General features: G+C 37.9%; 1 protein-coding gene and 1 pseudogene across 1 annotated transcript; both read left to right on the top strand.

Annotated features, from left to right (window-relative positions):
* Positions 1 to 36,380: 36,380 nt before the first annotated feature.
* LOC101427725 (forkhead box protein I3-like) lies at positions 36,381 to 77,880 on the top strand (annotated as a pseudogene).
* Positions 77,881 to 96,325: 18,445 nt separating this feature from the next.
* LOC139436959 (vomeronasal type-2 receptor 116-like) lies at positions 96,326 to 129,470 on the top strand. Its single transcript, XM_071209684.1, has 7 exons — positions 96,326 to 96,361; positions 97,252 to 97,415; positions 110,582 to 110,873; positions 111,271 to 112,077; positions 113,206 to 113,433; positions 113,754 to 113,877; positions 128,548 to 129,470. Exons 1-7 carry the CDS (start codon positions 96,326 to 96,328, stop codon positions 129,468 to 129,470), a joined length of 2,574 nt encoding a protein of 857 aa, XP_071065785.1.
* Positions 129,471 to 144,179: the final 14,709 nt, after the last annotated feature.

Raw genomic sequence — 144,179 nt, 5'->3', positions numbered from 1 at the left:
TTCAAAATATTCACAGACAAACAGAAATTGAAAGAGTATACCAACAAGAGACCTCCCCTTCAAGAAATTCTAAAGGGAGATCTGCAGGAAGAAAGGAAAAAACAGGACAGGCAAAGTTGGAGGAGAGTATAAAGGCAACAACAACTACAAAAAAAAGACAAAAAGAGAAGGGAAAAAAATACAAACAAAATATGGCAAACAGAAATCCAATCAAAATATGGTTAACACAAATAATTCCTTGAAAGTAATAACATTGAATGTCAACGGATTAAACTCACCTATCAAAAGATTCAGACTGGGATATTGGATAAGGAAATATGACCCATCTGTATGCTGTCTACAAGAGACACATCTTAGACCCAGGGACACATGGAGATTGAAAGTGAATGGCTGGAAAACAATCATACAAGCAAACAGTAACCAAAAAAAGGCAGGAGTAGGTATATTAATATCAGACAAAATAGACTTTAAATGTGAAACAATTGTGAGAGACAAAGAAAGATACTACATTTTAGTGAAACGGAAAATCTGTCAAGAAGATCGAACAATCATAAATATTTATGCTCCTAACAAGGGCGCCTCTAAATATGTGAGGCATTTGCTGGAAAAACTAAGTGAAACAATAGATGCATCTACAATTATAGTGGGGGATTTTAATACACCACTATCAACTCTGGACAGAACATCTCAAAAGAGAATCACTAAAGAAACAAAACATTTGAAAAGTATATTAGAGGAGTTGACATATATGTAGACATATATAGATCATTACACCCAAACACAGCAGGATATACATTCTTCTCAAGCACACATGGATCATTCTCCAAGATAGACCATATGCTAGGCCACAAAGAAAGGCTGAATGAATTCAGAAAGATTGAAATCATAAAAAACAATATCTCTGACCACAGTGGAGTCAAGCTGGACATTTGCAAGGGACAGAAGCCCAGGTTTCACACCACGATTTGGAAATTAAACAGCACACTCTTAGAAAAACAGTGGGTCAAAGAGGAAATCTCAAAAGAAATCAATGACTACCTTGAAACAAATGATAATGATAACACAACATAACAAAATTTATGGGATGCAGCAAAAGCAGTACTGAGAGGGAAATTTATAGCCATAAATTCATATATCAAAAAAGAAGAAAGAGGGAAAATTGAAGAACCAACTGCACTTTTGAGGGAATTAGAAAAATAACAACAAAGTAAGCCAACAGGAAGAAGAAGGAAGGAAATAACAAAGATAAGAGCAGAACTAAATGAAATAGAAAATAAGAAAGCACTTGAAAAGATAAACAAGACAAAGAGCTGGTTTTTTGAGAAGATCAACAAAATTGACAAACCTTTAGCGAGACTAACAAAGAAAAAAAGAGAGAAGATGCAAATACACAAAATAAGAAATGAGAGAGGGAAAATCACCACTGACCCCACAGAAATAAAGACTATCATAAGAGGATACTTTGAAAACCTATATTCAAACAAAATGACAATTTAGAGGAAATGGACAAATTCCTAGAAGCACATAAGCAGCCCATATTAACAAAAGAAGAAATTGATGATCTTAACAAATGAATCACAAGCAGAGAGATAGAATCAGTTATTAAAAATCTCCCAACTAAAGAAGAGCCCAGGGCCAGATGGCTTCACAGGTGAATTTTACAAAACATTCCGGAAAGAACTAACACCATCCTGATGAAACTATTCCAAAAAATCGAAACAGAAAAAACATTGCCGAACTCCTTCTATGATGCCAACATTACCCTAGTACCAAAGCCAAACAAAGACACCACAAGAAAGGAAAATTACAGACCAATTTCTCTAATGAACCTAGACGCAAAAATACTTCACAAAATACTTGCTAATCGTATTCAACAACACATTAAATGAATTATACACCACGACCAAGTGGGATTCATCCCAGGTATGCAAGGATGGTTCAACATAAGAAAATCAATCAAAGTAATATACCATATAAACAGATTTAAGGGAAAAATCACATGATTATATCTATAGATGCAGAAAAAGCATTTGAAAAAATACAGCATCTTTCTTGATAAAAACACTCCAAAAGATTGGAATACAAGGAATTTTTTTGAACATGATAAAGAGTATATATGAAAAACCTACAGCCAACATTGTTTACAATGGAGAAATCCTGAAATCCTTCCCTCTAAACTCAGGAACAAGACAAGGATGCCCATTGTCTCCGCTCCTATTTAACATTGTCTTAGAAGTACTTGCTCGAGCACTGAGGCAAGAACCAGATATAAAAGGCATTCAAATTGGAAAGGAAGAAGTCAAAATTTCATTATTTGCAGATGACATAATCCTATACACAGAAAACCCTGAGAGATCTACAGCAAAGCTTCTAGAACTCATAAATGAGTTTAGTGAAGTCGCAGGTTATAAGATCAATGGGCAAAAATCAGTAGCATGTCTGTACACCAATAATGAGCAAGATCAGGAAGAAATCAAGAAACAAATACCATTCACAGTAGTAAATAAAAAAATCAAATACTTAGGAATAAATTTAACTAAAGAGATAAAAAACTTATACACTGAGAACTATACAAGACTGTTCAAGGAAATCAATGACCTAAATAAATGGAAGAATATTCCTTGTTCATGGATAGGAAGACTGAATATTATTAAGATGTCTATCCTACCAAAACTGATCTACACATTCAATGCAATCCCAATAAAAATCAACACAGCCTTCTTTAAGGAACTAGAAAAACTAGTTCCTTAAATTTATTTGGAAAATTATTTGGAAAGGAAAGAGACCTGAATAGCCAAAGACATACTGAAAAAAAAACGAAATTGGAGGAATCACACTTCCTGACTTCAAAACATACTACAAAGCTACGGTGGTGAAAACAGCATGGTATTGGCATAAGGAGAGACACACAGACCAATGTAATTGAATTGAAAGTTCAGATATAGAACCTCATGTATATAGCCATATACTATTGGATAAAGCCACCAAACCCTCTCAACTGGGAGAGAGTGGCGTATTCAACAAATGGTGCCTGGAGAACTGGATAGCCATATGTAGAAGAATGAAAGAGGATTGCCATCACACACCTTATAGAAAGATCAACTCAAGATGGATCAAAGGCCTAAATATAAGAGCCAAGACCATAAAAACCTTAGAAAGCAGTGTAGGGAAACATCTACAGGACCTTGTAATAGGAAATGGATTCATGAATATCACACCAAAAGCACGAGCAGCAAAAGAACTAATAGATAAATGGGACTTCCTCAAAATTCAAGCCATCTGCACCTCAAAGGAGTTTGTCAAGAAAGTAAAAAGGGAGCCCACACAGTGGGAGAAAATATTTGGCAACCATATATCTGATAAGAAACTTATAACTTGCATATATAAAGAACCCCTATATCTTGAAAATAAAAAGATAAACAACCCTTTTTAAAAATGGGAAAAAGATTTAAACAGACACTTCTCCAAAGAAGAAAAACAAATGGCTAAAAAGCACATGAAAAAAATGCTTCAAATCTCTAGCTATCAGCGAAAGCAAATCAAAACTACAATGAGATACCATCTTACACCCATAAGATTGGCAGCTATGAAAAACACAGAAGAATACAAATGCTGGAGAGGATGTGAAGATAGGGAAACACTCATCCACTGCTGGTGGGAATGCAGAAGGATCCAACCATTCTGGAGGACAGTTTGGCAGTTTCTTAAAAAACTAGCCATAGATTTGGCATATGACCCAGCAATTCCACTGCTGGGTATATACCCAGCAGAACTGAAAACAAGGACACAAACCGATATATATACACCAATGTTCATAGCAGCATTGTTCACTATTGCCAAAAGTTGGAATCAACCCAAATGCCCATCAACAGATGAGTGGATCAATAAAATGTGGTATATACACACAATGGAATACTACTCAGCTGTAAGAACAAATACACTACAAACACACGTGATAACATGGATGAATCTTGAGAACCTTATATTGAGTGAAGCAACCCAGGCATTGAAAGACAAATACTACATGACCTCAATGATATGAAATAATCAAGCTGCCTCAGAGAGCAAGAGACTGAAAGATAGGCTTATAGGAAATCGGGGGGTGGAGGAAGGATGTGAGCCGATGTCTGCAGGGGATGAATTTACGACGAGCTGGTGGTAAGTATGAACACAAAGAAGAGATAAAATGGGGCAAGGGGTTGCCTTTGGGAGGGGCTTTGCAGGTTTGAGGGTGGCTGGGGATGGGCGGATGGGTAATATTGCCCAAAAAGTGGAGGGAGGGAGGGGTAGCATACGAACATAGGAGAGTGTCAAGTGTTGGTGGAGAGTAAAATGCTGAGAAAATCGTATCTAAATATAATTAAGAGGGTTACCTGTTTAGAATGCTAGGAGGGCATGGTCCGATGCCATTGGGGCTCCTGGGGAATGTCTGAACGCTCATTTTGCCAGAGTGGGTGGCACCATTGGGTAGAAACCCAAGTAGTGAGAGTGGCGGTGGACCCACACCCTGGGGAGGACTAATGCCATCAAATAGGGGGAACTGTATCTCTCGAGAGAAAGGGTGGCTCCCAGGGCATTGGGGCAGTTGAGCAAGTTAGGCCCTGAACACTATTCCAACTATCTCTGGACGTGGCTCCTCGGGAAACAGAGGTTGGCTGTCACTGTGGGCACCAAGGTGGATGGGAAAATGGATGTTAAATGTGTGGAACCAAGGTAAATGGAGGGTAAGAGAGGAGTTTCATGAGAGTACACAAGGATGGATATAAAACATGTAATATTACACCATAACATATAGGAGATGACAGACTGATAATGTAAACCATAATGTAAAACATAGGATAACTAAAAAATTAGAAAACTGTGTATCCTAAAGTATGCACCACAATGTAAGCACAGATGTCACCTTGTTTGAAAGCTATTGTCTCTGACTCTGTACATCACTTTAAGTAAATATGATGTGAATAGGGTGTAAGAGTATCGCTGTGGAAGGGAAAAGGTTTTGTGGTGGATGTGTGGGAGTGCTGTATATTATATATATGAATTGCTGTGGTCTAGGACTCTTGTTAAGAGAAGTTCAATAATTAGGGGGAAAAAAAAGAAAAAGATAGGATGTAGAATTTTTTCCAAGTCAACACGTTTTCTATATCTAGCATTTAAACCCATCGCTATATGACATTTTGCTAGTAAGGGATCCTGACGTTATATTGGGCTTCAATTTTCAGGAAGTTCTGGATGACAGAGTGGTTTAACAATGGCAATGGAGGAATACTGGTATAGGATACTATTGACAGGTGATATATGGCTGACAGGGAGCTATACAGGACATATGTCCAGGGTGCATGGTAATGTTTGGATATACTCAAGGTGGCAACAATTAAAAACTACAGCTGGGGGGGGTACTGGGTTCCTGGCCAGTGGTGCTCTGTCATGGTCCCTAGGGGAGCAGCGACAGTCTCCCAGGTGCAGTGGCAAGGACCGGGAAGGAATGAGGGTCCAACAGTGAGCCCCTGATGCTAAAGACTATGCTTGTGAGCTGATATGCCTGAAATAAGAACAAGGCCTAGAGCAGCATTGTGCCTGGGAATTTCCTCCTGACAGCCTTCATGTTACTCTCATATGGCCAGTCTCGAAGCCAAACTCAGCATGTAAATGCAATGCCTTCCCCCCAGCATGGGACATGACACCCGGGGATGAGCCTCCCTGGCACCGAGGGATCACTATCAACTACCAACTGATGATGCAAATGGAAAATGACCTTGAATAGAAGATTCAGTGTGGATCAGCAGAATATCCCTGTCTACATAAAATAACATGACTTTAAAATGCTGTTTGACCTAATGTAAGGGGGAAATGGAAAGGGGAAATGAGTTTATATGGCTACGAGTCCCTAAAAAAGAGTCTGGAGGCTGTCAGAAGGATTGCCCTTATGCACAACTGAGCAGAGTCTAGGAGACAGATAAAGTAGATACAACCACCAGGTATTGGTTCCTTTGAGGGCTAAAGAGACCCATGGGTGCTATGGTCATGGCAGATGGGGTTTACTGCCATGTCAGATGGCCCTTCTTTGGAGCTGGTGTTTATGTGTGATGAATCTGGACTCAGATGGGATCTCTCTTCATAAGACTTTCATGCTACTGTGCTGGAGTTGTAGTTGGTGTTGGGGTTATGATATATTTAGGGGATCTGAATCTCTGGACTGACAATGTGATAGCCAGGCCCTGAGCCTCAGCAGACTCCAGCACCTACAATCTGATTTATTGGACTCACTTCACTCAGCTAAGATGGAGTTGAAGAAGGACAACCACCACACCATGGAGCCCAGAGTGCCTACAACTGAAAGTGGGAGGATTGCATCCAGTATCCATGTGGAATCTGAGCCTCCTCTTGACATATAGGTGCAATGGACACAACCAATCCAATGTCCACAGAGAAAAGGTGGCATTGGAGTGGGAAAAGTGGACATGGTGGCTAATGGGTATGGAGAATGGCAGGAAGAGATGAGATGTGGAGGCGTCTTTGGGACTTGGAGCTGCCCTGGATGGTGCTTCAGGGGCAATCACCGGATATTGTAAATCCTCACAGGACCCACTGGATGAAATGGGGGAGAGTATGGGCCATGATGTGGATCATTGACCATGAGGTGCAGAGGTGCCCAGAGATGTACTTACCAAATGCAATGGATGTGTCATGATGATGGGAATGAGTGTTGCTGGGGGGGGGAGTGGTGGGGTGGGGGTTGTGGGGTTGAATGGGTCCTCATATATATATTTTTTAATGTAATATTTTTACAAAATCAATTAAAAAAAAGAGAATATCCAAAATTACACAATTAGAACAGATAGACAAACTAATTTGAGAGTTAAAAAAATTTAAAAACAATAAAGAGCTCAAATTCAATATTTAGATTAATCATTTAGAACCTTATCTCTGACACTGAGAAAAGAAGTGAAAATCCTTACATTTTTAGGAGAAATAAAATTATTAATAGAGTCATACTAGGTAAATGAAATGCAGAAAACAATGGAAAGAATTGATGAAAATGAAAGTTGGTTCTTTGAAAAGATCAATCAAATTGACGACCATTTAGTTTGTCTGACAAAGCAAAAAATGGAAGAATAATGCACCTAACTCAAATCCAAAATGAAAATCAACACCTTATCCTAAAGAAATTAACCACACTATAAGCAATAATTATAACCATTTTTCACCAATAATTTAGATCGTATAGAGGAAATGAACAAATTCCTGGTACCACAAAACTTACCTATAGTTCCTTAAGAAGAATTTAAGTCCTCAACAAACTTATATCAAGTAAGATATTGAGAACACTTAGAAATTAGTGTTCACAGATATGGCATTTAGTTGGGTCGAATAATGAAAAATGGTAAAGTAAAATGAAGGTTTAAAATATGAACATCAAATTTGGTATAATAAAACTTGTTGATGTCCATGACAAGAGACTTTTTAGAGGAATAAATGTAAAAAGGTTGTTTGGAGTGCATTGATAAATGAGTGGGTATTGGGCAAGAATATCATTTGAGTACTTAATCTTTGCAAGTGTTTGCCTTGCAAATGAAGAGACAAATTAGAAAGTAGCGATTAAGTGAAAATTAGATTCAGGAAGGAGATTTTTGTTTGTTATAAGTGCAAGATAGAATATGTAGTAAATTGGTGATGAATGAGCTGAGTAATGTAATGGTTGGGCTTGGTATATACAGTGGGTTTAGTAATAGGTTAAGTGTAAATTTGTGTGAACATAGATTTTTTTTTTATTTGACATGCTACTGTCTATTGATTGCTTACTGGCAGGCACTCATCTAAGTGCTTTCTACATATTAACTCATTTCTTTTTTTTTTTTCCAAATTCTACTCAATTTATTCATTTTTTAAAAAGATATTACATTAAAAAAATATGAGGTCCCCATTCGCCCCCACCACCCCCACTCCACCACTACCCCCACAGTAATACTCTCCCCCATCATCATGTCACATCCATTGTGTCTGGTGAGTACATCTCCGGGCATCACTGCACCCCATGTCCCGTGTTCCACACCATAGCCCACACTTTCCCACGTTCCATCCAATGGACCATGGGAGGACATACAACATCTGGCAATCGTCCCTGGGGCACAACACAGGACAACTCCAAGTCCCAAGAATGCCTCCACATCTCTTCTCTTCCTCCCCTTCCCTGCACCCAGCAGCCACCATGGCCACTTTTTCCACATCAATGTCACATTTTCTCGATTATTAACCACAATAGTTCATGAATAGAACATCATTAAGTCCACTCTGATCCTTACTGTATTCCTCCTTCCTGTGGACCTTGGCTTGGTTGAGTCCATTCCACATCTATGTCAAGAGGGGGTTTAGATTCCACATGGATATTGGATGCAATCCTCCTGCTTTCAGTTGTAGGCACTCTAGGATCCATGGTGTGGTGGTTGACATTCTTCAACTCCTTGTTAGCTGAGTGGAGTAAGTCCAATAAATCAGAGTGTAGGAGCTGCAGTCTGTTGAGGCTCAGGGCCTGGCTATCATATTGTCAGTCCAGAGATTCAAATATCCTAGATATATCTTAAGCCCCAGCACCAACTATAATTCCAGTAAAGTAGCATGAAAGTCTTGTGAAAAGAGATCCCATCTGAGTCCAGCTCCATCACGCAGAAACACCAGCACCAAAGAAGGGCCAACTGGCACGGCAGTGAACCCCATCTGCCATGACCATAGAATCTGTGGGTCTCTTTAGCCCTCAAAAGGACCAATACCTGGAGTTGTATCTACTTTATCTGTCTCTGAGACTGCTCAGGTTTGCATAAGGGCAATCATTCTGACAACCTCCAGACTCCTTTTTTAGAAACTCATAGCCATATGAACTCATTTGTCTTTTCCATTTCCCCCTTACTTTAGGTCAAACAACATTTTTAACTCCTGTTATTATATGTAGACAGGGATATTCTGCTGGTCCACGTTGAACCTTTAATTTAAGGTCATTTTCTAGTTATGTCATCAGCTGGTACTTGGTAGTAATCCCTCGGTGCCAGGGAGGCTCTTCCCTGGGTGTCATGTCCCACGCTGGGGGGAAGGCATTGCATTTACATGCTGAGTTTGGCTTAGAGACTGCCCACATTTGAGTAACATGGAGGCTGTCAGGAGGGAACTCTTAGGCACAGTGCTGCTCTAGGCCTTGTTCTTATTTCAGGTGTATAGGCTCACAAGCATAGTCATTAGTATCAGGGGCTAATGTTGGACCCTCATTCCTTCCTGGTCCTTACGTTGCACCTGGGGGACTGCCGCTGGCTGCTCCAGTAGGGACCACGACAGAACCCCCGCCCAGCCAGGAATCCAGTACCCCCCAAGCTGTTGTTTTTAATTGTTTCCACTATGAGTATATCCAAACATTTCCATGCACCCTGGACACATGCCCTGTATAACTCCCTGTCAACCATATATCACCTGTCAATAACATCCCATACCAGTATTTCTCTGCTGCCATTGTTGAACCACTCTGTGATCCAAAACTTCCTGAAAAGCGAAGCCCAATATAATGTCAGATTCCCTTACTAGTAAAATGGAATATAGCGATGAGTTTAAGGTTAGATATAGAATACATATTGATTTGGAAAAATTCTACTTCCTATCTTTTTCTTTTATTTTTTCCTAATTATTGAGCTTCTCTTCGCAAGAGCCCTAGATCACAGTAATTCATCTATACAATATAAAATACTCCCACACATCCACCATAAAACCTTTTCCCTTCCACAGCGATAATCTCTTAACTTATTCATATCATATTTACTGAAACTGATGTACAGACTCCAGAACAATAGCTTTCAAACAAGGTGACATCTGTGCTTACTTTGTGGTCCATACTTTAGGCTATAGAGTTTTCTAAATTTTTTAGTTATCCTATGTTTTACATTATTTTTTACATTATTATTCTGTCATCCCCTATATGTTTTTGGTGTAATATTACATGTTTTATATCCATCCTTGTGTACTCTCATGAAACTCCTCTCTTGCCCCCACATTTACCTTGGTTCCATCCATTCAACATCCATTTTCTCCTCCCCTTGGGGCCCACAGGGACAGCCAATCTCCATTTCCCGAGGAGCCACTTCCAGAGATACTTGCAACAATGTTCAGGGCCTGACTTGCTCAACTGCCCTAATGCCCTGGGAGCCACCCTTTCTCTCGAGAGATACAGTTCCCTCTATTTGATGGCATTAGTCCTCCCCAGGATGTGGGTCCAACCCCACTCTCACTACTTGGGTCTCTACCCGATGGTACAACCCACTCTGGCAAAATGAGCATGCAGACATTCCCCAGGAGTACATCACATGTCAGACCATCCCCTCCGAGCATCCTAGTAGGTAACCCTCCTAATTATATTTTGATACAGTTTTCTCAGCGTTTTACTCTCAATGAACACCTGACACTCTCCTATGTTGGTATGTTGCCCCTTCCTCCCCCCAATTTTGTGGGCAATATTTCCCATCCGCCCATCCCCAGCCATCCTCAAACCCACAAAGCCCACACAAAGGCAACCCCTTGCCCCCATTTTATCTCTTTTTTGCGCTCATACTTACCGCCAGATCATCATAGATTCCACCCCTGCAGACGTCAGCTCACATCCTTCCTCCACCCCCCGATTTCCTGTAAACCTATCTTTCAGTCTCTAGCTCTCTGAGGCAGCTTGCTTATTTCATATCATTAAGGTCATGTAGTATTTGTCCTTCAATGCCTGGGTTGCTTCACTCAACATAAGGTTCTCAAGATTCATCCATGTTATCACGTGTGTTTGTAGTGTATTTGTTCTTACAGCCGAGTAGTATTCCATTGTATGTATATACCACATTTTATTGATCCACTCATCTGTTGATGGGCATTTGGGTTGATTCCAACTTTTGGCGGTAGTGAACAATGCTGCTATGAACATTGGTGTGCATATATCGGTTTGTGTCCTTGTTTTCAGTTCTGCTGGGCATATACCCAGCAGTGGTATTGCTGGGTCACATGGCAAATCTATGGCTAGTTTTTTGAGAAACCGCCAAACTGTCCTCCAGAATAGTTGGATCCTTCTGCATTCCCACCAGCAGTGGATGAGTGTTTTCCTTTCTTCACATCCTCTCCAGCATTTGTATTTTTCTGTTTTTTTCCTAGCTGCCAATCTTATGGGAGTAAGATGGTATCTCACTGTAGTTTTGATTTGCATTTCCCTGATAACTAGAGATTTGAAGCATTTTTTCATGTGCTTTTTAGCCATTTTTATTTCTTCTTTGGAGAAGTGTCTGTTTAAATCTTTTTCCCATTTTTTAAATGGGTTGTTTATCTTTTTATTTCCAAGATATAGGAGTTCTTTATATATGCAAGTTATAAGTCTCTTATCATATATATGGTTGCCAAATATTTTCTCCCATTGTGTAGGTTCCCTTTTTACTTTCTTGACAAACTCCTTTGAGGTGCAGAAGGCTTTAATTTTTTTTTTATTTAATTCCCCCCTCCCCCAGTTGTCTGTTCTCTGTGTCTATTTGCTGCGTCTTGTTTCTTTGTCTGCTTCTGTTGTCCTCTTGTTTCTTTGTCCGCTTCTGTTGTCAGCGGCACGGGAAGTGTGGGCGACACCATTCCTGGGCAGGCTGCACTTTCTTTTGCACTGGGTGGCTATCCTTACGGGGTACACTCCTTGCGTGTGGGGCTCCCCTACGTGGGGGACACCCCTGCGTGGCGTGGCACTCCTTGCGTGCATCAGCACTGCACATGGGCCAGCTCCACACAGGTCAAGGAGGCCTGGGGTTTGAACCGCGGACCTCCCATGTGGTAGACGGACGCCCTAACCACTGGGCCAAGAAGGCTTTAATTTTGAGGAAGTCCCATTTACCTATTTGTTCTTTTGCTGCTCACGCTTTTGGTGTGATATTCATGAAGCCATTTCCTATTACAAGGTCTTGTAGATGTTTCCCTACACTGCTTTCCAAGGTTTTTATGGTCTTGACTCTTATATTTAGGTCTTTGATCCATCTTGAGTTGATCTTTGTATAAGGTGTGATGGCAATCCTCTTTCATTCTTCTACATATGGCTATCCAGTTCTCCAGGCACCATCTGTTGAATAGGCCATTCTCTCCCAATTGAGAGGGTTTGGTGGCTTTATCCAATAGTATATGGCTATATATATGAGGTTCTATATCAGAACTTTCAATTCGATTCCATTGGCCTGTGTGTCTCTTCTTATGCCAATACCATGCTGTTTTCACTACTGTAGCTTTGTAGTATGTTTTGAAATCAGGTAGTGTGATTCCTCCAATTTCGTTTTTCTTTTTCAATATGTCTTTGGCTATTTGGGGCCTCTTTCCTTTCCAAGTTAATTTCATAGTTAGTTTTTCTAGTTCCTTAAAGAAGGCTGTGTTGATTTTTATTGGGATTGTATTGAATGTGTAGATCAGTTTAGGTAGGATAGACATCTTAATAATATTTAGTCTTCGTATCCATGAACAGGGAACATTCTTCCATTTATTTAGGTCTTCTTTGATTTCCTTGAACAGTCTTGTATAGTTCTCAGTGTATAAGTTTTTTTATATCTTTAGTTAAATTTATTCATAAATACTTGATTTGTTTATTTACTTTTGTGAATGGTATTTGTTTCTTGACTTCCTCCTGATTTTGTTCATTATTGGTGTACAGAAATGCTACTGAGTTTTGCGCATTGATCTTATAACCTGCGACTTTACTAAACTCATTTATGAGTTCTAGAAGCTTTGTTGTAGACCTCTCAGGGTTTTCTATGTATAGGATCATATCATCTGCAAATAAAGAAATTTTGACTTCTTCCTTTCCAATTTGAATGCCTTTTATATCTGGTTCTTGCCTCAGTGCTCGAGTAAGTACTTCTAAGACAATGTTAAATAGGAGTGGAGACAATGGGCATCCTTGTCTTGTTCCTGAGTTTAGAGGGAAGGATTTTAGGATTTCTCCATTGTAAACAATGTTGGCTGTAGGTTTTTCATATATACTCTTTATCATGTTCAAAAAATGTCCTTGTATTCTGATCTTTTGGAGTGTTTTTATCAAGAAAGGTGTTGTATTTTTTCAAATGCTTTTTCTGCATCTATAGATATAATCATGTGATTTTTTCCCTTAAATCTGTTTATATGGTGTATTACATTGATTGATTTTATTATGTTGAACCATCCTTGCATACCTGGAATGAATCACACTTGGTCATGCTTTATAAGTCGTTTAATGTGTTGTTGAATACGATTAGCAAGTATTTTGTTAAGTATTTTTGTGTCTAGGTTCATTAGAGAAATTGGTCTGTAATTTCCCTTTCTTGTGGTGTCTTTGTTTGGCTTTGGTACTAGGGTAATGTTGGCATCTTAGAAGGAGTTAGGCAATGTTCCTTCTGTTTCGATTTTTTGGAATAGTTTCATCAGGATGGTGTTAGTTCTTTCCGGAATGTTTTGTAGAATTCACCTGTGAAGCCATCTGGCCCTGGGCTCTTCTTAGTTGGGAGATTTTTAATGACTGATTCTGTCTCTTTACTTGTGACTGGTTTGTTGAGATCATCAATTTCTTCTTTCATCAATATGGGCTGCTTATGTGTTTCTAGGAATTTGTCCATTTCCTCTGAATTGTCATTTTTGTTGGAATATAGTTTTTCAAAGTATCCTCTTATGATAGTCTTTATTTCTGTGGGGTCAGTGGTGATATCTCCTTTCTCCTTTCTTATTTTGTGTATTTGCATCTTCTCTCTTTTTTTCTTTGTTAGTTTCATTAAAGGTTTATCAATTTTAGTGATCTTCTCAAAAAACCAGCTCTTGGTCTTGTTTATCTTTTCAAGTGCTTTCTTACTTTCTATTTCATTTAGTTCCACTCTTATCTTTAGATTTTATTTTAACCCATGACAAACTTCCATAAAATGGATTAATTAATATTCATTTCATGGGCTTAGCATGAGACTAAGTCATTGACCATGACCACATATACCTGAGAATGAGGGCAGAGGTGTATGGCATACAGTATTCTGGTGGGTTACCCAAGACATAGTAAACAACTTCCTTCAGATGTATGGCACCCTATCCCTTGGGCACCAGAGGAAACCATGTTAAAGTGTTTTGTTTCCCTAACTACAACCCTAGCTCTTTCTGATCCTGTGATCTTACACATCAACTCTCATCTCATTGCAAAAAAAAAAAAAAAAAAAAAATGAATGTTTGCCTCGATTTGGAAAAAGTCATGCCCAGGACGGGGTAGTTCCCAGAGACTTGTTTTCTCCAGTCCTGATGGAATCCCTGGCAATTATATTGGAAGAATTTGTCCAAACATGTATTTTACTCATGTTTTCACTAGAGTACGTTTGCCAGGTGCAGAATCCCAGGACAGATAGGTATGCAAAGCTCTATTATTGACAGAAGTGAACAGTTGGTGCTGGCCTGAATGAAATGATGGAAATACGAGCTGTGAAGAACCTTTCATCCACAATGACAGTGAGCATGGATCTGAGCATTGTATTATATACTCCATTATTGTTTTCCAGTGAGGCTTTAGTCCTGATAAACTACTAGGCTTCTTTCTATGGGCAAGAGTGACAGGGGAAATTAAGACACAATGTACACACTGAAAAGGAGAAATATTTTCCCTACTAAAGCTGATAAAGCAGATCTCCTTCCAACTCTGCTTCCAAAGCTCACCACAGAAAAAGGGCTTTGCCTTAATAATGAGTCATAGCTGGGGTGTTCTTTCTGCTAGTTTTGCCCCTCCTCTGGAAACTTCCACTTTGCTTATGCTCCATGAGCTATTCTGACCGTTAGTATTACATCAATTCTGGTGTGTACAAGGAAGGGGACCTGATATTTGGTTTCATCAGGTTAGTTTCCACCCTTTGCATATTAACAGAAAATTCTGAAGTCCTATGGGGATTTTTTGTGGTCCATTCAAGAAAAGTGTTATTTTAAATGAAAGTTCATGTGTGTGTTTCCATACTTTAATCTCTCTGACAATTGTGAAAGGTGAATATACAACTGCATAAAATTTTCCCATGAACTGTGAATCATAAATTCCTTTCTTTTCCTTCAGCCACCATCACTGTAAATTCTTTATTTTTGCTTTCTGGCAAATTGTGTTAACCAACTGAAGAAATACACATCTTTTATTTTTTCCTGCCCTGGAATAAATTTGCTTTGCTTAAAAAAAATAATTGTTTGACACAATGTCCTGAAGATGCATTCCTATGTTTGTTTCTAGGAGTTTGACAGTTCCAGTTTTCATATTTAATCCATTTTGAGTTGATTTTTGTGTATGGTCTGAGGTGGGGTTCTTCCTTTTTATATCAATGAAGATCCAGTTTTCCCAGCACCATTTGTTGAAGAGAGTATTCTTTCCCAGTTGAGGGTTCTTTGCCACCTTGCCAAAAATCAGTTTGTCATAAATGTGAGGTTTACTTCTTGAGGTTTCATTTCTATTCCATGGTTTTATATGTCTGCCCTTGTAGTTGGACATATTATTACTGTGGCTTTGTAATAAGTTTAAAATCAGAAAGTTGTAAGTTCTCCAAATTAATACTTCTTTTCCAAGATGGCTTTACCTGTTTGGAACATCTTAGCCTTTCATATAAATTTGATGATTAGCTTTCCATTTTTGCAAAATTTGCCAGAATTTTGATTGGAATTGCATTGCATGCACAAATTACCTTGGGTAATATTGATATCTTAACAATACTGAGTTTTCCAACCCATGAACATGGTAAGTATTTCCACTTATTTAGAATGATGATAATTTCTTATATCAATATTTTGTAGTTTTCTGTTTTCAAGTCTTTAAATTCTCTGATAGATTTATTTCTAGATATTTGATTCTTTTAGTTGATGTTTTGAATGGATTGTTTTTCTTAATTTCTTTTTCTAATTGTGCATAGTTTGTGTATAGAAAATGTACTGATTTTTGGTGTTTACCTTGTACTGTGCCACTTTTCTGAATTCATTTATTAACTCTTGGAGCTTTTCTGGGCAATTTTATGGATTTTCTGTATATAAGTACATGTCACCTGAAAATACCCCAAATTTTATTACTTTCTTTCCAGTTTGAATCTGTTTTATTCCCATTCTCTCCTAAGTGCTCTGGCTAGAATCTCCAGCACTTTGGGGTTTTTTGTTTTTTTTTTTTACCTCTTTGACCTGATCATTTATGAGAGGATTGCATTAAATTTCAAAATCTATTTATTATGCCATGTCCTTATATCTGAATCTTTAAATAATTGTTATATACACGTCTGGTTAAAATGGGCATGTGTATGTAAACACACACACTTTCACATATTAACAGACACACATATAATAACATACATATAGTTACATATGTATATATCTCATTATAAGTATTTCATTTTCTCTACATTTTGCCAAATACAGCCCCATTGTTCCTTCATATTTGTTGTGGGTTGAAGTGGTAAGTACCATAGAAAAACATATTCTTCAATATAATTGAATCAGGTGGATGTGAAGTCATTCCAAGTCATAATTTTCCTTGAAGCTATTTTGTTAAGGTGTGACACTCCTCAATCAGGATGGGTCTTAATCCTATTAGTGGATTCCTTTTAAGGGAATGAAATTCAGATATAGAGCGATCACCGTGGCAGCAATAAGCTGAAATCAACAAAACCCAGCAGAAAAGGGAGAGACCAGCAGATGACACTATGTTCCTTGCCAAGTGATAAGCTAAGAATCAAGAGTACCAGCAACCAGTCCCAGAATGCCAGTCTTGCAATGAAAGGATCATCTTCATTTTGATATTTTCAGAGCCTCAAAACTGAAGTAAATATATTCAGAGTGTTTAAGCCAATCAATTGCATGACATATGCTTTGAGAAGCCTAGGAAACAAAAACAATATTCTTTGTGCTATGAATTTTACTGTGTTTGTTGTCAACTTGGCCACCCATGCTTTCATTTGGTTAATATTTACATAAGATGTCATTTCTATTCATTTCTATTCAGCCCTTCATTGGTTTTGTTTGAAGCACTAGAAACGTCTATAGCTTGTTTCAGAGATCCTATGAATACATTGTCTTACATAGAAGAGCCACTTTGAAAATGTATCTAAGTTAAGGCTCTTGAGATTGATGATATGAACAAATCAAAGTAAGAGGAAATGATGGAGATCAAAGTGAGGTAAGGGCAGCGGACTTGGTCCAGTGGTTAGGGCATCTGTCTACCACATGGGAGATCCAAGGTTCAAACCCTGGGCCTCCTTGACCCATGTGGAGCTGGCCCATGTGCAGTGCTGATGCGCGCAAGGAGTGCCCTGCCATGCAGGGGTGTCCCCTACATAGGGGATCCTCATGCGCAAGGAGTGCACCCTGTAAGGAGAGCTGCCCAGCATGAAATAAAGTGCAGCCTGCCCAGGAATGGTGCCACACACACGGAGAGCTGACACAACAAGATGATGCAACAGATAAACACAGATTCCCATGCCGCTGACAACAACAGAAGCAGACAAAGAAGACGCAGCAAATGACACAGAGAAGAGACAACGGGGTGCGGGTGGGGGGAGAGAAATAAATAAATAAATCTTTAAAAAAAACACAAAAAAATAAAGTGAGGTAGGGCTATGAGCCAAAGAATGCAACAGACTCTAGAAGTTGGGAAAGGCAAGGAATGTGTTCCCCCCAAGAGAATACAGAAGGAACAGAGCTACAGAGCTATGCTGACACCTTGATTTTAGCCCAATGTCACCCATCTTGGAAATCTGTCCTCCAGAATTGTAAGATAATAAATGTGTACTTTTAAGCAAACTAGATTTGTAGTAGTTTGTTATATCAGTAATAGGAATAAGGGTACCTTTTGTAATCCAACCTGAGTATCTCACTGTGACTCAGAATTATAGTATCTCTCTCTTTATTTTTCAAAACTGTATTTACTACTGACAGTAAGAAATAACTATTAGTCAAAAGAAAGCTTTGTTCTACTGTCAATGATCTGAAAGCTTGTGCATGTTTCACCCTTTCATAATGAAGTCATAGTTTTAAATTAAAGTTGGGTTGGACATTTATGCAAGGGGACCTAAAACACACGTAAACTGAAAAGCTATAGTTTCTTTGATGGATAGTTAATCTAAAAAGTAATGATGAAAACCTAAAAGCTTCACTGCTTCTATTTTATAGGGCAGCTTTTAACTTTTATTTTTAGAGCAGTTTTAGATTAAGGAAAAGTTACATAAAAATATGGGGGATTCCATTATACCTTTCCCCTTCCCCTCTTCCCCTATTAATAACATCTTACAGTGGTGTGGTACCTTTGTTACAATTCATAAACAAATATTGAAGAATTGCTAATAACCATAGTCTATAATTAACATTACAGTTAACACTTTGCAAAGTACAATTTTACTGTTTGGACAAAATGTATAATGGCACTTATCTGTCATTGTAATTTTGGCAGAACAATTGCAAATTCCCAAAAATGCCCCATGTTACACCTATTGTTTTCTCCCCTTTCTCTCAGAACCTCTGAGAGAGGTGACCACTATCATTATAAGAAATACTACAAGTTTTCACATTACTAGAAAAATAAGTCTACTTTGGTCCACAGTGGCATTGCCCCTTATGCTTGTTCATGAGTCAATCTTTAGGATTTTGGGATGGTGTTGGTCACTCTGTTTCTGGTTGATTGAGGTATTATTTCCAAAGGGGAGTTGAATAGTACTGGCTTGTTTGTAGTTGTAGATACTCTGTATTTTTTGGAAATGGGCATTGTCGATCATCATTTTGTTACTTGCCTTGAGTGAGTCCAGTGAACTGGAGAATAGGTACTGGTTCCAATTCTGCTGAGATTCAGGTCTCAACCAGCATATGAACAGACTGAAGATTTAACTCTCTTGAACATATATTTAATAGGAATTGTGCTAATTACAGGTTCAAATAAAAGGGGCAGGAGAATTAGTTACTGGGAAATTATAAATGAGTATAACTCTGTTATGTGGGGAAAATGGGTTAACATAATCATAGGTAAGGCCCACTGATGCGGTATCAATTTCCTGGATTTGTGTGCCATGACTATATTGCCCAGATGTCTCTAGCTCCCTGAATAGCTTGAATCATGGTTTACTGTGACATTCAGTGGGATCCCCTTGAGGTGTGCATAGGTGTAATCTCTGGAATTCTTCCCAACTCACTTTGAAATCTCTTAGCCATAAAAACACTTGGATATTTAAAATTTCTCCCTTATGGTCAAGTTCTTTTTCAAAATGCATCACAGTTTGGCACTTGGTAAAATAATCCCTTGGTGCCAGGAAAGCCCATCTCCAAGAAAAATGTCCTACACTGAGGGTTAGGCAGTGACATTATATGCTAACTTTGGTTTAGAGAGAGGCCTAATTTTAGTAACAAGGAGGTGTTCATGAGGTAACTCTTAAAAAATAGATATTACTAGTCTAAGTTTCAGTTTTACAAGAATAAGGGTCAACAACAATGGGTAGAGAATTTATACTTTCAATACAATAAAATGGTAAATATAAAGAAAATTCAAAATGTGCATCACATAAATATATATTGGGAGTTACATCATTTTAAGATATATTGTTACAATATTAAAAGAGACAGAATATAAAACCACACAGTGGAATATATTACATAAATTACATATGTCAGTAAAGAATATCAAACCAGAACATATGTAATTTTGACAAAAGGAAAGTACTGAAAACCAAATAGAAAAACAGCTTAAAAACTTGAATATAACAAACCTGTTAGTATACTCATATCTTCTTTTTTAAATTAATTATTTTAATAGTATTTTTGAAGATACATAGATCTCAAAAATTGTTACATTAAAAAACATACCCCATGCCCCCCCACTCCTCTCACATTAACAACCTCTTTCATCATTGTGGCACATTCATTGCATTCGGTGAATAGATTTTGGAGCACTGCTGCACCACATGGATTATAGTTTACATTGTAGTTTACACTCTCCCCCAGTACATTCAGTGGATTGTGGCAGGATATATAATGCCCAGCATCTGTCCCTGCAATATCATTTAGGACAACTCCAAGTCCCCCAAAATGCCCCCACATCAAATCTTTTTCCCTCTTCCTGCCCTCAGCAACTACCATGGCCACTTTCTCCATAACAATGTTTCAATTTCTTCCATTACTGGTTGCAATAGATCTATAGTAGAATATCAGTAAGTTCACTCTAATCCATTTTATTCCTCTACCCTGTGGAAACTGGTATGGTGATGTCCATATCTTCTTGTAAGGAAGTTTTATTGAGATATATTCTGATAATATACAGTCTATCCAGAGTGTTCAATAAATGGCTTTTAGTATAATCACATTATAAATTGATTCATATTTATATTTTATATAAATGGAATCATACAATATGTAGAATATTGTGAATGGTTTCTTTCATTTAGCATAGTCTGCTTTTCCCCTCTGAAGTTAACATCTTGTACCATTCACAAACATCTGTTCAGTTTCAAAGAGAAACAGTCTTACATATGCAATTGTTCTTATATTCATATTTCATATGAGGTTTCACTCTTCTTTAAAGTCCCATGTTGTATTTTTAGTTTTCTTTCTAGTAATATACATGACCTTAGACCTCAATTTCAACCACTCTCATCCCATGTAATAGCTCTGCTAGTTACAAACACTATTTTGTGCTTCCAACTTTTCTGTTCATTTCTAAATTCATACAATATTTTTACCTATTCTACATGGTTTAAACCTCAACTTTCCATTCTCTAACTTCATTGTATTTTCTGGTTATCACCTATATTCTAGTTAAGTCCATGATTCTATACATGGACTTGTATATTTAGTTTAGAGTAGTGCAATCATACAGTATTTTTCCTTTTGTGTCTGGTCTGCTTCACTCAACATAATATCCTACAGGTTCATCCATATTGTCTTGCTTCGTGACTCCATTTCATCTTACAGTTGCATAATATTCCATCATGTATACATACATCCGTGGATAGGAAGCTGGGTTTTTTCCATCTTTTGGCAACCCTGAATAATACAACTGTGAACATCAGTGCACAGACATCTGCTCCTGTCATTGCTCTTTGTTCTTCTGGGTAGATAACTGGTGGTGGTAATTCTTGGTCACATAGTAAATCAATTTTAAATTTCTTTAGTGAACAAAACAGTCCTCCATATGGTTATACTATTTTACATTCCTAACTGTGAATAAGTATCCCTATCTCTCCACATCATCTCCAACACTTGTAGTTTTCTTTTTATTAGCTGCCATTCTAATAGGTTTGAAATGTTGTCTCGTTGTAGCTTTGATTTGCATTTCCCTAATTGCTAGAGGTGTTGAACAATTTTCCATGTGGTTTTTCACCATTTGTATTTCTTCTTTTGACAAATGTTCCTTTAATTATTTTACCCATTTTTAAATCATGTTGTTTATCTTTTTATTACTGAGTTGTAGCTTCTCTTTATATATCATGGATATTAAACCCTTATTGGTTATATGATTTCCAAATATTTTCCCCCATTCTGTTAGATATCTAGTCACATTTTTGACAATCTTTCAAGGTGCAAAAGTGTTTAATTTTGAGGAGGTCCCATTTATCTATTTTTTTTTCTTTTGTTGCTTGTGTTTTGTGCATAAGATCCAAGAAACCACCACCTATGACAAGATGTTGAAGATATTCCCTATATTTTCCTCTAGTAGAATTATGGTCCCTGGCTATTATATTTAGGCCTTTTATTCATTTTCAGTCAATTCTTGAAAAGGGAGTAAGATAAAGGTCCTCTTTCTTTTTTTTGTTGTTGATATCCAGTACTTGCAGCACCAATTTTTAAATATTTTATTGATTCGTATTAATAAAACATACAATTTGTCCAAATAAGAACCATTTTTTAAAATATATGTTTTATTTTTAAAATATACTTAGATTACATAAATGTTACATGCAAAATATAGGGATTCCCATATGCCCTATTCCCCACACCTTCCACACCTTCCCAAATAAACATCCTTCATTCGTGTGGCACATTCATTGTAATTGATAAACACATCCTAGGGCATTGTCATTATACATTGTAGTCTGCATTGTCTACCACACCATTCTGCATGTTATGGGAAGATATAAAATAGTCTATATTTGTTGTTGCAGTCATTCAGGATGATTCCCAGAAGAATCCCGATAATACACCTGTTTTCCCGCTCTCTGCCCCCAAAGCCTCCAGTGACCACTGTCTCCACATCAATGCTGTAATTTTTTCCACTGCTGAGATCACAAAAATCTGTAACAGATTACCAGTAAGTCCATTCTACTTCATAGTTCATTCCCTAATCCAGATGATTCTGGTGATGTCCACCCCATCTCTAATTGAGAGGAGGCTTTTTTTGTCTTTATTTTTTTAAACATTACATTAAAAAAATGTGAGGTCCCCATATACCCCCCCACCCCTCTCACCCCACTCCTCCCATAACAACAACCTCCTCCATCATCATGGGACATTCATTGCACTTTGAGAGGAGGCTTTGTTTTCATACAGCCAATGTATGGGATTTTCTTATTTGCAGTTATAGACTCTCTCATTTCCATGGCATGGTGGTTGTCAATCCCCACCTCCTTGTTAGTTGTCCTGGGTGAGTCCAATGAACTGGAGAGTGGATGTCTCCAGATATCTGCTGAGGTTTATGGTCCAACTGGAACATAGAAAGCCCAAAGATTCCAGTCTCTTAAACACACACCTACAAACTCCAGCACAAAGTATAGGTTACAGATGAGCCATGTGTAGGGCAGCCATAACTGTGTCCAACTCTGTCAATCTCAGGAGCACAAACTCCAAAGTAGTGTCCACTGACAAGACACCAAACTCCAGAGCTATCTGCAATGACCATAGGATCAGTGTGTCTCCAGAGCCTTCAGGACCTCCACTATTAGGGATAGTATCCACTTTGACTGTCTATGAGATCCTTCTGAGATGTGCGTAATCATTACCTCTGTAATGACCCCCAACTCACTTTGAAGTCTCTGAGCCATATAAACTCATTCGTTTTTTACCTTTTCCCTCTTTTATTCAAGGTATTTTTCTAGTTGCATTACTAGTTGGTGCTTGATAGTTATCCCTCAGTGCCAGTGAGGCTCATCCCTGAGAGTCATGTTCCATGCTTGGGGGAAGGTAATGCATTTATATGCTGAGTTTGGCTTAGAGATAGGCCATATTTAGCAACAAGGAGGCTATCAGAAGGCAACTCTTTGTCAACCCCTCACTAGTCTCAGTTTCAACAAGTTTTTGAAGAGAATGCTTTGTTTTGGTCATGTCAACTTGGTAAATTTATAAAAAACCAGTTGGCCTTAGAGGTGAAAGTTTACTTCTGAATACTGAATTCTATTCTACTGATCATTGTGTCTATTTTTATGCAAATACTATGTTGTTCTAACACTGTCATTTTGTAGTATGTTTCAAGGTCAGGAATTGCAAGGCCTTTTACATCAATCTTTTCTTCAAGAATGATATTGGTTAATCAGGTGTACTTTCTCTTCCAAATAAAGTTTGCAAATGCCTTTACTATGTCTGTAAAATATGTTGCTGGAATTTTGATTGGTTTTGCATTGAACCTATAAATCAGTTTAAGTAGTATTGTCATCTTCATGATATTAAGCCATCACAGCTGTGACTGTTCATATAGGGCAGTGGCATTGGTCAAATGCTCCATGGCCTTCACCTATTCATCTTGGGCTAGGAACTCATTCAGTGAGTTTTATTTCTTCAAAGAAGTATTTCTGAACCATTTTATCACCTTTCAGATTGGATAATTTGAAAAGTCCAGCTCTCTGCTTGGCAAGTTTTCATTTCTTTACTGGCTCTCACAGACTTTTTTGGAAACAGTTCACTTCAGTCTTTTTCAGTCCAACTCAATGCAATATATCAATGCAGAGGGTTGCATGGTCATTGGAGGTGAAGTTGCTTTTGCAGCCCACCATTTTCTTTTGGGCATTGACTGCAGAGGGTGGTGTTGGCCCTTGAAAGACCCATTGGCTATCAACCCTCTGATTATGAAGATTTTAAAAATTCGTATTATCTTTTGTTTCTTATGTACATTAGTTCGTTAGGCAGCCACCAAAATATATGCCATTAAGATAAATGGAAATAGATTAAAAATAAGGATGCATACTTAAATTTATGTGAGGTCCTTGTCTTCTCCCAGAATGCACAAGAGGTGTGGAAATGGACAATTGAGGAAGCTCTTTTTTCTGTTTGTATCTATTTGCTTAGCAGGTCAGATTGGTGAGGAAGCAGAAGATGAGCTCAACAAAATTAAAAGAAGGTAGTCATGAAAGCTGTCTGATATGGCTTTCGATTCCTTTTGAATATCTTCAAATAAAATGTGAAATGAAGAAAATTATTCTTTCTTTTGTCTTCTTCAAGAGAAAATGCAAAATTAAGTGTCTTCCTAACATGGACACTGGCCAATGAAAATGTTTATTTCACCTGAGGTTTTCAGTTTTATTGGGAACCACAGGATGTAGCAATATTCCTGGCTTCTAAAACATGACAGGATCTCTGTTGAGGATAGTACAAATTTCAGAAAGGAAACAAGGTGACCCGGGGTGTTGGAAGCATCAGGGGGGCTATGGGTTAGGGAGAATGAGAGCAGCAAAGGCTGGAAGCAGGTTCCAGGTCAGATAAGATCACTTGGACCTAACATGGTCCCACTCCCTCTTTAGGAACCATCACTCTTTACATCTGGTGGTGTTTGTAACGTATGCCTCTTTGACCATGAGTGCACCTCTATACTTAGACTCCTGAAGAAGCACTAAAATATCCTCCACATTGGCAGAGGAAGCCTTCACCATTTTACATGCTCTCTGGCAGTGAATGAGCATTCCACTTTCTTTCTCCACATCTCCAACATTTGCCAGTTGTGTTTTTTAATTAATTTTTAAAATTAGTTTTGTGCATTTACAGGCAATATACATTAGAAACAAACAAAGATGGGAAGCCAATGTGTCTTAAGCAATTGGACTTCCATCTATCATACGGGAGGTCCAGGGTTTGATTCCTGGGGCCTTCAGTTGAAAGGAAGCTGACTTGTGCGGAAAGCTGGCCACCACAGAGTGCTGGTCCCTGTAGTGAGCTGGCCCAAGCAGAATGATGGCCCACACAGGGGTGCTGACCCACGCAGGAGTGCTGGCCCATGCAGCAAGCTGGTCTGAGCAGAAAGCTGGTGAAGCAAGATGATGCAACAAAAAAAAGACATAAAAAGACAATTACAGGTGCAGCAGCCCTGGGCTGAGGTGGCACAAGAGATTAAGCACCTGTCTCTCACTCCATAAGGTCCAAGGTGCCACCTACAGAGAAGACAAGCAGAAACAGAAGAACTCATGGCAAATGCACACAGAGAGCCGACAATATGTGTGGGGGCATCAAATAAAAAAATCAAAAACAAAGAAAATACACATAGATCAGACTTTTTACCGGATTCACATGAAGTCACTCCAAGAATAGTTCAGTCTATTTACTTTGTTGTTTTGGGAGATCTCTAGCCTGTGGTTTTGAAAAAATTCCAGGTTTATTGATGTCATCAGCTTAAAAAAGATGAATGGGGTCAAGACCTGCAATGTGACATGAGACATCAGTGAACAGAAAGACACACAATTCTATGATAATTTTTAAAGAAATTTTCTGGTCATTTTGATCTCAAGTTCCCACCAAATGATGTGGTATCATGATAAATGAAAAGAGAGTTAAAATGAAGTTGATATTTATGTAGAAACACATAAGATTTTGTCTTCTTACAGAATGCATCTGAATTGCCAACTGGGTGATCTAGGGAGCTTTTTTTAGTTTGGAGATATTTTGCTTACCAATGTTTACTGGTGAAGAAGCTGCAAGATGACTTCAACAAATGAGCAAGCAGGTAGTGATCACTGTGTCAAATGGTTTTCTATTTCTTATGAAAAGCTCCAAATAAAATGTGAAATTAAGAAATAATTTTTCTTTTCTTCTATTCAAGAGCAAATGCAAAGCTACATTGCTTCCTAACACTGACAAGGCCACTGCAAATATAGAATTTAGCCAAGAGATACCAATCAGGAAGGAAAAGAGAATACAGCAGTCCTTGGGTCTGAATAAGTGCAGGATCCATTTCAATAATAGAAGATGTTATCCATACATAAGTGTTTCAATTCATATGTTGTGGTTGCATAATAGAATATATCTGACCGGATTTCAGAGCTCTTTACAGAAGTGTGAGGAAAGAACCGATCTTCATATCTCTCAGGAAAATATTCCATTTTGTTTCTAAGCCTGAGCACAGCCCATCAAAAATAATGAGAATGATTTTTCCCAATGACCAACACATTTTCAAGTAAACAAGTATCCCACATGCACAAATTGAATGTCTCTTGTGAACACTGAATGTTCACTTTCATGGCCTCTCTGCAACTCAATCCTTATGCCTTCTTCTAGAAATGTGCTGCTTGCATTATATTTATGAGTTCAAGGAGACATCCTAGATTTCACCATGAAATGCCAGGTTCTATAGTCTTGACCCCTTCTGGCCATTCTGAATATTTCATCTTGACCCAGGTCTATGATAGGACTTCATTGGATGAACCTCGTGACTGAGCTTCAACCATGGTCTTGGGTTTGGATCCTGTGATAGGTGACTTTAGCAATGATGGTAAATTCACAGTTTATTTGCACAGTAAATGATAAGGTGATTTTGGGGTGTGTGTAAGGGGGTTGGGTGCTTTTTCCTTTGATTCAAAAAAAATCACAAGGAGCTCGATTTGTGCTCTGGAGCAGGAAGTGTCTGTTCCGAGTCATGGCTCAGCTCTTGTGCCAGATTTGAGAGAAAATTGCTACTTCCTCAGCTTGATGGCTGAATAACGGGCTTTTCACATATGCCCTATGTGATTGAGAACATTCTTTTTTGTTTCTATTGCTTTCAGTGTTTTATTAGTAATCACTGCTTGATTTTGTTGAGTACATTTTCTTTATCAAGTGAGATGATCAAATGGTGTTTCATTTATTCTTTCAGTGTGGTATATTATATTGTTATTTTATATTGTATCACACTTCCATACCAGGGATAGATCCAACTTGATCATAGTCTGTAATTACTTTTATATGCAGGTGGATTTGGTTTGTTAGTGTTATTTGAGGATTTTTGCATCTATTTTCATATGATATATTGATCTGTAATTTTTCTCTTGGGTTATCTTTATCTAGCTCTGGTATGAGGGTGATTTTGATCTCTGTCTTAGTTTTCAAAAGTGCTGCTGATGAAAAGCACCAAAAATGGGTTGAATTTTATAATGAAAATTTTGTTTAAGTTAGAAGCTTACAGTTTCAAGGCCATGCAATGTCCAGATTATGGCACCATCACAGATACATTCTCACCAAAATCACCTCTTGTAAACTTAATGTTCAACTTCCTTTCTCTGTGTCTCTGTTTATATTAGACCTCAGCAAGAGGATTGAAATCCACACTGAGTCACACTCTACTGACATAGATGAAACAATAGTACTCCATGCCTAGGGAAGCAGATGTGGCTCAAGCAACTGAGCTCACACCTACAATATGGAGTGTCCATGGTTTAATTACCAGTGCCTCCTAAAGAAGACAGTGAGCTGGCATGATGGGCAGGAATGGGAAGCTGATACAAGATGATGCAACAAGAAACACAAGAAGAAAAAAGGAATGAGAGGCACAGCAAAGCAGGGAGCAGAGGTTCCAAGTGCCTCCCAAAGTAAACAAGCAAGACATTGACCTGACAAAATGGGCAGCACAGCAAGCTGATGCAATAAGATGACACACTAAGAGACACAAGTAAAAAACATAACACAACGTGCAACAAAGAAGGGAAGGGAGGTGGCTCAAGTAATTAGGCATCTCTCTCCCACATCAGATGTCCCAGATTAGTTCCCAGTGCCTCCTGAACAAATAAGGAAGGAAACAGACACAACAAATGCAAGCATTGAGGGGATGAGGAGAAATAATTTTTTAAAAACTTTAAAAAATAAGTATTCCATATCAATAGTACAGTAATGGATTAGATTTCTTTAAAAAAAGAATGTTTTTTTTCCTTTATGTGATTTACAACACAACTTCAAACTGGCACAGGGTCATAGAATGAATGAAGAAGTGAACCCTTCTATAGAATATTTTATTAGTTTGAGCAGAATTGAAGTTAAATCTTCTTGAAGTGTTTGGTAGAATTCCCCTAGAAGCTGACCAGTGCCGGGATTTTCAGGGTTGAGAAATTTTCTATTACTGTTTCATTTTCTTTACTAGCAATTGTACTATTTTTTCTTGGGTCACTTCAGGTAGTTTGTGTGTTTTGAAGAACTTCAATTTATCTAAGGAATCTAATATATTGTCATACAGTTGTTCATAGTAACCTCTGAAAATTTTTTTCATTGAGGTCAGTAGTACTGCCTCACTTTCATATATAATTTTATTTATTTGGATCCTTTCTCACTTTCTTCTGCCAGTTTAGCTAAAGATTAGTAAATTTTATTGATCTTTTGAAGGAACCAAGATATGGTGTTTATCTTATACTTTTTATGTTTTTTTTTAAGATACATAGATCACACAAAATGGTACATTAAAAATGTAAGAGTTTTCCATGTTCTCTAATTCCCACAATCCCCACTCCTCCCACATCAGCAGCTTCTTTCATTAGTGTGGTGCATTCATTGCATTTGCTGAATACATTTTGGAGCAATGCTACACAGCATGGATTATAGTTTACATATACATTCCATTCAGTGGGTTATTGCAGGATAAACAATGTCCTGCATCTATCCCTGCAATATCATTCAGGACAACTCCAACTCCTGAATATTCCCCACATCACAACTCTCCTTCCCTCTCCCTGCCTTCACCAGCCCCCATGGCCATTGTCTCCACATTAATGATATAATGTTTCCATTGCTAGAGTCACAATAATTATATAGTAGAATACCAGTAAGTCCACTCTAATCCATATTTTATTCCTCCATCCTGCAGATTCTGGGATGGTGATGCCCACTCGACCCCTAAATTGAGAGGAGGCTGATCCCACATGGCAGGTGGATGGGATTCCCCTGCTTGTAGTTGTAGACTCTCGGTAACTTGATGTGGAGGTTGACCATTTTCACCTCCTTGTTAGCTGACCTCGGTAAGTACAACAAACTGGAGAGTAGGTTTTGGAACTCTTCTGAGGCTCAGGGTCCAGGTGGGTCATGGACAGTCCAGAAATTTAAGTCTCCTGGGCATACACCAACCCCAGCAACAACCACAGGTTCAGTAAAAGACAGAAGAGGCATGTGTAGGGAAGTCATATCTGAGTTCAACCAATTCTACTCAGGAGTACAAATTCCGAAGTGGGACCCACTAACAAGGCACTGAACTCCAGAGCCTTTTGCCATGACTATAGGATGTGGGTGTCTCTGTAGCCCTCAGGAGCACCACAACCTCAGGTTGTATTCACTTCGGCTGTTTCTGAGATCCAGCTGAGATGTGCATAAAAGCGACCCCTCTGTTGACCTCCTGACACATTTTAAAGTCTCTTAGCCATATAAGTTCTTTTATCTTTACCATTTCCCCCTTTTATTCCAGGCCTTTTTCTAGTTGCATCACCAGCGAGTGCTTGGTAGTAATCCCTCAGTGCCAGGAAGACTCATTCTCAGGAGTCATGTCCTGTGCTAGGGGTGATGTAATGCATTTACATGCAGAGTTTGGCTGAGAGAGTGGCCACATTTGAGCAACAGGAAGGCGCTGCAACTCTAGGCCAAGTTGCAATTTCAAGTGTACAGGCTCATAAGCATATTCATCAGTATCAGGGGCCCATCACTGGATAATCCTTCTTTACTAATCTTTGCCCTGGCACTTGGGGAATTGTTGTTGTTCCACTGGAGAATGTGACAGAGCACCCTAGGATGGGACCTCAGCACTCCCTCAATTGTTGTGGGAAACTCTACCCATTATATCAATACCAAAGAACATCAAAACATATCTACATACCCATATGCATGACTGGTGAAGTCTTTCCCACCCAAGCATTCCCCATAAATGACACCCCACACCAATATTCCTTCCCTGCCATAATTGAACCCTTTTGTGATTTCTCTAAATTATGTAATTTATTTCTAATCTTTAAACCTATCATTACTGTTTCCTTTTTCTATACTTTTTAAAATATTATTTTCATTTTTATCTACATGTTTCCTTTTTATATTTCTATCTCTTTACTAAAAAGTTATCATATTGCTTATTCATAGTCTTCTTGATATCCTTCTTTCTCTGTATTTTATTCCCTTCCCTGGGCCATTTATTAACAATGTTTTAAAAGAAGTTTTAGGTTACAAAAATGTTACATCAAAAATATAGGGGATTTCCATATGCTCCACCCACCCTATCTCACATTTTTCCCCTATTAATAATATCCTTCATTAGTGTGATATATTTGCTACTTTTGATGAACAAATACTGAAACATTTCTACTAATCATGGTCCATAGTTCTATTAATGGTTTACACTTTGCAAAGTACAGTTTTATAGATTTTGAAAAAATTGTACAGTGTCCTTTATATGCCATTGGAATATCATACAGAACAATTCTAATGTCCCTAAAATTCCCCATGTTGCAGCTATTCTTCCCCCTCTTTCCCCCGAGAGTATCTAGTGACCCATATCTCTATACCAGTGTTGCAAATTCTTCCATTACTATAATAATAGTGTGTCCTTTGGTCCAAAGATGTAGTCCCCCTTATATTTGTTCATTCCTAAGCCTGAGGATTTTGGGACAGTGATGCATACTCTGCTCCTGACTGAGAGTGGGATTAAATTCTACAGGGGCTGAAAGATTGAACTCTCTGGCTTGCAGTTTTAGACACTGTCTTTTAAGGGCATGGGTATGTCCATCACCATCATTTTATTAGATATCTTAGGTGAGTCTGAAGAACTAGAGAGTAGGTGTTGGCTACAAATCTGCTGAGACTCAGGGCAAAACAGACATATAAGCAGACAATTTTTTATGCTCTTAGAGATATAGTTAATGGGCATAGTGCTAATTGTAGGTTTGAATCAAAGGGGCAGAAGAATTATGTGTAGGAATATTATAAATGGATCTAACTTTGATACATTGGGAAAATAGGCAAGCATATATTCCAAGGGAAGGCCCACTGATGGGGTGCTAATTTCCTGGGATTCTGTGCCCTGCCTATAGTGTCATGATATCTTGAGCTTGAAGGAATACCCCTGCTTGAGTCATTGTTTTTTGTGACAGTCGTTAAGATCTTCCTGACACATGAATAAGCATAATTTCAGGGAAGAATAAAAACCTATTTTGTATATAATATTTCTCATTTTAGTCTAAGTATTTTTCCAAATGCATTATTAGTTGATGCTGTATAATAATCCCTGTGTGCCAGGAAGGTCCTTCCCTGGGGTCATGTCCCACACCAAGGGGAAGGTAGTCAACCTAGAAGTTTAATTTGGCCTAGAGATTGGCCAGATTTTAGTAACATTTTAGTAACAGGTACGTTTTTAAGAGGTAACTCAGACAATATGTATTGTTTGTTTAATTTTCAAATTCATAAGATTCATAAGTACATATATTAATATCTAGGACTTGGCATATAGTTCTGTGTTCTTTTATTAGGAGTTGCCCATATCTCTAGTTGATTTTATCATTTCTATTAGTCGCCGGTAGGAAAATTGTAAATGAGTTTAACTCCATTACATTGGAGACCATATATTCCAAAATAAGGCCTAATGACCAGAGTATCAAATTATTGAGATTGTATCACCATCTGCAGTGTCTAGATGCCTCTAGAGGCATTGGGAAGCCCACTGTTTGAGTCATCATAAACAGAACGAGCACCCTAATAAATGGTATAGTAAAAACACAAACTACTGCCCATCTCATGACTATATACATACCAGTCAGTCCAGAGAGACTCTGACAATAGTGGAACACAGAATGGGCTTTACTTGTGAGTGGGTATTCCTGATACCCAACCCAGATGTAGGCTTCTGGATCTATTCCTCTACCATCAATGTGGAGGCCCATTTGGACTTCCTAAGTCTGCTAGGATTCAGGTTTAAGGGTGGTGAGATTTAAGGGGTTACAATGACCATGTGGACAGTTAACTGGGGCCATACTTTCATATGGATGGCAGTTTGTTTAGTTGTTTCTGTGTTCCAGGTGGCCCAGGTGACACAGAACCAGTAGGGGCAGTAGTATGCACCTATGTATTTACACCAAAAGACTCCCCCCCCCCCCCTTGGGCTGCACTTTTCATTTCTGGAGCACACATACACTTATTGTTATGAGTATATTTCTGCTCCCAGCTGAGCCGTCCATAATCAATGTTCCATGGTATCCCAGAATATATAACTTGACATGCATCTAATAGGAGAGATGCTTGTGGGTTCTGGCTAGTGACTGGGGTTGAGGAAAGTAGCTCCCTATTTTGATCAAGTACTCTTATTTCCCATTTACTGTTGGGGGTCTGACGTCATAGCAGGTTATTAGGCCAGATGTGTTACAGACACTATAGGAGATTCCCTGAAAGTGGCAGGTGGTTATCTGGCCCTTGCAGGTGTAATGGCTATGCTATATTAATGTGATACTGACATGGGCCCTCGTTCACACCTTTTGGATACATGGCTCACACTCTGTGGTGTCGACCTGGGACCAGGAGAGGGTCAGGGCTAGGAGTAGGGAAAATAACCGAAGGGGTATTGTAACTGGGATTAAACCGGATTCCTATTCTTCAGCTGTGTGTAGACCAATCAGCTTCCAGTGTGTGACTGGAGAAGAGCTTGGTGTTTTCTTCTTTTTTTATATATATTTTATTTTATTTTATTTTTTTATGTATAAATTTTTTTTATTGACTTTGTAATAATATTACATTAAAAATATATATGTGAGGTCCCATTCAACCCCAACGCCCCCACCCCCCACTCCCCCCACAGCAACACTCTCTCCCACTATCACGACACATCCACTGTACATGGCAAGCACATCTCTGAGCATCACTGCACCCCATAGTCAACGGTCCACATCATAGCCCACACTCTCCCACGCTCCATCCAGTGGGCCCTGGGGGGACCCACAATGTCCCATAATTGTCCGTGAAGCACCACCCAGGACAACTCCACATGCCGAAAACGCCTCCCCATCTCATCTCTTCCTCCCATTCCCCGCACCCAGCAGCCACCATGGCCACCCTTCCCACACCAATGCCACATTTTCTCTGTGGACATTGGATTGGTTGTGTCCATTGCACATCTATGTCAAGTGGGGGCTTAGATTCCACATGGATACTGGATGCACTCCTCCTGCTTTCAGTTGTAGACACTCTAGGCTCCATGGTGTGGTGGTTGACCTTTTTCAACTCCATGTTAGCTGAGTGGGGTAAGTCCAATAAACCAGAGTGTAGGAGCTGAAGTCTGTTGAGGCTCTGGGCCTGGGTATCATATTGTCAGTCCAGAGATTCAAATCCCTTAAATATATCTTAAACCCCAGCACCAACTACAATTCCAGTAAAGTAGCATGAAAGTCTTGTGAAAAGAGATCCCTTCTGAGTCCAGTTCCATCACGCAGAAACACCAGCTCCAAAGAAGGGCCATCTGACATGGCAGTGAACCCCATCTGCCATGACCATAGAACCCGTGGGTCTCTTTAGCCCTCAAAGGAACCAATACCTGGAGTTGTATCTACTTTATCTGTCTCTTAGACTCTGCTCAGTTGTCCATAAGGGCATTCCTTCTGACAACCTCCAGACTCTTTTTCAGAGACTCATAGCCATATAAACTCATTTCTCCTTTCCATTTCCCCCTTCCATTAGGTCAAACAGCATTTTGAAGTCATGTTATTATATGTAGACAGAGATATTGTGCTGATCCGCATTGAACCTTTAATTCAAGATCATTTTCTAGTTGTATCTTCAGCTGGTATGTGGTAGTGAGCCCTCGGTGCCAGGGAGGCTCATCCCCGGGTGTCATGTCCCACGCTGGGAGGAATGCACTGCATCTACATGCTGAGTTTGGCTTCGAGACTGGCCACATGTGAGTAACATGAAGGCTGTCAGGAGGAAACTCCCAGGCACAATGCTACTCTAGGCCTTGTTCTTATTGCAGGTGTATAGGCTCACAAGCATAGCCATTAGTATCAGGAGCCCACTGTTGGGCCCTCCTTCCTTCCTGGTTCTTACCGTTGCACCTGGGGGACTGCCGCTGCTCCCCCAGGGACCACAACAGAGACCCCCCGGCCAGGAACCCAGTACCCCCACAGCTGTTGATTTTCATTGTTTCCACTATGAGTATATCTAAACATTACCATGTATCCTGGACATATGCCCTGTATAACTCCCTGCCAACCATATATAGCCTGTCAATAACATCCCATATCAGTATTCCTCCTCCGCCATTGTTGAACCACTCTGTGATCCAGGTGCTTTGTTCTTTTGCAAGATGAGTTTGGTTGAGTTGTGGGTATCTGGAATACAGGTCCAGGACTCTGGAGCAGCTTGCTTAACCCAAGAATGGTGTATATACAGTGTGATTTCAGCTAATTTAACTGCACTGGGGGGTGGATAAAATGACAAGATAGGGTCCTTGCCATTGAGGGGTTAGTGGAGCTGATTTCCAGTCTTTGACCCAGACTGCATCCCCTAGCTTGTAGAGGTGTATGGAGCTGCTTACACTAATGGGGGGCCTTTCTTGGACCCAGTGATGCAGGTTTTGTAGGGTTTTTCAATTCTAGTCATTTGCTGAGCTATTGATAAGTTTCCTCTTTCTCTGAGATCCTCTTGTATATTTCAGATTGGGGGGAGGGTCTCCCAAAGGATTTCATAAGGAGTTAGTCTTAGCTTTCAGCTTGGGCTGGCTCAAACTTGGAGAAGAGCATTTGGAAGTACTTGCACCCATGTTAACCCAGTCCCTTGGCAAATCTTGGCAATATAAGTTTTTATTGTATTGCTCATTTGCTTTACTTTTCCTCAGCTTTGAATGATTTCCCTGAGGAGAACTTTGACTACTTCTTCAACTTTTTCTGTTTGAGTGGGAAAGGCTTCCACTCAGTCAGAAAAGGTGCAGACTAGGACTAGGAGATAGTTACAGCTTCCAGATCATTGCATTTCAGTGAAATCAACTAGTAGATCTTCGAGAGGTATACTGCCAATTCTTTGGACTCTGGGGCTCCTTTGGGTCCCTGGTGAGGGTTATTTTTTGCACATATGCACCACTGGAATACAACATGGATGATAGCAGCTAGACTTGCAATGTAGAAGAATCTTTCTAACACTTCTTTAAGATGGGTTTTTCCCAAGTGTATGTTCTCCTGGTAGTCTTGAACTACAGTTGCAGCTAATATTTGTGGCACAACTGTTCTGTGATTGGGTAATGTCCACCACCCATTTGTTCCTTGTGTCCTGCTCTCAGAGAGTATCCACTCTCTCTCAGCTTGAGGATATTGCAGTTCCCAGTGATTCACAGGCTGCAGAACTAGAGCAGGCAGTGTATATTGGGGTTTCTGATAATTAAGAGGTTGAGGAATGAGAGCAGTGACCAGGTTTTCAGTTAGGGATCCTTCCCATGCTACCCTTTATGCTTCAGTATCTGCCCTCCAATTTCCTCTGGTGATGACACTGTGGCTTGTCTTGTGTCCCTTGCAGTGCATTACGATCGCTTTGATAGGCTCCCAAATTGCTTCTAATACTTCCAGAATCTGTGTGCCATATTTAATGCTTTTTCCTCCTGAGTTAAGGAGTCCTTTTTGTTTGTATAAGGCTCCATGCACGTGCAGGGTAAGGAAGGCTCATTTGGAATCTGTGTAGATGTTAACTTTGGCTCCAACCACAAGCTGTAGAACTCGGGTGAGGGCAATGAGTTTGGCTTTCTGTGCTTGTGTTACCCAGGAGGCACTGGGCCTCTACTGTAATCTTGGGTGGCCTTGATCATTGACATAAGATTGCAGAATTCTCTATGTCAGAATGATGTGGTCCCTGAAGTTTACTGATTGAAATTTCAACTATGCCTAAACCTGCAAGGTGCCTAAAAGTTACCTCCTGAGAGCCTCCATGTTGCTCAAATGTGGGCACTCTCTAAGCCAAACTCAATAGGTACGTGCATTACCTTCCTCCCAGCATGAGACAAGACTCCTGGGGATGAGCCTTACTGGCACTGAGGGATTACTACCATCACCAGTTGGTGATGGAACTAGAAAAAGACCTTGAATAAAAGGGGGAAATGGTAAAGACAAACGAGTTCATATGGCCAAGAGATTTCAAAATAAGTTAGGAGTTCGTCGGAGGGGTCACACTTATGCATGTCTCAGCAGGATCCCAGAGACAGCCAAAGGAGTTACAGGCACATGAGCAGGTTCTCCTGAGGACTACAGAAACATGCAGGTTCTATGGTCATGACAGATGGCTCTGGAGTTCAGTACCTTGTCAGTGGGTCCTACTTTGGAATTTGTGATTATGATTGTGATGGAATTGGACTCAGATGTGACCTCTTCACAAGTGCCTCTTCTGTCACTTTTACTGAACCTGTGATTGGTGCTGGGGTTTGTGTATGCTCAGGAGACTTGAATCTCTGGACTGTCCATGTACCACCTGGGCCTTGAGCTTCAGCAGAGTTGCAACACCTACTCTCTGGTTCATTGGACATTCCCAGGTCTGCTGATGGGGAGGTGAGACTAGTTAACCACCATGCCAGGGAACTGAGAGTATCTACAACTACAAGCAGGATAATCAGATCCATCAGCCATATGGAATATAAGCCCCCTCTCAATTTAGAGGTTGGGTGGACATCACCTTCTCAGGGTCCACAAGATGGAGGAATATAATATGGATTAGAGTGGCCTTGCTGGTATTCTACTATAGAACTGTTGTGACTCTAGCAATGGAATAAATTATATCATTGATACGGAGATGGTGGCCATGGAAGTTGCTGAGGCAAAAGGAGTAAGAGGTGTGATACGGGGAATTTTCAGAACTTGGAGTTGTCCTGAATAGTTGGAGTTGCAGGGACAGATGGAGGATATTGTTTATCCTGCCATGACACACTGGATGGACTAGGGGAGAGTGTGAACTACAATGTAAACTATGGTCCATATGGTATGGCAGTGCTCCAGAGTGTATTTACCAAATGCAATCAATGTGCCTCACTGATGTTTGGGGAGCAGGCTATATGGGAGCCTCTTATGTTTTTTATTATAACATTTTGTGTAATCTATTAAAAAGAGTGGGATTTGATGAAGTCTAATATATACAAAAAATTTATCAATTGTGTTTTAAAGAAAGCTTCTCATAATCTAGAGTTATAACAATATTCTGAGAGTTTTTCTTCTAAGTATTTTCATATTTTTAGGTTTCACCTTTAAGTCTATGATAAACTTTGTCTTAATATCTGCATATGATTTGAGGAATGTTTCAAAGTTCAATTTCTTTTGCATACAGACAATTGTTCCACCACCATTACTGTGAAAGACTATTCTCTCTCTTTTGGTTTGTCTTTGTACTTTTCTCAGCATTCAGTTCTGTGGGTCTATTTCAGAATTTACTATTCTAGTCCATTGATTTTTTTCTCTATGTTCAAGAAAATATAACACTATGTTGATTTACTATCTATAAAAACAGACTCAAAATTCAAAATTGTTCTTTTTCCATGTATTGTCTAGTCCTGGTCTTCTGTGCTATTATATGAATTATAGAAATAGATTGCCAATTCCTCCTTACAAAAGACTGTTGGTATTTTAGTTAAGATTTTATTGAATTTATTATAAATTTGGGGAGAATTTGCATCTTACCTTTATTGTATCTTTAAAGAAATGAATATTTTGTTTAGAATTCCTTACATTTCTCTCAGCAGTACATCATAGCTTTCAACATAAAAGTCTTACACATTATTTATCAAACTCATCCCTTGGCTTAGCATATATTCATGTTATTGCAAGTTGTAGGTTTTTATCATTTTTTATGATTGCCAATGGTTAGCTTATAGAAATATATTTGAATATTTTCTCAAAATTTGCACTTTTATCCTGAAAACTTGCTAAATTTACTTAAGATTTTATTTTGTACACGCACCAGATTTTCCAGACAGAGACTTACATCACCTGAGACTAAAGAGAAATTTACATATTTCTCGTATTTAATCTCTCATTAATATTTTCCCTTTATATAGCACATGCTAGAACATAGAGATGTGAAGTATAAAAAGTTAAAATGAACGTTTTGTATTGTATTTGATGTTAATGGGAAAGAATTCAACATTCCCTGTGACATATAATAAACACTATTATCTTTTAAGGATTCTCTTTATGAAGCTGAGGAAGTAACATCTATTCTTAGTATAGTTTGAACATTGATAAAAATTTATGTTGTCTCCCTTGTTCATCTGCATTTATTGAGGCTACTGTACTTTTTTTGCTAATATGTTGAATTATTTATTGATTTTTGAATGTTCAAACAATGTGAATACTTGGGATAAACTCTGTTGTATCATAATATGCTATTCTTTTTTATATATTGTTGGATAGATTTGCTAAAATATTGTTAAGAACTTTTGCATCTAAGTTACTGATATATATTGATCTATGATATTCTAATCATGTAACATGTATAACCAATGTTGGTATCAAGTGAATGCTGGCTGTAAAAAAGAGTTGGCAATCATTTTTCTTCTTTCATTTTCAGGAAGGAATTTTTGTAGAATTGATATCATCTCCAACAAATATTTAGGAGGATTCACCTCTTCAATTTTAGATTTTTATTCTCCCAGACTTTAGTTTCTGGAAGACATCTTACTTGATCATATAGCTTATTCTTTTAATAACTGTTAAACTTCATGAGAATACATGTTTTGTAGCATGGTCATGCCTGTTTTTGTTACTGGAGTGGGGCAAAAATTATTGTCTCCTTATCCAGATATATGTCAATTATTCTAGATTCAAGAAGATTGATTGGAGAGAAGTCCTCCATTTTATTGCATGGTAGAGGTTTTGTAAGTTATACTCTATGTGTACTATAAAGTATATTGAAGTACCCTTATAAGCAATGTATGTATGGGGCTTTAGGCTGTGTTTTTTTTTGGTTTGTTTTTTTGGTTTGTTTTTTTTTTAAGATTTTATTTTTATTTATTTCTCTCCCCTTCCCCACCCCCTTCAGTTGTCTGTTCTCTGTGTTCATTTGCTATGTGTTTTTTGTCCGCTTCTGTTGTTGTCAGCCACACTGGGAATCTGTGTTTCTTTTTGTTGCGTCATCTTCTTGTATCAGCTCTCCGTGTGTGTGGTGCCATTCCTGGGCAGGCTGCACTTTCTTTCTCACTGGGCCGCTCTCCTTACGGGGCGCACTCCTTGCACGTGGGGTCCCCTATGCGGGGGCACCCCTGCGTGGCAAGGCACTCCTTGCACGCATCAGCACTGCCCATGGGCCAGCTGCACATGGGTCAAGGAGGCCTGGGGTTTGAACCGCGGACCTCCCATGTGGTAGATGGACGCCCTAACCACTGGGCGAAGTCCGCTTCCCTAGGCTGTGTGTTGAAAAGGAACTTAAAAATTACTTTCATTGATCTTCACTATTTTTTCAGGTTTTCTACCAAATTTGTTCATCATCATGATCCTAAGATATGAAAAGTTTAAAATTTTGGAAAAACATAATTAAAATTCAGCTTAAAATTTGATATGATGCCATAAGCTAGCAGCAAATTAAGAGATCTTCTGAACAAACAAGAAACCAGTAATAAATAAGGCAAACATTTAAATGAAAGACAATTTTAATTTACCTCCCCAAATTGATGACAGTTGAAATAGATATAATTAAGAATAAGGAGCTGTAAATAGGATACTTTTTGTGGTGGACGTCTTTTACATTGATCACATCTGCCCTGTGTATAAAATGTTATATATTTTTCTTTTAAGGTTTAAGAGAAAACAATAATTTGACAATTTATTTAGGCACCAAAAGTAAAACTAAAATTTCAAGAGTAGCAAAAATGCAGAAAATACTATTTGAGAACAATGGGGTAAATAGTGTTTAATTAAAATCAATCACTACCCCTTTACAAGTGTTTAAATATACCACATAAATATATGGTTAAAGATTTAATATGAAACAAAATTCTCATCACCTGGGAAAACCACAATATTTAAAACACACAAGGATGACTGAATAACAGCCAAATAAGAATTCATCTTGGAAATGTTTAAATTAAGTTCGAAGTGTAAAAACTTAGAAAAATACCAAAACAATTCCAACCAAAATAGAGAGTATGATTGGTAAAGAGAAAAGGAAATACTACTTCATTTGGAAATATAAAAATTTTAGAGCACCTTTAATTATAATGTAAATTAATTTTATCTGCTGTATTTAAGGATAAAGTGGGGAAGGTCCTATATAAAATGAGAAACTAAAGAATGATCTGCAAGTAAGGAAACAAATAAATCATGAGTAAGAATTTCCTGAAGTCAGTGAACATAAGGTAGAAAATCTGACTTAAGAGGCTGTTATTCAAGGATAATATAACTTAATAAAACTGTCATTATAAGAACTGGAATATTTATTAGTATAGAAAATAATAAGAAAAAAAAACTTTAGAAATACCTTAGGGAAATATGGTGTCAGAAAGTAATCTATTCAAATGTTTTAAGAACTGGTAGTCTTGGTGCTATTTTAAATATTCCAGGTTATAAATGCAAAAAGGAAGGATTGTATCTGGATTCCACTAGTAGATCAAACAAAGATCAAGTTTGAAATTATTCCGTCTTTTAAAATGAGTTTCTAACATAGTGTTTTGCACTCCTTACTCAGAGCGAACAAAGAATATCTTGCCATCTTCTATATTCATTGATGCAACTCCGTTTACAGAACCTAAAACAATAAAACTGTCCAGTTGACTGCTTTAACTTTCTGCTAAAGGACTCCTTACACCTCTTGCAATGCCCTGCAGATCTCTCAGTGCTTTGGGCAGAATTTTCTCCTAAGATGAAGAGAGGCATGCCAGTAGTTTGCAAATACCTGAGAATCATATTCACTCTGGCCCCGTATGTTCAAGTAAGAGAATTTCTCAGAGGGCATTCTCAGTCTAAGATATTTTCTTTCACTTAGCTTAGGTATGGAGTTGCTCCTGAACTATATAACTTTACCATTTTCCATAATGCTGTCTTATAATAGTTAAGTGGTTCTTGAAGAGCTACCAATATATTCTGATTTTTCTCTTTGCCATTGAGAAGGTCAACAAGGACTCCCTTTTTCTCTCTAACCTATCTCTGGGTTCTGATCTCTACAGTGCTTTTCCCAGTAACTACAGGACCTTGGAGAAAGTCCTGTTTTGGCTTTAGGGGGAGTAAGACTCTCCATAATTACGATTGCCATTAACAAAGCAAATATATTTGGGTTGATTCCAACTTATCAACAAATGAATGGATAAATAAAATGTGGTATATACATAAAATGGAATACTACTAAGTTATAAGAAGGAACACAGTACAAACACTTGGGATAACATGAATGAATCTTGAGGACTTTAAGTTGAGTGAAGCAACCCAGGCCTTGAAGGATAAATACTACATGACCTCTCTGATATGAAATAAGTAAACCAAGCTGTCTCAGAGAGCTAGAGACTGGATGATAGGCTTAAAGGAAGCTGAGGGAAGAGGGAGGTTGTGAGCTGACACCTACGGTGAAATCTATAAGTTGGAGGTAAGTATTTGTACAGGGAAGGGACAAAATGGGGACATAAAGATACCTTTCAGTGGGGCTTTGCAGGCTTGAGGGGGGCTAGGGATGGGAGGAGGGGTCAGATGGCCCAAGAAATTGGGGGGAGGGTGGGGGAACATTTGAACATTGGAGATTGTAAGGTATGTGGTTGAAACTGTAATGTGGAGAAAACTCTTTAGAAAATATAATAAGGAAGGTTACTTTTTAAGATGCTTAAAGGGATGGCTTCTGGCACAAGGCAGGCTTCTAGGGAGTGTGTGAGTGCCTGTCTTGACATAGTGTGTTATATCATTGGGTGGAGAACCATACAATCAGTGTTATGTTATACCCACATCCTGGGGAGCACTGATGTTCTCAAACAGAGGGATTTGTGTCTCTCGAGAGAATTGGTGGCTCCCAATGGATAAAGGCAGTTGAGTATGTCAAGCCCTCAACATTGTTGCAAGTATTCCAAATATGGACCTTCAAGTAATGTTGATTGTCACTGTTGGCCCTGAGGAGAGGGGGAGAGAGGTATTGAATAGATGGAATTGGTGTAACTGTGGGGCAATGGAAGTGTTCCACAAGATCATGCAATTATGGATATAGGACATGTAAAATTTACCAAAACTGTATAAAAGTCTATAGGTTTAAATGTAAACCATAATGTGAAACATAAGACAACTAACAATTTAGAAAATTGTATAGGCTAAAATATAAACCGTAATGTAAACCCTAAAGGAACTGTGTTTGAAAGCTATGTTTCAATATCTGTAAGATAGCTGCAGCAAATATAATATGAACATATAAAGAGATCATTGCTGGGGAAGGGACAAAATGTTTGATGTTGGATATGTGGGAGTACCCTATATTGTATATGTGAGTTACTATGATTTAAAGTTTTTGTGAAGACAAACTTAATAATTAGAAAAAAAAAAAAAAAAGAAATGATGTAGACACGTAGACACTGAAGAAGAAATGAAAGAAATTGCCTTGCCACTGCACATACAGGGCAACACCTTTGCACTGATGAAAGGCAAAATGCCAAAAACAAAGCTTTTTCATTTTTTTCATTTTTTGATACCCCAATTTGTTTTGACTTTATTTAATTTTTCTAAATTAGTATGTATTCCATATCTAATCTTTAAACCCATCATTATATTCCATTTTACTATTAATGGAACTTGGCAATATATTAGGCTTCATTTTTTTTAGAAGTTTTGGATCACAGAGAGGTTCAACTATGGCAGGGGAGGAACACGGGTGTGGGGCGTTATTGATGGGGGCACAAGTTTGTGAGGGAGTTCTCCAGGGCATATATACAGGGTATGTAAAAATGTTCGGATATTTTCATAGTGGTTACAGTTAAAACCGACAACTGAGGGAATGCTGAGTTTCTGGTCAGGGAAGCTCTATCACATTCCCCAATGGAACAGCAACAATCCCCCAAGGGCAATGGCAAAGACCAATAAAGATGGATGGTCTAACAATGAGGCCTTGATATTATGACTAAACTTGTGAACCTGTGTACCTGAAATATGAACTAGACCTAGAGCTGCAGGGTGCCTAAGAATTATCTCCTGAGAGCCTCCATGTTGCTCAAATGTGGCCACTCTCTAAACCAAACTCAGCATGTAAATGCATTACCTTCCCCTCAGCATGGGACATGAGTCCCAGGGATAATTCTCCCTGGTGTAGAGGGATTACTACGAAGCACTAGCTGATGTAACTAGAAAAAGACCTTGACTAAAAGGTCAACTCAGACCAGCAGAATATCTCAACATTCTTATAATATCAGGTGTTAAAAACTACTTTTTAACCTTGAATAAAAGGGGGAAATGGAAAGTACAAATGAATTTATATGTCTATGAGTCTCCAAAAAATAGTCGGGAGGTCATCAGAGAGGTTGTGTTTTTGCACACCTCAGCAGAGTCCCAGAGAGAGCCAAAGTAGACACAACACCAGGTATTTGTTCTTCTGAGGGCTACAGAGACCCACAGCGTCTATGGTCATGGCAGATGGAGTTCAGTGCCATGTCAGTTGGTCCTACTTTGGAGTTTGTTTCTGTGTGATGGAGTGGGACTCAGATGTGATCTTTGTTCACAAGCCTCTCCGGTTACTTTTACTGGAACTGTAGCTGGTGCTAGAGTTTAAGGTATACTAAGGGGACCTGAATCTCTGGACTGACCATGTGATAGCCAGGCCCTGAGCCTCAACAGACTTCAGCTCCTACTCTCTGATTTATGGGACTTACCCCACTCAGCTAACATGGAGGTGAGGAAGGTCAACCACCACACCAGGGAGCCAAGAGTGCCTACAACTGAAAGCAGGAGAATTGCATCCAGCGTCCATGTGGAATCTAAGCCCCCTCTTGATATAGATGTGGAGTGGACACAACCATTCCAAGGTCCACAGGATGGAGGAATAGAGTATGGATTAGAGTGGACTTACTGATATTCTATTCATGAACTATTGTGATTAGTAATCAAAGAAAATGTGGCATTGGTATGGAGAAAGTGGTCATGGTGGCTGCTGGGGGGAGGGAGTGGGAGGAAGGCATGTGATGTGGGGGCATTTTTGGGCGTTGGAGTTGTCCTGGGTGGTGCTGCAGGGACAGTTACCGGACATTGTATGTCCTCCCATGGCCCACTGGGTAGACTCTGGGAGAGTGTGGGCTATGGTGTGGACCATTGACGATGAGGTGCAGCGGTGCTCAGAGATGTATTCACCAAGTGCAATGAATGTCTCATGATGATGGAGGAGGTTATTGTTTTGGGGGGAGGAGTGGGGTGAGAGTGTGGGGGAGGAGTGGGGTGAGGGTGTGTGTGTGGGTTAAATGGGGACCTCATATTTTTTGAATGTAACATTAAAAAAACAAATAAAGACAAAAAATTTTTAAAAAACAAAGAATTATTGGTATATTACCTTGCTTCAGTTAATCTCCTTTTCTTCTTTATAACACCCTGGAAAAAACAGAAGCTCAAGAAAATTGGGATGGTTAGTAAATTCATTTACCATTCCAATCTCACAGTACCGATACTGGAAAATAAGAAGTAAAATTTTCTATTGACACAACTTATATGATCTTATATGGGATAAAACCTTGAAGAATCCACAAAAATATTAATAGTATTAATAAAATAATTCAGAAAATGTGCACTAAAACACAAACTATATTTCTCCACAAAAGCAAAAAAAGATCTGGAAATGAATAAAGAAAACAATTCCATTTCATATAGCATGAAACTAGATGGCAATACTTGGGAATTAATTTATACAGGGATAGGAAGATTTGTGCACTGAAATCTAAAAACATGGTTGAAATAAATGATTGAAGATCTAAATAAATGAGCAGACCTTCCATATCATGGACTGGAAGAATTTATATTGGTAAGATTACAATATCCCACAATGTGATCTACTGAATAATGCAATCCCTATACAATTTCCAGAGGCAAATTTTGCAAAAAAAAATCTAAAATTATGGTATCTCAAGGGTCCCTGAACATTCAATCTTAAAAAAGAGGCACAAACGTTAAGGCCTCACATTTCCAAATGTCACAACTTACTATAAATAAAAGATTATGAAAATATAAGCTATGGGTAGCCACATAGACAAATGCAATTTTTTAAAAATCGCTCAGTAAAGTTCCTTGTTCAATCGGCTTGACAAGGGTGCCAAGAGCACTCATTGGGAAAATGACAATCTTCAAACTATGAAGATGTCAATGTTGTGTATCCACCCACAAAAGAATTCATTTGGAATCTTATGTTTTACCTGGTAAAATGGTTTGCAGAAAATAGATTCAAGGCCAATATCAAAGAGGCAAAAGTAAACAGAATTTTGAAGGAAACAGGAGGAAACCTTCAAGACTTTGTATGCCTCAATTTTAAAAACACAAAGCTAAAAGAAGGAAAAAAATAGTGAATTGGAACGCAACAAAATTTTTGTTTTGTGCATCAAAGAACGTTATCGACAAAGTGAAAACACAACCCACAGAATAGGACAAAATATTTGCAAATCAACTTTGGGTAAGAATTTAAAAACTAATCATATATAAAGAACTTCAAAAATAAACAACTAAAAGACAAACAACCCAAATAAAAAAATTGGCAAAGACTTGAATAAATATTTCTCCAAAAATGCACAAAACTTGTCCACAAGCACATGAAAAGTAGCTCACATCATTAGTCATTAGGAAAATGCAAATGAATACAACAAGGAGATACTACCTCAAATCTAAGACGATAGTTATTATATAAAATGGAATATAGCATGTAAACCATGTAGAAAATTTGGGGCACTTGTACATGGTTGATGGGAATGCAAAACAGTGAACCACTTTGTAATACAGATTAAACATTTCTCTAAAATATAATATCAATATACCAAATGATTCAGATGTCCTACTCCTATGAATAAACTAAAACAATGTAAAACATTGTTCATAGCAGTATTAGTCATAATATTAAAAATTGACATCAACCCAAGGATCCAACAGTAAGGGACTAGATTAGCAAAATATGATGCATACATACAAATACACAATGGAACATTATTCACCCATAAAAATTAATAAAGTTCTGGTAAATGCAAAACATTAATAATCACTTCAGTAACATGTTAGGGGAAATAAACTAGAATGATTGCAACTACAAGCTACTTTTTTTGAGGGTCACACTAAAGCCCATGCTAACCACATTCTGAGATACATCATTATTTTATACATTTATACTCTATTGTTCTCTCATGGAGTAGAAGGGGGCTTCACCTAACTCCATGAAAAGGTCAAGACACAAACACAGCTTAGTCTCTATCAAAAAGATTGTTTAAAGGGGGTAGACCAGTAAAAAAGGATTGCTTGATGGGTATGAGCCTGCAATCTCTAATTTGAATTCAGTCTTATTTCATAATTATGCCTTTCTTCTAGCTTCACCCACTTCTGAAGAAAATCCAATATTGAAACAGTGCTGGTGACCATGTGTCCTTAGGTGAGGAAAGAAAATTTCTGGTGAAGTATGATATCCTGAACACCATAAATTTTCCTGCTGTTCTTGGCCTCCTTGTTAAAGTTGGGGAATTTGTCTCCAACATTTCACATGATCAAGATTTGCTCTCCAGTGAAGAGAGGATCAAGTGGCCTATTAAATTCAATGTGGTATGATATCAATTCAATGTTGAGTTTGTATATTATGCAAGCATCGCAACACACTCCTCATATTATATTGTTTGCACAACTTGATCTCAGGCATAAATTCATATTTTGACTTCAATACCTTGATGTCATGCTATTCAATCTCACTTGCAAATATTTTGATTTAGAAATCTAGATATTTAGGAATATCAGGTATATCATCTATTATATGTCATTTGGATATAAATAATAATGCAGCATTTGATTAAATACACTAATCTGTACATTAATTGCTTAATTCATTTCCATTTTCCCTCTATATATTCTGAGAAAACTTAGTCATGTATGGATGAATACTTCTTAATTTTTAGAGGCATTATAAACACTAGTAGAGTACACATAAAAAAAACAATAAATTCATATGGCTATTCATAACTTTCTTGTTGTCATTTCAATACCATTCAGCATCAAAGTTCATTTGGCTTAATATCGCAAAGCATGGACCATGACCTTCATTTAGCCTTTACAAAGGTGAAAAAGCACAAGGAATTTTGCAAGTGATTTGTAAAACAATAATGATTTGCAACTTTAAAGTGCTGTTAAGTTTCTGACAAATTGGTAATATCATGGGACTTAAGATTTAGAATTGGATTATTCACATTCTCATTATTTATCTCTACCTGGTCCACATTTTTTATGAAACTCATTTTATTAATGAGCCAAAGTATGTTATTGGTTTCTCCTATCTAAAGTCAAAATTGATCTGTTCAGCCACTTATTCTTTTTAAAAATCTATCCCCCCTTGCTTTCTGTTGCTCTCTGTGTCCATTTGCTGCATATTCTTCTGTGTTTGCTTGTCTACCTTTTGTTGGGTCATCTTGCTGTGCCAGCTCTCCACAGATGCAGGCTGTCAGCACTCCAAGGGCGTGGGCCATCAGCTTTCCGTGGGCGCCGGCAGTCAGCTTGCCTTCTCAAGGAGGCCCTGAGAAGCAAATCTAGGTCTTCCCATATGGTAGACAGAGTCCAATAGATTGAGCCACATCCGCTTCCCCTATTCAACCACTTATGACAGCATGGTAAGAATATTCTCAGATGTACAAAGACTTAGATTCATTGTTACAAAGAACTTTGTATTTGAAGTCTTTTTCATTATGTGGATAAGTTAGAGGAGAGCAAAATCAAGGCGATATTACCAATGATATATGACATAAAAGTGTACAGTTACTATATTAATATGTTCGTATATATGTAAACAATTAGATGTGTCAGTGATACCAACAAGGTAGAGATTGATGTGAAATTTGGTTAGAGAGAGAAGAGAAATTGTTCTCCCTTAATAAGAGATAAATATATATACTCTCTCGTGGTTTGTAATAATGTGCAATAGTATGACCAATAATTCTCTCTTTCCTCCTTGGACTCCTCAATCTGTATGTACCCAGAGCTGCCCTTCAGAGCTCAGGAAACTTTCACAGAAAGGAAGGCCCATGTATTGCTTTACTTGTGTTTTATACCCAGAGGGAGGCATTTCCAATGAGACAGGTATGAAAATATGTAACCATCCTATATTAACAACTAAGAATTACTCAACATAAAGGAAACAAAATTAATTCTCAATAGGGTCTTAAGACACCAATGTTCTCAATTTATGCATTCACTGACACTTTTTTTTTCTTTTTTTTTTCTTTTTTTTTTTATTGACTTTGTAATAATATTACATCAAAAATATATATGTGAGGTCCCATTCAACCCTGCTCCCCCACCCCCCCTCTCCCCCCCCAACAACACTCGTTCCCATCATCATGACACATACATTGGATTTGGTAAGTACGTCTTTGGGCACCTCTGCACCTCATAGTCAATGGTCCACATCATGGCCCATACTCTCCTCCATTCCATCCAGTGGGCCCTGTGAGGATTTACAATGTCCGGTGATTGCCTCTGAAGCACCATCCTCACTGACACTTTTGACATATCCATGTTATAGTCACCAAGGCTACCCATGTTGGTTAAGTTTCCTTACAGCTCCGCTCATTCGGTTAGGCTTAACTGTGACATGCATTTGAGTGAATATTTACTTTGCTTTCCAGTGTTGTTTGATACAGACTTTCTCCATGATCTCATAGTGGATCATGCTAAAATCTATAAAATTATGTATCATTAAGGCACCTGTGAATAAGTACCTTGAAGATTTTAGTCATGGAATTTTTCAAGTAACATTAAACACAGAGCTGGTTCATATACCTTGTTTTGGAAATATTTATTACCTTATATAGCCTGTCTTGAAAAGAATGGAATGTACTTCTATTAATAAATGAATATATCAATTTTAAATAAATATTTAATTAACTAAACCTAAACTAGTCTTCATGAAGTATATAATACAGAGGAAGTATATATTTATATGTATATATATATATACATACACATACATATTTGAAGTGAAGACATAAGTTCTTAATAAAAGGTATAATTTATCACATTGAAATGTGACTTCCATGAATACATAGATATCAAATATAGCTATATGGTAGATATAAAAATAAAAAAATGGATTTTGAAAGATTTGAGAATATGGAAGGGTTAATGACTCTATTTTCAAAATATAAAGTTAAATATTATAATCAACTTAATTTGTCCATAAATATGCCAGATCCTCACTGTGTTGTTTGCTTTGAAGGCTTTTCATCTTTTTACAGGATGAGAAGATACAGTTCCTCTCCCTGTTCAGATGAAACCATTATTTTCAAAGTGTTAACAATTTGTTTTTATTTTCCCCATTTCACTTTTATGGATGATTGGGCTCTGAACCTATTGACTTTAACATTGAGAAAAGATTTTGCTGTTGATTAGGATTTGTGGTTTAAGTAGTTAGGAAGCATTCAGTTTTTTCTTCCTTAAGCATTGATTAAATAAAAAATACATGGAAAAGTTACTTACCTTACATTAAAGTGTATTTTGCCTCCAAAAACACCGGTATCAAACTTTAATCTTCTTTTTTGAATGCATTTATATTACCTAAATTGTTCTTTGTTATTTTCATGTTATTACAACTCTAAATATTCTGCTTTTAGCAAATAGTGACAGCACACTTTACTTAATAGGCAGTCACAGGTTGACCTACAGAGTAGATTCTACTTAACATAAAATTTTGCTTAAGTCATTTGCATGACTATTAGTGCTCCATAGTCATATATAAAGTGCACAAGTTAAAAATACAGAAGAGCAATCAATCATACCTAATAAGAACCCCTGAAAATTTTCATACTTAGGCAGTGTTCAGATAGGTTATGTATTTCCTTTAAATTGATCAAAGTGTCTGGAAAAAAATGACTGGAGCTATTTGCATCTTTGCATGTGTATATTACTTGATGCAATAATAAAACTTATTTTCATTAATAAAAAATATTCATTTCATGGACTTACCATGTGACAAAGTCACTGACAATGATCAACTATACCTGAGGATGAGTCCACAGGTGTAGGACAGACATAATTCTGGTGGGTTATCCAAGGCATAGTCAATGGCTTCTTTAGGACCTATGGCTCCATCCTCCTTAGGTACTGGAGGAAATCATGTTGGAATGTTTTGTTTCCCTAACTACACCACTAGCTTTTCAATGCTCTGTTGTGACACATCAACACTCATCTCATTATAAAAAAAAAAAAGAATATTTGTCTTGGATTGGAAAAATCTGGGAACAAGTAGTTCCCAGAGTCTTAGTAGCCTGATGAATTCCTGATGAAATCCCTGGTGATTATACTGGAAGTATTTTTCCAAACATGTGTTTCAGTTGTGTTTTTACTAGGGCACATTTGTCAGGTGCAGAACCCCAGAGCAGGGAGGACTCGAGTGCTCCTTTTTTGGCAGAAGTGACCAGGTGGTGTTAGACTTTGCAAAATGGCTGAGAAGCATCACTCATCCACAGAGACATTGAATAGGGATATGAGAACTGTGATATATATTCCCTTATTGCTTTCAGTGATGCCCTAGTCCTGATAAGTGATAGTCTTCTTTCCATTGGTGTGAGGGGCAGGGAAATTTTAGACATATGTATACCTTGAAGAGGAGCAAAACTTGCTAATGAATGCTGACACAGCAAATCTCCTTCCAGCGCTGCTTCCACAGCTCACCTGATGAAGGCTTTACATTAAACTCATGAGTCATGGCTGGGATATTCTTTCTGCTCTTTTTGCCCCTCCTTTGGCAAATTCCACTTTCTTTGTGCTTCATGAACTATTCTGACTTCTAGGACTACATCAGTCCTGGTGACTAGAGGGAAGGGGACCTGGTGCTTGGCCTGTTTTCCCCTTCTGTTATATTGACACAAGATCCAGAAGTTCAATGGAATTTTTTGAGGTACATTCAAAGATGTGACATTTTAAATGTAGGTTCATGTGTGTGTGTGCATGTGTGAGTGCATCCATTTTTAAATCTCTCTGACAATTGTGAAAGGTGAATCTACAACTGCATAAAATTATCCGATGAACTATGAATCATAAATTCCTATCTTTTCCTTTAGTCACCAAAAGTTATAACTTCCTTTCTTTTTCCTTTGTGGCAAATTGCCTTATCTAACTGAAGAAAAACAAATCTTTTATTTTCTCCTACCTAGTAATAAACTCTATTAGTGATTACTTTCTGGTTAGTATAAGGTTGCATGTTGCAGGGTAAAATATCCCACTACAGGGAAACAAACTCTGTCCTAGACCTGATTTGTGAAATGGGGGACAAAAGATTCTTTGGGCAAAAATATCTTAATTGAGTTTAATGATAAGAGAAAGTCTTGTTAAAATCACATCATCCAAAATGGGGACTAGTTAGAATTTCCATTTGTGTATGTCAAATTTTTAAAATGTTCATCCTGGGTTGAATGTTCCCAGTTATCTGCCAATAAAACAGGACTGCAAAATGTTTTTGTATTTAAGCCTAATGCATTTATGTACTTTGGCCTGCTAGTTTGAGTAGTAAGATATCAAAAATTTTAAAACAAGAGTTAATTCAGGGAGATTGGATTACTGAGACCTGTGTTGGTGAACAGAGAACATGAGGGGTGGTGACAGGAGCTGAAGAAAGACACACAGAGACAAAGACAAGTTTAGAGAGGACCAGGTGGGCCAGGCCTAGCTGATGGCAAAGCCAAGGCCCTGAGCTGGCATCACAAGCTTTATTTAAAGCAGTTAACTAGGCCACTGTTCTCAGAGCAGGGGCCTTCAAGCATGAAGTTCTTTGAGGAAGGTTTTCTTAGAGTTTCTTATCAGGAATCAGATCCTTTCTGCTTACTTGCTGGTACAGACACAGTTGACCACACCCTCACCTCTGCACACATTGATCCTCCCTAGCAATGTGGCTATAGTTGAGCCCTGCACATTACTTCAGGGACCCCTAACTGGATACTCTCATTTTAATTCTCCTTAACTAATTTTTCAATGAAAATTGAAGAAATAGTTTGTGTTCAACTTCTCCCAAGATGAACTTTGCCAAGTCATATGGTAGTTTTATACTTCGTTTCTGAAAAACTGCCAAATGCTCTTCCACAGTGGCTGCATTATTTTATATTGCCAATAACAATAAATGAGTGTTCCTATTTCTCCACATCATCTACATAACTTGTTTTTTTCTATTTAATAGCAGCCATTCTAATGGGTATGATATGATATCTCATGGTGGTATTGATTTGTATACTCCTGATGGCCTATTACATGCTTTAAGTTTTTTTGTGTATCTTCTTTGGAGAGATGTATGGTCTAGGATTTTGTGCATTTTATTTTATTTTATTTTTTTAAGATTTATTTATTTATTTATTTCTCTCCCCTTCCCCCCCCCACCCCGGTTGTCTGTTTTGTGTCTATTTGCTGCGTCTTCTTTGTCTGCTTCTGTTGTCAGCGGCATGGGAATCTGTGTTTCTTTTTGCTGCATCATCTTGTATCATTTCTCCGTGTGGGTGGCACCATTCTTAGGCAAGCTGCACTTTCTTTGGTGCCGGGTGGCTCTCCTTATGGGGTGCACTCCTTGCGCGTGGGGCTCCCCTACGCGGGGGACACCCTGGCGTGGCATGGCACTCCTTGCGCGCATCAGCACTGTGCATGGGCCAGCTCCACACAGGTCAAGGAGGCCCAGGGTTTGAACCACAGACCTCCCATGTGATAGACGGACGCCCTAACCACTGGGCCAAGTCCGCTTCCCTTGTGCATTTTAATTGATTTTTTTTGTCTTTTTGTTTTTCTTAAGCTGTAAATTTTCTTTATTTGTATTTGTTATTAATCCTTTATTAGATATGTTGTTTCCAAACATTTTCTTCCATTGCAGATGGAAGTTTGATTATATAGTCATCTGAGGATCATGTCACCTATAAATAAATAAAATTTTACTTCTTCTTTTCCAATCTGAATCCAATGTATTTCTCTTTTTTGCCTAAATGTTCTTACTAGAACCTAGAACACTTTGTTTCTGTTTTTTTGCTTGTGCGATATGATAATATATGAGAGGGTTACATTAAATCTCCAAATCTGCTTATGGATCTATCATATAGATCTTTAATTGTTATATACTTCTGGGTTAAAATGGGTGTGTGTATGTAAACACACTGTCACATATTAAGAGTCACACATATATTAACATACACATACTTACACGTGTGTGTGTGTATATATATATGTTTATTTTTAGGACTTCATTTTTTCTGCATTTGCCAAATATGGGCATCACTGTTACTTCACAATTGTGTGTTGAAGCTGAAAATTACACAGAAAATCATGTTCTTAATTTTCACTGAGATTATTCAGTTAAGTGTGACCCTCCTCAATCAGGATGGGACTTAATCCCATTTCTTGATTCCTTTTAATGGATAAAATTCAGAATAAGAGAAAGCCACAGAGGTAAGACACTGTAAAAAATGGAACCCAGCATAGAAAGGAGAGACCAGGAGTGGCACCATGGGCCTTGACAACTGGCAAGCAAAGAATCAAGTTAAGAGCAGCCAGTCCCAAAATGCCACAGTCTTATGAAAAATAGGTATCATCTTCATTTGGATATTTTCTAAGACTCAAAACCGAAGTTAATGTTAGTGAAAAAAACAGTGCTCACGGGACATGGAGACTGACTTAATTGCAGGCAGAAAGTTAATTGGGAAGCTCTCCCAAAGAAGGGGGTCTGAAGCATAGACTTCAACCCCCATGACAGTATGGCTGGGGTCTGAAGAGAAACTCCTTCCCACTTCTGACAGAGGCAGTCATGAACTTATACAGTATATCTATAATCAGTAACAGGTTTAGTCAGTGGGAGTGGATTGGGGCTTGGGTAAGACCTGAAGGGCAATAGGGATGGCTAAGAGGTGGTAGACTAAGGGTAGTGAATTCTAGGGATGCAGGAGGGATTGATGATGTCATGTGCTTATTTGCCTATTCTGATGAGTAAATGAACTGTATCTGAACACATAGGCTCTGGATGGGGGCTGTTCTATGTTACTGGAATGAAAGTTACTCTTTGTTAACCATTGTAAACCTGTGATCAGTTAATCATTTATAAACCTTGTAAGGGAGAAATCTCTAACAGTTAATATATTTACATTGTTTAAGTCAACCAATTTCATATTATTTGCTTGATCAGCCTAAGAAACAAAAACAATACTTTTTGTGTTATGAATTCTATTATGTTGCTTGTGAACTTGGCAGCCCCTGTTTTTATTTGGTTATTATTTACATGTGGTATAACTTCTATTCATTTATATTCAGCCCTTCTTTCTTTTTTACTTGAAACATGGAAAAGATAACATTGTTTATTGTAGCAGGCTGGAAAATGTCACCCAAAATGCCCAGACCTTTATTCTGAGATCTGTGAATATATCTTACATGGAACAGACACTTTGAAAATGTGTTACGTTAAGGATTTGAAGATGAGATGTTCATTCTGGATAATGGAGATGGTCCCAATATAATACCAGCAAAATGGATATGGATAAATCTGTCAGAGAAGGTAAGGGAAGCAGAAGTCAGAATGAGGTAGGGCCATGAACCAAAGAATGCAGGTGGCCTCTAGATGCTGGAAAAAGCAAGGAACATGTTTTCCTCCACAGGTTCCAGAAGGAACAGAGCTATATTAACAACTTGATTTTTGCTTAGAGAGACACATCTTGGAAGTCTGTCCTACAGAACTATAGAATAATAAGTGTGTGTTTCTAAGCCACTACATTTGTAACAGTTTGTTATAGAAGCAAAAGGAATGAGGGCACCTTTTTTAATCCAATCTGAGTGTCTCACTGTGGCATAGAATTATGACACCTCTATACCTTTATTTGTTAAAACTCTAGGTAATACTGAAAATAAGATCTTAATATATGTAAAAAGAAATTTGTTCCACTACACAATGATCTGGAAGATTGTGTACATTGAACCTTGTCATAATTAAGTTGTGCCTTGTAAATTAAAGTTGGACTAGACTTACCTATGCAAGAGGATGCAAAACAAATGTAAACAGAAAAGTTACACTGTCATAGATGATATTTAATCTAAAAGTAATTGATGAAATATTACAAGATTCACTGCTTCTATTTTTAAAGCAGTTTTTAACTTTATTTTTAAAGCAGTAGTAAAGAAAAGTTACATAAAAATTATGGTGGATTTCTGTAATCCCCATCTCCTCCCCTCTCATATTTTTCCCCATTAATAACATCTTAGAGTAGTGTGGTACATCTGTTACAACTGATGAAGAAATGTTGAAGATTTGCTAATAACCATGGCCTATAGTTTATATTACAGTTTACTTTTTGTAACATACAATTTTATAGGTTTTGACAAAATGTATAATGACTTTTTATCTACCCTTGCAATTTCATACAGAACAACTCTAATGTCCCAAAAATGCCCCATGTTATATCTATTTCTCTTTTCCCTTTCTCTAACAATATCTGGTGACCACTACATTTATATAAATATTAGAAGTTCTTACATTACTAGAATAATAATAAGTCTACTTTGGTACATAGCTGCATTCCCTACATATTCTTGTTAGTTCCTCAATCTTAGGATTTTGGAATGGTGATGCCAACTCTGCTTCTGACTGATTAGGGCATTAGATCCCATGGATCAGATGAATAGTACTGTCCTGCTTGCAGTTGTAGATACTCTCTGTATTTGGGGGATGGGCAATGTCTATCATCATCATTTTGTACTGGGTGAACTGGAGAGGAGGTATTGACTCCAGCTCTGCTGAGGTTCAGGTCTCATCCAACATATGAACAGCCTCAAGATTTAATTCTCTGGGATGTATATTTAGCAGGGAAAGTACTAAATATAAGTCCAAATAAGAGGGGCAGGAAAACCAGGAACTGGAAAAGTAAATGAGTTTAGCTCTATTACATTGGGGACCTAGGTTAACATATCATCGATGGTAAGGCCCGCCGATGAACTGATGAAGTGCCAATTTCCTGGACCTGTGTGCCCTGATGGCTCTAGAGCCATCAATAGCTCCCTACTTGAAGCATTGTTTACTGTGTTACTCAGGGATATCCTCCTGAGCTATGCATAAGTGTAACCTCTGGAATGAAATCCTGATTCACCATGAAATCTCTTAGTCATAAAAACCCTTTTGTATTTAATATTTCCCCATTTTGGTCAAGGTGTTTTTCTTTTTTTTTCTTTTTTTAATTTTTTAAATTCATTTTTAAAAAAATATTACATTAAAAAAATATGAAGTACCATTCAACCCCATCGCCCCCACCCCCCACTCTCCCCACAGCAACACTCTCTCCCAACATCATGACACATCCATTGCATTCGGTAAGTACATCTCTGGGCATTGCTGCACCTCATAGTTAATGGTCCACATCATAGCCCACACTCTCCCACATTCCATCCAGTGAGCCCTGGGGGGATCTACAATGTCCTGTAATTGACCATGAAGCACCACCCAGGACAACTCCAAGTCCTGAAAACGCCTCCACATCTCATCTCTTCCTCCCATTCCAAGTACCCAGCAGCCACCAAGGCCACCCTTCCCACACCAATGCCACATTTTCTCTGTGGACATTGGATTGGTTGTGTCCATTGCACATCTATGTCAAGAGGGGGCTTAGATTCCACATGGATACTGGATGCAATCCTCCTGCTTTCAGTTGTAGGCACCCTAGGCTCCATGGTGTGGTGGTTGACATTCTTCAAATCTATGTTAGCTGAGTGGGGTAAGTCCAATAAATCAGAGTGTAGGAGTTGAAGTCTGTTGAGGTTCAGGGCGTGGCTATCATATTGTCAGTCCAGAGATTCAAATCCCTTAGATATATCTTAAACCCCAACACCAACTACAACTCCAGTAAAGTAGCATGAAAGTCTTGTGAAAAGAGATCCCATCTGAGTCCAGTTCCATCATGCAGAAACACTGGCTCCAAAGAAGGGCCAACTGACATGGCAGTGAACCCCATCTGCCATGACCAAAGAACCCGTGGGTCTCTTTAGCTCTCAAAAGAACCCATACCTGGGGTTGTATCTACTTTATCTGTTGCTGAGACTCTGCTCAGGTGTGCATAAGGGCAATCCTTCTGACAACCTCCAGACTCTTTTAGAGACTCATTTCTCCTTTCCATTTCCCCCTTATATTAGGTCAAACAGCATTTTAAACTCCTGTTATTATATGTAGACAGGGATATACTGCTGATCTGCGTTGAACCTTTAATTCAAGGTCATTTTCTAATTGCATCTTCAGCTGGTATTTGGTAGTGATCCCTCAGTGACAGGGAGGCTCATCCCCAGGTGTCATGTCCCATGCTGGGAGGAATGCACTGCATCTACATGCTGAGTTTGGCTTCAAGACTGGCCACATTTGAGTAACATGAAGGCTGTCAGGAGGAAACTCCCAGGCACAGTGCTGCTCTAGGCCTTGTTCTTATTTCAGGTGTATAGGCTCACAAGCATAGCCATTAGTATCAGGAGCCCACTGTTGGACCCTTATTCCTTCCTGGTTCTTACCATTCCACCTGGGGGACTGCCGCTGCTCCCCTAGGGACCACAACAGAGCACCCTGGGCCAGGAACCCACTACTCCCAAGCTGTTGTTTTTAATTGTTTCCACTATGAGTATATCCAAACATATCAATGCACCCTGGACATATGCCCTGTATAACTCCCTGTCAACCATATATAGCCTGTCAATAACATCCCATACCAGTATTCCTCCGCTGCCATTGTTGAACCACTCTGTGATCCAAAACTTCCTGAAAAGCGAAGCCCAATATAATGTCAGGTTCCCTTATTAGTAAAATGGAATATAGCAATGAGTTTAAAGGTTAGATCTAGAGTACATATTGACTTGGAAAAATTGTACATCCTATCTTTTTCTTTTCTTTTTTCCTAATTATTGAGCTTCTCTTCACAAGAGCCTTAGATCACAGTAATTCATATATACAATATATGGTACTCCCACACATCCACCATAAAACCTTTTCCCTTCACAGCGATAATCTTTTAACTTATTCATATCATATTTACTTAAAGTGATGTACAGAATCTAAGACAGTAGCTTTCAAACAAGGTGACATCTTTGCTTACATTGTGGTCTATACTTTAGGCAGTTTTACTTTTACAGTTTTCTAAATTTTTTAGTATCCTATGTTTTACATTATGGTTTACATTATTAGTCTGTCATCTCCTATATGTTTTTGGTGTAATATTACATGTTTTATATTCATCCTCGTGTACTCTCGTGAAACTCCTCTCTTGCCCCCACATTTACCTTGGTTCCATCTATTCAACATCCATTTTCCCCTCCCCTTGGGGCCCACAGCGACAGCCAATCTCCATTTCCCGAGGAGCCACATCCAGAGATACTTGCAACAGTGTTCAGGGCCTGACTTGCTCAACTGCCCTAATGCCCTGGGAGCCAACCTTTCTCTCGAGAGATACAGTTCCCTCTATTTGATGGCATTAGTCCTCTCCAGGATGTGGGTCCACCCCAACTCTCACTACTTGGGTCTCTACCCAATGGTACAACCCACCCTGGCAAAATGAGCATGCAGACATTCCCCAGGTGTCCGTCCCGCATCAGACCATCCCCTCCAAGCATCCTAAACAGGTATCTTGATACGATTTTCTCAGCATTTTACTCTCAACCAACACCAGACACTCTCCTATGTTCATATGTTGCCCCTCCCTCCCCCTAATTTTTTGGGCAATATTTCCCATACATCCATCCCCAGCTCCCCTCAAACCCGCAAAGACCCACTCAAAGGCAACCCCTTGCCCCCATTTTATCTCTTCTTTGTGCTCATATTTACTGACTGCTCATCATAGACTCCACCCCTGCAGACGTCGCCTCACATCCTTCCTCCACCCCGCAATTTCCTGTAAGCCTATTTTCCAGTCTCTAGCTCTCTGAGGAAGCTTGCTTATTTCATATCATTGAGGTCATGCAGTATTTTTCCTTCAATGCCTGAGTTGCTTCACTCAAAATAAGGTTGTCAAGAGTCATGCATGTTGTCACGTGTGTTTGTAGTGTATTTGTTCTAATAGCCGAGTAGTATTCCATTGTGTGTATATACCACATTTTATTGATCCACTCATCTGTTGATGGGCATTTGGGTTGATTCCAACTTTTGGCGATAGTGAACAATGCTGCTATGAACATTGGTGTACATATATCAGTTTGTGTCCTTGTTTTCAGTTCTGCTGGGTATATACCTAGCAGTGGTATTGCTGGGTCATATGGCAAATCTATGGTTAGTTTTTTGAGAAACCGCCAAACTGTCCTCCAGAATGGTTGGATCCTTCTGCATTCCCACCAGCAGTGGATGAGTGTTCCCCTTTCTTCACATCCTCTCCAGCATTTGTATTCTTCTGTTTTTTTCATAGCTACCAATCATAATGGAGTAAGATGGTATCACATTGTAGTTTTGATTTGCATTTCCCTGAAAGCTATAGATTTGGAGCATTTTTTCATGTGCTTTTTAGCCATTTGTACTTCTTCTTTGGAGGAGTGTCTGTTTAAATCTTTTTCCCATTTTTTAAATGGGTTGTTTATCTTTTAATTTTCAAGATATATGAGTTATTTATATATGCAAGTTATAAGTCTCTTATCAGATACATGGTTGCCAAATATTTCCTCCCATTGTGTGGGTTCCCTTTTTACTTTCTTGACAAACTCCTTTGAGGTGCAGAAGGCTTTAATTTTGAGGAAGTCTCATTTATCTTTTTGTTCTTTTGCTGCTTGTGCTTTTGGTGTGATATTCATGAAGCCATTTCCTATTACAAGGTCCTGTAGATGTTTCCCTACACTGCTTTCCAAGGTCTTTATCGTCTTGGCTCTTATATTTAGGTCTTTGATCCATCTTGAGTTGATCTTTGTATAAGGTGTGAGATGGTAATCATCTTTGAATCTTCTACATATGGCTATCCATTTCTCCAGGCACCATTTGTTGAATAGGCCATTCTCTCCCAGTTGAGAGGGTTTGGTGGCTTTATCAAATATTATATGGCTATATATATGAGGTTCTATATCAGAAATTTCAATTCAATTCCATTGGTCTGTGTGTCTCTCCTTCTGCCAATACCATGCTGTTTTCACTACTGTAGCTTTGTAGTATGTTTTGAAGGTAGTGAGATTCCTCCAATTTCGTTTTTCTTTTTCAATATGTGTTTGGCTATTCGGGGCCTCTTTCCTTTCCAAATAAATTTCATAGCTAGTTTTTCTAGTTCCTTAAAGAAGGCTGTTTTGATTTTTATTGGGATTGCATTGAAAGTGTAGATCAGTTTTGGTAGGATAGACATCTTAATAATATTCAGTCTTCCTATCCATGAGCAAGGAATATTCTTCCATTTATTTAGGTCTTTGATTTCCTTGAACAGTCTTGTATAGTTCTCAGTGTATAAGTTTTTTACATCTTTAGTTCAATTTATTCCTAAGTATTTGATTTTTTTATTTACTATTGTGAATGGTATTTGTTTCTTGATTTCATCCTGATCTTGCTCATTATTAGTGTACAGAAATGCTACTGATTTTTGCACATTGATCTTATAACCTGCGACTTTACTAAACTCATTTATGAGTTCTAGAAGCTTTGTTGTAGATCTCTTAGGGTTTTCTATGTATAGGATCATGTCATCTGCAAATAATGAAATTTTGACTTCTTCCTTTCCAATTTGAATGCCTTTTCTATCTGGTTCTTGCCTCAGTGCTCGAGCAAGTACCTCTAAGACAATGTTAAATAGGAGCAGAGACAATGGGCATCCTTGTCTTGTTCCTGAGTTTAGAGGGAAGGATTTTAGGATTTCTCCATTGTAAACAATGTTGGCTGTAGGTTTTCATATATACTCTTTATCATGTTTGAAAAATTTCCTTGTATTCTTATCTTTTGGAGTGTTTTTATCAAGAAAGGGTGCTGTATTTTGTCAAATGCTTTTTCTGCATCTATAGATATAATCATGTGATTTTTTTCCTTCAATCTGTTTATATGGTGAATCACATTGATTGATTTTCTTATGTTGAACCATCCTTCCATACCTGGAATAAATCCCACTTGGTCGTGGTGTATAATTCGTTTAATGTGTTGTTGAATACGATTAGCAAGTATTTTGTTAAGTATTTTTGTGTCTAGGTTCATTAGAGAAATTGGTCTGTAATTTCCCTTTCTTGTGGTGTCTTTGGCTTTGGCACTAGGATAATGTTGGCATCATAGAAGGAGTTAGGCAATGTCCTTCTGTTTCGATTTTTTGGAAGAGATTCAGCAGGATTGGTGTTAGTTCTTTCCGGAATGTTTTGTAGAATTCACCTGTGAAGCCATCTGGCCCTGGGCTGTTCTTAGTTGGGAGGTTTTTAATGACTGATTCTATCTCTTTGCTTGTGTTTGGTTTGTTAAGATCATCAATTTCTTCTTTCGTCAATATGGGCTGCTTATGTGTTTCTAGGAATTTTTCCATTTCCTCTGAATTTGTCATTTTTGTTGGAATATAGTTTTTCAAAGTAAATCTTATGATAGTCATTACTTCTGTGGGGTCAGTGGTGATATCTCCTTTCTCATTTCTTATTTTGTGTATTTGCATCTTCTCTTTTTTTTTCTTTGTTTGTCTTGCTAAAGGTTTGTCAATTTTGTTGATCTCTCAAAAAACCAGCTCTTGGTCTTGTTTATCTTTTCAAGTGCTTTCCTATTTTCTATTTCATTTAGTTCTGCTCTTATCTTTGTTATTTTCTTCCTTCTTCTTCCTGTTGGATTACTTTGTTGTTGTTTCTCTAATTCCTTCAAATGTGCAGTTAGTTCAATTTTTGCTTTCTTCTTTTTTGATATATGAATTTATGACTATAAATTTCCTTCTCAGTACTATTTTTGCTGCATCCCATAAATTTTGGTATGTTGTGTTATCATTATCATTTGTTTCAAGGTAGTCATTGATTTCTTTTGAGATTTCCTCTTTGACCCACTGCTTTTCTAAGATTGTGCTGTTTAATTTCCAAATCGTCGTGTGAAATCAGGCTCTCTGTCCCTTGCAAATTTCTAGCTTCACTCCACTGTGGTCAGTGATATTGCTTTGTATGATTTCGATCTTTCTGAATTCATTAAGCCTTTCTTTGTGGCCTAGCATATGGTCTATCTTGGACAATGATCCATGTGCACTTGAGAAAAATGTATATTCTGCTGTGTTTGGGTGTAATGATCTACACATGTCTATTAGATCCAGCTCCTCTAATATACTGTTCAAATGTTTGTTTCTGTAGTGATTCTCTTTTGAGATGTTCTGTCAAGAATTGTTAGTGGTGTATTAAAATCCCCCACAATAATTGTAGATGCATCTAATTTTTCACTTAGTTTTTCCAGCATTTGCCTCACATATTTAGAGGCGCCCTTGTTAGGAGCATAAATATTTATGATTGTTCGATCTTCTTGACAGATTGTCCCTTTCACTAAAATGTAGTATCCTTCTTTTTCTCTCACAATTGTTTCGCATTTAATGTCTATTTTGTCTGATATTAATATAGCTACTCCTGCCTTTTTTTTTTTTGGTTATTGTTTGCTTATATGATTGTTTTCCAACCATTCACTTTCAACCTCCATGAGTCTCTGGGTCTAAGATGTGTCTCTTGTGGACAGCATATGGAGGGTCATATTTCCTTATCCAATATCCCAGTCTGAATCTTTTGATAAGTGAGTTTAACCCACTGACATTCAGTGTTATTACTTTCAAGGAATTATTTGTGTTAGCCATATTTTGATTGGATTTGTGTTTGTCATATTTTGTTTGCATTTTTTTTCTTCTCTTTTTGTCTTTTTTGTTTCTCTTACACTCTCCTCCAGCTCTGCCTGTCCTGTCTTTTTCTTTCTTCCTGCAGAACTCCCTTTAGAATTTCTTGAAGGGGAGGTTTCTTATTGATATACTCTTTCAGTTTCTGTTTATCTGTGAATATTTTGAACTCTCCATCATTTTTGAAGGCTAGTTTAGCTGGATAGAGTATTCTTGGTTGGAAATTTTTTTCCTTTAATATCATGGCATGGCCTTCTTGCCTCCATCGTTTCAGATGAGAAATCAGCACTTAATCTTATGGAGCTTCCCTTGTATGAGATGGTTTTCTTTTCTCTTGCTGCTTTTAGAATTTTCTCTTTGTCTTGAGTGTTGGATAATTTGACAAGTATATGTCTTGGGATGGGCCTGTTGGGGTTTATAACCAGTGGGGTGTGCTGTGCTTCTTGGATATGTACATCTGTCTCTTTCAGTAGATTTGGGAAATTTTCAGCCATTATTTCCTGCAACACTCCTTCTGACCCCTTTCCCTTCTCCTCTCCTTCTGGAATGCCTATAATACGTATGTTTGTGCGTTTTGCATTATCATTCAGGTCCCTAAGTCCTAGCTGGATTTTTTCTATCTTTTTATCGACCAATTCTACTATCTGTTTGATTTCCAATGTACTGTCTTCCTCATCACTAATTCTCTGCTCTGCCTCTTCTAGTCTGCTGATATTTGCTGCAAGTGTATTTTTGATTTCTTGAACTGTGGTGTTCATTCCCATCATATCTGTTATCTTTTTGCATATGTCTGCAATTTCCCCTCCGAGTGTTGTCTTCATGTTTTTAACCTCTTCCTTTACTTCATTAAATTTGTCAGTGACAAATGTTCTGAGATCTGTCATTACTTGTGTGAAGTTCTGCTCCCCTTCCTGATTTTTAGTTTGTTGATTGGATTCAGCCATGTTTTCCTGATTACTGGTTTGGTTTGTAGATTTTTGTTGCTGTCTGGTCATCATTTTATCTTGACGTGTTTTATCAGTTCCTTAGCTTCTTTGTCTAGTCTTGGAGATTAATTAGCTGTTGTTTTTGCATAAGTGTTATATCTTCTTTTTGTCACTTTGTTCTTCTTATTCTAATTTTTTATTGCTGGTTGAGTTCACTTTAAAGGAAAGTATTAGGGCCGGGGAAAGGCAATTGTGTAAGCAAGGAAAAAGTGTAAAGTAGTATTGGTGATATATGTTAACAAAGCACCAATATGTGATCTGGGAGGATGGATGTTAGATTCATGTAAATTGTGTAGAGTTATAGCAGTAGGTAGAGTACCTATAATGAGGTAGTCGACTGAATATGGGAGGAATATGGTCTGAATTAAGAAGCTATTGTTTTCATGAGAAAGGGAAAGAGAAAAGAAAGGCAATAGTTTCAAGACAGAAAACAAAACAAAGGTATTAGAAATTAAGAGTTAGACACTTTGTGGATCAAAGAAAGGGAGGTGGAATATAGGAGAGACAGTAGATGATGGAGGCTCTCAAGATGTAGGGGAAAGGGGATAGTGTAGATAGCCAAAATCTATTCATACAGAAATGAGGCAGTGGAGGATGAGGAAACCCAGCAAATGTGAGGTGTTCCCTACAGCACCATTGTATAGTTAAGATAAAATAAAATAAGAAGAAAATGAGGGACGAGAGAGAGGGAAAAAAAAAGAGAGAAGAAAGAAGAAAGAAAAAGGGGGTGGGTAAAGGGCTGGGAACAGATAGGGAAAAGAGAAAAAAGATATACACCAACCACAACAGCCACAATACCAATAAAAAAAAACAAACCCTAAATAACTGAAAAAAAAAAAGACTTTGGGGGATACGCTGGGAGAAAAGTCTAAGGGATAATGCAATGTTAGCAATCAGAACATTAAAAATATAAAAAATAAAATAGAATAAAAATAAAAACAAAACATAAATGAAAAAACGCAAATTTTGAGGGCTATTACATTCAAGGACCTCAGATGGACCTCAGGGCATGGTGGATTCAGGGATGGAAATTCTGAGATATTGAAGACTCAAGAGATGTGAGTCTCTGGGGTGTGGGCCACCAGGGTTTAGGGGACTCAGACGTGGCAACCTCAAGTCTGGTTAACAGGGAGCCTTAGAGCACCGCAGTGCATCACAGCCTTCAGGGATCCCCGCAGCTGAGTACCAGACCTATGGGTGAGGTCACATCCGCAAGCTCTATCCTGTATGTCTGACCCCACAATTCACTCACTCACTGGGGTCTATTCTGTGGATGTATCACCAATTGACTTCAGGACCCCTCCCACCCTGTGACCCTGTGATTCCCCAGAATGGCCACCTGGGGTGCCTCTACACTGTAGCCAATTTAATGACGCAGATCAATAGCCAGGCCCGGGGGTGGGGCTCCAGCCGGAAATGCTAATAACAGAGTCCAAACCCGAAATTCCCTCGCTTCGCAAAATATTCCCCTAATCAGCTTCCAAACGTCTCCCACCCTGCCAGACCCTGGTGGTGTCTCTTTATTGCTATCAATTTAAGTCCACTGCAGCTCGGCAGCTGGGTTAGGGGGGCACCGAGGCTCTAGGTGGAAGAGCTATTGTTTGTGTGCGCAATCAAAAATTCCCCTGCTTCGCAATAAAACTCCCGTTTGTCTCCCCAAATCGGTCTGCAAGCGCCTCCTGTCCTATTAACCCCTGAATAGGCTGCTCAGGGCTTATGAATTCCCCAGTACTGCAGAGCCTCCAAAAAAAAAAAAAAACCGCCATGGCAGCACCTGGTGCCATGGCTCCACCCACCCAAGGAGGGAGCTTTCCGCCGGCACAGCCGGGACCTCCGTGTATATTTATAGACGTATTTTCTCTGTTACCTTCCCACCAAATCGATGTCCAGGCACCTCCTGTCCTGCAAAAATCCTGAATCAGCCTGGTCCCAAAGAACCTCCAATGCTGCCCAGCCACTTCTTTGCAGGAGATATTATCAGGTAAGCTCACTCAGCCACCATCTTGCCCCGCCTCTATTTTCTTTCTTTGAGCATAGCCAGTTGAGACTCATGGATTTCTTATCTCAATTTCATCATGGAGGTACTCCGGTAAGCCTTCATAAAAGTTGAGTTTCAGCAGAAAAATATGGTTGTTCCTGAAGATAATTTATCATTTTTGATAGTTCCACTCCGAGAAATCCATCCAAGACAAACTGCTGTACAATGAATCCTACAGCAAGTTCATGGCAGTCAAAACTGGAGGCCCGTGCAGCGTCTCGGCCTGGCCGGAGCACCAGCTCACCGCGACCGCATCCCAAACACCCCAAGCTGCGAGACGTCAAGGTGTTTTTCAAAATGTATTGCTCATCGGCACTTGGTAAAATAAGCCCTCAGTGCCAGGAATGCCTCACTCCAAGTGTAGTGTCCACACCAAGGGTTAGGTAGTGAGTTTATATGCTAATTTTGATTTAGGGAGAGGCCATATTTGAGTAAGAAGGTTTTCAGGAGGTAACTCAGGCAGTAGATATTAATATTCTAATTTTCAATTTTGCAAGAATAATGTTCAAGAACAATGTGTAGAGAATTTGTACTTTCAATACAATGAAATGGTAAATATAAAGAAAATTTATTTTTTTAAAAAAATATTTATTTTTTTTAAATTATATTAAAAAAAAAATATGAGGTCCCATTCAACCCCACAGCCCCTGCCCCCCACTCCCCCCACAGCAACACTCTCTCCCATCATCATGATACATCCATTGCACCTGGTAAGTTCATCTCTGAGCATCACTGCACCCCATAGTCAATGGTCCACATCATAGCCCAGACTCTCTCACGTTCCATCCAGTGGGCCCTGGGGGGATCTACAGTGTCCCATAATTGTCCGTGAAGCACTATCCAGGACAACTCCACGTCCCGAAAACGCCTCCACATCTCATCTCTTCCTCCCGTTCCCCACACCCAGCAGCCCCCATGGCTACCGTTCCCACACCCATTCCACATTTTCTCTGTGGACATTGGATTGGTTGTGTCCATTGCACACCTATGTCAAGTGAGGGCTTAGATTGCACATGGGTACTGGATGCACTCTTCCCGCTTCTAGTTGTAGACACTCTAGGCTCCATGTTGTGGTGGTTGACCTTCTTCAACTCCATGTTAGCTGAGTGGAGTAAGTCCAATAAGTCAAAGTGTAGGAGCTGAAGTCTGTTGAGGCTTTGGGCCTGGGTGTCATATTATCAGTCCAGAGATTCAAATCCCCTACATATATCTTAAACCCAGCACCAACTACAATTCCAATAAAGTAGCATGCAAGTCTTGTGAAAAGAGATCCCCTCTGAGTCCATTTCCATCACGCAGAAACACCAGCTCCAAAGAAGGGCCATCTGTCATGGCAGTGAACCCCTTCTGCCATGACCATAGAAATCATGGGTCTCTTTATCCCTCAAAAGAACCAATACCTGGGGTTGTATCTACCTTATCTGTCTCTTAGACTCTGTTGAGTTGTACATAGGGATATTCCTTCTGACAACCTCCAGACTCTTTTTTAGAGACTCACAGCCTTATAATCTCATTTCTCCTTTCCATTTCCCCCTTACATTAGGTCAAACCGCTTCCCGAAGTCATGTTATTATATGTAGACAGGTATATTCTGCTGTTCCACATTGAATCTTTAATTCAAGGTCATTTTCTAGTTGCTTCTTCAGCTGGTATGTGGTAGTGATCCCTCGGTGCCAGGGAGGCTCATCCCCGGGTGTCGTGTCCCATGCTGGGGGGAATGCATCACATCTACACGCTGAGTTTGGCTGTGAGAGTGGCCACATTTGAGTAACATGAAGGCTGTCAGGAGGAAACCCCCAGGCACAATGCTACTCTAGGCCTTGTTCTTATTGCAGGTGCATAGGCTCAAAAGTGTAGCCATTAGTATCAAGAGCCCACTGTTGGGCCCTCCTTCCTTCCTGGTTCTTGCCGTTGCACCTGGAGGATTGCTGCTGCTCTCCCAGGGCCCACAACAGTGACCCCCTGGCCAGGAGCCCAGTACCCCCCCAGCTGTTGTTTTTAATTGTTTCCACTATGAGTATATATAGACATTACCATATGCCCTGGGCATATGCCCTGTATAACTCCCTGTCAACCATATATATCCTGTCAATAACATCCCTTATCAGTATTCCTCCGCTGCCATTGTTGAACCACTCTGTGATCCAAAACTTACCGTAAAGTGAATCCCAACATAATGTCAGCTTCAGAAGAGTCTTAGATCACCAAAATTCATATATACAATATACAGTATTTCCCCAGATCCACCATAAAACCTTTTCCATTCCACAGCAATAATCTTTTAACTTATTCATATCATATTTCCTGAAAGTGATGTACAGATTCCGAAACTATAGTTTTCAAACAAGGTAACATTTGTGCTTACTATGTGGTCCATACTTTAGGTTGTACAGTTTTCTAAATTTTTTAGTTATCCTATGTTTTGTCTTATGGTTTTCATTATTAGTCTGTCGTCCCCTATATGTTTTTGGTGTAATATTAGCTGTTTCATATTCATCCTTGTGTACTCTCACATAACTCCTCTTTTGCCCCCTTATTTACCTTTGTTCCATCCATTGCACGTCCATTTTCCCCTCCCCTTAGGGCCCACAACGCCTGCCAATCTAATGCCCTGGGAGCCGTCCTTTCTCACGAGAGATACAGTTCTCTCTATTCGACGGCATTAGTCTTCCCCAGGATATGGGTCCACCCCACCCAATGGTAGAACCCACCTTGGCAAAATGAGCCTTCAGCTATTCCCTCCGGAGTCCGTCCCACATCAGACCATACCCCCTGAGCGTCCTAACCAGGTAACCCTCCTACTTATACTTTGATACGTTTTACTCAACATTTAGTTCTCAATGAACTTCTGGCACTCTCCCATGTTTGTATGTTGCCCCTCCCTCCCACCTATTTCTTGGACCATATTACCCCTCTTCCCATTCCCAGCCCCCCTCAAACCCAGAAAACTCCACCCGAACGTAACCCTTTGCCCCCATTTTGTCCCTTCTTTGTGCTCATACTTACCCCCAGCTCATCACAGATTCCACCCCTACAGACATTAACTCACAGCCTTCCTCCACCCCCCAATTTCCAGTAAGCCACTTTTCCAGACTCTAGCTCTCTGAGGCAGTTAACTTATTTCATATCATTGAGGTCATATAGTATTTGTCCTTCAATGCCTGGGTTGCTTCACTCAACGTAAGATTCTCAAGGTTCATCCATGTTATCACGTGCGATTGTAGTGTATTGGTTCTTACAGCTGAGTAGTATTCCATTGTGTGTATATACCACATTTTATTGATCCACTCATCTGTTGATGGACTTTTGGATTGATTCCAACTTTTGGCGATGGTGAACAATGCTGCTATGAACATTGGTGTACATATATCGGTTTGTGTCCTTGTTTTCAGATCTGATGGGTATATACCCAGCAGTGGTATTGCTGGGTCATATGGCAAATCTATGGATAATTTTTTGAGAAACTGCCAAACTGTCCTCCAGAATGGTTGGATCCTTCTGCATTCCCACCAGCAATGGATGAGTGTTCCCCTCTCTTCACATCCTCTCCAGCATTTGTATTCTACTGTTTTTTTCATGGCTGCCAATCTTATGGAAGTAAGATGGTATCTCATTGTAGTTTTGATTTGCATTTCCCTGATAGCTAGGGATTTGGAGCATTTTTTTATGTGCTTTTTAGCCATTTATATTTCTTCTTTGGAGAAGTGTCTGTTTAAATCTTTTTCCCATTTTTTAAATGGGTTGTTTATCTTTTTGTTTTCGAGATCTATGAGTTCTTTATATATGCAAGTTATAAGTCTCTTATCAGATATATGGTTGCCAAATATTTTCTCCCATTGTGTGGGTTCCCTTTTTACTTTCTTGACAAACTCCTTTGAGGTGCAGAAGGCTTTAATTTTGAGGTAGTCCCATTTATCTATTTGTTCTTTTGCTGCTCGTGCTTTTGGTGTGATATTCATGAAGCCATTTCCTATTACAAGGTCCTGTAGATGTTTCCCTACACTGCTTTCTAAGGTCTTTATGGTCTTGGCTCTTATATTTAGGTTGTTGATCCATCTTGAGTTGATCTTTGTATAAGGTGTGAGATGGTAATCCTCTTTCATTCTTCTACATATAGCTATCCAGTTCTCCAGGCACCATTTGTTGAATAGGCCATTCTCTCCCAGTTGTGAGGGTTTGGTGGCTTTATCGAATATTATATGGCTATATACATGAGGTTCTATATCTGAACTTTCAATTCGATTCCATTGGTCTGTGTGTCTCTCCTTATGCCAGTACCATGCTGTTTTCACTACTGTAGCTTTGTAGTATGTTTTGAAGTCAGGAAGTGTGATTCCTCCTATTTCGTTTTTCTTTTTCAATATGTCTTTGGATATTCGGGGCCTCTTTCCTTTCCAAATAAATTTCATAGTTAGTTTTTCTAGTTCCTTAAAGAAGGCTGCGTTGATTTTTATTGGGATTGCATTGAATGTGTAGATCAGTTTTGGTAGGATAGACATCTTAATAATATTCAGTCTTCCTATCCATGAACAGGGAATATTCTTCCATTTATTTAGGTCTTCTTTGATTTCCTTGAACAATCTTGTATAGTTCTCGATGTATAAGTTTTTTACCTCTTTAGTTAAATTTATTCCTAAGTATTTGATTTTTTTATTTACTATTGTGAATGGTATTTGTTTCTTGATTTCCTCCTGATCTTGCTCATTATTGGTGTATAGAAATGCTACTAATTTTTGCGCATTGATCTTATAACCTGCGACTTTGCTAAACTCATTTATGAGTTCTAGGAGCTTTTTTGTAGATCTCTCAGGGTTTTCTATATATAGGATCATGTCATCTGCAAATAATGAAATTTTGACTTCTTCCCTTCCAATTTGAATACCTTTTATATCTGGTTCTTGTCTCAGTGCTCGAGCCAGTACTTCCAAGACAATGTTAAATAGGAGCGGAGACAATGGGCATCCTTGTCTTGTTCCTGATTTTAGAGGGAAGGATTTCAGGATTTCGCCATTGTAAACAATGTTGGCTTTAGGTTTTTCATATATACTCTTTATCATGTTCAAAAAGTTTCCTTGTATTCCGATCTTTTGGAGTGTTTTTATCAGGAAGGGGTGCTGTATTTTGTCAAATGCATTTTCTGCATCTATAGATATAATCATGTGGTTTTTTTCTCTCAATCTGTTTATATGGTGTATTACATTGATTGATTTTCTTATGTTGAACCATCCTTGCATACCTGGAATAAATCCCACTTGGTCGTGGTGTATAATTCGTTTAATGTGTTGTTGAATACGATTAGCAAGTATTTTGTTAAGTATTTTTGCGTCTAGGTTCATTAGAGGAATTGGTCTGTAATTTTCCTTTCCTGTGGTGTCTTTGTTTGGCTTTGGTACTAGGGTAATGTTGGCATCATAGAAGGAATTAGGCAGTGTTCCTTCTGTTTCGATTTTTTGGAATAGTTTCAACAGGATTGGTGTTACTTCTTTCCGGAATGTTTTGTAGAATTCACCTGTGAAGCCATCTGGCCCTGGGCTCTTCTTAGTTGGGAGATTTTTAATGACTGATTCTATCTCTTTGCTTGTGATTGGTTTGTTAAGATCATCGATTTCTTCTTTCGTCAGTATGGGCTGCTTATGTATTTCTAGGAATTTGTCCATTTCCTCTAAATTGTCATTTTTGTTGGAATATAGTTTTTCAAAGTATCCTCTTATGATGTCTTTATTTCTGTGGGGTCAGTGGTGATATTACCTTTCTCATTTCTTATTTTGTGTATTTGCATCTTTTCTCTTTTTTTCTTTGTTAGTCTCGCTAAAGGTTTGTCAATTTTGTTGATCTTCTCAAAAAACCAGCTCTTGGTCTTGTTTATTTTTTCAAGTGCTTTCTTCTTTTCTATTTCATTTAGTTCTGCTCTTATCTTTGTTATTTCCTTCCTTCTTCTTCCTGCTGGGTTACTTTGTTGTTGTTTTTCTAATTCCTTCAAATGTGCAGTTAGTTCTTCAATTTCTGCTCTTTCTTCTTTTTTGATATATGAATTTATGGCTATAAATTTCCCTCTCAGTACCGCTTTTGCTGCATCCCATAAATTTTGGTATGTTGTGTTATCATTATCATTTGTTTCAAGGTAGTCATTGATTTCTTTTGAGATTTCCTCTTTGACCCACTGTTTTTCTAAGAGTGTGCTGTTTAATTTCCAAATTGTCGTGTGAAGTCTGGGTCTCTGTCCCTTGCAATTTTCCAGGTTGACTCCACTGTGGTCAGAGATATTGTTTTGTATGATTTCGATCTTTCTGAATTCATTAAGCCTTTCTTTGTGGCCTAGCATATGGTCAATCTTGGAGAATGTTCCATGTGCGTTTGAGAAAAATGTATATCCTGCTGTGTTTGGGTGTAATGATCTATATATGTCTATTAGATCCAGCTCTTCTAATATACTGTTCAAATTTTTTGTTTCTTTAGTGATTCTCTTTTGAGATGTTCTGTCCAGAGTTGATAGTGGTGTATTAAAATCCCCCACTATAATTGTAGATGCATCTATTCTTTCACTTAGTTTTTCCAGCATTTGCCTCACATATTTAGAGGTGCCCTTGTTAGGAGCATAAATATTTATGATTGTTCGATCTTCTTGACAAATTGTCCCTTTCACTAAAATATAGTATCCTTCTTTGTCTCTCACAATTGTTTCGCATTTAAAGTCTATTTTGTCTGATATTAATATAGCTACTCCTGCCTTTTTTTGGTTGTTGTTTGCTTGTATGATTGTTTTCCAGCCATTCACTTTCAACCTCCATGAGTCTCTGGGTCTAAGATGTGTCTCTTGTAGGCAGCATATAGATGGGTCGTATTTCCTTATCCAGTGTCCCAGTCTGAATCTTTTGATAGGTGAGTTTAATCCGTTGACATTCAGTGTTATTACGTTTAGAGAGTTATTTATGGTAGCCATATTTTGGTTGGATTTGTGTTTCTTATATTTTGTTTGTATTATTTTATTTTCCTCTTCTATTTTTGTCTTTCTTGTTGCTTTTACACTCTCCTCCATCTCTGACTGTCCTGTTTTTTCCTTTCTTCCTGCAGAATTCCCTTAAGAATTTCTTGAAGGGGAGGTTTCTTGTTGATATACTCTTTCAGTTTCTGTTTATCTGTGAATATTTTGAACTCTCCATCATTTTTGAATGCTAGTTTAGCTGGATAGAGTATTCTTGGTTGGAAATTTTTTTCCTTTAGTACCTTGACTATATCATACCACTGCCTTCTTGCCTCCATCGTTTCAGATGAGAAATCAGCACTTAATCTTATGGAGTTTCCCTTGTATGTGATGGTTTTCTTTTCTCTTGCTGCTTTTAGAATTTTTCCTTTGTCTTGAGCATTGGATAATTTGACAAGTATATGTCTTGGCGTGGGCCTCTTGGGGTTTATGACCAGTGGAGTGCGCTGTGCTTCTTGGATATGTACATCTGTCTCTTTCAGTAGATTTGGGAAGTTTTCATTCATTATTTCCTGCAACACTCCTTCTGACCCCTTTCCCTTCTCTTCTCCTTCTGGAATGCCTATAATACGTATGTTTGAGCGTTTTGCGTTATCATTCAGGTCCCTAAGTCCTATCTGGATTTTTTCTACCTTTTTATTGACCACTTCTACTATCTGTTTGATTTCCAATGCACTGTCTTCCACATCACTAATTCTCTGCTCTGCCTCTTCTAGTCTGCTGATATTTGCTGCAAGTGTATTTTTGATTTCTTGAACTGTGGTGTTCATTCCCATCATATCTGTTATCTTTTTGCATATGTCTGCAATTTCCCCTCCAAGTGTTGTCTTCACGCTGTTAACCTCTTTCATTACTTCATCAAATTTGTCGGTGATAAATGTTCTGAGATCTTTCATTGCTTGTGCGAAGTCCTGCCCCCCTTCCTGATTTTCAGTTTGTTGATTGGATTCAGCCATGTTTTCCTGATTACTGGTTTGGTTTGTAGATTTTTGTCGCTGTCTTGTCAACATTTTTTTTTGACGGGTTTAATCAGTTCCTTAGCTTCTTTGTCTAGTCTTGGAGATTAATTAGCTGTTGTTTTTGCATAAGTGTTATATCTTCTCTTTGTCACTTTGTTCTTCTTATTCCAATTTCTTATTGCTAGTTAAGCTCACTTTAAAGGAAAGTATTAGTGCTGGGGAAAGTCAATTGTGTAAGGAAGGAAAAAGTGTGAAGTAGTATTGGTGATATATGTTTACAAAGCAACAATATGAGTTCTGGGAGGATGGCGGTTAGATCATGTAAATTGTGTAGAGTTATAGTAGTAGGAAAGTACCTATAATGAGGTAGACGACTGAATATGGGAGGAATGTGGTACGTACTAAGAATCTATTGTTTTCGTGAGAGAGGGAAAGAGAAAAGAAAGGTAATAGTTTCAGGGACGAATACCAGATGGAAAACTAAACACAGGTATTAGAAATTAAGAGTTAGACACTTTGTGGATCAAAGAAAGGGAGATGGAATATAGGAGAGATAGCAGATGGTGGAGGATATCAAGTTGTAGGGGAAAGGGGATAGTGTAGATAGACTAAATCTATTCACAGAGAAATGAGGCAGTGGAGGGTGAGGAAACACAGCAAATGTGAGGTATTTCCTGTAGGACCTATTGTATTGTTAAGGTAAAATAGTATAAGAAGAATATTGGGGACAAGAAAGAGAGGATTAAAAAAAAAAAAGAACAACAACAACAACAACAAAAAATAAAAAATAAAAAAAAATAAAAAAAATAAACCAAAGAACATAAACCCCGCCGCCAGGGTTGGCTGGGCTCAGCTGGGCTCCGGTCCCCCGCCCGCCGCCCGCCGCGGCTCGGCTGGGCTCGGCTGGGCTCGTCTGGGCTCGGCTCTCCCGCCCGCTGCCCGGCGCGGCGCGGCTGGGCTCGGCCGAGCTCAGCTGGGCTCCGCCCCTCCGCCCGCCGCGGCTCAGCCGGGCTCGGCCGGACTCGGCTACCCTGGCCGCCGCCCGCCGGGGCTCCGCGCGGTGCTAGCTGCCTCGGCTCCACCTACCCAAGGAGGGAATCCTCCACACGTAGCTGGGATCTCCGTGTATATTTCACAGATGGATCCTCTCTGTTACCTTCCCTCCAAATCGATGTCAAGACACCTCCGGACCAGGAAAAATCCTGAAACAGCCGGTCCCAAAGAGTCTCCGACGCCTCCCAGCCAATTCCCCCCAGGAGCTAGTAACCGGGAAGTTCACTCAGCCACCATCTTGCCTCCCCCTCCTGAAAAGTCCCAATTTATATCTTATACACCAGTCCTTTCCGTTACCTTCCCACCAAATCGATGTCCAGACACTTCCTGCCCTGAAAAAATCCTGAAAAAGCCTGGTTCCGGAGAACCTCCAGCGGTGCCCAGCTGCCTCTTCCCAGGAGAGACGGCAAGGCAAGCTCACTCAGCCACCATCTTGCCGGAAGTCCCTATAAAGAAAATTTAAAACATGCATCACATAAATATATATTAGGAGCTATATCATTTTGTAATATATTGCAGTAACACGAGAGAGGGAGTAGAAGAACACACGATGGAATAAATTATATAATTACATATATTAGTTAAGGACATCAAACCAGAACATATATAAGTTTGACAAGTGAAAAATTATTACTGAAAACCAGTTAGAAAATAGGTTTAAAAACCTGACTATCTTCCTGTCAGTATAATCACACCTTTTTGCAAAGCAGTTTAATTGAAATATATTCACATATCATACAATCTATCCAAAGTGTACAATCAATAGCTTTTAGTTTAATCACTGTGTTATGCATTCAACACCACACATGATTTTAGAACAATTTCACTACTCCAGAAAGAAAAAACCCACACCCATTTGCTATCACCACCTAAACCTTCTATCCTACCCCAGCCCTACATAACCAATACTATAATTATATATTATAAGTTGAATTATTTATAAGTTATATAAATGTAATCATACATTATGTAGTACTTTGTGTCTGGTTTCTTTCACTCAGCATGATGGGTTGTTTTCCCTGATATTAAATCTTGTTACATTAACATACATTTCTTCAGTTACAAAGCAAACATGCAATTTTGCACATATTTTTATTTCACATGAGGTTTCACTATTCTATACAGTTCCATGTTCAGTTTTTGGTATCTTTCTAGTAGTATACATGATCTTAGGCTTTCCCTTTCAACCACTGTCTTCCCATATAATAGCTCTTCTAGTTACAGATACTATGATGTGCTTCCAACTTTCCTATTAATTTCTAAAGTTTTACAACAAGAATAATAGCTAGAGAATGAACTGTGGGATTGTATAACACAGTGTACTCTGTCATGGCTGAAAATTGGGATTTACTATACAATTTTAAGAACGTTCTTTCAATCTCTCTAAATATCTCTCACTAGAATAGGGTGTTGATAGTGGGTGGTATATTGAGAAAAATGCAGGCAAACGTATTTCTATGGGCTGTAAATAGAGACTTTTTGCCATAGCCATGTTCTCTGGAAAGACTGAGACCCACATAGCAACAAACAAAATATTCAACATATCTCCGGTGCACCCATCCTACCAGGGTCCTCACCCCAGAAGCAGCCCTCACCCAGTAAGGGCCGAGGAGGGGCCGCGGGCTGGGGTTCCAAAGGGTTGCTCTAACGCAAGCGGCGAGGCCAACCCTTCTCGCCCCTGGACACGGCCACTCTGCACCCTTCTACGGCCGCCTACATGGTCCTGTACTGCAGGGACAACTTCCGGTGTGTACACGCAGCCAGGCCTCGCAGCCCGCCGCCGCCCCGGGCGCGTCCCCAGCTGCCAGGGCGCCCTATCGGCTGGCGGACCACGCTGCGCCCCCGCCCGCCACCTCCAATCTCTTCCTGTGGTTCAAAAAGCCCGGTTTAGATGCCCTTCGGAGCCCCGGGAGCACCGCTGGGCCTTTCCCGTAGCCACGTCTGCCACCGTTCCCTTGGCCTGCGCGCAGGGGCCCTTCGCGCACCCGCGCACGCCTCTCCCGCAGGGCCCTGGGCAACCAGCCAGCTAGGCTGGCTGTCCCTGGCCAGCCGCCAGGATCTGATGAGGATGGTGCGCCTGCCCTTCTTGTACTCTGCGCTCATGCCATGGCCATCCAGAGAACGCCCGAGTGCAAGCTCCCTCAGCCACATCTACCAGTTCTTAGCCAACAGCTTCCCCTTCTACTAGCTCAGAAAGGCCGGCTGGCAGAACTCCATCCGCCACAATCTGTCTCTCAAGGACTGCTTCAAGAAGGTGCGCCGGGATGACGTCGACCCAGGAAAAGGCAATTACTGGACCCTGGACCCAAACTGCAAACAATGTTTGACAATGGGAACTTCCTCAAGAAGCGAAAGCGCCTTGCTGAGGCCAGCGGCAGCTCCGCAATAACAGCTGGGACTCCTAAGTCAAAAGAGGCGTTCTCCTCAGGTTTGGGGGCTGGTGTGAGCATAGTCAGAAGGAGACAGCCCCTCCTCCTCCTCAGTTCCCGGAACTTCCGGAGGCGCCAAGAGTACTGCCTCATCTCCAGTCAAGCTCTCCTTTTGCCTCAACGCCTTCTTCAGCAGCCTCAACACATTGGGTGTCAGCAGCAGCCACACCCAGAGAGTTCTCCCTGGCAGCCGCCACCTAGGGATGCAGGAGTCCAGCTGCCCTCCAGCAGCCCATTTCCCCACCCCAGCTCCATCTCCAAGATCTGGTCAGCCAACTGCAACTGAGTAACTGCAGCGGCAGTACCAACAGCCAGAGATGTTCCTCTTACAACCCTTACCTTGCTAGGGCCAGTGGGGGCCAGAGCAGCTCCTTCAACTTTAGCATGGTCAACAGCTTCATCTACCCCCCAAGGGCTTAGAGGACTGCTTCTCAGACTTCCAGTGTATTCCAGGAGCTCTCCTTAAAATGCAGATGTCTGTTCAGTAGGTCTGGGGGTCATTTCCATGGAGCACCCCATGACCACACTTAAAATAGTAAGGTTGTTGATAATCCTTTCTACAACTCAAGATTTCACAGGCTTCTCGGATGAAGGGCTTCCTTAGGGAGACAATTATAGCCTTCTATTCTGGGAGAGCAGCCTATAAGCCATGGAAGGGCAGGGACCATGCTTAATTTCTTCATAACTGCATGCTAAGGTTGCAAGCACAAATGTGTAGGGGCTAATCAACATGGACCAGTGAAGTTGTGGGGTAGGAAAATTAACAATAATGACAGATGGCAAGTGAAGCATTGGGCATTGTTCAGAATGGACAACTGAATTCTGCTGTGGGCAGCTGATTACCTCCTGCACAGCAGGATTCTGAGTTTTCTAGAAAAGTCAGATATCTGGGTTTTTATATGAGAACTTGAACTTTTTTGTTTTTTGAGTCTTTTTAAAGTTTTTTAAACACTCTACTAGGAAACACTGTTAATCGCTGATCTAGATCCTTCTCAAGAACCACCTCTACTTATACTCAAAAATATCTGGTACATAATACTCACTAATAGCAGTGGTCTGTCAACTCCAGGCAAGCCATGTGTGCCCGGCACTGTTCCAGACACTTTTCAGGTACTCATTTAATCCTCACAACAACCCTAGGTGACATTTTATTATGACTGCTCATTGTCAATATGAGGAAAGTGAATCTCTAAGATGTTGGATCACTTGCTCAAGGTCACACAGAGTACACTGTAGAACCAGAATCAGATCCAGACATCCAGTGCTGATGCTCATAACCTTTGCATTCTAGTTCTTACAAACCAAAAATGCCAGTATCCACAGTAAAGTAAATGTACAGGGGCTGGAATGGAGGTATTTCTCCTTTAACCAATGTGTTATTTTCTTAGTACAAGCCATTAGAAAAGAAAATGCTATTTAGAGTATATGCATATTTTAAATCTTTTGATTAATATTTCCAGAATATCTTTCAAAATTGCTACTCTATTTTGTCCCCAGTTTTAATGAAAGGTAGTGACTATTTCTTCATCCTTTCTCTAACAAATGCTATTACCATTGTTTTTAGCATATTAAAATAGCTGGGGAATGCATTTATTGCAAACTGGATATATTTTATACAGTTGAGTGTTGGGGATTGAATCATTTCCCCCACAAAAGTCATGTTCAGGTCCCAACCTCTGGTCTTGTGGATATGAGCTTATTTGTAAATAGAATCTTTGACGATGTTATTACTTAAGGTATGTCCAAACTGAATGAGGGTAGATCTTAATCTATGAAGGCCTTAGATATAAAGGCAATTGGTCATAGAGAGAAAGCCATGGGGAGCAACTAGAAACTGAGTCAAGAGAACCAAAAGGAGGCAGAAGACATCACTATGTGCATTAACATTTGACAGAGAAAAGCCAGAAATCCCAAAGATTGCAGGAGAGACAGAAGATACTGATGCTGGGAGGAAACTGAAATCATGAGCCAGTTAATTATTTATTAAGCAAATCCATTGTGTGGTATTTGTTTTAACAGTGAGAAATCTAATACAGGCTAGTTAGATTCATCTTTGTTCATTTTTTATGGTAGTCTTCAACTTTTTCTTATTAATTTGGAAGAGTTCATAAAATACATTGTCTGTTGAGCTATAACTTTCATGTTTGACTGCTTATTTTTTTTAACAAGATGTATAGTTTCTATTATTTTATCAAGGAATATTCTAGCAAATGAAGGTTATTATTTTTATGTAATAAAATTTTGCTCATATTTTCTTCTATGATTTAAAGATTTCATTCCATACTTAGTAAAATCTTATAAATCCCATAGTTATATAAATATGTTTTTTCTTTTCTTGTTTGTGCTTTTGGTGTAAGGTTCAAGAAACTACCACCTGACAGAAAACATTGAAGATGTTTATGTTCATCTTATGCTTGTAGGTTTTATATTTAGGTGTTTGATCCATTTTGAGTTAGTTTATGTATAAGGTGTTAGATGGGGGTCCTCTTTCTTTCTACTGGATAAGGCTATCCAGTTCCCCTAGCACCATTTATTGAATAGACTGCTCTGCCCCAGCTGGTTGAGCTTGACAACCTTGTCAAAAATCACTTGTCCATAAATGGGAGGATCTATTTCTGAATGTTCAATTCCATTCCATTGATTAACATGTCTATATATATGCCAATATTATGCGGTTTTTACTATTGTAGCTAAGCAATATACCTTAAAGTCAGGAAGTGAGAGTATTCATGCTTTGTTTTTCTATTTTAAGATAGATTTAACTATTGAGAGCTCCTAAAAATTCCAAATAAATTTTCTTTGTTGCCTTTTTCAAAAAAGATACATCGATCACAAAAAAATCTTACATTAAAAAATATAAGAACCAGGAAGATGGCAGTGGACTAAGGAGATTCTGCTATAGGCCGGTTAGTAAACACCCAGAGCTGTCTGGAGATAGCTGAAGCACTTTTTGGGGGGCTCCAGGAGGCCATAGGAGATGACTGCCTATCTGCAAAGAAGATTCTTAAGTAGAGCACTCCACGCCATGGAGGCCAGTGCCAATCCTCCACCAAAGGCACAAGCTACCTTGGGAGATTTTCTGAATCAGGAATTGAAAGCTCCACTTCCCAGAAATGGGGGAGGAAGAGATTGTTTGTCACCAAGTTCAGCTACTAATAAGTAAATTAAGAGGGAAAAAATTATAATACTGAGAACAACTAAAATTTGAGCCTGTCCAAGTCCAACAAAGACTGGTAGCTGCCATCTTAACTCTGTGCCTGGCATGAGGGGACATGGGGTGAAATGAAAATCAAAATGTGGATGGGGATTTACTTCCTTCCATCTGAATCAGATTGTAGGTCTAGCCTAGGCTCCAATGCCACCTCCAGCAGGGAGGAAGCTGCAGGAACCTGTGCCAGCCTCTCTAGGAAATTAATGGCCAAGCTGGGGAGGTAGATGATTGTCCAACTCTGGCAGCACAAGCTGCCCCAGGAGCTATTCTGTGGCTGGAACTGGAAGCTCCATTTCCCAAAAACAGAGGGGAAGGATACATTTGAATGATGATTTGAGCTATTGATTGGTAGAATCAGCTGGCTAAGATATAACCCTAGGAACAGCTGGGGTGTGAATCTACCCAAGTGGTAAAAAGGCTGGTGGCTGCCATTTTGACTCCACCCCCAGCATGAGGGGAAGCCAGAACCAAAAATCATAATGACTAGGAACTAGTTTGTTTCACCCAGATTGACTTACAGACCTTGCCTAGGCTTCAGCCCCACCTCTGGCAGGGATAAGGCTGGCAGGCTCTGCACCAGCCTATCCAGCTAACTGCAGGTATCTTTGGCTGGCACAGACTGAAAATCAAAAGTCTACCAGGGAAAGCAGACTTGGCCCAATGGATAGGGCATCCGCCTACCACATGGGAGCTCTGCAGTTCAACCCTGGGCCTCCTTGACCCATGTAGAGCTGGCCTATGTGCAGTGCTGATGCATGCAAGGAGTGCCATGCCATGCAGGGGTGTCCCCAGCATAGGAGACCCCCATGCACAAGGAATGCACCCTGTAAGGAGAGCTGCCCAGCACGAAAGAAAGTGCAGGCTACCCAAGAATGGCACTGCACACATGGAGAGCTGACACAAGATGACACAACAAAAAGAAACACAGATTTCCAGTGCCACTGATAAGGACAGAAGTAGTCACAGAAGAACACACAGCGAGTGGACACAGAGAGCAAACAACTGGGGGGGGTAAGGGGAGAGAAATATAAACAAACAAACAAACAAACAAACAAACAAACAAACAAATAAATAAATCTTTTTTATAAAGTCTACCAGGGCAACTGTGGTCATTTTTGACCCTCACTGCATATATTGCTGCCCACACCTCCATGTCCATCTGCACCTAAAGTAGGGATTTCCCTATCCCTGGCAAAGGAGAACATTCAGAGAAGCTTCTTTAGTAGCTGACACAATGAGGGCAGCTTGAGCCTCCACAGCTTATAGCACCATTTACAATCTTGGCTCTTACTGAAAAACCAACAAGGGAGGAAGGGCAGAAAGTCCTAAACCAAAGAGAAAAACTGCACCTAGAATAAATAATCTAGTAGTCCAGATGCCAAGACACCAACAAAAAGTTACAATCCACACTAAGAAACAAAAAGCTATGGCCCAATTAAAGGAACAAGAAAGGCCTGCAGATGACATAAAGGAGTTGAGACAACTAATCATAGATATTCAAACAAATCTCCTTAATAAATTCAATGAGATAGTTAAAGAGATTAAGGATATCAAGGAGAAACTAGATGTGCACAAAGAAGAATTTGAAAGCATACATAGAAAAAGAACAGATCTTATCAGGATGAAAGGTGCAATAAATGAACTTTAAAAAAATATTGGAATCTTGTAATAGTAGATTTGAGGAGGCAGAAGAAAGGATTGGTGAACTTGGAGAAATGTCCTTTAAAAGTGAACATACAAAATGAAGAGATGAATAAAAGAATGGGAAAAAATTGAACAAGGACACAGAGAACTAAATGACAGCAAAAGGCATGTAAACATATGTGTCATGGGTGTTCCAGAAGGAGAAGAAAAGGGAAAGGGGCAGAAGGAATATGTGAGGAAATAATTGTAGAAAATTTCCCAACCCTACTGAAGGATATAGGTATCCATGTCCAAGAAGCACAATGTACTCCCATCTGAAAAAATCCATATAGGCCAAGTCCAAGACACATAATCATCAGAATATCAAATGCCAAAGATGAAGAGAATTCTGAGAACAGCAAGAAAAAAGCAATGTGTAACTTATAAGGGATACCCAATAAGGTTAAGTGCTGATTTCTCACCAGAAACCATGAAGGCAAATAGACAGTGGTCTTAAATATTTAAGATACTACAAGAGAAAAAATTCCAGCAAGAAACATATCCAGTAAGACTGTCTTTTAACAATGAGGGTGAGATTTAAATTTCTAAGTAAGAGACCCAATTTTTAGGAACTACTAAAAAGTGTGCTAGAGCCTGAAAAGACAGGAGAGAGAAGCCTGGTAGAGAGTCTAGAAATCAATAAAAATAACTATTATTGTATCAATAACAATAACTAAAAGTGTCAAAAGAATGGTGAAAATAAAATATGACAAATAAAACTCAAATATTCAGGAATAAACTTAACCAATGATGTAAAGCACTTGTATTCAGAAAACTGCAACTCAATGTTAAAAAAAGTCCAAAAAGTCCAAAAAAGGAGAACCAGCAAGATGGCAGCTGAGAAAGGAGGTCCTAGAGTCAGCTCCTGCTACAGAGCAATTAGTGAACACCGAGACCTATCTGGAGATTCTCGAGCAGGTTTTGGGGGGTTTCCAGAGCCCAGAAGAGCATCCTGCCACACACTTGAAAGACTGGAGGGAGGAGACTGCCCATCTGCAAAGAGGACTCATGAGTAGAGCAGTCCATACCATGAAGACCAGTGCCCATCCTCCACTAGAGGTACAAACTGCCTTGGGAGGTGTTCTACGACTGGAATTGAAAAATCCACTTCCTAAAAATGGGAGAGTAAGAGATGGTTGGGCAGCAACCTAAGCTACTGATGAATAAATTTAGAGTACTAAGCTACTGATGAATAAATTTAGAGTATAATCCTGAGAAGAGCTAAAGTTTGAGCCTGTTCAAGTCAGAAAAAGATCAGTAGCTGCCACCTTGGCTCTGTGCCTAGCATGGGGGAAGCAGGGCTGACTGAAAATCACAATGTTGATAGGGACTGGCTTCTTTCCATCCAGGTCAGATTGCACCTCTAGCCTAGGCCCCAGTGACACCTTCAGCAAGGAGGGAGCTGGAGGGACCTGAGCCACCCTCTTCAGGAAATTACCAGCCAAGCCACAGAGGATGGTGTTTATCCTGCTCTGGTGGCACAAGACACCTTAGGAGATATTCTGTGGCTGGAATTGGAAGCTCCATTTCCCAAAAACAAGGGAGAAGGATACGTTGGCTGCCGATTTTGGCTACTGATTGGTAGAATCAGCTGGCTAAGATATAACCCTGGGAACAGCTGGGGTGTGAATCTACCCAGTGGTAAAGAGGCTGGTGGCTGCCATTTTGACTCCACTCCCAGCTTGAGGGGAAGCCAGTTTCCAAAATCACAGTGACTGTAGGAACCAGTTCATTTCATCCAGATGGCCTGCAGCTCTAGCCTAAGCTTCAGCCCCACCTCTGGCAGGGAGGAGGCTAGCAGGCCCTGTATGAGCTTATCCAGAAAACTGCAGGATTCTTTGGATGGCACAGATTGAAGATTTGGAAGCCTACTGACACAACTGTGGTCAACATGGATCCACATTGAATAGATTGCTGCCCACATCTCCAGCTCCATCCCTGCCCCAGGCAGGGAAAAAGGAGCGTGAAGCTTCATCACGCTCTGTGGAACTACAATCTAGGCCTGCACAACTTGAATTATTGAACACAGATGTGACTCCGTCCCTACCCCTGGCAAAGGAGAATGTTCAGAGAAGCTTCATTAGCAGCTGACACAATGAGAGCAGCTTGTGTCTTCACAGCTTATAGCACCAATTACAACCTTGACTCCTGCTGAAAAACCAACAAGGAAGAAAGGGCAGAAAGTCCTAAACCAAAGAGAAAAACTGCACCTAGAATAAATAATCTAGTAGTCCAGATGCCAAGACACCAACAAAAAATTACAATCCACACTAAGAAACAGAAAGCTATGGCCCAGTTAAAGGAACAAGAAAGGCCTGCAGATGACATAAAGGAGTTGAGACAACTAATCATAGATGTTTAAACAAATATCCTAAATAAATTCAATGGGATGTCGAATGAGATTAAGGATATTAAGAAGACAGTGGATGCACACAAAGAAGAATTTGAAAGCATACATAGAAAAATAGCAGATCTTATGGGAATGAAATGTGCAATAAATGAAATTTAAAAAACATTGGAATCATATAATAGCAGATTTGAGGAGACAGAAGAAAGGATTGGTGAGCTTGAAGAAATGGCCTCTGAAAGTGAACATACAAAAGTAGAGATGAAGAAAAGAACGGAAAAAAATTGAACAAGGTCTCAGGGAACTAAATGAGAAAAAAGACTTGCAAACATATGTGCCATGGGTGTCCCAGGAGGAGAAGAGTAGGGAAAATGGGCAGAAGAAATATCTGAAGAAATAATGGCAGAAAATTTTCCAACTTTATTGAAGGGCATAGATATCCATGTCCAAGAAGCATAACGTACTCCCATCCAATAAAAGCCAAATAGACCAACACTGACACACATGCTCATTAGAATATACAATGCTAAAGACAAAGAGAGAATTCTGAGAGCAGCAAGAGAAAAGCAATGCACAACTTACAAGGGATACCCAATAAAATTAAGTGCTGATCTCTTACCAGAAAGCATGGGAGCAAGAAGACAGTGGTCTGAAGTATTTAAGATAGTAAAAGAGAAAAAAATTCCAGCCAAGAAACATATCCAGCAAGACTGTCTTTCAAAAAGGAGGGCAAGATTAGAGTATTCAAATATAAACAGAAGCTGAGAGAATTTCTAAGCAAGAGACCAGATTTTCAGGAAATATTAAAAGGTGTGTTAGAGCCTGAAAAGAAAAGACAGGAGAGAGAAGCCTGGAAGAGAGTCTAGAAATGAAGATTATATCAATAAAAGTAACTAAAAGTGTCAAAAGAGTGGTGAAAATAAAATATGACAGATAAAACTCAAATATTCAGGAATAAACTTAACCAATGATGTAAAGCACTTGTATTCAGAACACAGCAATTCAGTTAAAAGAAATTTTAAAAGTCCTAAATAACTGAAAGAACATTCCATGCTCATGAGTTGGAAGATTAAATATCTTTACGTTGTGAATTCTATTCAAATTGATATACAGATTCAATGGAATCCCAATGAATATTCCACCAGAATTTTAAAAAATTGAAAACACAAACATCAAATTTATTTGGAAGGACAAGGGGTCCTGAATAGCCAGAAACATCATAAAATGGAAAAGAATACCCTCATCTCCATACATTAAATCTTATTAACTAGCTTTAGTGGTAAAAACAGCATGGTACTGACATAAAAACAGACACATAGACCAATAGAGACAAATTTTTGGTTCAGATAAAGACCGTCACATGTATGGTCAAGTGATTTTTTACTATCCTGTCAAATCCACACAGTTCAGGCAGAACAGTCTATTCAACTAAAGGTGCTGAAAGAATTGGATATACAGAGCTGAAAGAAGGAAAGAGAATCCCTATCTCACACCTTAAATCAAAATTACCTCAAAATGAATCAGAAACCTACAAATAAAAGCAAGAACCATAAAACTTGTAGAAGAAATTGTAGGAAAATATCTTCAAGACCTAGTGGTAGAATCCTGGTGGATTCTTTAAGGGGATAAGAGGACTGAGATGAACTACTAATGCTTAATGTTTGTAAAAGTTATAATTAGCTTTACTGTAAGTGTGGAAATGTAGTGGGTGGTAACACATAATGAGTAACAGCTAGTTTATACATGAGTATGTATCTGAAAATGATAATCTAGTTATGTAAATGCCAATTGAAAGAATGCTGGAGAATATTCTAGGAACTGAATAGCACAATAAACCAAGAGGTGGATGAGAATTGTGATTGAAGGTACAAATGCAAGAGTGTCCTTTGTGAAATAGAGCAAATGTTCATCACTATTACAGGGTGGTGGGAATGTGGAGAAGCATGGGGAAAATACAGCTTGAGTAACCTATGGACTGTGGTTAGCAGTTATTCTTGCATCTATGCAAAAGATGTACCGTGTTGATAATGAGGCAGTATGGAAAATGTGAGCCAAATGTACACTAAGGACATGGTAACAATCAGATGATAGTGTCTTATCTGTAGCAAATGTTCCACCACAGTGTTTTGTGTAGATGGAGGGATGTTGTTTGGGAATTCTGCACATGTGCATGATTGTTTCATAAGTTTACAACTTCTGTATAAAAATATATTTTAAAAAATAATAATAGGGTGGGAAAAACATACCAAATGTAAGACAAGGACTATGATTAGTAGTAAGATTTTGACAATATTTTTTCATAATTTGTAACGAACATTTCACAACAATGCAAGGTGTTGGTGGAATGTTGATGTGTGGAAACTCTGCATGATGTTATGTATGTTTAATTTGTAAGTTCACAACTTTTAGTACATATTTGTTTATGTATGTTCATATATAAATGATATAAATATAATAATATAGGGTTGTATTACTACCTTACAAAGTATTTTCCCCCAACCAACCCTATATTATTATGGGGGAAAATACTTTGGATGGTAGTAATATTTTGACAATGCTCTTTAATCATTAGTTAAAAAGGTTTAATAACAATGTAAGTTATTGGTGGTAGGGTGAGTTATGACAGCCCTGTATAATGTTATATGTGTTTGTTTTATAAGTTCACAAATATTAGTATGTGAACTGTTTATGTATGTTTATGTATGACTGATATAATTCCATAAATTAATTTAAAAAATACATGAGTTTCCCATATAGCCCTCACCCCTCACCCCCACTCCTCCCACATCAACAACTATTTTCATCATTGTGACACATTCATTACATTTGGTGAATTCATTTCGGAGCACTGCTGCACCACATGGATTATAGTTTACAGTGTAGTTTACATTCTCCCCCAGTCCATTCAGTGGGTTATAGCAGGATATATAATGTCCAGCATCTGACAACTGCAAGCTAGAGAATTGCATCCATCAGCCATGTGAGATCTAAGCTCCCTCTTGGTTTAGACGTGGTTTGGACATCACCATCCCAGGGTCCACAGGATGGAGGAATAAAATATGGGTTAGAGTGGGCTTATTGATATTCTACTATAGAACTATTGTGATTCTAGCAATGGAAGATGTGGAGACAGTAGCCACAATATTTGCTGAAGGCAGGGAGAGGGAAGAAAAGAAGTGATGTGGGGCATTTTTGGAATCCCACTGGAAGGGTATCACCCCCAGCCAAGAATTGATTAGAGAGTAGTATTTCTCATGTCTAGAGCTGAATGAAAACTAAACCTGAAATCTCTCCTAAAATAATCTGAGCTTCTCTGTTATTCCCAATCTAGCTGTGCCTTTGAAACACTTCAAAATGTTTATTCTTTTCCCTAAGCCTAATAGACTACCAAATCATTCTGAAATATTCAGGCCCATTTGACCCAATAAAACCAATGTCTCATATAGGGCAATGTTGACATACATAAAGGATGTCTTAAGTTCATTCATTAAATCAACACATACTTATCAAACAATATACTAAGCTTCAGTTCTACCTGAAGCTTCTCATGAGGTAAAGTCCCTTTTCTATCTCAAAGGAAGGAAAAGCCATATCAATATATCAATATCAAGAGACCAGCAAATTGGCTTTTCCATACTGTTTCTGAGAATTTGGCCATTTTTCCTCCTTGGCCAAGATCATCCCTCCTTCTTCATAGGGCTTCATTTTGTCACCTTTGTGTTAACAGGGCTCAACATGATACTTTGCAGTTATCTTAACTGACAGCCTCTTCCCAGGTAGCTGGATCTGGAAAGCCAGGAAAAAGTGGGGAAATATTGCTTAAATGCCTTCTGTTTGCCAGATACTTTTTTCAAACTTCTCACATATACTCATGATAACTCTGATCAAAAGAATTATTACAGAACCTTGCACAAGAGGAACTCGTTAATGCAATCATGACCAATGTAAGAACTAAATGCAAGCAAAGTGAGGTTGTCACCTGGGGTGACAGAAGAAGCCCCAAAAGATAAAATAGTCTAGTCTAAGAAATATACATTTAAGTCGGGAACTGAGAGTCCTCCAGCTTTATTTTTCCATTTTAAGATAGTTTTCCCTGTTGAGAGAGACTTACCATTCCAAATAAATTTGATAATTGGATTTCCCAATTCTGAAAAAGTGCCTCTTGGAAATTTTATTGGTTTTGCATTGAATCTGTAGATCAATATGAGTATAATTGACATCATAATAATATTTAGTCTTCCAATCCATGAACACAGACTATCCCTTCATATATTTAGATTTTTGTTTTCTTTTCATAATGTCTTTTTGTAATGTCTTGAGTAAAAGTCCCTTATGTCCTTGATTGAGTTTCCTCCTAAACATTTGATTCCACTAGTTGCTATTATAAAAGGGAATTTTAAAATTATTTCTTAGTCAGATTGCTCATTAGTAGTGTATAGAAATGCTCCTGATTTTTGCATATTAATCTTTTAGCTCAGCACTTTGCTCAACTTGTATATGAGCTCTCAGAGCTTTGTTGTGGATTTTGGGGGGATTTTCTAGATATAAGATCATATCATCAGCAAATAGTGCATGTTTAACTTCTTCCTTTACTGATTGGGAGCTTTTTATGTCTTTATCTAGACTAATTGCTCTAGCTAGCTAGAACTTCTAGCACATATTGGATAACAGTGGTGACAATGAGCATTCTTCTTTTCTTCCTGATCTCAGCAGGAAAACTCTCCATCTCAGTGGTTCACCACTGAATACAATGTTACCTGTGGGTTTTTCATAAATGGGCTTTTTCGTGTTGAAAAAATTTCCATCTATTCCTATATTTCATAGCATTTGTAATCAAGAAAATAGGTTGGATTTTTGTCAAATGCATTTTCTGCATCAATCAAGATTATCATGTCGCATTTTCTTCCTTGATTTCTTGATATGATGTATTACATTGATTGATTTTCTTGTATTGAAGCAACTTTGCATTGCCTGGGCTAAAACCTACTTGATTATGATGTGTTATTCTTTTAGTGTTCTGTTTGATTGTATGATCAAGTACTTTGTTGAGGATATTTGTGTCTATCTTCCTTACAGAAATTGGTATATAATTTTCTTTTTATGTGGTCTCTTTATCTGGCTTTTGGTATTCTATGATGCTGGCATCATAGAATGGTTTTTTTTTTTTTTTTTTTTTTTGCCTCATGTATTTTTTTTATTGACTTTGTAATAATATTACATTAAAAATATATATGTGAGGTCCCATTCAACCCCACCCCCCCACCCCCCCTCTCCCCCCCCAACAACACTCGTTCCCATCATCATGACACATCCATTGGATTTGGTAAGTACATCTTTGGGCACCTCTGCACCTCATAGACAATGGTCCACATCATGGCCCATACTCTCCTCCATTCCATCCAGTGGGCCCTGTGAGGATCCACGATGTCCGGTGATCACCCCCGAGGCGCCATCCAGGGCAGCTCCACGTCCCAAATACGCCCCCACCTCTCATCTCTTCCTGCCCTTCCCCATACCCATCGTCCACCATGTCCACTTTTCCCAATCCAATGCCATCTCTTCTATGTGGACATTGGATTGGTTGTGTCCATTGCACCTCTATGTCGAGAGGAGGCTCAGATTCCACATGGATGCTGGCTGCCATCCTCCCATTTTCAGTTGTAATCACTCTAGGCTCCATGGTGTGGTGATTGTCCTTCTTCAACTCCATCTTAGCTGAGTGTGGTAAGTCCAATAAATCAGATTGTAGGTGCTGGAGTCTGTTGAGGCTCAGGACCTGGCTATCACATTATCAGTCCAGATATTCAAATCCCCTAACTATATCTTAAACCCCAACGTTAACTGCACCTCCAGCAGATTAGTATGAATGGTTTTGATAGCATTCCCTCCTGTTTAACTTTTTTGATATAAATTTATCTTTAAGCACTGACTTCACTGACTCATAGGTTTTCTTATATTGTGTTCTTGTTTTCATTCATCTTGAGATACTTACAGATTTCTCTTGCAGTTTCATCTTTCACCCACTGATTTTTAAGAGTGTATTGTTTAAATCCCCTATATTTGTGATTTTTCCCATTCTCCTCCTGTTATTGATTTCCAGCTTCATTCCCTAGTGGTCAGAGAAAGTGCATTGTATCGTTTCAATCTTTTAAAATTTATTGAGACATGTTTTGTGTCCAGATATTGTCTATCCTGGAGAAAGATCCATGAGCACTTGAAAAGAATGTTTATCCTGCTGATATGAGATACATTGTTCTATAAATGGTTAATTGGTCTCATTCATTTGTCATATTATTTAAGTTCTCTGTTTCCTTATAGATTCTCTATCAAAGATGAGAATGGTTTACTGGAGGCTCCAACTTCTGTTCCACAATTGATGAGCCAATAGTATTAGAATTACATTATTGAATAAAGTTCATAGTTTGCATTAAGTTTCGTTCTTTGCCTTGTTCTGTTCTATGATTTTTTTGGTGTTATTGTTTCAATTTTTTTGAATTAATATTTTTATTTAATTTTATTTAATTGATTTAATATTTTTTAATTTTTAATTTTACTCTGTAACATATATACAACACAATAAATTCTCATTTTAATCAATTTCAAGGTTACAATACATTGATGTTAATTACATTCAAAATGTGAAAACCTCACTACCAAACATTACCATAACTTTCCAATTGTTATTTAGTTAAACAATTTTTTTTGTAATAGAATATTTAGCCAGAGGAATTAAACCAATCAAAAAAGATGTACAAATTGAAAATTAAGAAGAAAAAATTTCCTTGGTTGCAGATAATATCCAATATAGAAAAAATCCTGAAAAATCCATCATAAATTTACTATAACTAATAAAGGAATTCAGGAAAGTGGTGGGTTTCATTTTCAACAAGCAAAAATCAATAGTGATTTTACACATGAATAATGAAAAACCGAAAAGGAAATAAAGTAAAATATGATTTTTCCAACAAATACTAAAAAATTTAAATATCTCGGAATAACTTCAACCAAAGATGTAAAGAATTTGTACACAGAAAACAGCAAAACATTGCTGAAAATTTTTAAAAAGAATGAAACAAATGGAAAGTCATTCCATGTTTTGGATTGGAATACTGACTTTTCTTAAGATATCAATTTTACTGAAAGGTATTTCCAGATTCAACACAATCCCATTCAAATGTCCAACATTTGCAAGTAGATATCTAGTCTTCATATTCCTTTTGATGAAAAGAGTGTTCTCTCTCAATTGGGTTGTCTTGACACCTTTTTCTAAATTTAATTGGCTACAGATCCATGGGTTTATTTCTGAAATCTCATTTCTGCTCTATATATCTATCTAAACTTATTGATTATTGTAGCCTTGTGATAAGTTTTGAAATTGGGAATCATGAGTCACTCAACTTTTTCTTCTTTTCTTTTCAAAATTGTTTTGGCAATTTGTCAGTTTTTGCATTGCCATATGTATTTGAATATCACTTTTTCCATTTATGAAAAATAAAAGGCAGGATATTGATTGGAATTTCATTGAATCAGTAGATTTCTTAGGAATCTAGTGTTGTATGCCTTAATTATAATGAATCTTCTAAATTTTAAGCATAACATGTCATATAATAGTTTCCATAAAATAGAATAACTGTGTGAAACTACTCTTTTAATCGAGTCAGAAAATGAATTTGGAAAGTTTATGTTGCCATACAAAGGATGAGTATGAGTTATTATGGTGGAAAGGGTAAAAAATATTTGAGACCGATAGAAAACTTATATAAAAGAGCCTAGTGAGAAATAGCTTGTCTGGATGTAAAACTGAAATAAGTCCCATCAGTTTGAGTACAGTAATAAAGTAGAAGAGGGACATAAGACAATACTGGAGGTATGGACAGGGTCTTTTTATTATAGGCACTGTCTGAAATTTGAACTCGGGTAGTTGCAAGTGTAGATTTAGAGAAACCCAGAAAGAAGCTGTTGGATATTTTCAGACACTGGGATGTGATGTTGAATTATGCTATGGAAAAAAATTATTTATTTATGATGAATCTTTAATAGATTGGATGCCTGAGTTTGAGGCCCTGAGATGAAGCCCAGACCTGACTCAAGGATGACTCTCCAAATAAATAGCTGATATAGTGGTGCCATTTTGGTTAAGGCTTGAGACCCATGCACAGGAAAGTTGGTCCTAGGCTTGGCCAGCTCTTGAATGTCTTTTAATTCTGGCCCAGGAGGCATGTACTTCATCTGTAAGTCATGGCCTTCATCAGTATTCCATGAATGTTCTAAATCAGAATGAACTCAAGCCCTATCAGGTTAAAGCAAAGAGAAGGCAACCTGTGTGATTTGAAGTCTGATGTAGAGAAGAATTGTGTCTGTATTTGGGCAACTACTTCAGAGTAGCAGCTTCACTAGAAGGCCAATACAAATGTTACTGAAGTAGTGGCAGGTGGAAAAAGGCATTATCAAGAGCAGTAGAGGTGGGGATAACTTATAATTAAGCAAAAGCAAAATGGAAGTCTAGTTGATCCCAACTTCACAGAAAGAAAGTGTTGGTGCCAGGCAACTGACAAATCTCCAGACTGTTCTATATGTAGCATTTGAGATGAACATCTTCAAGTGATTGCTTACTTTTACAATACCTTGATAATCAAGTGTCTGCCAACTCCATAAATCCTGAGTCCAATGCCAACTTTTTAATATATTATTAAATATTATTATTCTTTATCGCTTTGAGTAATCTGATATCTGTAATTGCTGAAAAACACAAGTCTTTCATAGATTTCAAATTGAACACAATGTATGGGGAAATTATTTGTATTATTTGGCACACATTTGACTTTTGTAAGGTGAAGAAAATCTTCCAAAATAATTTGGAAATTATACCCCATTATTTCTTCAAATTTAGCTGTTCTGTTATTCACTCTATTCTTAACTACAGAAATTTACTTTAGTGAGTGGAATCACTCAAGACAATTTCTTTTACTCTTGATTTTCTTTAGTATTTTTCATCTCTTTCTCATTCTCTTCTGAGTTCTTGATAAATTCCACAGTAATATGTCCCAATTGCTAATCTCTTAATGACTATAGGAAACCCAGGTCCAAGAGTTTGTCCTAGAGATATAAATTGTATAATTTATTTCTACTAGTGTATCCATAGTTTCCATGAATACTAATTTTTCTTTATCATATCTATTCTTTGTTTGTAGATGACTTTATATTTCAAAATATGTGGTCCTTTTAACATGTAATATTGTTTGCTTCATTGAGGAGCTTAAATATACTTCATTGAAATTCTTATTGAGATTCACCTATTAGTTCTATTTTTATGAGAGAATTCAACTCCCATTGTTGACTGGTGAGCAGTTTCTATTAGTAGTAACTTTCCTTCTTTGCACTGGGATTTTAATATGCTATCGTATGTTGAATTGGAGGATTTTTGTCTCTCCTTCCAGGACTCACTCCTGTAGGAATATTTAAGGACAATTATAAATACTCAAGAATATTTATTTTTTTTCTTTTGAGGTATGAAGGCCAGAGATTGAAACTGAGACCTCGTATACTGACACTGAGCCACATTGAACCACATTGAGCCACACTGACTCCCCAGAACTGTCTTCCTCATTTGTTTGCTTGTTGTTTGTTTGTTTTCTTTTGCTTCCAGAAGGCCACAGGATCTGAACCCCAGACCTTCCATGTGGGAAGCAGGCACTCAACTGTTGAGCCACATCTACTCCCCTTTAAGAATGGTTTTTAAAATGTTAAGCTCACACACTTAAAACTGTAGTTCATATCAGCTTCTGAAATCCTTAAAACTCAGGTCTCTATCTCAAGTTCTGATATGTAGAACCTGTCAGATCAATTGCATTGCTCCACATTCATACGTTTTTTCACAGTCCCATTTCAGTGAAGGAAGTCCCGATCCTTATCCCACACTCATCAACATTTCTTCCTTTAGCATATGTAGAACTAAACAAGAATTTCTTCTTGGAAAAGTGGACTAGTCAAAGTTTCAGTGACCACACCAGGAATTAAGAGGGGAAAAACATCATTAGTTAGGTCATCTTTAGCCCAAAGTAAATTGAAAAATGAAACATTTTTCCTCCATTTTATCACTGGGTAAGAGACAGCTGGACCTGATTCCAGTTACTTCTGAGAACTCTTTCTCCCAAATTGAAACCTTAGTTGACAAATATCACCATAAACTTCAGGAAAATATTCATTCCCACATACTTTTGCCTCCTTATCCTCAAATATTTAAATGAACTTAGCAACACCTATGACCAGAAGAATGAGTGACATTTGATCATCACTTCTATCAGGTCAGAGTGAATATAACCACTGTTGCCTATTTATGTTTTCTATTTGTTTCTGGTGTTCCATGACCTCTGTCTTCTGTAGCCTCAACTATTACTTTTTTTTTTTTTTTTTAAATTTTTTTTTTATTGACTTTGTAATAATATTACATTAAAAATATATATGTGAGGTCCCATTCAACCCCACCCCCCCACCCCCCCTCTCCCCCCCCCCAACAACACTCGTTCCCATCATCATGACACATCCATTGGATTTGGTAAGTACATCTTTGGGCACCTCTGCACCTCATATACATTGGTTCACATCATGGCCCATACTCTCCTCTATTCCATCATATAGGCCCTGTGAGGATTTACAATGTCCGGTGATTACCTCTGAAGCACCATCCAGGGCAGCTCCATGTCCCGAAGACGCCTCCACCTCTCATCTCTTCCTGCCTTTCCCCATACCCTTTGTCCATTATGTCCACTTTTCCCAATCCAATGCCACCTCTTCTATGTGGACACTGGATTGGTTGTGTCCATTGCACCTTTATGTCAAGAGGAGGCTCAGATTCCACCTGGATGCTGGATGCAATCCTCCCATTTTCAGTTGTAATCACTCTAGGCTCCATGGTGTGGTGGTTGTCCTTCTTCACCTCCGTCTTAGCTGAGTGTGGTAAGTCCAATAAATCAGATTGTAGGTGCTGGAGTCTGTTGAGGCTCAGGATCTGGCTATCACATTGTCAGTCCAGAGATTCAAATCCCCTAAATATATCTTAAACCCCAACATTAACTGCACCTCCAGCACATTAGCATGAAAGTCTTATGAAGGGAGATCCCATCTGAGTCCAGATTCATCACACATAAACACCATTTCCAAAGAGGGGCCATCTGCCCTGGTAGTTAACCCCATCGGCCATGACCATAACTCCCATGGGTCTCTTTAGCCCTCAAAGGAACCAATATCTGGGGGTTGTATCTGCTTTATCTGTCTCTCTGACTCTGCTCAGTTGTGCATGAGGGCAAACCTTCTGCCAGCCTCCAGACTCTTTTTTAGAAACTCGTAGCCATATAATGTAGCCTCAACTATTACTAAGTGGCCCAAGTCAGAGCAGGTATGCTTGTGTGTAGGAGGCCATAATTTATATGGTAGTCCCAAAGCATAGAACTCCCTGCTTTGGTCATTGATCATTTGCCTGTGTGTGTGTGCATGCGTGATGGGCATATCTTAAAATTCCTTGGCAATTTCATTGTCATAAACCCTATATGTTTTACTCTAGTGCCATAGAATATTGTAGGTCTTGTAAATGTCATAGATGTTTGTGTGTGTGTGGTTGAAAGAACATGGCGTGCTTTCTAGAGAATGTTCTCTGCTGTAGGGTGAGTAAAGAAAAAAGTTTCTCCCTTAGCCCCATGGTCCCATCAACATAAAAATATTAGAGGAGACCTGTCTTTAAGTGTAGAAATGCTTATCTCTATGTTTTCTCATGCTTTATTAGGTCTGAGAAGTAGATAAGGAGGTCAAATTTTAGGAATTCCAGATGCAACTTTTTTCCTGCATTTATCTTAAGCTGCTGAAATACAATTTTGAATTTAACATGACTGTTGCTTCCCCAAATAGGGAAACATATGCTTGTGGATGTTTTAGGTCACATGAATGGTATGCAGACCTACATCTATCATATAGGGCATGTTGTGTGAGCCTGCCCTTCTCTATGTTGGACTTTGGGGAGTACAATTCCAGAACATTTTTATCTAAACCATGACTGGTATGACTCCTTTTTGACACAGCATTCTTCTGTTGTAATAATCTCCAGTTTATTGGATGTGTCTGATTTATTGACAGAGGTTAGAACTTAACCTGCCTAGGAAGGAGAGTTTCCCTAGGGGTCTTGTTATCTATGGACTTGGATGAAATCATAACACCTAGAGGGGAGAAGGATGATCCTCAAACATATTTTTCAACTTTGTTTTCATCTGGGCACAGGACCTCAGATGCAGAGCCCCAGGGCAGAAAGGTTTCCATATACCACTATTGGCTGGTAGTGGTGGAAATGCCCAGCAAAACCGTCATTGTACCCTTTAGATTTGCCTATCCAGTTCATGACAATATCTTTTACACAATATGCATTTATAAATATCTGCTTGAGGCTACAGTATCCGTTTCAGCTCTGCCTACCCCATACCTTGCACACACTAAGAATTTGTCTGCAGTTTGTGGAGATACTTCTGAGATGTTACCACTGACTTTTATTTTCCTGTTCCTGCAGTTTCCCCTGTCTGCATGGAGTTTTGCTGATCGCACCTGCTTCTACAGAATGAAACCCAATGTATTTAAAGATGGAGAGCTGATTATTGGTGCGTTTTTCCCCCTTTATACATTTCTAGCATACAATGAGAATGGAAAACCAAGCAAGGACGTCTATTTCCTACAGTAAGTGTCATTTTCATTTATTTTCTGCCTAATTGTGATGAGGAATACTGCCTAGGCAATTTGAATATAGCCAGATCAGTGTAGTCTACATCACTTGTACTCCCCTTTTCACCAGCATGCTTTATATTCCTAGAATATCCATAATTTATATCTCTTCCCACTGGATTCTTCTGTTTTTTTCAAATGGAATGAGAGTATTCTATTTTGCTTATAGTTCTCATAACTTTATCTTTTCCAGTGCTGGTATCTAAGGGAGATTGTCCTCTCCATGAAATTTGACTCTCCCCATATCTCTTCTCCTACTTTGGCTTCCATAAGCAGGGGAAGAAAGGATATTCCTTTGTAAAACAAACCGCTGGCAGCAGGGCTGTGCTAAGAACTTACAGAAAAAATTCTCTTCTCCAAATCAGGGGTCTGCTAATGCTTATTTTCTCATGTGTATAATATTTAATATTCCTACCAAGGTGCCACTGGTATCTGGATCCCACTAGCATGGACAGAATTCTTCTGTAGACATCTGGCTACTCTGAAATATCTTTATATCACAGCCTGCCAGGGATCCTCCATGCATTCCACACTCCCAGCCAGAACAGGAATAAGAGTTAAACTATCTGTGAGACATTTTCAAATCCAATTCTGATTCACTTGGACATTTAAACTATCTCTGGTTTTAGAAATCTGAACACGTCAGTTCTATATCCAAAGGTCTAATTAATAAATGAATGAAGTAAAATTTCAGGGGATTCAAGAAGATAGTTTCTGCTCCTGTGAGAATGGGAAATATCACTGAAGAAAATGATGGCTTACTGTTTTTTCTTGGAAGTGATGGGTTTTGCAAGCACTTTTTCACATTTATGACAGGGGATGGCAGGGTTTGGAATTTGGGGCCTCTTCCTGCTACAGAGTTTGTGCCTATCTTTTATTTGCTTTTATTTCAGAATGTTTCTCTGCTTATCTCATTCATTCTTTGACACTCCTCTCATGCTTCTCTACTTATGTCCTTTCCATAACTTTCCAAAATGTGTTTGCCACATTGTTGTCAACATCTGCGATGCACATACCTCATTTCTGAATGGCTGCTGCTGATTACTGTCTCTCAAACAGTGTTAAGTCTTCAGGAGTTAAAAGTGGTTGATTCAGGGACTTTCTGGATTGAGTCTCCTCGGAAAGAAGGCAAGTTGACTATGTGTCCCAAATTGCTTAAGCACCCTGTAAGGTGGAGGGAAAGAGCTTGTGTACTGTCATAGCAGGAGAGACTAAATGCTTTTCTTCTTATCCTCTGCTTTCCACTCTGACCATCTCAGGGAAAACTGAACCTTGGCAGATCTGGTCTTTTGAGACAGGTAACTTAGAAACCCTGTCTGAAACTTAATAGAATTCACCTGCAATTATATAAAACATTTATTTTGTCTGACTCATCCACTAGGTTCAGAAGGCCCAGTTCCCAGGCAGCTTAACTTTGGAGGATCAAGAAAATGTTTTAATGTTCTTTAAAATACAAAAAGTTTTAATATGTAATATTAATATATTTGTCTTTATTTGAACTCAGTACTGAAATATAATCTTTAAAGTTAATTTATAGAAGTGACTCATGAATGCAAAAGTATCTCAGACCCTAAAAATCATAATAAAACCCTGATCATATTCCACAATTTACTGTGCATAAAAATGTGTATACTACAAGGGTGAGTTTGTTCTGTCCCCAATCCTCTTTAAACTGGTTTTCTTATAAAACACAATGTAATAAATATGTTTTATACAAATAAATTCCTACAATAATTCTTATGCCTATATATGAGTATAGTCTTAGGGCTAACAGAACTTTAATCCAACACTAATTTTTTTTATGTTCATTGCTTTCTAATATTTTGAAACTGTAATTAAGAGCATAATGGGGATATTAGTAGATCTAGCTTTGTACTCTACTCTGAAAAATGTAAACACATTTTTGGAAAAAAGTGGTTGGGGTGCAAGACTGTATATTTTAAAAGCTTTTAAGCATATTGACTAAGGAGAAAGTGGCCATCGTAGCTGCTGAGGGTAGGGAGAGAGAAGAAGAGATATGATGTGGGGAAATTTTCAGGACTTGGAATTGTCCTAGGTGATACTGCAGGGACAGATGCTGGACATTGTATGTCCTGCCATGGTCCACTGGGTGGACTGGGGGAAAGTGTAAATTATAATGTAAACCATTACCCATGTGGTGCAGCAGTGCTCCAGGATGTATTCACCAAATGAAATGAGTGTCCCATGATGATGAAAGAGGTTATTGATATGGGAGGAGTGGGATTGGGGGTGGGGGTGGGGGTATATGGGGATCTCATATTTTTTAAATATAGCATTAAAAAAAAAGAGAAAAAATATGGAAAAAAATTCTACAGAAATGCACTAAATGACATTCTCACTAACTATAAAGGATATTTCTTAAAAATACTTGGGAAAATTGATATTTGAAATGGTAGCTCTTGATTATATTTACATTGATCACATTTTTTGGGTTAATTGTTTTTAAGAATATATACTTTGATAATTTTCCTTTTCTGCCTTTAGTCATTTTTCTATCCTACTGTAGGCTTTGTCACTTTTTAAGAGTAATTTACTTATTGGAAAGAACAAATATTGTTTATTAAAAATTCATTTTATCAGATTGTTGTTTGTTTTAAATGTTTTTGCAAATGGCATGTTTAAATTTAAAATAGCATAAACTTTCAAGTAAAGTAAAATCTAATTATTTTTTCTCATTCTGCCTTTTTTGCCACACCTACCCAATTTACAGTTTTATAAATAGAAGTGCTAATTTTAGTATTTTGTTTTTCATTATTAAAAAAAGGAAAGTTCTTGCCTCAAGTATTAGCTGGATCACCTTGATATTATATTCCAAAATAATTTACCTTCACCACTAGTTAAATATTTCATTATTCCTTTGCATGTTTTCAATACCACCGTGATGATTCATGAAATGTTTACTAACACACAGACCATTTCTCTATTTTCTACTCTGTCATAGTGATATATCCATATCTTATGTTGTCATTGTTACCCTGTTTAAAATAATGTGGGTAATTAATAATTGCAATTATGGTCTTGGCTAAGTCATATTCTCCCCTTATATTCTCAAGTTTTATCACTAATTTCCTGAAATTCTCATGCTTCCAGAAAACCTCTGTGAAGGTATCACCAATACCCTTAAAATGATCTCCCTGCTTTTTAAAAAAATTTCCTAATAACATATATACAACTCAAAAATTTTCCATTTTAAACACTTTCATGTGTACAATTTAGTGCTATTGATGACCTACACAATATTGTGCTACTATCACAATATCCATTACTCCCTTATTTCATCACCTCACATAGAAACTTCTCACCCACTGAGAAATAATTTCCCCTTTCCCTAGTCCCCTGGGCCATGGTAACTGGTAATCTATCTGTGTTAACTTTTATGGAATTTTGTAGATTATTACCTTTTTAATATTGTGTTTATCACTTTTATGTATTTCAAGAGAGTTTTATATTCTTTTCAATTGGAGACAGCAATTTTTAAGTCTTTTGCTATCATGCATATTTTCTCATTAAGCTTAGTATTGAAAAGCCATTGGGAATTGTATATATTAAGTTGTTAATGTATACAATATATTTACAACTGTATATAGTTGTATATATTTACAAGTGGTTGACTACTTCCTTATCCATTACAATTCCATTTCTCATTTTCTCTTGGATTTCCCATGAGAACAATCTTATCCCCAGCAAAATACTATGGCTTGCTCCTCTTTTCATTTCTATCTGACTGCTATTTTATTGCATTATCTGACAGGCTAGCAAATTCTAGTAAAATACTAAGTAATTCTGCACTAACAAAACTTATTCTCTCTCTTGATTTTAATGGGAATGCCTTGGTTCAGTATTCTTTAAGAACTTTTCATCACAAAATATCCGAGGGATATGACACTGTATCAGTAAACTTGGCTAATAGCACTGGTTCATTCAGACATGGAAGGGGGAGAATAACTTACTGTGGAGCTCAGCCCCTGGGTGGGTGTGATTCTGCCATGTCTGGCCTTCACAACCTCCAAATGTGAGTCGCTCTCTTTGCATTAAGCAAAGCCTAGGTTCTGATTTTGAGAGGGTTTTTGTTTTTTATTTTATTTGTAATCATATTAAGTAAATGCATTCCTTAACTAATATGTTCACTTAGAAATATATTCAATTTATTAAATACTTTATCATTTCAATGAGCCTACATATTATTTTATCCTTTCAGAAAAGTGAGGTGTGATAATGAACAATTATCTAAAATGTTAATACTCTATTTAAGATGGTTCTTTTTCAAAAAATTAATTTACTTTAAGGAAACCTTGGATTATATAAATGTTACATAAAAATTTAGGGGATTCCTCTGTACCCATAACCTCCCACTCCACAGTCTCCGACAGTAGCAACATCCTTAATTAGTGTGGTACATGTAATACAATTGATGAACACATATTGAAGCATGGTCATTAAGCATGGATTATAGCTTACATTATACTTTGCACTCTGTCTCCCATAATTTTGTAAGTTATGGCAAATATATATAATGGCCTAAATATGTCATTGCAACATTATGCAGGAAAACTCCAGTGTCCTGAAAATTCCCCCATATTACATCCATTTTTTTCCTCTCCCTCCCCTCAGAACTTCCAGTGGACATTGACTCCATATCAATGATAAAAGTTCTTCCATTTCTCTGTGACCTTTGTATCTTAAAAAAAAAGATAATATTAAAGAAAGTATACCACTATCAACTCTGGACAGAACATCTCAAAAGAGAATCACCAAAGAAACAAAACATCTGAATAGTATATTAGAGGAGCTGGATCTAATAGACATATATAGATCGCTACACCCAAACACAGCAGGATATACATTTTTCTCAAGCGCACATGGATCATTCTCCAAGATAGATCATATGCTAGGCCACAAAGAAAGGCTGAACGAATTCAGAAAGATTGAAATCATACAAAACATTATCTCTGACCACAGTGGAGTCAAGCTGGAGATTTGCAAGGGACAGAAGCCCAGATTTCACACCACGATTTGGAAATTAAACAGCACACTCTTAGAAAAACAGTGGGTCAAAGAGGAAATCTCAAAAGAAATCAATGACTACCTTGAAACAAATGATAATGATAACACAACATACCAAAATTTATGGGATGCAGCAAAAGCGGTACTGAGACGGAAGTTTATAGCCATAAATTCATATATCAAAAAAGAAGAAAGAGCAAAAATTGAAGAACTAACTGCACATTTGAAGGAATTAGAAAAACAACAACAAAGTAACCCAGCAGGAAGAAGAAGGAAGGAAATAACAAAGATAAGAGCAGAACTAAATGAAATAGAAAATAAGAAAGCACTTGAACAGATAAACAAGACCAAGAGCTGGTTTTTTGAGAAGATTAACAAAATTGACAAACCTTTAGCAACACTAACAAAGAAAAAAAGAGAGAAGATGCAAATACACAAAATAAGAAATGTGAAAGGCGATATCACCACTGACCCCACAGAAATAAAGACTATCATAAGAGTGTATTTTGAAAAACTATATTCCAACAAAAATGACAATCTAGAGGAAATGGACAAATTCCTAGAAACACATAAGCAGCCCATATTGACAAAAGAAGAAATTGATGATCTGAACAAACCAATCACAAGCAGAGAGATAGAATCAGTTATTAAAAATCTCCCAACTAAGAAGAGCCCAGGGCCAGATGGCTTCACAGGTGAATTCTACAAAACATTCCGGAAAGAACTGACACCAATCCTGCTGAAACTATTCCAAAAAATTGAAACAGAAAGAACATTACCCAACTCCTTCTATGATGCCAACATTACCCTAGTACCAAAGCCAAACAAAGACATCACAAGAAAGGAAAATTACAGACCAATTTCTCTAATGAACCTAGACGCAAAAATACTTAACAAAATACTTGCTAATCGTATTCAACAACACATTAAACGTATTATACACCACGACCAAGTGGGATTCATCCCAGGTATGCAAGGATGGTTCAACATAAGAAAATCAATCAACGTAATACACCATATAAACAGATTGAAGGAAAAAAATCACATGATTATATCTATTGATGCAGAAAAAGCATTTGACAAAATACAGCACCCTTTCTTGATAAAAACACTCCAAAAGATTGGAATACAAGGAAATCTTTTGAACATGATAAAGAGTATATATGAAAAACCTAAAGCCAATATTGTTTACAATGGAGAAATCCTAGACTCCTTCCCTCTAAACTCAGGAACAAGACAAGGATGCCCACTGTCTCCGCTCCTATTTAACATTATCTTAGAAGTACTTGCTCGAGCACTGAGGCAAGAACCAGAAATAAAAGGCATTCAAATTGGAAAGGAAGAAGTCAAAATTTCATTATTTGCAGATGACATGATCCTATACATAGAAAACCCTGAGAGATCTACAACGAAGATTCTAGAACTCATAAATGAGTTTAGTAAAGTCGCAGGTTATAAGATCAATGCGCAAAAATCAGTAGCATTTCTGTACACCAATAATGAGCAAGATCAGGAGGAAATCAAGAAACAAATACCATTCACAATAGTAAATAAAAAAATCAAATACTTAGGAATGAATTTAACTAAAGAGGTAAAGAACTTATACACCGAGAACTATACAAGATTGTTCAAGGAAATCAAAGAAGACCTGAATAAATGGAAGACTATTCCTTGTTCATGGATAGGAAGACTGAACATTATTAAGATGTCTATCCTACCAAAACTGATCTACACATTCAATGCAATCCCAATAAAAATCAACGCAGCCTTCTTTAAGGAACTAGAAAAACTAACTATGAAATTTATTTGGAAAGGAAAGAGACCCCCAATAGCCAAAGACATACTGAAAAAGAAAAACGAAATTGGAGGAATCACACTTCCTGACTTCAAAACATACTACAAAGCTATGGTGGTGAAAACAGCATGGTATTGGCATAAGGAGAGACACATAGACCAATGGAATCAAATTGAAAGCTCTGATATAGAACCTCACATATACAGCCACATAATATTCGATAAAGCCACCAAACCCTCTCAACTGGGAGAGAGTGGCCTATTCAACAAATGGTGTGTGGAGAACTGGATAGCCATATGTAGAAGAATGAAAGAGGATTACCATCTCACACCTTATACAAAGATCAACTCAAGATGGATCAAAGACCTAAATATAAGAGCCAAGACCATAAAAACCTTAGAAAGCAGTGTAGGGAAACATCTACAGGACCTTGTAATAGGAAATGGATTTATGAATATCTCACCAAAAGCACAAGCAGCAAAAGAACTAATAGATAAATGGGACTTCCTCAAAATTAAAGCCTTCTGCACCTCAAAGGAGTTTGTCAAGAAAGTAAAAAGGGAGCCCACACAGTGGGAGAAAATATTTGGCAATCATATATCTGATAAGAAACTTATAACTTGCATATATAAAGAACTCCTATATCTTGAAAATAAAAAGATAAACAACCCATTTAAAAAATGGTAAAAAGACTTAAACAGACACTTCTCTGAAGAAGAAATACAAATGGCAAAAAAGCACATGAAAAAATGTTCCAAATCTCTAGCTATCAGGGAAATGCAAATCAAAACTACAATGAGATACCATCTTACACCCATAAGATTGGCAGCTATGAAAAAAACAGAAGAATACAAGTGCTGGAGAGGATGTGAAGGAAGGGGAACATTCATCCACTGCTGGTGGGAATGCAGAAGGATCCAACCATTCTGGAGGACAGTATGGAGGTTTCTCAAAAAACTAGCCATAGATTTGCCATATGACCCAGCAATACCACTGCTGGGTATATACCCAGCAGAACTGAAAACAAGGACACAAACTGATATATGTACACCAATGTTCATAGCAGCATTGTTCACTATTGCCAAAAGTTGGAATCAACCCAAATGCCCATCAACAGATGAGTGGATCAATAAAATGTGGTATATACACACAATGGAATACTACTCGGCTGTAAGAACAAACACACTACAAACACATGTGATAACATGGATGAATCTTGAGAACCTTATGTTGACTGAAGCAACCCAGACATTGAAGGACAAATACTACATGACCTCAATGATATGAAATAAACAAGCTGCCCTAGATAGCAAGAGACTGAACGATAGGCTTACAGGAAATCGGAGGGTGGAGGAAGGATATGAGCCAATGTCTGCAGGGGTGGAATTTAAGACGAGATGGTGGTAAGTATGAACACAAAGAAGAGATAAAAGGGGGGCAAGGGGTTGCCTTTGGTTGGGGCTTTGCGGGTTTGAGGGTGGCTGGGGAGGGACGGATGGGTAACATTGCCCAAAAGTGGGGGGAGGGACGGGTAGCATACGAACACAGGAGAGGGTCAGGTGTTGGTGGAGAGTAAAATGCCGAGAAAATCATATCAAAATATAATAAAGAGGGTTACCTGTTTAGAATGCTCGGAGGGGAGGGTCTGATGCAGGATGGGCTCCTGGGGAATGTCTAAATGCTCATTCTGCCAGAGTGGGTAACACCATGGGGTAGAAACCCAAGTAGTGAGAGTGGGGGTGGACCCACATCCTGGGGAGGACTAATGCCATCAAATAGAGGGAACTGTATCCCTCGAGAGAAAGGGTGGCTCCCAGGGCATTGGAGCAGTTGAGCAAGTTAGGCCCTGAACACTATTCCATCTATCTCTGGAAGTGGCTCCTCAGGAAACGGAGGTTGGCTGTCACTGTGGGCACCAAGGTGGAAGGGAAAATGGACGTTAAATGTGTGGAACCAAGGTAAATGGAGGGTAAGAGAGGAGTTTCTTGAGAGTACACAAGGATGGATATAAAACATGTAATATTACACCATAACATATAGGAGATGACAGACTGATAATGTAAACCATAATGTAAAACATAGGATAACTAAGAATGTAAAGAACTGTGTATCCTAAAGTATGCACCATAATGTAAGGACAGATGTCACCTTGTTAGAAAGCTAATGTCTCAGACTCTGTACATCACATTAAGTAAATATGATGTGAATAGGGTGTAAGAGTATCGCTGTGGAAGGAAAAAGGTTTTGTGGTGGATGTATGGGAGTGCTGTATATTATATATTTGCATTGCTGTGGTCTAGGACTCCTGTGAAGAGAAGCTGAATAATTAGGGGGGGAAAAAAAAAAAGAAAAAGATAGGATGTAGAATTTTTTCAAGTCAACATTCTTTAGATAAGTTCTTTATCTAACTTTATCCAAGTTCTTTATCGAACCTTTAAACCCATCGCTATATGCCATTCCCTAGTAAGGGACCATGACATTATATTGGGCTTCAAATTTCGGGGAGTTCTGGATCACAGAGTGTTTCAACAATGGCAATGGAGGGATACTGGTATGGGATACCAATGACAGGTGATATATGGCTGACAGGGAGCTGTACAGAACATATGTCCAGGGTGCATGGTAATGTTTGGATATACTCATAGTGGCAACAATTAAAAACCACAGCAGGGGGGGTACTGGGTTCCTGGCCAGTGGTGCTCTGTCGTGGTCCCTAGGGGAGCAGCGACAGTCTCCCAGGTACAGCGACGGGGACCGGGAGGGAGTGAGGGTTCAACAGTGAGCCCCTGATGCTAATGACTATGCTTGTGAGCTGATAAGCCTAAAATAAGAACAAGGCCTAGAGCAACATTGTGCCTGGGAATTTCCTCCTGTCAGCCTTCATGTTACTCAAATGTGGCCAGTCTCAAAGCCAAACTCAGCATGTAAATGCAATGCCTTCCCCCCAGCGTGGGACATGACACCCAGGGATGAGCCTCCCTGGCACCGAGGGACCACTATTAACTACCAACTGATGATGCAACTGGAAAATGACCTTATACGGAAGGTTTAATGCGGATCAGCAGAATATCCCTGTCTACATAAAATAACATGTCTTTAAAATGCTGTTTGACCTAAAGTAAGGGGGAAATGGAAAGGAGAAATGAGTTTATATGGCTACAAGTTTCTAAAAAAGAGTCTGGAGGCTGGCAGAAGGATTGCCCTCATGCACAACTGAGCAGAGTCAGAGAGACAGATAAAGCAGATACAACCCCCAGATATTGGTTCCTTTGAGGGCTAAAGAGACCCATGGGAGTTATGGTCATGGCCGATGGGGTTAACTACCAGGTCAGATGGCCCCTCTTTGGAAATGGTGTTTATGTGTGATGAATCTGGACTCAGATGGGATCTTCCTTCATAAGACTTTCATGCTAATGTGCTGGAGGTGCAGTTAGTGTTGGGGTTTAAGATATATTTAGGGGATTTGAATCTCTGGACTGACAATGTGATAGCCAGGTCCTGAGCCTCAGCAGACTCCAGCACCTACAATCTGATTTATTGGACTTACCACACTCAGCTAAGATGGAGTTGAAGAAGGACAACCACCACACCATGGAGCCTAGAGTGATTATAACTGAAAGTGGGAGGATTGCATCCAGCATCCATGTGGAATCTGAGCCTCCTCTTGACATAGAGGTGCAATGGACACAACCAATCCAATGTCCACATAGAAGAGGTGGCATTGGATTGGGAAAAGTGGACATGGTGGTTGATGGGTATGGGGTAAGGCAGGAAGAGATGAGAGATGGAGGCGTCTTTGAGACATGGAGCTGCCCTGGATGGTGCTTCAGAGGCAATCACCGGACATTGTAAATCCTCACAGGGCCCACTGGATGGAATGGAGGAGAGTATGGCCATGATGTGGACCATTGACTATGAGGTGCAGAGGTGCCCAAAGATGTACTTACCAAATCCAATGGATGTGTCATGATGATGGGAACGAGTGTTGCTGGGGGGGGGGGGGGGGGGGAGAGGTGGGGTGGGGGGGTGGGGTTGAATGGGACCTCACATATATATTTTTAATGTAATATTATTACAAAGTCAATAAAAAAAATAAAATAAAAAAATAAAAATAAAGAAAGTATAGCACACAAAAAGATTCTGTTGCTAGAATAACAGTATAAGTATATAGTAGACTAATACAAGTCTTCTTTAGTTCATTGTTCTTGCTCCAATCTTGAGGATTTGGGGATAGTGATAATAACTCTGACTCTAATTAAGAAGGGACTTAGCCACAGAGAAAATGTGGAATGGGTGTGGGAACGGTAGCCATGGGGGCTGCTGGGTGTGGGGAACGGGAGGAAGAGATGAGATGTGGAGGCATTTTCGGGACGTGGAGTTGTCCTGGATAGTGCTTCACGGACAATTACGGGACACTGTAGATCCCCCCAGGGCCCACTGGATGGAACGTGAGAGAGTCTGGGCTATGATGTGGACCACTGACTATGGGGTGCAGTGATGCTCAGAGATGAACTTACCAGGTGCAATGGATGTATCACGATGATGGGAGAGAGTGTTGCTGTGGGGGGAGTGGGGGGCGGGGGCGGTGGGGTTGAATGGGACCTCATATATTTTTTTTAATGTAATTAGAAATAATAATAAATAAATATTTTTTTAAAAAAAAGAAGGGACTTAGATCCTTCCTTCATATTTTCTCCTTGGTTTTGGTTAAGCTTATGCTTTTCCTTGTTTTCTATATTTTAGAAGTGTTTCCCATTAGATAATTCAATTTATTTTCATAAAGCCTGAACCATACTTTCCTTCATAAAATGTCTTTACATGTGAAAAAAAAAGGAAACCTTTAATGCCAAAGTATGCAGTTAGATATAAAGATACCAGAAGCAGAGTATAACCAAAATAAATCATAAGTAGGCATATTCACTTCGGACAAAATAGCAAAGGATACAACGCAGCATTAAGAATCAGATGGTCAATTCATAATGATAAAAAATTTCAAATTGTCACAAAGATATAGCAATTGTTAGATACTAAATAAATATATAACCTCAAATAAATAAAACAATAAGGAGAAACAAGGATATAAAATCAGTCACCAAAGTGATAAATTTTAGCATTTCTTTCTCAAACAAATTATAGCATGTATCTAAGACATAAAAATTATATTTGAAATAAAGCTTAATAAATTTGATTTATTGGACATATTTGGAAACCTGTGTCCAACTATTGAAGAATATATGCTCTTCTCAAATACACATATTCTATATTTGGTAGGATATTAGTCAAGCCTCAACAAAAGAACATTTTAAATAATTGAGTCTATTGTTGGAATTTTGGATCCCAGACAATAAAAATGAAAGATTTTTCTTTAGCCATAGAGATGATTTTTTTATATATAAAGTGGACCTTATATATCTTATATATTTGATATATATAAGACATTATATATTTGATATATAAAGTGCAGAAATCTGCAGTAAAGATTAAAAGAAAAAAGGTCACTTGGAAGAACTTCTGTTGAAGGTATTGATTAATTATTAGTGTAAGCAGAATCATTATATTTTAAATTAAGAAATTAATTAGAGGATTTTTAGACTTTATGTATCAGTTCCACGTAGATTCGTAAAATTATCCCACTCCATTTTTGTATAAGTAAAGATTGCCCTCCCTTTCATCTTTAACTTCTCCCAAATGTTTCTGACTTCCATAATTATTCCTTTATTGGCACTGTGTGGCTTTTCTCAGATTGTTGATATTTGATGATGGCTGATCCATGGATTCAATGGGGTTGCAGCTTAGGATATTTCATTTCAGTCTTCTGATGGGCACTTTCACTCCATAGATGTTATGCCTCTCTGCCTATCCCATCCAATTCTGCCTGTACTGTGGAATTGAACTGTTAAGTAGATAGACACTTCAGTTGGAATTACCCTGCCTTCAGTCTTATGTCCATATTACTTGCATTCTAAAAAACATTTAATAATGTGTTCATATGAAAAAAAAATAGACTCTGGAACCAAAGAACAAATTACAAATCTCACCATGAAGGTGGTCTGATTTTCCACTCATTATTCTTTCCATTGTAAATATTAATAATATCATCTTACCCCATGAAAGTAGAATTCAGTCAGGGACTTCTAGGATATTTAGCTCTTCTAGTTTTAGCCAAAATTCAAAGGCTTTGGGAGAATCAACTCTAAAATGAATCATTTGTACTTTCATCTTTAATTTTGTCATTGTATTGGATTTGAAGCTTATCCTGGTTTGGGTCTTTTGCCTAAATAGCCCTGTACCATCCATGCAGGTTTCAGATCAAGAATTACCAATATATTCTGGCCTTGGTTTTTGCCTTTGAAGAGATCAACAGGAACCCCCATCTTTTACCCAACATTTCTCTGGGATTTAATATCTATAATGCTTTACACAGTGAACAGAGGACATTGGAGAGTACCATCATTTGGCAATCAGGGCTGGGCAAGTGCATCCCTAATTACACCTGTTGGAAAGATAGCAAGTCTGTAGCAGTCCTTACAGGAATGACCTGGGCAATTTCTGCCCAGATTGGTACATTGCTGGAACTCTACAAAATTCCTCAGGTGAGTGTGGTTGGAGGGGAGGGGATATAAAATCATGTCTCCTTTGGTGCCATTTCAGGTGCCCTTTTAAAAAAGATAAAATGAGGGAATTGTGTTCCAGCAGTTCTCAAAGGGTGCAAATAATGTAAAGGGATTATGTAGAATGTGCACATGTCTTTTATTTGGAATAGGAAGAAAAGAGAAGGGCAAGGAGAAAAAGGAATTCCACAGACTTCTGAGATGGAAAAATTATTTTCTAGAAAGCTTTCAGGGTTCAGGGGATGGTTAGAAAAAAAAGAATGAGCAAATTGTCCATTCTGACACTTCCCACCATTGCTAAATTTTTCATCTGGACTGAGATTGTGTTTATCACCAATCCTCTTCCTTGTGTTGTTTCATTTTTCTTTTTCCCCTTTAGCTCACTTATGGATTTTATAACCCACACTTGAGTGATGATAGCCAGTTTCCATCTCTCTATCAGATTGCCCCCAAGGACACATCTCTGACACTTGCCATGGTCTCATTGATGCAGCACTTCAGCTGGACCTGGGTAGGACTGGTTGGCTCAGAAGACAAGGGAAGTGTTCAGTTTCTCTGGGACCTGAGAGGAGAGATGGATAAGAACGGAATCTGCACAGCCTTTGTGGAATTGATCCCTGTAACGGAGAGATCATATTTCTCATTTGGCTGGCAATATCATGTAAGGATCAAAGAATCATCAGTGAATGTGGTTTTCATTTATGGTGACTCTGACTCACTAATTGGTTTGAGCTTTTGGAGGTGGGAATACTTAGTAATAAGGAAAGTCTGGGTTACAACCTCAAAATGGGATTTTACTACCAGTGAGAAAGCTTTTTTACTTGAATCCTTCCATGGGGCTCTCATTTTTTCACATCATCATGGTGAGATACCTGGCTTCAAAACTTTTATCCAGGAAGCTAACCCTTCCAAATATCCAGAAGACTTTTACCTCACTAAGTTGTGGTCCATCTCCTTTGACTGCAAAGTTTCTGACTCTGATTGTAACACATTAGAGAATTGTCCTCCCAATGCCTCCTTGGAGTGGTTGCCTTGGTGGCAATTTGACAAGGTCATGAATGAAGGAAGTTATAATGTGTATAGTGCAGTGTATGCTGTGGCTCAGACCCTTCATGAAATTCTTCTTCAACGAGTAGAAATGCAGTCAGTGGGAAGTGGCAATGGACTGGCGTTTGAGCCCTGGCAGGTAATGTCTCTTTTAATTTTTTTAATTTTTGTGAGCATTTTTATTGTACTTTATTGAAGACACATAGATCACAAAAAATGTTACATTAAAAAAAATATAAGAGGTTCCCACATACCCACCCCCACATACCCACTCCCACATCAACCTCTTTCATCATTGTGGCACATTCATTGCATTTGGTGAATACATTTTGGAGCACGGCTGCATCGCATGGATTATAGTTGCTGAGAGCAGGGAGAGGGAAGAAAAGAAATAATGTGAGGGTATTTCCAGGACTTGGAATTGTCCTAAATGATATTGCAGGGACAGACGCTGGGCATTATATATCCTCCCATAACCCACTGAATATACTGGGGGGAGTCTTCCTCTTGATAGCACATGTATGTCAGAATATGTCAGAAGTGCTACATTCTTGGCATTCTGCATAAGCTTAAGCCAAGCAGTTTAGGGTTCTCTCTCCAAAAATACAGTTTCCAATATACTTCTTTACTATCCAGGAAGTAAATCTAGTCCTAGGTAGAAATGGTCATGAAAAAGAAGGTGAGGATGGCAGGCAGAAAATGCCTTATGAATCAAAGCCAGTGCTTTGTTTTACTAAAGACCTCAACTTTCTGCCCAAATAATGTTTTCAATACAAAATATTTAGACTTCTTCCATGGAGCTCTTAAATGACAACAGGGATAGGTTTTTTTTTTTTCTCTTTAAGTGACTGTCTTGAGATAGACACAGTATTGGATAATGAGCATAAGTTATCTCATTTAATTCTGCAACCACTTCAGGTATTGATGAACTTGCTTTGCAAGATGATGTTCTGGGAGAACTCAGATAATAAAGGAGTGTGGTAAGACTTGTTTCTTCTATTAATATTTGTCTGCATCCCACACCCACATATTGTTTTGATTTCCTTTTCTTTGGAGTGTTGCTCTAAAGCTGACTGATATTTTATAAATGCTCTGACCTTCTTTATGTCTTCTTTATGACTACATTTGTTTTACTTCATTGGATGCTAATAATAAAGTTTCATTATGAATAGGGGATTACAGAGGATGAGGGATATGTTCCCCAATTTGGCTATTCTATTCTTAATTCTGGGGCATACTTCCTCACAGAACTATGTTCTTCTTTTAGCTGCACCCACTTCTGAAGAACATTCAATTAAACACTCCTGCTGGTGACCCAGTGAATTTGGATGAGGAAAGGAAATTGGAAGCAAGTTATGACATTCTCAACTTTTGGAATTTTCCAGAAAATTTTGGACTTAAAGTTAAAGTAGGACATTTTGCTTCAGATGCACCACATGATCAACAATTGTCTATATCTGCAGAGTTGATAGAGTGGGCCGTTGGATTTTCAGAGGTGGGCAGGATAAAATCACCATGCTTTATATTACACATAACATAAAAATGTATCAAAAATATAAATTAAAACATTTTTAAAAAATCTTGCCAGGAAGGTTTTCTACCTCCTTCCTGTTAAGTAAATGACCACATGTGAAGTTTAACAACTCGCCTTTCAACTTGAAAAATTTCCTTACCCAATAAACATGACATCTTGCTAATTAATTTAATTTATGTATTTAAAATTGAAATTTGTTGATGGTCAAATACCCCAAACTATCTAATTATTAGAGAGTTAGTTAAAGTCACAGTAGTTATGAACATCTATTTTCTTCTCAGACTCCCTCCTCAGTATGCAGTGAGAAGTGTATTCCAGGATTCTGGAAAGCATCTCAGGAGGGAAAGGCTGCCTGTTGCTTTCTTTGCAACCCCTGCCCAGAAAATGAGATTTCCAATGAGACAGGTAAGAGAATGCCCACAAGAAAGACCCCAACTCTTCTTTCACTCTCCCAATATTACAAGGTATTGGAAAGAATCTGGAGGGATAGCTGCAGCCAAAATGCTTCCTTCCTTCATTTAGTAATTGGACTTTTATAACCAATAATATTTCCCATTGAAATGACACTCTTTCTGTACCCTGAAATAGTTTGAGTCCTTGCTTCAGATCCATTCTGGCAAAATTGTCACTGGGAAAGCCTTTTGTTGACCCCACCATAGTAACTAAGTTTCAACAATATCTTGGAATTTAAAACATGGTATTATAATCACCTGATTTCTATCTTGCTTGAAAGCATATTTATATTATATTGAAGTCTTGAATCTTAACCATCCTCAGTTTCCCCATGGCTGCCACTGTTTCAGACACAGAACAGATGCTGAGAAAGGTTGTGATAGATTAAAGGAATGGATATTTCTATTATGTACAACAGGAGGGTGATATAGCTTTCCTTTAATGAGTATATTTTAGTTTCTGCTCTCCACTAGTTCACAAATGAGTAAGGGAGGCAAAATATATAAACATTTCATTTCCATCACTACAGGCAGTGGTAAAGGTACACACAGGGAGCTATGGACCAGAATCTTCATTGGGAGCACAGGGATCATGGAGTTCTTCATAGAGGAAGTAACATTAGCATTGTGTAAGTTAAATGAAGGGAGCAATCAATTCTTGGCAGAGTTATAAATGGCAAAAAAGGTCAATCACCACTGGATGTAATATCCAGAGATTCACAACTGAAAATCAAATACTCAATGTGATGCGCTCACTGAGCATGCTGGAAGAAGAGGATTGGGGCATGATACAGAAAAGAGACAGAAGACCATTATTTAAGACTCTTTCATGTTATAGCAACATCTTGAAATTACTCATATTCATGATATTAAATGGTAGAATCGCTTCTATGATGGGAATTTTCCAATTTCCTTTTGGTTATTAATATGTAGTTTAACTTCATAAAAATTATTATTTCAGGTTTTTGAGATATGTTGAATTGATTATACATAATTTTGTATTATTTAGTATGTATACATAAATGTAAAAAAAGCTGAAGTTCTACATACTCATCACAAACTAAAAGAGTAGCAACAAATTAAAAAGAAATAAATAGAATATAGAAAATGGATATGTAAAGAAAACTTAATAAAATGCAAATACAGAGAGGGTTAAAAATGTTGAGAAGCACAGTCAATTTAGAATGGATTGTACAAAGCATGGAACTGTATAACACAATGTATCTTATGGTGGAAGATATATTGTTGTTAATGGAACCAATATGAGAAATTTTATCATGATCTATACCAAGTATATAAGACTAATACAGGGTGTCATTAACTGGATGGGTTGAGGGAAAAATATACCAAAGGCAAGATATTGGCTATAAATAGTAGTAATGTTATCATAATGTTCTTTCATAGTTTGTAACAATGTTTCACATCTTTGCAAGATGTTGTTGGTGGGGTAATGTGTGGGAACACTATATGATGATATGCATGTTTGTTCACAACTTATACTACACAATTTTTGTTTACCGTTGTTGACATCTGTATGATAAACTTCAAGATTAAAAGTAAAAAGAAAAAAATCAAAGGTATAAATAGAAAAAGCCAAAATTGATAACCCCCTAAAATGATGTATTAAGAAAAAAGAAAAAGTGCAAAGTAATTAGTACCAAGATTTCAAAATCATCTGTAGAAAAATTTTTAACATCATAACAGGATAGTATAAATACCTACATGCCAATTCATTTGAAAATTTAAATTCAAAAATTCCCAGGAAAAATGTTTTCAAAACATTTCTAAGTAAAAATGAAAATCTGAACATTTTAACTACTAAGGGTATTAAATCCGTAGTTTAAAATTTTCTCAGAAATTTTAATTGTGACCAATAGTTTCTACAGGGAATTCTACAAAACTTTCAAGGAAAAAATAATACTAATTACTCAGACTCTTCCAAAGAATAGGAAAAATTGGAAAACTCAATTAACTTTATGAGAAGAGTGCACCTTCAGACCAAAATCTGATAATGTGATTATAAGAAAGGAAATTTACATTTCACTCTCTGTTTTAAACATAAACTCATATGTCTAAAAAAATCTATAAACCAAATCAAGCAATATTTTATGAAGAGCCTCTATCATGACAAAGTTTGGTTAATGCAAGGTAATTCAATACATGAGCCCCTGGAAAGGAGAAACAGGGATTTCAATAAATACCGGAAAGCATTTAATGAAATTTAATACCCATTCATGATTTTCAAACAAACAGCAAAAATATTCTTTATTATATAAGGAATAGAAGGGAATCATCTTTATCCCCTAAAGGATATTTACAGAAAACTAGAGCAAATGTTAAATTTATGGCACAATATTGAAAGTATTTCCCAGCAGAGATCAAGAATTAGCCAAATATGCTCAATATTACCACCTCTACTAGACATTACATTGGAAATCTTGCCCCAATGCCATACTGGCAGGAAAAGAATAATCATAGGGAAGGATGAAATATAACTGAATTTAAGATAAGTGATATTATTGCATAAGTATAAAATCAAGAAGATATTATAAAATGAGATTTTTACTGGTCTGAATACAAGGTTAATATACAAGCTTCTAAAATTATATAGCCAGTCAGATGGTATGCTGTTTTATTTCTCTCAGTTCAAATATTTAATTTTACAATATTTATTTATTTATTTTTTAATTTTTTTATTTTTTATTGACTTTGTAATAATATTACATTAAAAATATATATGTGAGGTCCCATTCAACCCCACCCCCCCACCCCCCCTCTCCCCCCCCCACCAACACTCGTTCCCATCATCATTTACAATATTTATTGTCCACAATTATTCCTTATTCATGCTCTTGCTACTACAATTTTCTGAATTTTTTTCTTTTTTTTGAAAAAGCTTTAAATTACATAAAATTCATAAAAATGTAGAGTATTCCCATATATCACACCCCCATCCTACCCACACTTTCCCCATTAACAACATCTTTCATTAGTGTGGTAAAATTGTTAAAATTGAAGAACACATATTAAAGCATTGCTACTAATCATTGCCTCCAGTTTACATTATGGCTTACACGGTACGTGCAATTTTATAGCTTTTTACAAAATGTGTGATGGTTTGTATCCATCCTTGTGATATCATGCAAAACAGTTTCAATGACACAAAAATGCTCAAAGTTACATCCATTCTTCCCTTTTCCTCCCCTCAGAAACTCTGGAGACCTCTGCCTTTATACCAATGCTACAAGTTCTTTCATTATTAAAATATTAATAAGGCTACTTTTGTCCATAGTTGCATTCCCATCTTATGTTTGTACATTTCTCATTCTTGAGAATTTGGGGATGCTGATATACAGCCTGCTTATGACTGAGAGAGGTCTTAGATACCATAGGGCAAATGGGTGGAGCTATCTTACTGCTGTTGTTGTTTTTTTGGGATGGATATTCTCCATCATGATTCTTTTCTTTCCTGTCTTGGCTGATTCTGGTGAACTGGAGAGTAAATATTGGCTGCAACTTTGCTGAGGTTTAGGGATCAGCTGGCATATGAACAATTGGAAGATTTAAGTCTCTAGGACATATATTTAATGAGTAAAGTGCTAATTATGCATTCAAATAAATGGGGCAGAAGAATCGGGTATAGGAAATTTAAAAATAAATTTAACTGATACATTGGGGAGATAGGTTATCACATATTCCAAGGTTAGGTCCGGGTTCAAATATCCAATGATTGTCTGCCCTGCCTATGGTGTCTAATACCCCTAGAGCTCACAGGAGTACCCCTGCTTGAGGAAGTTTACTGTAGCAATAAGTGAAATCCTCCTGAGTGCATAAGTGTAACCTTTATAATGACTTCCCAACTCAATTTGAAATCTCTTAGCCATAAAACTAATTTTTATTTAATTATTTCCCCTTTTTGGTCAAGGTCCTTTTCCAAATGTATTGCTAGTTCACACTTAGTAATAATTCCTTAGTGCCAGTGAGGTTCATTTCCAGAAGTCAGGTCCCACATTGGGGTGGGGGGTGGCATTGAGGTTATATGCTGAGTTTAGCTTAAAGAGAGGACAAATTTGAACAAGGAAGTTTCAGGAGTTAACTCTTAGGCAATATGTATACCTGCCTAAATTTCAATTTCACAAGAACAAGGTTCATTAAATACAAGCATCAGTATTAAGGGCCTGGCGTATTGGCCTGTCCTTCATAACTAGGCACAGTCAATGTACTCTAGAGATTCTTGACTCTCTATTAGAGAATGTAGCAGGAATCTCCAGGATGGGAATTCAATATTCAGTCAGGTTTGGTGTGTGTCTCCACTGCCACAACAATACCGCATGAACACATGAACACATTCACATTCCATAAAGGCATACTCCAAGTATATCCCTCCACATACATGTCCAACTATCAACACTCAGCATCAGTAATCTGCCCTATTATAGTTAAAAACATTATGCAATCCAAAACCTTCCCCGAACTCTAAACCAAGAATTGTAAAATTAAAATTAAAATAAAATAATTTTTTTTGAAATTGTGCCTTTCAACACCATAAGATCTAGTATCTTTGATGTATATTGACCATTTCTTTGGTATGTTCCCCCAGTGTCATTTTTTTTTCACTTTTTTCCCCAAGAAGTTAAAGAATACAGAAAATTCACATAGAAAATATAGAGGATTCTTATTTAACCACCTCGCACCCACAACTTCTCCTTCCAACATCATCCTGTTTGATTATGGTACACTTGTTAATATTGAAGAACAAATATTGAAGGATAGTCACGAACTTTGGTCAATGTTTTACATTATACTTTATATTTTGCACTGTGTACTTTTATAAGTTCTGACAAAATGTTCAATGGTCTATATCCATCAATGCAGGATAAAGCAAAACAATTCCAATACCTGCAAAATGTCCTATGTTGCACCCATTCTTCCCCCATCCCATTGGTCAGAATCTATGACAACTATTAAGTTTTAATTTTTGAAGGATAAGTTTATTGTTTCATGCATTAGTATTGAGGGTTTGGCATTGAGTCTGTTTTTTTTTTTTATTAGGCACTGCCTGTGTACTTGAGAGACTCATGCCCTTCTAAATGAGAACATAATAGGACTTCCCAAGATGATAGTTTAATATTTTCCAGCTTATTATGTGGTTCTCCATCCACTTAGATGACCCACTATGACAAGTTGAACATATCCGTAACCTACAGAGGCATTCACCATGTAGACCATTTCCCACTTATTCCCCACCCCTAGCTCCCTGCACCAGTGAACCCCTTACCATATTTGCCATAAGAACATTCCCACCATTGTAGTTTCAACTACATGCTTACATATACCAGAGATCACCTGTTCCTTCCCCTAACCTTACCTTGGTTGGATAGTCCAATCCGACTCCTCACACTGCTTACATTACATTCAAGCAACATTGGCACCTCACACATCCTTGTACCACCAAGACCTCCATCCACTCCCAAACAAAAGTATGGATTTTGCCCATATCAAACACCGTATTACCACACTACTCCCTTTCTGTCTCCTGAGAACCCACCTTCCAGATTCAATCTCTGCATGTCTCCTCAATATGCTTAAGTCAATCAGAGATGTCATGCAATATTTGTCCTTTAGTGACTGGTTTATTTCACTCAACATAAGGCCCTCAAGATTCATCCATGTTGTCATGTATATCAATATTTCATTCCTTCTTACAACTGAGTCATTTCCCATTGCATGTATATACCACATTTTGCTTATCAATTCATCTGTTGATGGAAATGTTGGTTGCTTCCAAGTTTTTGGCACTAGTGAACAATGCCACCATGAATATTGGTGTACATACGTGTTTGTCCCTGTTCTCAGTACTCCTGGCTATATACCCAGGATTGATGCATCATATGGCAATACTATAGTTAGCCTCCTGAGGAGCTGCCAAACAGTCCTCCACAGGGCTGCATTATTATACATTCCCACCAACAATCAATGAGGGTTTCCTTTCCTCCACATCCTCTCCAACACTTGTAGTTGTCTGCTTTTCTAATAGCTGCCAGTCTAATAGGTGTTAGATAATACCTCATCATTGTTTAATTTTGAATTTCCCTACTAGGTAGTAATCTTGAGCATTTTTTCATGCGAATTTTAGCCATTTTTATTCTCTTTGGTAAAGCATCTATTCAAATATCTTATCCATTTTTAATATTTTTGTCTATATATTTTTGGGATGTAGGATTTCTTTATATATAATGGGTATTAGGCCTTTATCAGATAAGTGGTTCCCAAATATTTCGTACCATTTTGTAGGCTGCCTTGTCACTTTCTTGACAAACTTCTTTGTGACGCAAAAGTTTTTATTAAATTTTGAAGTCACTTTTGTCTATTTTTGTTTCCTTGCTCAAGCTTTGAGTGTAAAGTTTATGAAACCCTTTCCTACTAAATTTCATAGGTGATTCCCTACTTCATCTTCTAGGAGTTTTATGGTCTTGGTTCTTATATTTAGGTCTTTGATCCATCTTGAGATTATTTGTGTACAGGGCATGAGACTTGATCCTCCCTCATTCTTTTCGATATGGATATTCAGTTCTCCCAGAACCATTTGTTGAAGTGGCATTCTGTCCCAATTGAGTGGGATTGGTTGCCTTTTTGAATATCAGCTGACTACCTGAAAGGATTTATGTCAGAACCCCCCATTCAATTTCATTTGTCAGAATGTCTATCCTTGGGCTTAAATCATGCATTTTTTTTTTTTTTACCAGACTAGCTTTGTAGTATACTTTAAAGGTAGTATAGTTGCCCAATTTTGTTTTATTTTTTTAAAAATAGTTTTGGCTAATAGGGTCCCTCCACTTTGAAATAAATTTCATAATTGGCTTTTCTAATTCAGTAAAAAAATGCTTTTGTGAATTCTAATATGGTTGTCTTAATTCTGTAAATCAATTTTGTGTTGGATTGACATCTTAATGAAATTTATTCAGTCAATCTATTAACATGAAATATTCTTCCAATTATTTAGGACTTCTTTGATTTCTTTTACTAATTTTGAGAAGTTTTCTGTGCCCATGTCTTTCACATCTTTAATCAAATTTTCCCAAGATATTTGATTCTTTTAATTGCCACTGTAAATGGATTACTCAATACCAGTGTAAAGAAATGCTATTGATTTTTGTTCATTGATCTTATATCTTGCCACTTTACTGAAATTGTTTATCAGCTCTAGAAGCTGTGTTGTAGTTTTTGGGGGCCTTCTATATATAGGTTCATATCTTTTACAAATAGTGAAATTGTTCTTCTTTCTTCCCTACTTAAATGATTTTTATTTTTGTTGCCTAAGTGATAGAGCAAGTACTTCTAGCACAAAGTTAAATAAGAGCAGTGACATATCTTAGAAGGAAATCCTTTATCATCTCATCATTGAGCATGATGTTAGCTGTGGGTTTTTCCTATATACCCTTCATCATGTTGATGAGATTTCCTTCTATTTCTCTCTTTTGAAGTGTTTTTTATCAAGAAAAAAATGCTGTATTTTGTCAAATGCATTTTCTTCATCAATAAAGATGATCATGTGATTTTTAAAATTTCAATCTGTTAATCTGGTGCATTGCAGTGATTGATTTTCTTACGTTGAACCATCCTTACATCCCAGGAATAAAAGCAACTTGGTCATGTCGAATAATTCATTTCATGAGTTGCTGGATATTATTAGCAAGCATTTTCTTGAGGATTTTAGCATCTAAATTTGTTGGAGGAAGTGGTTTATCATTTTCTTTTCTCCTGACTTCTTTATGTTTCTTTGGTCTTAGTAGATTTTGCACTATAAAATGAGTTAAGTAATGTTCCCTCCACTTCTCTTTTTTGGAAGAGTTTAAGGAAGGTTGGTGTTAGTTCATTCAGGAATGATTGGTAGAATTTATGAATGAACCCATCTGGTTCTCGGCTTTCCTTGGTTGGGAAGTTTTTCATTACTAATTCAGTCTTATTACCTATTACTGGTCTTTTGATTTCATCAGTTTCTTCTTTCATCAATGTATATTGTGTGTTTCTAGAAATCTGTTCATTTGATCTGTTAGCTATCTTGTTGGCATATAACTTTTCATAATATATAATACTTTTTATTTCTGTGGCATCAGCAGTGATATCCCCTCTCTCATTTTCCATTTTATTTATTTGTGTCATCTCTCCCTTGTTCTTTGTTAGTCTAGTCAAAGTTTGTTGTTTTAAATAATATTCTTAAAGAGCCAACTTTTAGTTTTGTTAATTTGTTCTAGTGTTTTTTTTAATTCTCGATTTCATTTAGTTCTGCTTTAATCTTTGTTATTTCCTTCTTTCTGCTTGCTTTGGGAATTGTTTATTGTTCTTTCTCTAGTTCCTTCATGTTAGCAGCTAGATCTTTAATTTTAGCTTTTTCTTCTTTTTTAATGTAGGCATTTATGGCATAAATTTCATTTCCAGCACTGATTTAGCCATATGCCATAGGTGTTTATATGTTGTGTTCTCATTTTCATTTGTTTCAAGGTACTTATTTTTTTTCCAATTCCTCCTTGGCCCACAGTTATTTAAAGAGTATGTTAGGGTGGAGTAGGTAAGCAGGGCTCAAATCTCTCACAGAAACAACAAAGGAAATGCAAAAAAGCTGCTTTTGGGGTTTATGCAGAACAAGAGAGTGTTGCATATCATCTTTGAGGGAGATGGATAGAGATATGAACAGGTAGGAATTAAAACTATGAGTTACTTGCTTTTGTGACTGTGAAGACACATATCCGCCCGATTCAGGTACTCTTACAAAACTACCAATTCAACAGCCAACTGAGAAAGGAGAGGAAGTCTGCCTCCCTGAGAGTAAGAAGTCCTGGTAGAGGGCAGAGATTGGCTTTCCTTCAGTGGGTTTGACCAACTGAGCCAGCTTTGAATCTTGTATGTAGCCAACCAGGCAAGTAGAAATTGAAAGAGGGTTGGGGGAGCTACAAGGCAAACAGTTATGGATTGGGCATACGACAAACTCAAAGTGAGAAGGGTGCATGGGGGGAAGAGAGATAGGGTGGGTGGAACAAAGGGAAAAATAAAGATGGCAGCCTGCACTGAAGCAGCTAGAGGGACAGGGAAAGGAATAGCAGGTCAGGGAGGTTATCACACCCATCCACTCTGAGAGAGAGGAACTGGACCAGTGAGGGGGTGGGCTAACAGGCATGTCAGAGCCCAGAAGAAGGAAGCAAGAAAAAACACCTAGGAAACCATCAGAAGTCCAGCTTGACTGGGGATACAAGGGTGGGGTGAGGCAGACAAAGCCTTCAGAAGTCTATCTAACTGATGAAGTGGGTGTAGCTTAGGGTTTGAACTCCTGCCTCACATAGATAAGGTCCTGGTTTCAATCCCTGGTAACTCCTAGTAGAAAAAGAAAAACTCCTAGCCAGATTGAGGGATAGAGAAACAGGGAGAGGCAGCCCATGAAGAATGACCAACAAGCTTCGAAGAGAAAGGATCCAGAGAGTGATCCAGTTTGTTGTCAGAGATCCAGCTGACATCTTGTGAAAAGGAGCTTATGATGGAGATTTTTTTTTAATTTTTAGATTTGTTATTTTATATGTATTACTTTATTTATTTATTTTATTCTCCAAAACCTGGTACCTTACATGTGGAGGATGGGCTTTGCAGTGATTGATTGGTGAACACTATTAACCTGAGACATTTGCTAGGGACCCAAGAGGGAAATCTTTTATTCTGATTTTTTTTCTCTGTTTTCTCCTTAGAATACTAATTTTCTTTCTTTCTTCCTATTCAATTGTTTTTTCTTTCATTCCAGCTGTTCTTGTTTGGTCTATCTTTTATTTCAAAGAATGGAATGGGAGAACATATTCTGTTTCATGTTTATTAATGTCACAATAATGTAATTCAAGCATAAGGATATATAAGGAAAGAAGAAGAACCAAATGAAAGTCAAATGGAAGAATATAACACTGGATAAAAAGACCCCAGCAAAAGAGAGAGAGAGAGAGAAAGAGAGAGAGAGAAATCATGTCAAGTGGAATAAGTCAGACACAAAATAACATATATTGTATGACCTCAGATATATAGAATGATTAAAGTATCCAAATTCATCAAGTCAAAAAATAGAACACATGTTACCAGGGGCCAGGTGGGGTTGGAAAACAGGGAAATAATACCTATTGTAACAAAGTTTCTATTTGTGTTGTTGGAAAAATTTTGGTAATGAATGGTGTTGATGGTTGGTGGTGATAGAATTGTGAATGTGACTAACGACAATGAATTGAATAAATTAAAATGGAAAAAGATAAATAAATGGAGTGACAAAGCAATTAAAAAAATAAAAGACATCAACAGAACTAATCAATGGGGTTAGAAATCAGGATGGTAGTTTCTTTGGAGATGTGAGAGATATAGCGATTTGATGGAATTAGGAAAGTGGTTTCTAATGGGCTGGTTATCTTCTAGTCTTAGGTCTTTTTGGTGTTAAACATGTGTTTACTTCTTCATAATCAGTACATTTATGATTCATGTCCCTTAATGATAATATGTTATAAACCACAAAATATTTTTAAAAAGAAAAGTATAGAGGATAACCAGCAAGATGGCAGCTGAGTAAGAAGCTCCTAGAGTCAGATCATGCTACAGGCCAGTTAGAAATCACCCAAAGATATCTAAAGTACATGTTTGGGAGCTCCAGGAGACCAAAAGAGCATCTTGCAACATCCTTGAAAGAATAGAAGAGGAGACTGCCCTTCTGCAGAGAAGATTCTTGAGTAGAGCACTCCACTCCCCAGAGGCGAGTGCCCATCCTTCCACTGATGGCACAAGCCATGTCAGGAGCTATCCTGTGGCTAGAATTGGAAGCTTCACCTCCCAAAATTGGGGGAGAAAGAGTTGGTTAGGCACCAACTTCAGCTACAGGTTAGTAAATTCAGTGGGCTAAAATATAATCCTAAGATAGCAAAGTTTAAACCTATCCAAGTCAGAAAGAGGCTAGTAGCCACTATTTTTACTTTATCCCCAGCATGAGAGTAAGTAAGGTTGACTGAAAATCACAGTGATACTAGAGACTGATTTTTTTCACCTAGATTGACCTAGGTTTCAACCCCACCTCTAGCAAGGAGGAAGCTAGCAGGACCTACACTAGCCTCTCTAGGTAACTACAGGTATATTTGACTGGCACAGATTGAATAGTCAGAAATCTATTGGAGCAAATGCAGTCATTCTGGATGTGCATGGCATAAATTGCTGCCCATACCTGCAGCTCCATCCCTGCCCAGGCAGGGGAGAAAGGCACATGGTGTTTCATCAATCTCTCTGGGCAGCTACAATCTAGGCCTGCATGACTTGGATTATTACACCCAGCTATGGCTCTGTCCTAACCCCTGGCAAAGGTGGAAGTTGGGAGAAGCTTCATCAGTCCCTGGGCCAATGAGGGCAGCTTGAACCTTACAGCTTTCAGCACCAACTACCTTCTTGGCTTCCCACTGCACCATGAGCAAAATAGAAATGGCAAGAGAGCCCTAAACTAAAGACAGAAACTGCACCCAGAATAAATACTCTAATAAGCTAGATGCAAAGACACCAACATAAAATTACAATCCACACAAAGAAACAGGAAGACATGGCCCAGATCAAGGTACAAGATAAGCCTCCAGGTGACATAAAGGAGTTGAGAAAACTAATGATAGATGTTCAAACAGATTTCCTTAATATATTCAATGAGATAGCTAAAGAAATAAAAGATATTAAAAAGACTTAGGATGAGCACAATGAAGAATTTGAAAGCATACATAGAAAAATAGCAGATTGTATAGGAATGAAATGTACAATAAATAAGATTAAAAATATACTGGAATCATATAATAGCAGATTTGAGGAAGCATAAGAAAGGATTGGTAAGCTTGAAGAAATGACATCTGAAAGCAAACTTACAAAAGAATAGATATGCAAATAATCATGTCATTGGTGTCTCAGAAGGAGAAGAGAAGGGAAAAGGGGCAGAAGGAATAATTGAAGAAATATTGGTAGAAAATTTCCCAACCCTATTGAAGAACATAGATATCTGCATTCAAAAAGCCCAACATACTCCCACCAAAATAAATCTAAATACACCAACTCTGAGACACATACTTATCAGAATGTCAAATGCCAAAGACAAAGAGAGAATTCTGAGAGCAGCAAGAGAAAAGCAATGCCTCACATATAAGGGCTACTTAATATGATTAAGTGCTAATTTCTCACCGAAAACCATAGAGGCAAAAAGACAGTGGTATTGTATATTTAAAATACTACAGAAGAAAAACTTCCACCCCAGAACTTTATATCTAGTCAGATTGTCTTTCAAAAATAAGGGTGAGTTTAGAATATCCACAGATATACAGAAACTGAGAGAGTTCATAACCAAAAGACTGGCTTTGCAGGAAATATTAAAGGGTGTTCTGCAGCATGAAAAGAAAAGACAGGAGAGACCTGGAAGAGAGTCTAGAAATGAAGATTGCCTCGATAAAACTAACTAAAAATTTCAAAAGAGTGCAAAAATAAAATATGACAGAAAAAAACACGAATATTCAGGAATAAACTTTACCAATGGCATAAAGCACTTGTATTCAGAAAACAACTAACTCATTGTCAAAAGAAAATTTTTAAAAAGGACCTATATAATTGGAAGAAATTCCATGCTTATGGATTGGAAGACTAAATATCATTAAGATGTCAATTCTACTCAAATTGATATAAATATTCAATGCAATCCCAATAAATATTCCACCAGCATGTTTTAAATAAATGGAAAACACAATTATCAAATTGGAGGGTAAGATGTCTTGAATAGCCAGAAACTTCATACAAAGGCAAAGCAAAGTTAGAGGACTCTCATTTCTGGACTTTAAATCATCTTACCTAGCTACAGTGGGAAAAACAGCATGGTGCTGTCATGAAAGACAGACACATAGACCAATGGAACATAATTGATGGTTCAGAAACTGACCACATCATCTATGGTCAAGCAATTTTTGACTAGCCTGTTAAACCCACCCAATTCAAGCAGTACAGTCCATTCAACAAATGGTGCTGAGAGAACAGGATATACAAAGGCAAAAGAAGGAGAGAAGACACCTATCTCACACTTCATACAAAAATTAACTTAAAATGGATCAAAAACATAAATATAAAAGCAAGAACCATATATCTTCTAGAAGAAAATGTTGAAAAATATCTTTAAGACCTGGTGGTAGGTGGTGGATTCTTAAAGGGGATAAGAGGAGAACTGATACAAACTACTGATGTTTAATACATGTAGATGTTTTAATTAGCTTTACTGTAAAAGTGTGGAAATATACAGAGTTGATGGTAACATATTACAGTGATTTAAAACTGGTTAATAAATCAGAAGGTGGCTGAAAATGGTAGTCTAGATATGTAAATTCCACTTGATGGAAAGCTAAAGAATAATCTAGGGATTGAATAGTGCAGTACACCCAAGGTGGATGAGAATTGTGGCTGATGGTACAGATGCAAGAGTGCCCTTTGTGAGTTAAAGCAGATTTATATCACTATTGCAGGGTGATGGGAATGTGAAGAAGCATGGGAAAAATACAACTGGAGTGCCCTATGGGCTATGGTTAGGAGTAATAATGTAATATTCATGTACGTATGCCAAAGATATGCTGTGTTGATAATGGGGATTAGGTAAAAAGTGTGCCAAATATACACTATGGACCTGGTAATCTGGTGATTATTATCTCATGATCTGTAACAAATGTTCCACCACATGGTATGGTGTGTTGTTTGGAAATTCTACACATGTGCATGATTGTTTTGTAAGTTTACAACTTCCATCATAAAAAATATACTTTAAAAAAATAATAGAGTGTGTTGGGGGGGGAAGTACACCAAATGTAAGATAAGGACTATCGTTAGTAGTAAGATTTTCACAATATTCTTTCAAAATTTGTAAAAAATGTCCCACAACAGGACAAGATGTTGGTGGCAGGTCGATATATGGGACCCCTTTACGATGTTAAGCATGTTTGCTTATAAGTTCACAACATTTACTATACACTTATTGTTTATGTATGTTCATGGATAAATGATATAATAATATTAATAATTGGGTGTGCTGGGAAAATACTTTGGTTAGTAGTAATATTTTGAGGATGTTCTTTAATCATTAGTAAAAATGTTGGGAAAATACTTTGGTTAGTAGTAATATTTTGAGGATGTTCTTTAATTATTAGAAAAATGTTTCACAAAAATGCAAGGTATTGGTGGTAGGGTGAGGTATAAGAGCCCTGTATATTATATATGTTTGCTTTGTAAGTTCACAACTATTACTGTACACTTATTATTTAGGTACAAGTGATATAGTTCAATACATTTTTTTAAAAGAAAAAAGGAAATGAATGCAAGCTCAAAGTGAATGAAAGTGCAAATGTTATCTAATTGAAGGATTGAACATGTCAAACAAAGCCAGAGTTCTGAGAGACAGTCTGGGGGGAAAGAAACCAAGCACATTAAAACACAGAGTTATTTAGAGTCAATGCAAACTGGACAGATTGGGCTAAAATGGTCCAATGTGTTTATTTTGGGGACTTGTAATTGAGAGAAAATTACTGAACCTGGGTTGATGACACTTTGCATTTCTCACCAGATATAGATCAGTGTGTGAAGTGCCTAGATCATCAGTATGCAAACAGTCAGAGAAATCGCTGCCTTCAAAAAGCTGTCACCTTCTTGGCTTATGAAGACCCTTTGGGAATGGCTCTGGTCTGCATAACTCTTTGCTTCTCTTTTCTCACCACTGTTATTCTTGGGGTCTTTGTGAAACACGGAGACACTGCCATAGTCAAAGCTAATAACAGGACTCTCAGCTACATCCTGCTCATCTCCCTCAACCTGTGCTTCCTCTGCTCCTTACTCTTCATTGGTCGTCCAAACACAACCACCTGCATCCTCCAGCAAATCACATTTGGAATAGTGTTTACCGTGGCTGTTTCCACTGTCTTGGCCAAAACTATCACTGTGGTTCTGGCATTCAAGGTCACTGCACCAGGGAGAAGGACAAGGCAATGGTTGGTGTCGGGAGCACCTAACTTTATTATTCCCATTTGTGCCCTGATCCAGATGATCCTCTGTGGAATCTGGCTAGGAACATCTCCCCCATTCATTAACAAGGATGCACACTCTGAGCATGGCTATATCATCATTGAGTGCAACAAGGGCTCAGCCCCTGCCTTTTACTGTGTCCTGGGATTTCTGGGTTTCTTAGCCCTGGGGAGCTTCACTCTAGCTTTCATGGCTAGGAAACTGCCTGACACCTTTAATGAAGCCAAGTTCTTGACCTTCAGCATGTTGGTGTTCTGCAGTGTTTGGGTCACTTTCCTCCCTGTGTACTACAGCAGCAAGGGAAAGGTCATGGCAGCTGTGGAGACCTTCTCCATTTTGGCTTCCAGTGCTGGATTACTAGGCTGCATCTTTGCTCCAAAGTGCTATATTATTTTGTTAAGTTCAGATAGTAACACTCAGCATGGATTACGGTATAAAACATATTCTGGGGGCAAAAAGCCTTCTTAAGTTTTAACTCAGATGTTTCCTACAGTATACAGGGAACTGAAGAAAATGTATACCATACTTGCAGTCAGATATATAAAATATAACATAAATTACCTTCTTTAATTAGCTTGTGACTCTCATTTATTTCTCTAATAAAATGAGGAGCACAAAAACCCTCAACCATCCCAATTTTCAAATTTATACTTCACATTGGATTTTTTTTTACAGTTCCTCACAGTAGGATTACTTATGAATACTGATATTCTAACTCGTGTCTAGAATCCCTACCTTTACATAGCTTCCTCTTTGTTTTACCCTTTTGAAAAAAATTTTCCTCGCACACTCCATAAAGATTTCTCTCCTTTCATCTTAAGTTTATCTTAATGATCCAATAGCATATATGGGATATTCCTTATTTTCCCATGGATTTTCTTCATCGTAGTTTAAATATAATACATTCCTATCTATAAATGACCCTGTTTCTGGACACATAATATATTTCATTGATTTTTCCCACACAAATAAATACCACAGTTTTAAAACTATGTGCACTCAGTGGCATATTTTCTTTTATATCTGGTAGCACATTTCTATTCTCATTACTGCATTATTTCAGGCTTTGAGAGAGAGGATAACCTCAAGATATCTATACCAATAAAAGCCCTGCCTGACAGAAATGCAATTTATGGAAGACGATCTAAAAGAGAAGGATTTTTCTTCTACTTTTTAGGTTACCTAGAGTCCATCTCTGACTATACTAGAAAGCAGGAAGCTTTATTTTGGGGACATTAGCTTAACTTCTCTCAGAATTATCATCTGAAATGTAATTTATTTAATATTACACCTCTGGATCAAGATATAGTCATAGAATATATTCTGTTTTAATAGTTGTAAAATTGTTAAGAAGAACATTGTTCATTTTGCCATCCAGATTCTTAAATAAAATCAAAGTTCCTCCACAAGAGATTTATTTTAGAATTGATTTCTGAAAAGGTCTTCCATATTTTTCTGAGAATATAAAATATTCTTCTTTTCTGATAATGAGAATTGTGTAATTTACTAATGTCTAGAAACTATAAGTCAAATTTTATGCTCAATCACAGCAACTAGAGTAACCTTTAAGATCAATATATTTCAATCATTCTCCATACTTTTGCATTGATTTTATCCATTTTATTAACTATGTATATATATTTAATTAGATATAAAGAAAGACAGCTGTAAAGGAAAGAAGGAAGGAAGAGGGATGGAAGAAGAGAGATAAAGAAAGAAGAAAGAGAGGAAGCAGAGAGGGAAGGAAGGAAGGAATTTGGGAAGGAAGGAGGGAGGGAAGGAAGGAAGGAAGGAAGGAAGGAAGGAAGGAAGGAAGGAAGGAAGGAAGGAAGGAAGGAAGGAAGTATTTACTTAAAAAAGGAGGGTGGGAAGAACAAGAAGAAAGAAATACTTTATTGTAAGTAAAATAAAATTTCTTCTCTTTTGGAAATCCAACTTTCTACCCAATGGAAATAACAGGATAGTGGTGATGTTTAAGATCACTTAAAGAGTTCATCATCAAATTACCAATTTCAACATCTGTATCTTTTGGATTTCTTATAAATCTCATAGATCTGGTTACGAATGCTGGGCACTCTATGGTGTTTGAAATGCCACTTATTTTCTTAAATATTAGTACACTACCACCTGGCCTGCTTACCTAATAAAATTTTATGTGGGTCAAATAAAAGTGAATTTCTGTGATAAAGTCTAAGAATGGTTAAGATTTTTACAATATACAGATCTGCACTGCTTTATGAGAGAAATACAAGTAAGAGGAGAGAGGAAGAGGTCTAAAATGTATTATCCATGGTGCTGGATATTTTTTGTTTGCTCCCTGAATCCATTCTTTAGCTTTCTCTGCTCAGCAATATGTGGGATAAAGAAACTAAAATTAAAATAAAAAATAAAACAGGACTCAATTGAGATAAGGCTGGTGTTGACACCTGAAACTGTTTTTGCTAAATTTCTTTCATTTATCCTTTGTAATTTCTTTCACTTATCCTTTGTATTTGGCTTGTCAAATGCTATAAAAAGTTACTCTTGGATATAGTTTGGAAATACTTTGAATTTATGGCTTAATTTGAGGGAGAACTAATTGCAATAGTGTGTTCTCCATTTCAGAGATCTGCTATATTTTTCAGTTTATCCTTTATCATCTTCTTTATTTTATTTTCTTTCATTTTATTTACTTTTTATCTTCTTATTAAAATTTATGATTCATACATGAACATGCATAAACAATAAGCATATAGTATAAGTTGTAAACTTACAAAACAAACATGTATTTCACCATACAGGGCTCCCAAATATTATCACATCGCCAACACCATGTCTTGTTGTAAAACATTTATTACAAACTATGAAAGAGCATGGTCAAAACATTACTACTAACTAAAGCTAAGATCTTACATTTTGTGTATTTCCCCTCAAACCACCTGGTTAATGATAGCATGTGTTAGTATAATATACATGTTATGATTCATGAGGGAATATTCTCATATTTGTTTTGTTAACCACAGTTCATCTTCCACCACAGGATTCATTGTGTTATACAGTTCCATTCTTTGTACAATCCACTTAAAGTGGACATTCAGTAGCTCTCGTGTTCATCACAGAGTTGTGCTATCATCACTTCAGTCAATTTTAGAATGCTTTCATTATTCCAAAGTGAGAAATCCCATACTTCCATATATCCCTTTATTGTGTGGAGATGAATAGAGTTAATGATATATATTATAGTAAATTTAACTGACACTGCTGATTTCTAAATGTGATTGTGGCTGAAAGAGGTAGTCTGTGGTTATATTTCAACTGAAAGGAAGTTAGAGAATAATGTATGGACCATGTGACATAGTGCTTTTGGTGGTGGATGAGATTGTGGTTAAAAGTATAAGATTATTCTTCCTTTACATAGCGTTAAATATATGGTGATACATGGGAAAATTAAACTAAAGTAACTTATGGATCATAGTTCACAGTAATATTGTAAATATTTTACACCAATGGCAAAAAAGATATATCATTGACTTTTTTCCTTAATTTTTTATTTTTAATTTTTTAAAGATACTTAGATACATAAATGTTGCATAAAAATGTAGGGGATTCCGATACTCTCCACTACCTACCCTTCCCACAGTTTTCAATATTAACATAATATTTCATTAAGGTAGTACATTTGTTACAATTGATGAGCACATATTGGAGCTTTGCCTGCTCTCTAGTTTATGGACTCACCCAGGACAATTACAAGGAGATGATGATGGACAATGACCATCCCAAGGAACAGAGAAAGTGTACAGCTGTAAGAAAAATAGCCCAATCCATCTGCCTTATGGAATCTAAGTCTTCTCTCAATTAGAGGCAGAGTGGGCATCACCATCCCAGAATCTTCAGGATTATGGAATGAATGATGGACTAGAGGAGACTTACTGTTATTCTACTATATACTTATTGTTATTCTAGCAATAGAATATCTTTAATCAATGATATGGAGGCAATGAGGTGGGGGAGAGACAAAAAAAAGTCTAATATGGGGACATTTTGGGGACATTGGGTTTGTCCTGAATGATATTGCAATGACAGATACAGGCCATTATATATCGTCTCATATCTTACAAAATTGTGCAGAAGAGTTTATATTATAATCCATACTTAGTGGCAATACTGTAAATATGATACATATCAATGTGTGTATGTGTATATATATATATACACACACATATATACATATATTTACATATGAAATAATAAATGTTCTTGAGATATTTATTCTAGTTATTTTTTACAGATTTTTGTTAACATGCTGGGAAATTTTTTTCTCTGCCACATTTTCAAACTGGTTATTCATGATTTGTAAGAAAAATATTATTTATCTTATATAAATCTTGTCCTTACTTGTTGGTTCGTATATTTTTGTAGGAAGATTTATCATTTCTTTTCTTTCTAATTCTTTATCCCTCATATATCTTGTTCTATTTTTATTGCTAATATGATGTTTAATCTTAGTGTTGCTCATGTGCCTCCATCTCATCTATGTTTTTAGATGGAAATTCATCAATGCCTTCATCATCAGCTGTGGTGTATGTGATTCATTGTTTTATTATACCCTTTTTAAAATTAAAAATATATATTTTGTCAATCTTTAGATTGTGCAGAAACTTACCATCATTTGATCAGTGTATTTATTGATTTTTATGGTGTTTATTTTTTCCTGTTTATTATTGCCTGTTAATTTAAAATTTTTAATTAATAACATTTAATATGTTTTACTGGGAAAAACCTTAATTGGCCGTGATGTGGTATTCTTTCACGAACCACAATGAGCTCGATATATTTCAACTTACTAGAATGGCTAAGAGTGAAAAGACGGGCAATATCAAGTGTTGTTGAAGATGTAGAGGAATTCAAATTATTGTACATTCCTGGTGAGAGTAAAATCTATTACATTCACTTCATTTAACTCTTTGGTAGTTTGTTTCAAATTTGATCATTAACTTACCATATAACACAGAAACTCCACTCACACACATATAACCAAGAAATATATAAAATTGTAGCCACTAAAAGATTTATATAAATGTTCTTAGCAACTTTATGCACAAAGTGCAAAAACCCACAAAAAACTGAAATATCTATCCATAGGAATATATATAAACACTGTATGGTAAAATACAGTGTGTTATTATTCAGCAATAGAAAGGAACAAACTACCAATAATTTCATAAAATGGGTGAATTTCAAAAGCATTACTGAGACAAAAGAAAGCAAACTTGAAAATTTAGGATGTAGGATTTCATATACATGAACTACAATAATTGACAAAATTAATCTACTGTGATGGAAGAGGAATAATTGTTTCAGGTTGGGAAATTTGGGCATAAGGTATTAGAAAGAATCATAAGGGAATTTTCAGGGGTGATGGAAATTTTCCATATCTTGAGCTGATTAATATACAGGATAATTATATGTGTATATACAATGGAAAACACATTGAATTGTATTTTTAAAATAATGTATTTCTGTGAAAAACACTTCAATTAAAAACAAAACAAAACATGAGACTATAATTGAAGGATTGCACAAATTGTTATTGAAAGAAAACATACTTTGTTCCAAGAATTCTATTGTTGGCGGTGGACTTGGCAGACTGCTTAGACATCCATCTACCACATGGGAGTTACACGGTTCAAACCCTGGGCCTCCTTGACCAATGTGGAACTGGCCTATGCTCAGTGCTGATGCACGCAAGGAGTGCCGTGCCACGCAGGAGTGTCCCCCGTGCAGGGGAGCCCCACACGCAAGGAGTGCACCTCATAAGGAGAGACGCCCAGCACGAAGGAAAGTGAAGCCTGCCCAGGAATGGTGCCACACACACGAAGAGCTGACACAACAAGATGATGCAACAAAAAGAAACACAGATTCCCGCTGACAGCGTTGTCCCACTGACAACAGAAGTGGACAAAGAAGAAGACGCAGCAAGTAGACACAGAGAACAGACAACTGGGGTGTGTGTGTGGGGGGGGGGGGAATAAACAAACAAACATAAATAAATAAATACATTTTTTAAAAAAAGAATCCTATTGCATGAAGAAGCAGTTCTCAATGATATTTAAGTAATATCAAATCACAAAAGGCTGATTATTTTCCTTTTTCAATCCATGAGATGAAGCAAATGATGACATGGAGAAGCTTGTAATTTTCAGACTGAAAAAATGAATTGTCTGATTTTTCCATCTCCTTATGTGAGTGTGTGGGAGGGGAATAAAGATAAATAATACTGAAAGATTAAAGTTATTTGTGAAAATTAGTAAAAGATAAGGTGTCAGTGGATGTATGGATCCCAGGTAAAGACTGTCTTTCTTTCTAGACCAAAGTATTTTATTTTACTTTTGGCAAGTAATGGGGACTGAATTTGAGCAAAAAGATGTTGAAGTCTGTATCTCTCGTCTCATAGATGAGGCAACTGAACCCAAAGTCACACCAAATTATCTGTAAAGTTTTAACTCTCAATGAAATCCATTTCTTTATCCATTCACTTTTTCTTTATCCTTATCACTAAATAAATGAAGAAATGGTTCATGAGGTCTTGTCTCTTTCTCCCTGTTCTGTTTTGCCTTTACCAGCATCTTAAACTATGTTCTTTGGCCACTGTTCCACAATGTGCAAGAACGTCTTCTATAGGAAAATTAAATCCATGGTTCTCAATAAATCTATAGCTCTTCTTGGGGCATCACAAAGCATAAGCAAACATTTTTAAGGTTTACTGCAAGTTTAGATCGAAGCAACCTGTCTGGCACACTCAAGGACCTTGTACACCACTTAACAAAGATATTTATCTATGTTTGTATATCTCCAGAATTAGGACTTAGAAAGAAACAAATAGTCCCAGCAAAACAAAATCATTCACAATGCAGATAGTGCATGGATAATTACCCTATCACCCCAGCCTTGGAGGTCATAAGAGTCAAGAAATGGTGACTAAGGTAATCAGAAATGGTAACTGGTTTTCTGTACCAAAGACCACAGCAGAATCTCAGGCAGCAGAACCCACTGTAGGCAGAAGCGAGTAGCTCATACTAGGAATGGAAAGGGTAAGAAAGTCATCTTACTACATGGGTGAGTGCAGTGGAGGTGGCCAGTGTAAAGTTCTCAGATTCAGTCATTTTAGGAACCATTTTAATCTACATTTTGTATTCTTCCTTCAACTGAAAAAGAATGTTAAATGAATACGCTTGCTTAGTAAAAAGTGCTAAAATAGAAGGTGAGATCCTATTTTTACTCACTCTTTCTGAGTCCCATTTATGTGGTCAAATTCATATTCACTAATACTCTAATGCTGAATCTTAAATTACTCCTATGTGCAGTGACTTTATGAGCGTAAATCATTAATTTTTCAGAGGAAATGTTTTCTATATTTACAGATTGGTACAAAATAGACATTTATATTTTAGATGAATAAATGTGTGAATGTGTAAAAATTATGGTGTTAAATAAGGGCATTTTGTTTTGTGCACATTTGTTCATTCAATCGTCATATATGCATTAATATCTATAAAGTATTGGGATCTGTGAAAGTACAAAAGTGTGCACAATAGAACCAGAAACTGTCCTCAGGAATTTATTTGAAATGGTTCATGTGATAGCACTGAAGTGTGAAGGGAAAGTCAAGCTGCATTGGAAGAATACAAGGGAATGTGCTTTTCTAATATAACAAATAAGACAAAAGCATCCCATGATAGGGAAATTATAAATTATACCTGGAGGATGGTCAGGAATTGTGTAGACAATTGGTACTTAAGAGAAGGCAGGGGGAAGGGACAGAAAGGAAGAAAAGAATGCTACTAGCATGGGGACATCTGTAGCAAAGATCCTGAGTTTGACAAGTGCTCTGAAGAAGACATTCTGTGGAGCCTAATGAGTAGGGAGATGAACTGAGAAGAGAAAGGCAGGGTCCAGACTGTGCAGATTTTGTAGTTCATTTTAAGACTCTGAACTTTAAGAATAAGGGAAGTGATTGAAATATTGACAACAGAAGAAATGTAAGATTTTGTTAAAAAAGATCTCATTTTGGTAGCACATTACTGTGAGTATAATTAACAACAATGAATTACATAGGTGAATGTGGTTAAAAGGTGAAACTTTAGGTCATATGGATTACTAGAAAAAATTAAAGATAAAACAGGACAGAATAACAGAGTTATGTATTGTAGACATATCTCTATAATTAATAGCTGGAGGATAAGAATATTCTTCATAAATTATAACAAATGTATGAGATTTTTAATAAAATATGCTTTTGTAGAGTGGAAATATATGAAAAATATATATAATGTAAACTATGGATGATAGTTAATAGTACTATTTTAATACTCCTTCACCAACTCTAATAAAGGTATCCCACTAATGAAAAGTGCAAGAATAGGAGAAAATATGGGAATGCTGTATCTTTTACATGATTTTTCCATAAAAATACAACATCTTGAATTTGAATAAAATAATAATAATAGGAAATAGTTCACAGGGCTTTGTATTGGTTGCTTTAAATAAGGCACTTCATATAAATTGCTTTATATACTGCTGGAAAAAGACTCAATAAATACTGGTTACTACTGTAAAAAATAGGAAAATTATAAAAAGATGCTATCATCAATGGTAACAAATGTTTCCCACCAGTGTGAGAGGTTGATGGTGGGGGTTTGTGGGAAATCTTGTATTTTATGCCTTGTTGTTCTGTAAACCCACAAGTTTTCTAATAAAATATTTAACTGATCTATTTGCTGTATTTCAATTTTTATGGATTTGAGCTCATATAAAACAGGATTGGATATAAAATCTCTTGAAGAAACTCTTAGTTCCTGGTTAAAAGTTTATTAAAATATGGCAATATCAAATATTGTATTAAAAGCAGGACCATAAATGGCATACATTTTTGCTAGACTTTAATGTACATGTCCAAAGAATGAGTAGAAATGACTTCATTTTTTCTACATTCTTAATGCAGATCTAAATGATAAGAAATCAGAAAGATAAAAATAATTTAATTGAATTAGAGGTAAGTTCTCTAAAATACACTATATAAAGAAACAAGCATATTCTGAGTACAAGTAAGTTTGAAAAGCACTTAACAGTGGCTGCAAAAGATGAGAAAACAAAAGCTATACTTATAAAAATATAAACACATGAAAACAAGTAGTGGCACAAATGAATGTAAAATGATCTTCATCTGGTTTGGTTCAGTTGTTTGCTGAAACACTTACATTTCCATGGTAAGATAATACAAAATTTTTCTCCCTATTCTATTATTGGGAGGATGTATACACTAAATAGTCTAAAAGCTTTGTTTTATTTTGTGTAAAAATAACAGCTTCATGACAGTAATTCTTATTTATGAAAGACCTAGTATGCCTTCCTCATATGGGATGGAGAGCAAAATATAAATGTAAGAGCTTGGAATAGAAAGAGCAAATATGAAATGCAAAGAGATGCAATTAGTAGGTGTTATATGTGAAGAACTGAAACTTATATATTTGTGTAACTGAAACTTATATATATATGTACAGCCAGAGAGTGCTGTATGTAGTCATTTTGTGCATGTAATATTAGTTATGGTGAATTAATCATTCATTTGGATGTGGTTAAATTTTTAAAGTAAAATTACCATAAGAATGGAAATTATTGTCAATTTTTCTGGAGCCAACATCCTCTAGTCTATGTTCCAAGGAAAGCTCAGTAGCTTTGGCAGTTCCATAACCTTCCCCAAAAGGTTGTTGGAATAATGAAGTGAATATACTACAAGAAACAATACTATTGTCTTTTCAAGGTCTTCCTCATTTTTGGAAGTACTAATCAGGAGGGAAATATGTCGTTGTGGAGAATGGAAACATACTTTGTTTTTCTGGCAAGCAACATAATGGCCCCCCAAAATATCCAGGACCTAATCCCTGGAAGATATGAATATGTCAACTTCTGTGGTGCTGAGACCAGCTCAGCAATAAGTCTGCACAAAGGGAAGGTGATGCAGAACTGAATAAATAAAAGGACAGAAAGAAAGACTCAAGAGAGGAAACAAAAATGGGTCCACGGGACTTCACAGCTTTTAAAACTGAGAGCCTCAACCCTAGTTTCCACATCATATTTAGTTGAAAGTTAACAAGCAGTTGTTTGCTACAGGAAACAACTTGCAACATCTTCCACAACAAGAAGCAGCTTGCAACATCTACAATAAGGTAATTTACAATAACAGGAAGCAACTTGCAATACCTTCTAGAATAACAGGAAACAACTAGCAACATCTTCTACAATAACAGGAAGCAAATTGCAACATCTTTTGCAATAACAGGAAGCAACAAATAGGTAAGCCAGTTTCCCACCACATATCCCTCTTTTTATGAAGCAATTGCTTTTATAGAGCAATGAAGGCAGATTTGATGGTTTCTTATTGCCTCATACCCTGAAGGGCCTGTTGTGTGTTATCATTTAAATAACAATTTCAAATTCAGAGAACATTTTATACATAATCCATAATTACAGCAGATTTATACAAACTTTCAACTAACAGATGATTTATCTATCATTGGCTTAAGATTTCCTACCAGCAAGGCTTTATAGGCCAGTACTTGATAAAAAATGACTTCATTTTCCCCAATTTGTATAGTTTGAGGCATAGAGAATGACAAATTATTGTTACTTCCCCATTTTGGGCTGTGGGGAAGCTCGAAGTTTATTACATAATTTCAATGCCTTCCTTGGTCTTGCTCTTAGTGTCTTCACTGGACCTGAGGCCACAACTCAGTGTTGATTTAGCTTAGTCTACCTTTGCGAGGACCCATTTTCCAGGCTGAAAACAACAGCTGGGCTTGTTATTAGAGTCCCAATGTAGTGTCTGTAACAGTGAAAACACATCCTGCTTTTCCCAAGAGCAGGAGGGGACTAATGTCACAGTCATTGAAGTGAGCATGGACTCCCATAGGCAGCTGGAACTGCTGGGCTAGGCACCACAAGGTCTGGCACTCACAATGTTCACCTTTCTGGTGGAGCCACTCTGCTTCTTCTCAGGTCTCAATTGTATGGTTCTGGATCTTCATGAGGCATCTGCCACAACAATCCTGAGAAAGATGTTAAAGGAGTGGACAGGGACATGACAGACAGTTACCTGTCACTACTGGCAGGTGTCCCAGATGTTCTTCCACAGATCTCTCCCCCATGGAGAGTGATTCACAACATTCCATCATTTTTGTCTTGGTTTTAGTATTTGCAATCCTCCTCTGGATAGGGATGGCAGTCTTCAGAGTAACTAGACACTATTGGATTAAGCCTTTCACTTTTAGCTGGGCTTTCTATGGTGCACACAACTGCTTTTTTATATTGTACTTATTATCTTTTTCCACAATTGTGACTAAAGTCCAAGGGATACTCAATTAGAATGTTACCTTTACTACAAATGCCACCTAAAGCTAATATTGGTGCTGGCCATAGTCAATTCAAAGGCTAAGTCAATATCCACCTTCTCTTCCTTCTCCCCCATTTTTTAAGGCAGCCTGCTGGAGGTCCTCCTACTCCCATGAAGGACCTTTCCCAATTAACACATCTCAGTAAGGGATAATATTCCAACAATATTACAAATTCTATTAACATGAGAAAACATTGTACTTCATCAATTAAGCAGAGAGTATAGTTTTGTCTTATCCAACCAAACAACATTTAAGAATTTGATAGAGTGGTAGGGACCTTACAGCTTGTCCCAATTGTTTGCCTATTCCAGGCCCTTAAGACACCATTGTCTCTGATGTTTTACAGTACGGTCACTGCCACAGGCTTCTTCTATGCATCCAGATTCATCGCCATCAGGCTAGGGCAGAAAGCCTTGAAAAACTGAAAAAGTCCATCATTGCCCTTTTCACACAGTTTTTGCACATTTTGTATTCATTCAGGATTATTTTAGTTTTATGAAACACATTATCTCACTGAATGCTACCACAATATTTTACAACTTGCTATATGCATTTTATTAATCAAGACTTACAACTATAGAGATCTCATTAATATTTTAAACTTAGGTAATAATATAACTGCTTATTATTATTATTTATTTTTAATAGAGCTCTTTTAGACAATTTTATTTATCAAATTATATCACCATCCAGAGGTATTAAAATATACACTTAAAATGAACAATCACAAAAACCATTACAACACACACTAAAATAATTACCACACACAAACTGGCATTGAACAAACAGATAAACACAAAAGCAGTCCTTTCTTCCTTTTTTAAAATACTTAAGGTAAAGCCATTCTAGCCTATAAACTTTTTTTGTGTGCTTAAACACTTTTTGTAAGAATACTAGCAAAGTATACATAGTATACATATCAGGCAAGGACTCAATCCTGACATAAGATGTAACTGAACTCTTGGTCACTGTAGTTCAGCTTCTTCTTTTTATTTATTTATTTTTAAATTTTTTATTAAAATTATTTATTTTTACAAATTACATTCAAAAAATACGAGGTCCCAATCAACCCCACCGCCCCCACCCCCCACTCCCCCACCGCAACACTACCCCCCACCATCACGACACATCCATTGCACCCAGTAAGTACATCTCTGAACATCACTGCACCCCGTACTCAATGGTCCATCATAGCCAACCTCTCCCACGTTCCATCCAGTGGGCCCTGGGGGGATCTACAATGTCCTGTAATTGTACGTGAAGCCCCACCCAAGACAACTCCACGTCCCGAAAATGCCTCCACATCTCATCTCTTCCTCCCATTCCCCAAACACAGCAGCCACCATGGCTACCTTCCCACACCCATTCCACATTTTCTCTGTGGACATTGGATTGGTTATGTCCATTGCACATCTATGTCAAGTGGGGGCTTAGATTCCACATGGATACTGGATGCACTCCTCCTGCTTTCAGTTGTAGACACTCTAGGCTCCATGGTGTGGTGGTTGACCTTCTTCAACTCCATGTTAGCTGAGTGGGGTCAGTCCAATAGATCAAAGTGTAGGAGCTGAAGTCTGTTGAGGCTCTGGGCCTGGGTGTCATATTATCAGTCCAGAGATTCAAATCCCCTAAATATATCTTAAACCCCAGCACCAACTACAATTCCAATAAAGTAGCATGCAAGTCTTGTGGGAAGAGATCCCCTCCGAGTCCAATTCCATCATGTAGAAACACCAGCTCCAAAGAAGGACCATCTGCCATGGCAGTGAATCCCATCTGCCATGACCACAGAACCCGTGGGTCTCTTTATCCCTCAAAAGAACCAATACCTGGGGTTGTATCTACTTTATCTGTCTCTTAGACTCTGCTCAGTTGTGCATAAGGGCATTCCTTCTGACAACCTCCAGACTCTTTTTTAGAGACTCATAGCCTTATATTCTCATTTCTCCTTTCCATTTCCCCCTTATATTAGGTCAAACAGCATTTTGAAGTCATGTTATTATATGTAGACAGGGATATTCTGCTGATCCGTATTGAACCGTTAATTCAAGGTCATTTTCTAGTTGCATCTTCAGCTGGTATGTGGTAGTGATCCCTCGGTGCCAGGGAGGCTCATCCCTGGGTGTCATGTCCCACGTTGGGGGGAATGCATAGCATCTACATGCTGAGTTTGGCTGTGAGAGTGGCCACATTTGAGTAACATGAAGGCTGTCAGGAGGAAAAACTCCCAGGCACAGTGCTACTCTAGGCTTTGTTCTTATTGCAGATGTATAGGCTCAAAAGCAAAGCCATTAGTATCAGGAACCCACTGTTGGGCCCTCCTTCCTTCCTGGTTCTTGCCGTTGCACCTGGGGGACTGCCGCTGCTCCCCAGGGTCCATGACCATGACCCCCCGGCCAGGCGCCCAGTACCCGCCCCAGCTGTTGTTTTTAATTGTTTCCACTATGAGTATATCTAGACATTACTATATAGCCTGGGCATATGCCCTGTATAATTCCCTGTCAGCCATATATATCCTGTCAATAACATCCTATATCAGTATTCCTCCGCTGCCATTGTTGAACCACTCTGTGATCCAAAACTTCCTGTAAAGTGGATCCCAACATAATGTCAGCTTCACAAGAGTCTTAGATCACCGAAATTCATATATACAATATACAGTACTTCCCCAGATCCACTATAAAACCTTTTCCCTTCCACAGCGATAATCTTTTAGCTTATTCATATCATATTTCCTGATACTGATGTACAGATTCCGGGACAATAGCTTTCAAACAAGGTGACATCTGTGCTTACTATGCGGTCCATACTTTAGATTCTACAGTTTTCTAAATTTTTTAGTTATCCCATGTTTTGCCTTATGGTTTACATTATTAGTCTGTCGTCCCCTATATGTTTCTGGTGTAATATTATATGTTTTATATTCATCCTCGTGTACTCTCACAGAACTCCTCTCTTGCCCCCATATTTACCTTGGTTCCATCCATTCCACATCCATTTTCCCCCTCCCCTTGAGGCCCACAATGCCAGCCAATCTCCATTTCCCAAGAAGCCATGTCCAGAGATACTTGCAGCAGTATTCAGGACCTGACTTTCTCAACTGCCCTAATGCCCTGGGAGCCATCCTTTCTCACAAGAGATACAGTTCTCTCTATTTGACGGCATTAGTCCTCCCCAGGATTTGGGTCCACCCCAACTCTCACTTCTTGGGTCTCTTCCCAATGGTACAACCCACCTTGGCAAAATGAGCCTTCAGCTATTCCCCTGGAGTCTGTCCCGCATCAGACCATACCCCCTGAGCATCCTAACCAGGTGTCCCTCCTACTTATACTTTGATATGATTTTCTCAACATTTTGCTCTCAATGGACACCTGACACTCTCCCATGTTTGTATGTTGCCCCTCCCCCCCAAATTTTTGGACAATTATTACCCCTCTTCCCATCCCCAGCCCCCCTCAAACCCACAAAGCCCCACCCGAAGGCAACCCCTTGCCCCCATTTTGTCCCTTCTTTGTGCTCATACTTACCGCCAGCTCATCACAGATTCCACCCCTGCAGACGTTAACTCACATCCTTCCTCCACCCCCCGATTTCCTGTAAGCCTCTTTTCCAGACTCTAGCTTTCTGAGGCAGTTTGCTTATTTCATATCATTGAGGTCATGTAGTATTTGTCCTTCAATGCCTGGGTTGCTTCACTCAACATAAGATTCTCAAGATTCATCCATGTTATCACGTGTGATTGTAG

This window comes from Dasypus novemcinctus, chromosome 19 (genome assembly GCF_030445035.2).
Source record: "Dasypus novemcinctus isolate mDasNov1 chromosome 19, mDasNov1.1.hap2, whole genome shotgun sequence".
NCBI classification, from domain to species: domain Eukaryota; kingdom Metazoa; phylum Chordata; class Mammalia; order Cingulata; family Dasypodidae; genus Dasypus; species Dasypus novemcinctus.
Note: the sequence above shows the minus strand (reverse complement) of the source record. Positions and strands in the feature narration are given on the sequence as shown.

Excerpts from the sequence above, each read along its gene's own strand:
- LOC139436959 (XM_071209684.1), top strand. The coding sequence starts at position 96,326 with ATGGCGTGCTTTCTAGAGAATGTTCTCTGCTGTAGG. Across the intron at positions 110,874-111,270 it reads AACTCTACAAAATTCCTCAG|CTCACTTATGGATTTTATAA; the intron begins GTGAGTGTGGTT and ends TTTCCCCTTTAG. Across the intron at positions 112,078-113,205 it reads TGGCGTTTGAGCCCTGGCAG|CTGCACCCACTTCTGAAGAA; the intron begins GTAATGTCTCTT and ends TTCTTCTTTTAG.